Source organism: Phascolarctos cinereus, unplaced genomic scaffold (assembly GCF_003287225.1).
Source record: "Phascolarctos cinereus isolate Bilbo 61053 unplaced genomic scaffold, phaCin_HiC Scaffold_5;HRSCAF=322, whole genome shotgun sequence".
Classification (NCBI taxonomy): Eukaryota; Metazoa; Chordata; class Mammalia; order Diprotodontia; family Phascolarctidae; genus Phascolarctos; species Phascolarctos cinereus.
In genome coordinates, this window is record NW_027555958.1 from 299,245,278 (window position 1) to 299,376,801 (window position 131,524).

Genomic DNA, 131,524 nt, shown 5'->3' on the forward strand with positions numbered 1-131,524 from the left:
GGTACCCTTTAGCAATATGTAGTTTGCCCGCTTATCTCTTTTAATTAGGTCTATTTTTGCTTTTACTTTGTCTGAGATCATGATTGCTACCCCTCCTTTTTTTAACCTCTGTGGAAGCATAATAAAAATGTTATCAGCAGGATTTATTACTCTGAGTGTGTCTCTCTGTTTCAGGTGTTTCTTGTAAATTGCATATTGTTGGATTGTAGTTTTTAATCCACTCTGTTACTTGCTTCTGTTTTACAGGTAAGCTTATCTCATTCACATTTAGTTATGATTATTAACTATATTTCCCTCCATCCTATTTTTTCATGTTTATCTTTTTTTACCCTGTCTCCCTTCAAAAGTCTGTTTTGCTTCTGACCACTACTTCCTTTAATCAACTCTCCCTTCTATCAACCTGTTTCCCTCCTATTTTCCTACTGGCACACACGCGTGCACGCACGCGCACACACACACACACGTATGTATGTATGTATGTATGATTTCTATGCCAACTGAACATGTGTTATTTCCTCTTTGAGCCAATTCTTATTAGAATAGGTTCAAGCTTTGCCTGCTGCTCCCCATCTTCCCCTTTATTGTAAAAGCTCTTCCATTTACACCTCTTTATGGGAGGTAATTTTCCCTTTTTTTCCTCTCCTTCTCCCATTGCATCCCTCTTACCGCTTAATTTTTTCAAAAAAATCACCCCACCATAGTCATCTCACATTCGTGCCCTTCTGTCTACGTATACTCCTTCTAACTGCCCTAATAATGTGAAAGTGTTTAGGGGTTACATGATCATCTTCCCATATAGGAATGTAAACATTTTAACCTTATTGATTCCCTCTCTTTCATGTTTACCTTTTTATGCTTCTCTTGATTCTTGTACTTGGAAAGTCAAATTTTCTATTCAGTTCTGGTCTTTTCATCAGGAATACTTGAAAGTCTTCTATTTCATTCAATGTCTATGTTTGCCCCTGAAGGATTATACCCAATTTTGCAGGATAGGTTATTCTTGGTTGTAATCCTAGCTCCTTTGCCTTCTAGAACACCATATTCCAAGCCCTTCACTCCTTAAATGTGTAAGCTTCTAAATCTTGTATGACCCTGACTGTGGCTCCACAATATTTTAATTGTTTCTTTCTGGCTACTTGAAGTATTTCCTCTTTGACTTACTTGCTCTAGAATTTGTCTACAATATTCCTGGGAGTTTTCACTTTGGGATCTCTTTTAGGAGGTGATCAGTGCATTCTTTCAATTCCCATTTTACCTTCTGGATCTAAGATATTAGGGAAGTTTTCCTTGATAATTTCTTGAAATGTGCTGTCTAGGTTCTTTCTTTAATCATGACTTTCTGTAGTCCAATAATTCTTAAATAATCTCTTCTCAATCTGTTTTCCAGATCAGTTGTTTTTCCAATGAGATATTTCAATTTTCTTCTATTTTTTCATTATTTTGATTTTTATTGCTTCTTGGTGTCTAATGGAATTCATTAACCCCCACTTGCCCAATTCTAATTTTTAGGGAATTATTTTCTTCAGTGAGATTTTATTTTTCCATCTGGCCAATTGTGCTTTTTAAGGAGTTCTCATCAGTGAATTTTTGTACTTCTTTTATTATTTCAGCAAGGCTATTTTTTAAGGTGTTATTATACATATATATATATATATATATTTACATTTTTTAAGGGTTTTTTTTTGTGCCTTTTACCAAGCTGTTGACTTTCTTTCCATAATTTTCTTGTATCATTCTAACCTTTTCCCCCAATTTTTCTTCTACCTCTCTCATTTCATTTTTAAAATCATTTTTGGCTCTTCCAGGAATTATTTTTTGGGGGCCTATGACCGATTCACATTTTTCTTTGAAGCTTTGCATGTAGCTGCCTTGACATCATCTTCTTCTTCTGGGTTTGTGTCTTAAATCTTCCCTATCACCATAGTAACTTGTTATGGTTGGCTTTTTATTGTCTATTTTCCAGCCTATTTCTTGACTTACATCTTTATTTTAAAGTTGGGTCCTGCTCCCTGAGGTGGAGAGGTCATTTCCCCAAGCTTCAGGACTTTCTTGTAGCTGTTCAGAGCTAGCTCTAGGGGGGTCTGTAGATTTTCAGTGCTTCCAAGGTGGTATGATCTAATGAGAGCTGTGATCACTGTTCTCCTGGTCGGTGCCAGTCTTTACCCAGAAAGGGATCTTGTTTCCCTGCAGCCCCCAGTGTTAGCACTCTTCATGGCCCTGGGACTCTGACCAGGTTCCTTGCTCTTCTGCAGTTGCAATTGCTAATGCTCCTGTCTTGGAATCGAGACTAGGGTTCCTTCTTTCCCATGAGCAACCACATGCATTCCTCTCTGCCCTAGAATGACCTGGGCCCTTGCTCCTCTGTGGCCTCCAGTGCTATTGCTCCTTTAGGCCCTGTGACTGTGATCCAGAACTATATATGGGCAATGCAACAGGATTGCAAACCCAGCACCAGCAAAGAGTTCCCTGTAATTGTTTAGATCCCCCCCAAAAACACACACACCCAGTTTGTGGGCTAAGAGCTCCCAAAATGGCTGCTTCAGCCATGCAACTATCCCCATGGCAAGGCCTGTGCTGTGCTCTCAGGGCCCACAACTACCCCGTGAGACAGACCTTTCCTGCCAATTTCCTATGTTGTCTTGGTCTAGAAATTTGTTTCACCTGATCTTTTATTAGTTCTACCACTCATAGATTTAATCCGAGGTGTTATTTTAGAGTTGTTTGGAAAGGAATTTGGGAAAGCTTGGCTGAGTACTTCTCTACCCCACTATCTTGGCTCTGCCTCTCTAGGAGAGGTGATTTTCATCTTAGCAGATGTGAAATGAATCGCAGGGACAAGGGAAGAACAAGGGAGCTGGAAGTTTGCTTGCCATCACATGGAAGGGGAAGGGAAGAATCATTTCATCAGGGTACTTTGAGTATTTTGATGGCTGAGTAGTGATATTAAGTTTCTGCGGGAAGTAACTCCAAACACTAGGAAGATACAGCACAACCATATATCTTTATCCCAAGATTTCAGGCACACTCAGAGCACACACTGAATGTGGAATATTCAGTTCTCAATCTGTTTTCAGGATCATTAGCACTCTGAGGCTCAGGATCTCTGATGAATGTTGGGCAATTTCAGTGCAGGCCCTCTAGTGATTCTGGGTCAGGATCTCTTAATAGTTCTGGGAGCCCAGCTACAGATGAGAATTGTGGTGATGGCATCCTTGGGAGCAGACCTCAATCAAGCCAGCTCAGAGTCTCCTCACAAGACGGAAAGTAACAAGGCACACCTGTACACAGAGCAAGTGTTCAATTCCCAGTCTCCCAAGTCCTGTATTCCTTCCTTTGTGTTTCACAGAATACTTTGCTTTTTAATTCCCTAATATATTCACCATGAAATATTCTGTATTATAACAAGTGTTGGTGTCCCATCTCCCTGTTTGAATGCAAGCTGCTTGAAGGCAAAGACTTTGTCTTGTTGAGGCTCTCGGGAGATCCTTAGTAGAAAATTTACATATTTGATCTGTACCCAATAAAAGTTGAGTTGGGAAAAATTGACCTAGCACATGGAGTTAATGATCCTTGCACAGGTCAGTTAGTTTCTCATGGCCACAGACTGCATCCTAACACATGAAACATGTGCCTTTGGTTATGAAAGGGAACAAGTAAGACATTGTGGATAGCTCTGTACAATGTAAACTCAATACCAGGAAAAAAAAACTCTTATAAGAGAACATTCTACTGAAGTAGATAGATCACTAGACCCATTTTTGTGTATAGCAATTAGGAATTCCCTTCATCCCAACCTTCCTATAACCTTAGAGAATTGTCTGATGCTAAGAGAGACTATGATTACATAGTGTCAGAGGAAGGATTTGTACCCAGGTCTCCCTAACTCCAAGCATTTTATTCTATTCATTATGTCATACTGTCTTTGTAAGAGACTATGAGTGTTAAAGAGAAAGAAACAGAAGTGTGTTCCAATCCAAACTCTAAAGAACAATCCATGTCTTCTGATTCCTGGGCCAAAGTTCTTTCCACTATTCCACATATTCTGACACATATCAATTTTTGTGTGCATGTAAGTGTCAAGCTTGTAGAGAGGAAGAGAAGCACATTAAATAGACACTGCCAGACACACAGAAATTACATTGGTCTCTCCTGAATTCAGGGCTCTTTATCCTTGGTGAGAGGAAAGAAAGATAGCATGACCTACAGGATGAGCACAGGCTTTAAAATCAAGAGTCCTGACTCTACTCCCAGGTAGTGAAGTGACTATAGGCAAGTCACTTTTAAAAAGGTATGGAGTGGAGCACCTGGTTGGCACAGTGGATGTAGTACTAGCCCTAGCTAGAGTCAGGAAGACCTGAGCTCATATCTGGCCTCAAACACTTGACACTTCCTAGCTGTGTGATGCAGGGCAAGTCACTTAATCCTGATTGCCTTGCCAAAAAAAAAATAAAAGTATGGAGCCTGTGAAGTCCTGTATAATATTACTGGCTACAGAGGGACTGCTGACATTCTGGCCACAGCACTTCCTGTGGTGACACCTCACTCCTGGTCATGGCTAGAGCAGATAAGACTGTGACTTGATTAGCTATCATCTACAAAAGGAGGGGCAAGACTGATAACATTTAAGGTCCCATTCCAGCTCCAACCCTATGCAGCAATGAATGCTTGCCCATTGCCAGAAGATTATCATGGCAACCCTTGCTTTCAAGTTCATTGAAAACACCTACAGTTCACTGATTATTTATGATTTTATTTCACATTATGGACAACCTATTCCTGTTCAATAAACATTTATGAAGTGAACAGCACTATGCTTGGCAATGGGCGTACAAAAAAAACTTCTTACAATCTAGTAAGGGAGACACAGTAACGTATGCAAATAATAAAGATAAAAGATAGGACTATGATAATAGATGAAATCTGTCCTTTACAGAGTCAAAGTGCTTTAGGGAAACCAGGGAAAGAAGAGATCCCTTTCATTTGGGAAGGCTTCATGGAGGAGATAGCACTGAGGTGGACCAAAGATGAGGAGGGAGTGTATTCTAGGAATGGTGAAAAAGCTTGTACAAATGCACAGGGGTCAGGAGAGGGTAGAACAAAGATCAAAGTTAACCAGTTAGGAGGGACTGCAGAGTGATGTAAAAAAAAGCTGAAAAGACAGTTTGAAGTCAGATTGTGAAAGGCCTTAAATGCTAAGCTGAGGAGTTTGTGCCTTATCCTATAGGCAACAGTGAACCACTTGAAAGCTTTTGACCAAGGAAATGACATGGTTTGTTTTGCACATTAGGAAGATTATCTTGGAAACTAGGTAAAAGATGAAAAGACTAGATGTAATGAACTTTTCTAAACCTCAAAACAGCATATAAATCCTAGCTACAGAATTATTACAACAGCAGTAAGATGACCAGCCAAGAGGATGTTAGAATAGGTGAATATTATAATATTCTAGATGAAAGGTGATAAAGGCCTGAACTAGGGAGGCGGCAGGGTAGATACAGAGGAGGAAAGTATACAGATTTGTGACGGTAGAATCAACAACCCTTGGATGACAGCACAGATGGATGTGTGTGTGTGTGTTGTGTGTGTGTTGGCAGGCTAGGGGGAAAAGTAAAGGGAAAGAAAGAAGACTCCAAGGTTTTGAACCTGGGTCACTGGGAGGGTAGTGTTTTTTATCCATAAGTAGGAAGGAGAGGCAAGTTATGTTTTGTTTTGGTTTTTGGAGTGATAAGAGAATTAAAATAATTCAATTATTATTATTATTTTTGCTTTTTGGTGAGGCAATTGGGGTTAAGTGACTTGCCCAGGGTCTAGTAAGGGTCAGTGTCTGAGGATGGATTTGAATTCAGATCCTCTCGACACCAAGGCCTGAGCTCTATCCACTGCGCCACCTAGCTGCCCCTCAATTACTTTTTTAAAGACAGGGTTTATTAGTATAACTCTCATTCTACATGAAACCCACACTCCAGCAGAAAATCTTCTCCCTTTTCCCTCCACAAATAAACCACTTTGCCTATTGGTGAAAGAAGAGACAAGTCTGCTGAGGTTACTACTCTGCTGCTTTGAGATGAGCAGTATATTCCAAAGATAGAGTCAACTGTAACGAAGTGTTGAGCAGGTTGCATGCTAGGAATATTGGGATTGTTTTCCAGTTCTTCACAATGTGGCTTTATTATTTGCTTTGACATGCATTCTCAGATCATATATCTATGTGTAAAGTATAAAATCATATTCCAAGGTCAAATAAATAATTCTGGGGTGATTTTATATCTTCTGTTCCTGACTCAGATTAAAGCTTTAGATAAAAACTCCTCTCCCACTTAGATCTCCCCATTAAACCCGACCTGGATTCTTTAAAAATTAAGTCCATCAAGAAATAATCTTGTCCATACACTTTTGGACCTGGTCGATGTGGGAATCTGTTTTGCTTCACCGTCTACATTTGTTATAAGGTTATTTTTTTCCCTGGGGGAGGTGGAAAGAGAAAATAAGTGGTTTTAAATTAAAAAAAGTCTTATGAAAACTGACCTTGGTCACCCTAAAATCAGCACCTGGAAATTTGTTGTTCCAGGAGTCTATTTTCTTCAGGAGGCTATTGTTTTTTGTCTGTTTTCCTTGTAACAGTAAAATGATGCTGATGGTGTTAAGAATTATCCTGCAGCCTTATCTCAAGGAACAAGAACTACAAATCTTGTTTTACTTCCAGTTATAAAATGGTCATGTTGGAGGGTCCTTCAAGATCACTAAGAGAACATCACCCTTTTATTTTGTAGGAGGAAACTGAGGAATAAAAATTAAGAAACCTTGTCTAACTATTGGTTTGACCCAACTAATGAAGATTTAAAATATAGGAACCTGCAAACCTTTGGTAACTGCGTGATGTGATATGGTCCATCTAGGGATTTTAAGATTATTCTCAGTGCCATCTCCTTCCCATTCCCTTCTATTTATAGCTGGCTCACCACTATCTACAAGATACCTTTAACCTACAGTTAGGACCATCTGCTCATTCCCACTGAAAACTTCAAGCACACAACCTTTGCTATTTGTCTTTTTGGGGCTACTACCTGATTTCCTTTGGACCAAACTTTGACGTGCTTGTCCCCTATGGACATGACTTCACAGCGTTTAGAAATTAATGGAATTTTAGGGAGCACATAATCCAGTCCCCTTATTTTACCAATGAGGATCTGAGAGTGAAGGCCTGAAAAAGTAATGCAACTCAGACAAAATGAAGAGAAGATCTACCTCAAACTCAGATTCTCTGGCACTAATTTGGTCCTCTTTCCACTCTTAGCACACTTTCTTCTTATTTAGAAGTTGGAGCTCACTTCTGGGAATGTCGTTTTAAAGTCTGAAGATCCTTTATTTCCAAACCTAATTTTTTTTTTTGCTAGGCAATGGGGTTGACTTGCCCAGGGTCACACAGTTAGTGAATGTTATGTGTCTGAGGGTGAATTTGAACTCAGGTCCTCTTGACTACAAGGTCGGAGCTCTATCCACTGTACCACCTCGCTGTCCCTCCCAAACCTAATCCTATTAGGGCCTTCTATTTAGGTTTCAGGGCATAAAATATCAGAATTTCCTATAATCAAAAGAATTCTGTTGTGATCCTAAAGATCTTGCCTTCCTTTTTCCAAAGAAAGAAGTTGAACTCAAGTTCCTTTCCTGTTTGAACGTTAGAGACTAGGAAAGTTGTGAGGTCCTTTAAGTTCCTTGCTCAGTGAACAGAAAAGAAAATCAAGGCATCAATTTCACATTGACATTTTTATTAACGCCAACAGTTTTTTTTAATTATTATTTTTTTTTAAAACAATAGCACAAAAATGTTTCAGGGAAGCAGTCTGACAGTTAATCTGATGACCTTCTGAAATAGTTAAGCCACACCAAATATGAATTCCTGTTAACAACACAACAACAAAAAAAAAACGGTGGGTGGGGGACAGGAAAGGGAAAAAGGGCAAAAAAAAAAACAAACCCAAATCCCAAAAAAAAACCCAACCCCCCCCAAAAAAAAAACCACAACTCAATTGGATTAGATGGGTGAGGTCTTGTTAGTAGAATACACTGTAGATGGAACAAAGGGTGGCAAGAGATTTATACTCTTACTTTTACCAGTTATCACTAAGGTACAGTTCAGCTCTTGCAAATCAGTTATTATCCACTTCACACATGCACAACAATTAACCAGGACAAGCTAATGCCACTTTGGCCATGAAGAGGTGCAACTGCTGGATCTGTCAGACAAGTAATAGCATGTTCTATAGAACAAATCCCTCCAGAAGGCCCAAATAAAACCCTTCATAGTTTTACTGCTGCATTTGCATGCAATTTAGGACTCTTGGGAAAAAAAAGAAAAAAAAGAGAAGGGGGGAGGGAGAATCACCTTAAAAAGAAAAGGAAATGTGAATCAGTTTCTCTTATTTAATGTGGCTATTAAAGATGTTTCCTTATTATTCCTTTACCTCTGAGAAGGACACCAAGAGGTAGGACCAAGAAGGAGGGAGAATTGGGTGTTTTGTTTTGTTTGTTTTTGCCAAGAGGTCACAAAGAAGGGAAGGAGGCGGAGAGAGACTACTATCCTTGGTTCTGATTGCGTTATGCAGGAAAATAAATCTCCCAGATATTATCCTTCTACCCCCCCCCCAAAAACACACTCGGAATTATGCACAGACTCAGACTATATCATACCAGCTATCTGCCTTTCATATTAACCGTTCCCCAAATGCACACTACCCTTGGCTCATAAGCTGTTTGCAGAGGCGTTAACCCATTCCTGCCGAGACACTTCACAAATTCCTCTTGACCCAGAAGCCTCTCAAATTTCCTTTCGTAGGGTTTTAAAAACAGAACATCTGCCATTAATATCATAGAAGTGTTAAATCCTTTTAACCACTGACAAGGCTTCAGGAAGTTTCACAGTTTCATTATGCTCTATTTTATTACTATCATATTTACATTTTTTTTTTTTGCTGAATTGATTTTTCCTTTTTTTTTTTTTAATAGAATTTAATTCTGGAGTGTGAGCAGGAACCAGTTAACTACATTCATTGTCCAACCCCCATTGGTTTGAGAAAAGACTCCAAATTCTTGGCATATGAATCAGCTGTAGGGTAGCTCCACCTTCTCCTTGCCAAGAGGCAGCAGGACAACAGTGGCTGCATGCTTGGGGGTTCACACTGTGGGTTGAGAGGCCTTTCGCTCCAGGAGGTACTGATGGATACTTTCGGCATCTCGTTTCAGCCAAGCAGCATTCAGCAGGATATTTTCACAGCACTGCTGGATGGTACGCTCTGCTGAGGGAGCTGGGTGGCTCTCGAAGAAAGCCTGTTGCAAAACAACCCAGAATGTGGGTGTTTATGTCATGCTTAATGAGCGTTTGAATTCAGAGGAAGAAAGCAACACTTTAAATAGTATTATGGAGGAAAAAATTAGCTAGCTTGCAAAACTGTCACAAGGCTTACTAATAAAAAATTACTACTAGAATCTTCATCCATTCTTTAGCTACTTCATTCCACACCACAAGGCTAAGAAAACATAAGCAAACTATTCAGAAAATTCAACATCAATTCTTCTCAAATAAAGTTTATGCAAAACAGCAATAAGGAAAAACTAATTCTCTTTTTCTTAAGCTCACTTTCTATATATGATGTCCCATAGGAGTGTTAGTTTGTAAATGACAAGAAACTTTGAATTTTGTCTGCACTTTTCTTTCAAGGAGCCCTAGATACTAATAATTTAGTACTTGTCATTCTGCAGTATTTTTCTTTCTGTACTCTGCAATGTGATTCAGGAGAAACATTATTTTCCACCAAATGCAGCTCTTTGTAAGCAAAACAAGGCAACTACTGAATAGCAAACATAACAATAGGGTAAGATTCTTCAATGAAGAGTATCCTAATGGAGTCAAACTAGGATTCTGAAAAACTAACTTTCTCCTACAGAGGTGAGTTATTTGTTCTTAAGGACCTCCTGTGTGTTAACCCCAGTTACCTGAAACAAACATATCCTTCAGGCAGTTTTCTTACATAGCTATCAGGCCTGAAAATCTTCCAATCCCCAGACTTTAGGACCATAAATTGAGAGCTGGAAGAAAAAGATCACCCAGTCCAATCTTCTCATTTAATAATTGAGGAAATTTGAACCCAGAGGGGTTAAGTGACAGCCAGGAATCCTAATCAGGTCCAGATTTATACTCACGATTAGTAAATTAGGTTAATACTGTCTGACAGACAAGAGAAGGCCCAACCCAAATATATTTGTTTCTAAATACTGAAAATGTTTGTTAATGGATTTAAAATATTTTTCTAGGTATAAACATCCAGTTTGGTACAGTAGAAAATGAAAAAGAGCCTCAAAAATAAGTTAGACACGACACACATGACAACACTGAGGTTGGAGGAGACAGCCCCAAAAGGTCAAATATACTTTGGAAGAGCATAAGGTGTAACTGCTACATGTACATTTGACCAGAAAGCTGTATGGAAATGGAGCTTACACATCACTGATTTCCCACTACTAGCAGCTGTAGGAAACTTCTGTGAACAGTGGGAACAGTAGTTCCTATAATTTTCAAGACTGCATATCAATCAAGATAACCAAAAACATAAAATCTAAGGAAGTGCTATCTTATGAAGAGTAAAATGGAAAAAAATGGGGGGGGGAGAATATATTACATGAAAGCTTGTAATTCCATTCCTTCTATTCAAATTCCATTCAAATGCTAGTTGCCTTAGATTTATACAATGAAAGGAGATACGGATATTAAGGAAAATAGAACACTGAGGTTTCCTCACCTAGCACTTAATTCCTATACCCAAGTTATACACAAATGATACTCTGTGTAGGAGTTCTAGGAGTGGATACTTCTTCAGGTGATCCCAGAAACTAACAATTTTAATGAAGAAAGGTTTCTTTGGACTTACAATGTGAATCAAGACACTTATTTTTGACACTTTGCAGTTACCCAAAAAGACTGAAGCAAAACCCAGATTTTAAAAATGTTCAATGATTAAGTGGCTAAGCAATGAAAGAGACAATGATCAATTTGGGCCTGCAACAAACATGCCAAAATCATCAGGTGCAGAGTCCACACTACAGAGGCAATGTCTTGCTTATCAAACCAGAAGGATGGATGAGAAGATAATCCTTTGGTAAGCATACTATTGTATCTAAATAAGACTTTAGCCATGTTCAATTAAGTCTCCAGAAAAGATGATGTTATCTCTAAATTTTCTTGATAACAGACAATCCAGGTTGGTCACCAAATGTCATGTTTCTTCAGATGAAGAATGACAAATATCTAGATGCCTGAAATAATCTAAGCCTGTTGCTGCCACTGAAATGCCAGGCTTTGCTAAGACAACTTAGCAAGAGCTATTAAAGATACATTTTTCATGTTAAAAAAGTTAAATTTAAAGTAGCATAGTTCTTACCTTAACTTCTCCGGCCATTTTATCAACTGCAAATCCTTCAACTGAAAGCTGAAAAGGGATAAAGAATGCATAATGTTTTAAATTTAACCCACATCAAAAAGAGAGCATTTCACATTTAACAGGCAGAAGATGGAAATAACTTTCTACATGTCTAAAAACAAATTATACTAACTCTCAGTGCCTTAATATGAGGATTGGGTGTTGGAGGGTGTGTGTGACATTTCGCATTAGACAAAAATAAATCACAGTTTTTTAAAAGAATGGTTTCTTTAGGGGCAGCTAGGTGGTGCAGTGGATACAGCTCTGGCCTTGGAGTCAGAAGACCTGAGTTCATTCAAATCTGGCCTCAGACATTTGACCCTTACTACCTGTGTGACCCTGGGCAAGTCAAAGAATGGTCTTTTTTGTGTGTTTAGAATATAAACTCCTAGAGAACATGGATTGAGTTTTGCAGGTCCTATACATTGTGAGGTATCTTAAAAACAAGCACAAATGATCATATGTACCTTTATTAGTCTTGATATTAAGAATCCTCCTTGGTAGCGATTATAAAGTTCTTCCCAGTTGTCTTTTATAAATTTCCAAGCAGCCTTCCTCCCCTGCTTGCTGCCTCCAGCTACCCCACCAATAACAGACACAGTATCTTGTGGACGTACCTCTTCCTGGAAAAAAAAATTAAAAGAAATCAAGGGTTTAGTCTTTCTAAACTCTCTGTAAAGTAATACTTAGATAGAATAAGTGGCTGAACACTAGTCCTCAAAGTTACCATTATTTAAGTAACTGACTATGTGGTATAGTGGAAAGAGAGATGGATTTAATAGTAAGGAAAGACTTAGATTTAAGATCTGCCTGAGATATACGTGACTTTGGGAAAATCACCTAACCCCTCTGGATCTCAGTTTTAACATGTGTAAAAAGGAGGAGATGGGACTTGATGACCTCCAAGTTCTATGAGCTCTAAAATCTAAGATCTGTGATCTAAATGAAGCCACTCAACTTATCTTAAGAAAAATCTGCACAGGGGCAGCTAGCTGGCGCAGTGGATACAGCACCGGCCCTGGAATAGGGAGGACCTCGGTTCAAATCACAGCCTTAGGCATATAACACTAGCTGTGTGGCTCTGGGCGGTCACTTAACTCCAAATGCCTGACCAAATAAATTTAAAAAAAAAAAGAAAAAAATTTGCACAAAGGAAAAGAGAACTCTATTAGACATGAGGATAGGGCATGAGAACAGCACAATAAACTAGATAATTTATCAAAATGCCTAGGGCTCAAAAGGGCAAGGGAAGGGCACAACAAACATCAGGCACAGAGTCCCCCAGAGAATGAAACATTCCTATGTAACCTTCCCTGAGAAGGAAGACTTAAAATAATGAGGCTGATGATCAGAAGGCCAAATTGGAGATACCTGCAACATATCAATAGACAACTAGTTTCAAAAGCAGTTTTCCAGTTAACTTACTGAAAGTGCAAAGGTGAGGACTTTTTGAATTAGTTCAGGTGGCGAAGTGGCCCCCAGGACTCGTTCAATTCTATTCTTTTCTTCTTGCATATCTGCTTCTTTGTGAAGCTACAGGGAGGAAGAGCAGGGTTTTAATTTCCTAGACCATGTTCTAATGCAATATAACTCAAACTTCAGCAATTATTAGCACTATTACAAAATATTTCACTGCCAGAATTTTGACTTATAACACCCCTTTTTGTCTGATCTAAGTAGAAAACCATGTATGCTTGCCCACTAGATGGCACCTATACACTAAATTATAGCACAGCTGGTACCCTCCTTCCCTCTTATTTCCCTATCACCAAGACAATACAGGCCTCATTCTGCCACCAAAGGTAGCAACAGAAGTTATTTATTTAAGCTAGGTACTTGGATAAATATGACTAATATACTTTGGGAACAGAACCAAGTAATTTTCACCATTTATTCTAATTACTACATGCATTATAGCTAATGAATGAATCCTGATCATCTATCTGCAAAGAGAAATAAGAACAAGCAAATTTTTTTTTTTTAGTTTTTAGTCAAAGCTTTTATCTTATTAGTACTCCTTAAAGCAGAGAGAGTTTTGATAGCTGGTATGAAATACAAACACATAGGTGATTTGTGCGGCCGCCACCTATACCAAAATTTCAAGTCGTCAAACTATTTATAAAATACACAAAACCTCTACCTTCTTCACTAGAAAGAACATCTTATCTTCAAAAGTAATTATGATAATGACTTTTCCTAAATTTGGAGCTAAACCTCAGAACCTCAAAGATTTCTAATTTTGAACTGTTCATTAACATTAACTTATTATTCATATTTGTTTTAATTATAATAACAAAATTGACAAAAGTGATACTTTATAACCACACAAGGAACTAGGAAATACAAGTATTACTATCCCCATTTGACAGAAGGAAATGGACTTAGAAAGGTAAGGTGACCTGGCAATGATCCCACAGTGTATCAAACATCAGAGACAAAATTTGAACTGGGGCTTTTTGTCTCCAAGTCCAAGGCTTTCTCCTACATCATGATGATATTGAATAAAATGAAAAAAAAAAAACATTTTAGGTCTTAGGTTCAGTAGAGACAAATTTGTAGCAATAAATTGGCAAGAAGTAAAAAGAATCTTTATTAAATCATTTGTGATATACAGCTAGGTGGCACAGTAGATAGAGCACTGGGCCTGGAATCAGGAAGACCTAAGTTCAAATCTGACCTCAATCATTTACTACCTGTGTGACCATGGGCAAGTCACTTAACCCTGTTTCAAGTTTCCTCATCTGTCAAATGAGCTAGAGAAGGAAATGGCAAACCACTGCAGTATCTCTGCCAAGAAAACCCAAAATAGGGTCACAAAGAGTCAGACATAACTGAAATGACTGAACAACAACAGTACTATTCTCTCATTGCCTTTTCATTGGAAGCTTACTCTTTCTGTAGGTGATATGTCCCTTGCCAATTACTTACAGTTGATTAAGAATAATGTGTAAGCCATTTCAAGGTCATAAAGCAGGAATGTGAACCCATTTCCACGTGTACTCACCTTTAGCATAATGTCTAATGTAGCACTATCACCATGCTTCAAAACAGTCAGATATACCTAAAAGTTAATAATTACAGAGAATTTAGTTAACTATAACTTACACTTTCAGATATTTTCAGACATGGTAAACTGACATGTCAAAAGAATAAAAAGGTTAGGGGCAGCTAGGTGGCGCAATGGATAGAGCTCCAGCCTTGGAGTCAGGAGGACTTGAGTTCAAATCTGGTCTCAGACACATAACTCACAACACTTACTAGCTGTGTGACCCTAGGCAAGTCACTTAACCCTAACTGCCCCCAGAAAAAGTAGAATTTAAATTTAAAAAAAAAAAGGTTTGAGTTGTTGCTACATGCAGTCAGTCAGCCATTTATTAAGCACTTATTAAGTGCCAAGCATGGTACTAAGCTCTGGTGATATAAAAAAAGGAGGCAAAAACAGTCCCTTCTTTCAAGAAGCTCACATTCTACAGGAAGGAACAACCTATATTTCATGCTTGACTCCTCACATCTTCCATATCTAATCTGTTGCTGAAGCCTGTTAATTTTACCTTTATAACATCTCTCAAAAAACCCTTTCTCTACTCTGCACCACCCTGGTAAAGACCCTCATGACCACACACCTAGACTACTGCACTGTCTAGCTGATTGTTTTCCCTGTCCTAAGTCTTTTCCCCATAGTAATCCATCCTCCACTCAGCTGCCACAGTGATCTTCCTTAAGCACAGCAACCAAACATAGCAACCTCCTATTTGATAAACACCAGTGGTTCCTTATCACTTCCAGGATCAAATATAATTCTGTTTGGCATTCAAAGCCCTTCAAAATCAGGCCCCTTCTTACCTTACCAATCTTCTTACGCTTTACTCCCTTCTATGTACTCTGCAATGAATGACACTGTTCCTTACACATGACACTCCAAATTCTGAAATCTGAGCCTTTTCACGTCACCTTCCTCATCTCTGCCTCCTGGTTTCCTTCAAGTATCAACTAAAGGCACACATTCTGTAAGAAGCCTTTCTCAATTCTCCTTAACCTTACTGCTTTCTTTCTGAGATTACCTCCATTTGTACATCTTGTCTATAAGTAGCTATTTGTATGTTGTGTTCCCCATCAGCCTATGAGTTACTTCTTAACAGCAGAGATTGGGTCCCCCCCCTTTCTTTTTAATCCACAATACCTGGCATATAGTAAGCACTTAATAAATGTTTGCTGATTTGATGCGACATAGGTCAACGTTAGTTACTATGAAGGAAAGAAAGAACTTTTAAACCAAATGAAGGACGGTCAGAATTGGACAGAATACTCTGTTAATTAAAACAACATAATACAGAAACATACAGGACTCCTCAGATCAGCAGAAAGAATCTGTTTCCCATCTACATGGTCCTTAAACCGACGACGAGCTTCTTCTAATGTTGGCTTATGTCCTGATTTTCCTAGTTTGCCTAGAACCAAACCTCTCAGGAGTGCATCTAGATGACCTGTGGAGGAATGAGAAAGAATTGTGACTGTAGTTAAACAGGATTCTTTAAAATCTGTAGCTACTTGAACTTCATACAACTATTTCCACATTATCGAAGGATCAGAGAATGGTTTTACTACACAGCAAAAAGCAGTTCTCTGATCCAGGAAATAAGTAAGCCTTTCATTTATCATCATTTAAAAATGGTATAATATGCCTCGTATTGATGGTGACAAGAAAATACCTTTGGAAGATCCCAGATCCAGAAATCCAGTGATTCTGAATCCTTGTAGGTCATCAGCCAAAACCCATTCCTCAACTCTACTTCCCCAATGCCTTATTATTATTTTCCCCTCAATGCATTTCCCCCTACAAAGTCCCAAATACACACTACCCATACCCTTCCACAATGCCCTCTGGAATGCACACTCCATTGGCAACAAAGTTATTTTCATCGTAAAAATTTTCCTTTCTCACTTTTCATCTTCTGGCTCACTTGAGATCCAGCTCCTTCCTCCTGACGACAGAGCCTCCCCAGCCACACTTTCCAGTAATGGCTCACTGGACAAAGTGGGGGAACTGGAATATATACTCTTTACTAACACTTCAGGCTCTTCCCCATCACCGATTGCTGTTCAGTCATTTCAGCCATGTCTGGATCTTCATGAACCCATTTCTTTTCTTCTCTAGCTCACTTTACAGATGAGGAACTGAGGCAAACAGGGTTAAATTACTTGCCCAGGGTCATATAGCTAGTAAGTGTCTGAGGCCAGATTTGAACTAATGAAGATGAGTCTAGTGCTCTATCTACTGGGCCACCTAGCTGCCCCCATCACTATTACTATTTAGTAATGTCTTCTCCTTGAGGTCCATTTACAATCCACATCTACTACCCAATCAAAATCTTAGTAGCTCTGGTCTACGTTTTTCCTTTCAGTACCTGGTTTGCAATCTTTCTATTTTCCTCAACTCTGCCCTCATACGAGGGTACCTGAACATAAATACTGATACTCACTCAAATATTCTAATCTCAGATTCCTTGGCCTTCTCATTTCCCATGACCTACTCTTTCACCCAACCTCAGCCATGAAGATGATCATACTCTTGATCTTGCTATCATTCACAATATAACACCTCCATATGTACACAAATTCTGAAATTCCTGTATTCTGTCACAATCAATTGGCTTTCCATTTCTTCTGCCTTCCAATATCAAACCATACAGGGGACCTCCAATCTCTTGACCTGTTGGTTCTATCCTACTGCACTAGCCACAGTCTCCTCCTTCCCTGATTTTTGACCCCTTGGTGCTGAACTCTACACTATCTTACTGAATACCTTTTCCTCTTATATCAGTGATTTTTTGTTCCTGTCCGATCATTCTCACTATCTGCTACCTTCACTCCTATACACATGCTGCTCAACAATGACGGAGAAAACTACACAACTGCTTTTGACTGGGTCCACTACAATTTTATGCTGCATAACTCAATTGGATCCTCATTGCTTCCAGGCAATCAATCAACTTACTATCCCATTCATACTAGCAGCAGTTCCAAGACTTTTCAATCCTCTTCAAACCTCCCATGGCTCGCCCTGACCCCACCCTCTCAGCTGAGAAACTTGTTTAATATTTTACTGAAAAAACTGAGACCATTCACCAAGAGCTCTCTCTTCTCTCTTCCTCCTCCTCATCTCAAATCACTATGTCTTCTGCCACTATCTCCTCCTTACCCTTTTCATATGAAGAGGTTGCCCTTCTTGCCAAGTTTAATGTCTCTATATGTAAGTTTCATCCCAACTTCTCCAACAGACTGCCTACTCTATCATCCTATTGTCTCACTTATCTATAATCTCTTCATATCTACTGTCTGCTTCCTTATTGCCTAAAAACATGTCTATATCTTCCTCATCATCAAAAACCCTTCACTTACTACTAAAAAATTATTTTTTATAGAGTTAGAAAAAATAGTAACAAGATTCATTTGGAATAACAAAAGGTCCAGAATATCAAGGGAACTAATGAAAAGAAATGCAAGGGAAGGTGGCCTAGCCATTCCAGATCTTAAATTGTATTATAAAGCAGCAATCATCAAAACTGCTTGGTACTGGCTAAGAAATAGAGCGGTGGATCAATGGAATACGTTAAGTATGCAAGATACAGTAGTCTATTATTTGATGGTATGGTATGGTAATGACTATGGTAATCTATTATTTGATAAACCCAAAGACCCCAGCTTCTGGGATAAGAACTCACTCTGACAAAAACTGCTGGGAAAACTGGAAAAGAGTATGGCACAAACTAGGCATAGATCAAAATCTCACACCATATACCAAAATAAGTCAAAATGTGTTCATGATTTACATATAAAGGCTGATACTATTAAAAAAAACTGGGAGAGCAAGGAATAGTTTACCTGTTAGACTTACGGAGAACAGAAGAATTCATGACCAAACGGGAGATAGAGAACATTATGAAATGTAAAATGGATAACTTTGATTACATTAAATTGAAGTTTTTGCACAAAGTCAATGCAACCAAGATTAGAAGGAAGGTAGAAAATTGGGAAAGAATTTTTACCACCAGTCTCTCTGATAAGGGCCTCATTTCTAAAATACTTAGAGAATAAAGCCAAATTTATAAGAATACAAGTCATTTCCCAACTGATAAATGGTCACAGGATATGAACAGGTTGTTCTCAGATGAAGAAATTAAAGCCATCTATAATCACATAAAAAAATGCTCTAAATCACTATTGATTATAGAAATGCAAATCAAAACAACTCTGAGGTACCACATCACACCTATCAGATTGGCCAACATGACAAAACAGGAAAATGATCAATGTTGGAGAAGATGTGGGAAAATTGGAATACTAATGCCATTGTTGGTAGAGTTGTGAAATGATCCAACCATTTTGGACAGCAATTTGGAACTATGCCCAAAGGGCTATAAAATTGTACATACCCTTTGACCCAGCAATAGCATTTCTAATATCCCAGAGAGAACATACAAATGGGAAAAGGATCTACATGTACAAAAATATTTATAACAGCTCTTTCTGTGCTGGCAAAGAACTGGAAATTGAGGGGATGCCCATCAGTTGGGGAATGGCTGAACAAGTCTTTTTCCAGTGACACCGGCCTCTTTGCTGTTCCTCAAAGAAGATACTCTTATTTCTCAGCTAAGCATTTTCACTGGTTGTCCCCTACGCCTGGAATACTGTTCTCCCTCATCTCCATTTTGAATATTCTCAGGCTTCCTCCAAGTTATAGTTAAAATGCCAACCTTCTACAGGAAATCTTTCTCTATCCTTCTTAATCCTAGTACCTTCTCTCTGTTGATTATTTCCTATTTATCCTGTATATAGCTTGTTTGTACATGACTGCATGTTGTCTTCTCTATTAGAATGTGAGCCCTTCAAAGGCAGGAACTATCTTTTGCCTTTGTATCCCTAATGCTTAGGACTATGCCTGGGACATAGAAGGTGCTTAATGACTGAGTGACAGACAGATCCATCAAAGTAAGAAAGTAATTTTACTTTAGATGTTTGCAACTATCAGCAGGGCAATAGGTGCTTTTGCTCTGGATCCATGCTATAAAGAAATCTGCTTTGGTACTAATGAAAAAATAACTAATTGGAAATATCTCAAAAGAGGAAGTATGAAATGATGTGTTTGGTAAGCTAAAAACTATCTAATCTGAAGTAAAATCACAAAGAACATCTATCTGAATTTAATTAGTGCTTCAATTTGATGATGTTTTCATTGTTTAGGTCGTCTCTTATCAAAACCATTAAGGCATACACTAAGTCATTCAGTTATGTCCAAGGCACCTAATAAGAGTCTGTACACCTGGGATCAATATGTTCCATGTGCAACAAATAAAAACCTCCAGATTACTTCACCATATCCAGAGAACTTAAGCAGATATCTGTGGTAAAGAAACATGTGACTTGCTTTTTTCTTCTAAGCACATTGTTGCAAAGGTTCTCACAAAGAAGGGTCCTGACTTAAAATTCTGGCTCTGTAAAGGATGTGCTATGGCACACAAAGTTGTCCAAGTGTGTTCTTGGTTCTCTTATTAGTAACATCAGTTTTCTTACATCCCAAGGATAGGTAAGGAGCTTAAAGTGTTGTATGTGATCATTATGGAAGAAAGGTCATAGACATAATAGATATAGAGCTGGGAAGAACCTCAGAGGTCATCCAGTTTAACTCTCTTCATAAAGATGAGGAAACTGAGACACAGAAAGATTTAAGTGATATACCCACTGTCAAAGAAGTATTAACTAGCAGAGATGGGATTTAAAATGAAGACTTCTCTCTCCAAATCCAAAATTCATTCCATCATATCATTAAATTTCAAGTAATATTACTACTTACAAGAAAGTTAATTTCCTTAGTCATCAGCATATGATAAAAAAAAGTCAATCCAAAACAAACACATTTTCATTTCTACCTCTTAAATTAAAAAGAAATATGATAAAATTCCAGCAATAGTTTATAGCAAGACAGAAAAAAGTTGAAAGGAATCAATCAAGACAATGATCTGCTTATCAGGGCCTGATAGGAAGTGGTGCCAATAAAATAAGCATATATTTCAGATGTGGGTATGGGTCTATGGATCTCTGTCCCTGTCTTCTACACAGTGCATTTAGCAGCTAATTTAGACAATATTCCATGTAACGTCCAAAGAGAAGAATGATAGGAATAGGAACTTTTGACATTAAATACTGATTAATATCATTCAAGGCTTAAAAACTACATTAATGCTGTCACTATATCAACTCACCAATCTTAATTCTGAAATACATAAGTATATGTCCCCTTACCCTCTCCAGGTTTAGGATCCCAGCCCAGCCTCTCCCCTATGGGTGAAAAGACATCTTTCACAAATAGCTGGATTTCCTCATAGAAGTCTGTGTGGGACAAGAGAGTTGAGAGAATCCCCAGGTTACAGCTCAGGTCGCTCCAGACAGTATAATTGGGCTCATTCACAAAAGCCTCCATGACTTTTAGAACATCTACAGTGCTAATGATTCCAGCTCGAGCCTGGGAGAGAAAAAATTGAAATTAACCTAATCTCCAAATAGAATTATAACACACAGATACACAAACAAGTTCAACATTATCTATTCTTACAAAATGTCTATCTCTGGAATTTGAAGTAAATGATACAACATGAGTTCAGAAGAGCACTTGTTAGAATAAAAATCCTACTATAGTAATATAAGACAGTGTTCTAAAAAATAAGCAAAACTATTCTAACTAATCCAGCTGTTTAGGGTGAAAGAAAACTGATCAGTTTCTTGATTCTATTAAGTTTCTGGGGCCTTTACTTTTTAACAGAGGCTCTTTCAAAGGTAGGCCATCCAAACTGTGTCAATTTTACCTTGTCCTTTACAAATTTGAGAATAAAGTTGACTGAAAGGCACTAAAGCACTCAGAACTCTTTCAAACTCTTGTGTGTACCAACAAGTGGAATTAGGAAAAACCCAATTTCTATTCTAACAATCAACTACACAAAGAGCCTATTCTGTTGAAAGGATGAATCTGCCACTGGAATCAGCAGATTTGAGGTTTTAGACTTCAACGCTAACCTATGTTTATACAAAACAGGAATCCAAAACCAGTTACATCAGCAGGAAGCAGTGAAACTTCAAGATCCAAATTAAAGGAAACTTCATGCTCAGTCTTATAATTATTACAGGTATCCAGAATTATCTAGACTGCCAAATGCACCCAGAAATTATCTAACACATGCCTGACTACTAAACTAAATATCTCACAAATTCAAATGTTATTTGGCACAGGACTTGGGGGAAAAAAAGCATTATTAGGAGAAATCACCCTAAGATTCCCACAAGCAAGAGCTATAGCTTCTATTTAGTAAGCAATTCTGAACAGTGTTTTTTAAAATCTCAGTAGGAAAAGCTTTTCATCTATTGAAATAGATTTTCTATTAAAACTAAAAGGATTAATCTGTTAAAACTAAAGGAGAAGAACCTACAAGAAAACAACTAAATACAGTTGCAGAATACTAGCTTACATTGATGACAAAAAATTGTTTCTGAGGGAATTGTGCAAGTTCATTTGCATTACACTAATTAATCGCCACCTGCATGCCATAACCACAAAGTTCTTCCACCTTTAGGAAGAGCCAAGTCCTTTGAACTGTAAGTATATTATTAATCAAATAATCTAATTAGAGCAAAATCCCTCAACCAACAAGGCCTATCATATTATGAAAGGAGGAGGTACTCACCAAAGAAAAAAGATCATTCTGTAACCCAAGTCGGTCCACAGGGGGTAGGGAAAGGTCTCGTATGCCTGGCAATAAACTCTCCAACATAGCAGAACTGTACTGAGTCCGATAAAATCCAACTGTTCCTAGGTTTAACTGGGAAAAAAAAATGAAAACAAAATACCCAACACACACATGCATGCATGCATGCACATGTACACACATACACATGCCAAGCCAACTTTTAGCCCTAGAAATTTCACATTTATATGGAAAGGTAGCATGGCAGAGTGGGTGGGAGCTAGCCCTGGAGTCCAGAAGACCTTGTTTCTAATCCTGCTTCTGACATACTGGCTACTGGACCCTGAACCAGTCATTTAAATTTCTTAAGCCTCATTTTCCTTGCATATAAAACAGAAGAGTCAGACTCAATGACCCCTAAGGTCATTTCCAGTTCTCTATGATCCTATGGATAGAATTCCAAATTTCAATCATTATAAACAGTGTTAAACATCTGAGTTAATTTAACTAAGATTATATGCTGCTGATCTTAAATGCTTTACTGAGGTTATCATCTCCTTAAAATGAAAAGTCACGCTTGCAAAACTGTAACTGCCTCAAATGATTTACTGCACCTGGTGGTAAGGGAATACTTTACTTCCAAAAAGGTTATTGAACATTTAGGAATAATCTCCAGTAACAATTTTCTGCTCTAAGGTCCTCTTTTCCCTTGTATTATGGAGGTTTACTGGGATTAAAAGGGAATTCTCTAAATCAGTAGTTCCTAACTTGAGGTCCACAGATAATTTTCAGAGGTCTGTGAACTTGCATACGGAAAAAATACATCTTTATTTTTAAATATAATTGGTTTTCTTTGTTACCAATATATTTTATTTACATATTTTAAAACATTCTGAGGGAGTCCATAGGTTTCAACAAGGTCAATAACAAAGTCAATGATACAAAAAGGTTAAAAACTCCTACTTCAGATAAAATTTACTAGATAATTCCTAATTTCATTTTTAAGGTTATGAATGATATAGTATTATATCCCTTTGATCGAAATTATTTGGCAAAATCCCAGTGGAGGCCTTCTGAGGTGAACAGATGGATACCTTACAGAATACTAGAGCTTAAAAGCTGTTTGAAACGCTCCTGCTGTCCTTATTAGACAAAGTGGCTCAAGCCGTGCCCTGCCTAAGGTTACATACTAACAAATGGCAAAACTACCTTTAAGACGGGGATGAGATGGTCATGGCTTCCACCAAGACAAAGACTGATAGTTTACTTTGTTATTTGTTTCAATTACAGAATACCCATTGTCCTACCACCACTGCCATATGCTACCACCAGAAGGGAGGAAGGAACAAATGAGAAAGAAGAAAATAGGGATTTCTACTTGGAAATGATAGATTCAAATTCAAAGCTGACATTTTTGAGCTCTAAGGCTGAAGATAGACAAACTACTGCTTTTAACCTCAGAAACTACCTAGTAATTGTTTCAATCTCAATGAGGGCAAATAATCCCTCAATGAGAAGACTAATCCACATGATAACCCAAAAACATGTCCTTCAGGGATATAGATCTCTCATTCTTTCTACGTTATTTTATACAATGCCGATCCTAAATGCAGTGCTTTTATCTTTGTATGAAATTAACTCCAATATTCCACAGAAATAAGGAATCAGAAAAGCAAAATCCTGACGTAAACCCCCAATCTTGATCTTCCTGTCATGCTACCCACTAGAAGACAGAAGCAGTTCATAAATAAAAGTTAACATCCTGGAAACAAAAAAATTATATGCAAAAACAAAATGAGGCATTTTCCCATTCACAGATAAAGATTTGACAGAAACACTTAAGAGCAAAACTCTACAGCCTAAAAAACAACAACAAAAAAACAGTATTCTCTCTTCCCAGGATGGATTTTAGTTAAGCAGTAGTTGCTATGGGGATATACAAAAAGCTGTTCACAGTTCAATTCAAAAGCTATTCTGGATATGCTGATAGGACCACTTGATTTGTCATGCCTAGACTTGTAAAACAATATAGGTTGTATTATCTGAGATCTTTTTTAGAAGAAAATCCTTGGAAAACGAAATCCTGGTCTAAGTCAAACGACTACAAGGCAAAATTAGTTTATAGAACTCAAAAAATAAGAGAAAGAAAGGAAACAGCTCTATCTGGAGCTAGAAAGTAGATGACTATTAAATGGAATAAAAGTGCTACAAATAGAACTAACCTTTACCCACTGGTCTGGTTTAACATTTTTCAAAACCACACTCATCTCTGGTTTCTCCATCAAAATTTTCAGTTTGGCTTCATTAGGTTCGTCACTGGTAGAAATTGTTATAGGAACCATCCACTGGGGACAATCCTCTCCTAAGCAAGACGATGACAAAAAAGATACTTTGAGGAAACAGGAGATCTATTTTCATAACCAAGACCTAATTCTACATATAGGTGAGTAATGGCTCATTTAAAGGAGTGTATCTATTCCTTAGGTTTCCAGATTATCATCAGTGCAAAAGAACAATCCAGTGATAGCCTAATTCCCTGAAAGACTGATTCACCTTGTAAAGCTGGGAAAGAGCTTACTCAATAGTCGTATTCAACAGTTATTTTAACTCAATTTTTCCTCCCCTGTCCCACTAAACTCTCTATAACTATAAAAATGACAAAAGTTCAGGGATTTAAATGTTATCCCTGATGGATGCACTAATTCTCCAAATGAAGGAAAGGATAGACCCAGGTGGACAAAATCACAGAAACTTAGTTGGAAGGGTCCCCCAAACTGATTATGTAATGTTCCCTGATATGGATCAACAGAAAAATTCTGGAACAGATAAAGTAATCAGATCATACATACTTACATATTTAGAAAAGGAAATCAGGAGCAAGGAACAGGTTGGCCCAAGAACAAGCCATGCCAAATTAACTTCATTTCTTTTTTCTTTTTTTTTTAAGGACAATAAAAAAGCAGATCAAAGAAATGAAATAATAGTGAACACAATAAATCTAGATTTCAGAAAGGCATTTGGTAAAATCTTTCATGATATCTTTGTGGACAAAATTAAAGAATATGGGCTGTATAAAAGAAAATTAGGTGGATTTACAGAGCTCACTAAATGACCAAATTCAAAGTATGTTGATGTATACCTGAGAGAAGCTCTTTAGTGGTATGACACTAGGCTCTGGCCTCAGTTCTGTTCTGGTCAACATTTTATCAATGACATGGATAAAGCATAGACTGCATGCTATCAAATTTGTGAACAAAGCCAGGAGGAATAGATAATAGAATGGATGGTAAAATTAAGATAAAAAAAGATCTGGAAAGGCTAGAACAATGGGCCAAAACTAGTAAGATGAAATTTAATAGGACCCAATGCAAAATCCTTCATGTGGGTTAAAAATTTTGCTTGCTTAAGTATCACAGCATGGTGAGATCTGGCATAACTATTCCAAAAGGATTAGGAGTCAACAGTGTAACGTGGCTGTACTAATAGAAGCAGAGCATCCAGAACAAGGTCCTGTTTAAAATAACAGTCACACTCCACTTTGCACTGACCAGACAACAGCCAGGGGAGTACTATGCTCAGTTTTGTATGCAAAATTTAAAGAGGGGTATTGAAAAATGTAATATTATTTTTAAGAGGAAAATCAAGGTGATGATCTAAAAATTATGCTATAGAAGGGAACAGTTGAAGGAAATGGAGATATTTACTTAGTTTAGTGAATAGGAAAATAAGAAATTCCACAACTGTCTACAAATATCTGAAAGTATGTAGGGGGAAAAAAAGAGAAGGTTTAATTTTGTTTGTTTGTTTTTGTAGGCAATGGGGTTAAGTGATTTGCCCAAGGTCACACAGCTAGTGTCAAGTGCCTGAGGCCAAATTTGAACTCAGGTCCTCCTGACTCCAGGGTCAGTGCTCTATCCACTGCACTACCTAGCTGCCTCAGGGGGCTTAATTTTTGCAGCTCCAGAAAATTCTATAAAACAAAACCTGAGTTCAATATGGGATAAAGGTTTCCAAAAATTGAAAAGTCTACCTCATCAGACAGTGAGTTTTCCATTATTGGATGTATGCAAGCAGAAGAAGAATAACTACTTGTTACACAGCATTTCTACATATGGTATAAAGTTGGGCTGGATCACTTCTAAGATATCTCCCACAAGGCATTTGAGAACAAAAATTTGAAATTTTTCTAGCCTGCCATTCGTTTCTATATGGACAGTCAAAATTTCAGAAAGATACAAGGGTGTGCATGCGCACACGTGTAAACATACACACATCACTATTTGCTTTCAATTTTTACTACCAAGAAGGCACACTCACGAAGCAAATCTTTTATTGAGTCGACAAAACAGATCCTGCACTAAGGTACCAGTTAAAAAGACATAGTATATAATATACAGAGTGATTTTAATGAGATTTTTGTTTCTGTAAGCTTAACCACAAACAATTCAATTCATTTTGTAAAAAAGGATTTGGAATTTTTATCTTGAATGTTAATCTCTTTCAGCCAACAAGTCTAAAAATTTAATTCAATCCTATAAAGAACCAGTAAACTTCAAATGAGACACCTATTTGTATATTAAGTTATATGCTTTAAACAAGGTAAGTTACCAGAGGAAATAATTTCTTCTGAGTTATATTTTTAAATCATTTCCTTTGCTTTCTAAAGAGAAATTTAAGTAACAAAACAAAACAAAAAAACCCAAACTATACATATATACATTTATATACACATATGTCTGTATAAGATGGGGAAAAAATGGCATATAGCATGGGAATGAAAATAAACAGCCCATTACATGCATTACATAGAATGTCTCAAGTATGTAAAAACATCTCTCCATAGATGTCTCCATTGTCCTTCAGTCCTTCCAACCTTTGATCCCACAATTCCATGGAAAGGAGGAAAGCCATGAGAACACTCCACGCTATGTCCCACCTTTTTTTTTTTAAATTTCTAAATCCAGAAATTTATTTTAACCCTCTAACTCTACCAGAATCTCAGGGAGGTGAAATCAGCATATACACAAAAATCATTTTCATTCCTTCTTCTAAATAAGTCTTCCCTCACCAAAGACCTATAGCAATAAAGACTGTTATAGTCCACATGGAGTGCAGTCTGTAGTTTTGTCCCAAGTCCCCTTCCACAGCAATAGGTGAATGACAAGTTTCATTCCTCAAACCAAGCTAAATTAAAATGCACACTCATTCATATTTAATCTATTATTATATATTAATTTTGATGTCATTCTTTTAAAAAGGAAATACATTGATGTAAAGAAGTATTTCTTGTTAGCTGACAAACTGCTGGTACCACACACATTAGGCTATACTGATTAGCATCTACTTTTCATCAGCTTACCACTATATGGTCCACTGGCAGAGAATTTCCTTTGGGACAACTTCAGCACTCTGTCATCTTCTACCTAAAATGCAAAACAAAGGCTATAGTAGTATTAACAGATTTTTTTTGCAATATTTCTGTGAAAAAGCACATTGTAATGCTAGCTCAACACACAGCCCTAAAAAGTACAATGTGCACTCAATATTTAATGGCAATGAAAATGCTATGTAAAAACAGAATATCCACAAACACATAAACTATGGTGTGCAAAGTACTTTTGCTAAATGCTGGGCATACAAAAGAAAAAAACGATGCAGTCACATCACAGGACCAGAGAGAAGTCTGATACAAGTACAGGTGTGATCATGCCAGTGGACAGAATCAGACAAAGCACTCTAGGAAAACTGCAGGAGGGAGAAAATGCTTTGTGCTTTGTTCTTGAGAGATCAAGACAGGCTTTATTGAGGTGGCAAATGAACTGACTTTGGAAAGAAAAGGATTCTGAAAAGCAGAGAAGGGGAAGGAATACATTCCAGTTATGGAGAATGGCTTGCACAAACGCAAACAGGCAGGAAATGAACTACTGATTAGATCGTGTAAGCTGAGTAATGAGAAACAGGGCTGGATAGACAGATTAGATCCAGATTTTAGAAGGCCTCAAAGAGTTTGGATTTTATCCTACAGACAAAAGGGAGGCACAAAAGGGAGGCACTAAAGGTTTCTGTGTAGCAGAATGAGCCATTAGGAAGATTATTTTGGCAGCTGCATGAAGGATGGAAAAGAATCAAATCAAGAAGACTAAACAGGGAAGCAGCTAGGCAGCACAGTAGATAGAGCACCGGCCCTGGAGTCAGGAGGACCTGAGTTCAAATCCGACCTCAGAACAAACAATTCACACTTATTAGCAGTGTAATCCTGAGCAAGTTACTTAACTCCAATTGCCCCCCCCCAAAAGAACTAAATGGGGGAGCAGCTAGGTGGTGCAGTGGATACAGCAATGGCCTTTGAGCCATGAGGACCCGAGATCAAATTCAGCCTCAGACTTGACACTTACTAGCTGTGTGACCCTAGGCAAGCCACGTAACCCCAACTGTAACTTCAGCTATAACAAAAAAATAAAATCGACATAGGAAACTGTTATAGTAGTCAAGGCAAGAGTCAAGGATATCTTAAACTAAAATGGGCATTTGAGTAGAGGAGGGGTAAAATTTGCTATAACAGGAGTAGATTTACTGGATATGGGTTAAGGAAATATCAAAGATGACACCAATGTGTCAAGCTAGGGCTATTTGGAGGATGGTGGTACAATTTACCGACACAGAGAAATCAGAAGAGGAGTGTTTTAGAGGAAAGATGAGTTTAATTTTGAATTGAATCTGATGTATAAGACAGACAGCCAGTTGGAAAAGTCTAGACAGTTGAAAATATGTAACTAGAGTTTAGGGGAAAGACACACACACACACACACACACACACACACACATATCATGTCACCTCACCTGCATAGAGCTAATTAAATTGATGGAAACAGATGAAACCACAAAGGGATAAAGCACACACAGAGCAGAATGCCTGTGATAGAGCCTTTAAGGATAAACATATTTAGGAAGCAAGAAAAAGATGAACCAGAGAAGGAGACTGAGAGGTATTAAGTCAGGAAGAAAAACAATAGAGAGAAGTGTCATAGATGCCAAGGAAGGAGAGATTACCAAAGGAAAATGGAAGCTAATGATTTCATGAGACATCAAGAAACAAGTCAAAAGAATGAAAAAATAAAAGAAAACGTGAACTATATCTCATTGGAAAAACAAATGACCCAGGGGCAGCTAGGTGGCGCAATGGATAGAGCACCTGCCCTAGAGTCAGGAGGACTCACCAGAAATAGTACAAAGAGGGAAGAACATATATACACACTCAGCTGGGTATAGAAATCTATATTCCCAAACAGAGAAACAGGAAGGGAAAGCAATAAGAGACGCTGCTGTGCAAGGAATTGGGGAGAAATGATAAAATGTAGGACAGATTAAGGGAGACAATGAAGCAAAACAGAATTTGGGGAGGGAAAGGATAAAAAGAAAGAATAACAAAATGAAGAAAATAGGATGGAGGAACATGCAGTCAGGAATCATAACTGTGAATGTGATGAGCTCACCCACAAACAGAAGTAGATACCAGAATGGATTAGAAACTAACCATTCTGGAGAACAATTTGGGACTATGTCCAAAGGGCTATAAAACTATGCATGCCTTTTGACTCAACAGTACCACCACTAGGTCTGCACCCCAAAGAAATTGTTTTTAAAAAGAAAAAGGCCCTAAACACACAAAAATATTTATAGCTCCTCTTTTTGTGGTGGCAAAGAATTGAAAATTGAGGGAATGCTCATCAATTGGGGAATGGCTGAACAAGCTGTGGCATATGCTTGCGCTCTAAGAAATGACGGCAGTTATGGTTCCTCTTATGGGTTCTAAATTATAGTAGGAATGTACATGTAGAACTTGTATCAGATTTCACGCCGTCTTGGGGAGGGAGGCGGGGAAGGGAGGAGGAGAAAATTTAAAACTCAAAAGCTTTTAGAAGTAAAAACTAAAAATAAATTTAGTAAAGAAAAAAAAAAGAAATGGCAGTGGTTTCAGAAAAAACATGGCAAGACCTATATGAACTGATGCAAAATGAAGTGAGAAGGACCTGAAGATCAGTAACAGCAATGTTGTAATGATGATCAACTATGAAAGATCTGGCTACTCTGATCAATACAATGATCTAAGACAATCCCAAAGGACTCATGATGAAAAAATGCTTTCCAACCTCCAGAGAGAGAACTAATGAACTATGTATGACTGCAAATTGAAATACAATTTTTTTGCTTTATTTTTTTCCAATAGGGATAACACGGAAACATTTTGCATGATTTCATATGTATAACTGATGTAATTCTGCTTGCTTTCTCAGTGGATGGGGGAAGTAGGAGAGAGAGGAAGAGAATGTGAAACTCAGTTTAAGAATGCTAAAAAAATAATAAAATTTTTTAGACAACAAGTTATTGGTAACCTTTGAGAAAGCAGTTTCAATAGAATGTTGGGGACAGAAGGCAGATTGCAAGCTAATAGTTATCATTATTCCTTAAATTTGCAAGTTGTAAGGTCAGGTTCTTGGCAATGCACCAAGCACCCCTAAGAAAAGATGACAGTACTCAAAGTGTCCCCCTAGACTGTGAAAAGACTCTTCAAATATTCAGAAAGGTAACATACATTCAAAGGGCTAGTCAACTATAAAAGAATAACATAGTTTTCTTCTTCATGGAGCAAAGTAGAAGACCAAGAAGTGTATATAGTAGATTAACATTTCAACTCAATGCACCAAAACTCAATTTTAGCATTCTACTATGTGTGAAAGGATGCTTTTCTTTATGTGATCTACTATATAGTAACATAACATATTGGTTAATACAGATGAGAAAAAAAACTCTACAACTGAAAAGCCTAAGGCAGCAACAGCAGAATATTATGAACAGCTCATGAGTTAATAATTTTACTTTGAAAAAGAACTTCAACAGTCTACTTGTAAGAAAAGGAAAACGCTCCAAAATATCTATACGGAAAGTTTTCTTCAATTAAGAATGGGACTGTTCATCTAGAAAAAATAAAGCATGAACAGTTAAGTTGGCTTGGAGTGTTTGCTACAGTTATAACTTTATACATAAAGAAAACCAGGTGTCTGTAGCTCCTGAAAGAATGCAAAAAAGCAGACATGAAATAAATTCAAGAAAAGATTTCTTATTTAAATACATGATCTAGAAGTTGTCATAACAATGCTAAAACAGATTCAGAGGCTAGAAAATACTGAAGAGTTGCAAAGCTAAGGAAAAATATGAATGATGAAGCAGTGGCCTTCTTCATGCTATCAAGAGGAAATTCAGCCAGGCAATATGCTTTCCTTAAGCACCTATTATGTGCTGGGCACTGTAAGCTTTCTATTACAGACAGTTCTTGCATTAGACAGTAATTTCATACTATGCAAATTTGACTTTATGTAAAGAATTTATATAAAGAATTATGAAAGAAATACTCATTCCAAAAACACATGCTGACTTTATTGTACAGTACTACACTCTCTCTCTCTCTCTCTGCTCTTGCTTCTTGGCTCAGTGTTCTGGGGCCTTCCACCCTCCCATCCCTTCCAAGGGAAAGCAGAAGAATGGATGTGAGGAAAGACTGCCACCACAGCTGGTGCTACCGGATGTGGGTTTGGCTTGAGACCTCTAGCTCCAAGAGAAGAGACCTTTGCCCTGTTCCACCACACCACCGGTATATATCTGTCTTCCATCTACTGAACTCAGGTACTGTGTGTCTGTCCCTGGCTTCACATGTTGCCCATCCGCTCCATGTCTGCGTCCGGTCCCCATGTCTGTCTCCGTGTGTTCTTCCTCCTGGCTCTGGGCAGAACTCACATGGCTGGCATTGGCCCTTGTGTGTTCCTCCTGCACTCATTTCCTTGCTCTGGCCTCTACTTGTCCTTCAACCATGTGCTAGCCTCTTTCCTCCACACTGCTCCTTTCCTGCTTTACCCCCTCCCTCTCCCCCACATCTGCAGGCAAATTCACATTATGTAAACATCTCTTTACGTAGAAATCTGCAGAGTCCACTTATGTAAAGCAAGGTCTGTACTTATGACAATGTCGATAACCAGTACTGAATTGGAGTTAAAGGACACATTTCTATCACTGTGATTTAGAGTAAGTCAATTATCTCTCCTCATCTCAAAGGTCACAGGTTTACAACTGGAAGGAGCCTAAGAGATCATCTAGTTCAATTTCATGAAGGAGTTGGACTAGATAACTTGTGAGGTCACCTTCAGCTCTACATATGCGATCCAATGACAATATGATGCACAAACTGACCACAATAAAGCTTACTCAGAATCAGTCAAATGTCCACTGGGTGCAGACATTTGAGGCATAAAGTCAAAATCCTGAATTTGCCACTTGCTGATGACCTTATGCAGGTTATTTTTACCTGTCTTCTGCCTCAGTTTCCTCATATATAAAACAGTGCTTCCACAGTAATATGAGGGGTATGGTAAAAATGTAAACTATAAAGGAAAACATAAATATAAGCTATTACTAGTATTACAGATGGAAGAATCAGACCCACAAACAAGGTGTTCTATACTGATATATCTCTCTCTTTCTAAAAAGTAAAGAATATTAGCAACAGAGGCAGACAGGCTTTGCCTATGCCAGGGGATTGTGGGGCTATAAAATTTTCTAACCTGGGGCTATAGTGTTTTCTTAGCCAATCAATACTTGTGGTTGGGCAAATTCCAAAAACATTTATTCACCATATAAATTAGATGACTCAAGTGAAGTATACTTTAAATTTCCTTCACCTCTGGCCATATAAAATGGTCAAACTTAATTTGAAAAGGAGTTTTGGGGCTCCTGTATGTTCAAACAACAATAAGAAAGCAAGCTATCGATTTTCTCCTCATCTTTCAAGACAAGAACATTAATTTGGCATTCTAAGAAAAAAAAAGAAAACCTCAGGAATATAAATTAGTATTTTCTAATGTAGGAAACAGAACAATGATATTAGGTGAAAATAACAATGGCTTGTGACTCAGGGGATCTCTCACTTTGCCAATAATTAGCTGTAGGCCACTGAGCAAGTCAATATCTTTGGGTCTCAATTTCTTCCTCTCTAAAATGACAGAACTGGACAAGATAATTTCTAAAAGTTCTCTTCCCATTCTAAAATTCAATGACTGTGATGCCACACGTTTATGTTACAAATCCAGGAACTTCCCTATTTCGCTTTTAAAATGTTAAATGTTCTGCCTCACTATTTTTTTAGGTTAAATAAAACTAAGGACTAAAGTTTACTTTACATATAATTTTAAAACAGTAACCTCACATAGCTAACTTGGGTCTCTGGGCTGTAAATGAGGACTAGATAAATGACCTTTAAGGTCTCTTTCCAGCTCTCACCTATGATCCTATGGTTTTTGGTTCACATTTTCAGTCGAACACTTATACTTAAATGTGAATGGAACAACTCTCTTAGATACCATTATTCTTGCCAACATCTTAACAAAATGAAAACTACTCTACTCTTTATGGAGTCCAATACTCTAAAAAATCTGCTATAATAGAACAGTGTAGTGAGGGGGAAAAAACCAGCAAAGTGCATGCTGTTAGTCAATAAAATTAACAGGCATACGATTCCATCAAATCTAATACTTTGTATGCAGCACCAGAATGGTAATATACAAGCCACAGGCTTAGAATTATTTATATAATTATTAGGGTAAAATTTTCAAGGTAAAACTGCTCCAAAATTTTGCACACTTTAGAATTAAACTCACACAATTTTGCCATCTACAAAACTGGAGCAATTATACTCTAATATCCCTTGTAAAACAGATTTAATGTCTCAGTCAACAGATGTATAACACACCGAGTCATATTTGATTAAGGATCTATCTCTGCTCTCCATAAAATAAAATAATGGCAATTACAGCAAAAAAGTTTGAATGCACCAAACAATTTCTTAGGCTCAGACAATTTAAAGTACATTAATAGTTCGCTTTTTAAAAAACTGTAATTTAATTTTTTCAGTTCCAAATTGTCTCCCGCCATCTCTCCTCATTGAGAAAGAAAACAAAACTAATTACAAATATGCTTAGTCAAATAAATTCCCACATTAGCCAAGTCCAAAATAATATGCTTCAATTTGCACTCTGAATTTATCATCTCTCTATCTAGAGGCATGTTTATTATCAGTCCTCTGGAACTGTGTTTTAGCAGACATTAAGGATAGATGTACAATTCTCACAGTTGTATTGGAGGCTGGAGGAGAAGACTTCAGTACCACTGTCTGAATTCAGTGAACTGACTCCAAAATACCACATGACACATTCTAACCATACTGTCACCCAACCAATATCAAATACAAATCTCAGTGAAATACTGATTTGGTAAGTATGAAAATCAAAGAGAAGAATCTAAAAATAAATACAGGTTACTTATCACCTAGAAACCTCAGTTAAGATATCAGTTAAGATATAAGTAGCATATGTAAGAAGTCTGCTAACATTCCAATGGGTTCTCTCTTATGTAGAATAAGATATGATGCTGGATTTTGTCAATTTACCTGTTCTGCTTCCACATAAATGAGTGGAAACCCCATTTGTTTGGTCCATGTACTCATCACAGCTGCAATAGGTTTACCACTGGCATTTTCTAAACTTTCCCAAAGGTCCTCTGCAAAAGAAACACAACCAGTGAAAATTCAAGGTCTCTAGGATTCTTTATGCCAAACAAATCATAAACTAAATTTTTAGGCTACATCACAAAGATTTTAGATATTATTTGGTTCCTCCTAGATTGAATTCTATTATACAAACCAATCATTTGTTTTAAGTTAAGAGGTTAAGCTTTGATTAAAGCGATCAACAGCACTAAGTGAATGACAATTTGTTTGAACAGCCTTGTTTTCATTTTATTATGGGGGCTCAGATAACATTTTCTTGTGCCAATAACTGTAATGGATACTTTATTTCTACTAAAAATTATTTACCTTCACACACTAAAACAAATGGTAAAGAGAGCACTAACTGTTCCATGTTCAAATGGAAAGCTGTTAAAATTCATTAATAACTGGCAATTAGTAAGCTGTACCTGCTTTGACACTCTTGTTCTCAGCCTGATAGTTCATTTATTTACCTAGCTTCATTAATTCAAAGAGATATGTATTAATGTATTAAGCACCTACTATGTCTTGAACATTGTACTAAGCTTGGGAAATACAATAATTAATAGTATACCCCAGTCAAGTACAGGAGATAATAATATGCTCACAAATAATTATAATACAGGATAGAAAGTAAAAGTATACTAATAGGTATCAAGTGCTTAGAGAGTTCAAAAAAAGAATAAATTACCTTAAGAGGAAGGGATAATTATAGAATGCTTCTGGAGGAATTAACATTTAAGTTGGGCCTCCAAAACCAAGTAGGAATTGCAAGGAATTGGGGGGCTGGGGAGGCTAAGAAGCAGGAATGTTTTGTTTTTGTATCCTTAGCACCTAGAGTAGTTCAGGGAACACAGGAGGTACTTAATAAATGCCTGGCTCAAACACCATTGCTAGGGCTATATCCTCAAGACACCAAAAAAAGGGAAAGGGGAACGCAGATGGAAGCACAAAACTCAAAATCCTATGGAAGTGAATGTTGAAAACCAAAAATAAATGAATTCATATAAAAAGGGGGGAGGGGCCTATCTGCACAAAAATATTTACAGCAGCCCTTTTTGTGGTGGCTAAGAATGAGAAATCAAAGGAAAACACATCAATTGGGGAATGGCTAAACAAGCTGTGGTTATATTACAATCATATGATTGTAACAGTATTATTGTACTATAAGAAATGACAAGCAGAATGATTTCAGAAAAACCTGGAAAGATTTACATGAACTGATGCATAGTGAAGTGAACAGAACCAGGAGAACATGAACGTTATATGCAGTAACAGCAATACTGCTTGATGAAGAACTGTGGATGACTTGGCTATTCTCAGCAAAACAATGATCTAAGACAATCCCAAAGAACTTCCAATGAAGCATATTATCCACCTCCAGAGAAAGAACTAATACTGATTAAACAAAGATTGAAGCATGCTATCTTTCACTTTCATTTTTTTTCTTTTATTCAAGTATTCTTGTGCAAAATGACTAACATGGAAATGTTTCACACAACTGCACAAATATAACCTTTATCTGACTGCTTACTGCCGGGGGTTGGGGAGATAGAATTTGGAACTCAAACTTCAAATAAAAATGTAAAAAAGTTGGAAGAAAATAAATAAATGCCTGGCTTAGTGGAAAAAGAATAAAAGGTGTGTTAATTAAAGAGTGAATGGCCTGGTTTGGTTTAACCATAGCACTCAGAGGCAAATAAGGAATGAGCCATAAAGCTGTAAAGACAGAAAATGACAACATGACGAAACAGGAAAATGATCAATGTTGGAGAAGATGTGGGAAAATTGGAACACTAATGCATTGCTGGTGGAGTTGTGAAACGATCCAACCATTTTGGAGAGCAATTTGAACTATGCCTACCCTTTGACCTAGCAACAGCATGTCTAGGGCTATATCCCAAAGAGATCATAAAAATGGGAAAAGGACCCACAAGTACAAAAATATTTATAGCAGCTCTTTTTGTGGTGGCAAAGAATTGGAAATTGAGGGCATGTCCATTAATTGGGGAATGACTGAACAAGCTGTGGTATATGAATACTGGAATACTACTGTACTATAAGAAATGATGAGTAAGCAGACTTCAGAAAAACCTGGAAAGACTTATATGGACTGATGCTGAGTGAAGTGAGCAGAACCAGAAGAATACTGTACACAGCAACAACCACACTGTGCAATGACTAACTTTCTTGACTTAGCTCTTCTCAGCAATGCAAGGATCTAAGACACCTCCAAAAAGTTTCATGCTGGAAAATGTTATCCACATCCAGAGAAAGAACTATGGAATCTGAATGCAGATAGATTTGCTTTTTTTCCCTTCTGTTTTGTTTTGTTCTTTCTTGTGGTTCCTCCTATTGGTTCTAATTCTTCTTTACAACATGACTAATGTGAAAATGTTTAATAGGAATGTATATGTATAGCCTATATCAGATTGTACGCCATCTTGGGGAGGGAGATGGGGAGGGAAGAGGAGAAAACTTAAAACTCAAAAGCTTATGGAAGTGAATGTTGAAAACTAAAAATAAATTAATTAATTTTAAAAAAAAGGAAGATAAGGCCTGATAAAGAAGTTACTGGTGACCTTTAAGAGAGTAGCTTTAGCAGATTTTAAGAGGCTTAGGAATAGAACAAAGAATGAGTGAAAGCTCCTTTCAAGAAGTTCAGCCAGGTCTCCAAAGGCCTCGTGATGGAAAATCTATCCACAAAGAAGAACGAACTATGGAGTTTGAATGCAGATTGAAGCATACTATTTGCTTTTTTTTCCTTCTGTTGTGTTTTGTTTCTCTTTCTGGTGGCTCCTCCTATTGGTTCTAATTCTTACCCACAACATCATTAATATGAAAATATGTTTAATAGGAATGTATATGTATAGCCCATATCAGACTTCATGCTGTCTTGGGGAGGGAGGGGGAGAAAAATTTTAAAACTCAAAGCTTATGGAAGTGATTGTTGATAATTCAAAATAAATTAATTAGAAAAAAAAGTTCAGCCAGGAAGAAAGGCTAGTCTTAAACTAGGAAGGCTAGGGAAATGATGTTATTAGGAGAATTTGGCAAATAAAAGCACAGTTTTTAAAAATTAGCTTTAAGAATAAAATTATTAAATTACCCTGCAATTGACCATTTTGCTAGGCTTATTACATGCCATTGTGATGTGTTAATAATATACTTTAATGAAAACAGGCAAAATATACAATCTGTCAGGTTGTTATACTAGTTATTAACACAGGTATAATCTGCCCAGTTGGTACACAGTCAACTGGTAAACTTTAGCTAGGATAAACAAGGTGTTATTTGTGAGATTTATATATGTCTAGATTACAAGACTGAGAGACCTCCTATCTCAAGAATCAATTTAAAATATTCCATGCTTAAGATTGCAATTGGGGCAGAATCAAAATAGTGAAGTTAGAGCCAGCAATGTTGCCCAGCTCTCCCAACCCATCCCCTTCCACAACAACCTAGAAAGTATACCAAACTGAATTCTCATTGGGAAAGGCAAGAAAAAGTCAGTGTGCATCATTTTTCCAGCCTAGGACAGATTACGAAGATAGACAGAGAGGTCTATGGACAATGACTTGAAAATATCTACCGGTATAGGAAGCTGTGGTGGCTTCCAGACTTCTCTCTCTCTCTTTTTTTTTTATACTCTTTTCTTCTTCTTTTTTTTTTGGGGGGGGGTCTAGGCAATGGGGTTAAGTGACTTGCCCAGAGTCACACAGCTAGTAAGTGTTATGTGTCTGAGGCCGGATTTGAACTGAGGTACTCCTGACTCCAGGGCTGGTGCTCTATCCACTGAGCCACCTAGCTGCCCCACTATCTAGACTTCTCAACCCACAAACACCACAGACAACTCAGAAGTTCAGGAGGAAAAAGACTGTGACTGCAGTGGGAGAGAAGCTCTGTCCCAGCCCCAGTCCCTACACGGCCCCAAGATGGCAGCTGCTTCCAGAGCTTCTGGCCCACAGACTGAAGGGGAATCGAGTGGCCGATCAGAGGGGGATTGCAGGGATCTCTTTGCTGGTGCTGAGGCAGGATTCTCTTGCTTTGCCTGTGCTTGGATCTGGGTCACAGTTCTGGGTGGCAATCCTGGGAGAGGAGGAGAGCTGGCACGGTGGAGCTTGTGCCTGGTGGAGAGAGAATCCTCCTCACAGTTCCAAGGCAGAAAAGAGTGTTTGTGGTCACTCATGAACCAGAGCACAGGCCAGGAAAGGAGTAAACACCTCGCCCTTGATCATACCACCTTGGAAGAACTGAAAATTTACATGTCCCTAGAAGTTATCTCTGAAAACAGCTGCACAAAACCCCCAAAGCCTGGGAAATATGTTCTCCACACTGGAAGCAGACCCCTAACTTAACAAAGAGTTTAAAACTCAAGTAATTGCCTGGGATCATGAGCAAATGAGCAAACTGCAAAAAGTCAGACCAGAGAATCTTTCTTTCGTAACAAAGATCAAAATATAAAACCAGAAGACAACAAAGTCAAAGCTCCTACATCCAAAGCCTCCAAGAAAAATATGAATCAGTCCCAGGCCATGGAAGAGCTCAAAAAGGATTTTGAGAAGTAAGAGAAGTAAAGGAAAAACTGGGAAGAGAAATGAAAATGATGCAAGAAAAATTTTTTTAAGGCAACTGGGATTAAGTGACTTGCCCAAAGTCACACAGCTAGTAAGTGTCAAGTGTTTGGTCTGAGGTCAGATTTGAACTCAGGTCCTCCTGAATCCAGGGCCAGTGCTCTATCCACTGCGCCACCTAGCTGCCCCCTATGATGCAAGAAAATCATGAAAAACTAGTCAACAACTTGCCGAAGGACACCCAAGAAAATACTGAAGAAAATAACACCTTAAAAAATAGCCTAACCCAAACGGCAAAAGAGATCCAAAAAGCCACTGAGAAGAATGCCTTAAAAAGCAGAACTGGCCAAATGGAAAAGGAAGTCCAAAATCTCACTGAAGAAAATACTTCCTTAAAAATTAGAATGGAGGAGGCAGCTAGGTGGCACAGTGGATAGAGCACTGGCCCTGGATTCAGGAGGACCTGAGTTCAAATCTGACCTCAGACCAGACACTTGACACTTACTAGCTGTGTGACCCTGGGCAAGTCACTTAATCCAATTGCCTAAAAATAAAAAAAAAAAATAGAATGGAGCAATTGGAAGCTAGTGGCTTTATGAGAAATCAAGACATTGTAAAACAAAACCAAAATAATGAAAAAGTAGAAGACAATGTGAAATATCTCACTGGAAAAACAACTGACCTGGAAAACAGATCCAGAAGAAAACATTTAAAAACTGTTGGACTATCTGAAAGCCATGATCAAAAAAACAGCCTAGATACCATCTTTAAAGAAATTATCAAGGAAAACTGCCCTGATATTCTAGAACCAGAGGGTAAAATAGAAATGGAAAGAATCCACCAATCACCTCCTGAAAGAGATCCCCAAAGGAAAACTCCCAGGAATACTGTAGCCAAATTCCTGAGTTCCCAGGTGAAAGAGAAAAATTGCAAGCAGCCAGAAAGAAACAATTCAATTATTGTGGAAACACAATCAGGATAACACAGGATTTAGCAGCTTCTACATTAAGAAACCACAGGGCTTGGAATGTGATATTCCAGAGGGCAAATGAAATAGGATTACAGCCAAGAGTCACCTATCCAGCAAAACTAAGTATAATCCTTCAGGGGAAAAAAATGGAAATTCAGTGAAATAGAGGGCTCTCAAACATTCTTGATGAAGAGACCAGAGCTGAACAGAAAATTCAAATTTCAAATATATAAGACTCAAAAGTAGCATGAAGAGGTAAACAGGAAAGAGAAATCATAAGGGACTTATTAAGGTTGAACTGTTTACATTCCTATATGGAAAGATGGTATTTGTAACTCATGAGTCCTTTGTCAGTATTAGGTAGTTAGAGGGGGAAAAAAATTATATGGATAGATTGATAGATAGAGGGCACAGGGTGAATTGAAGATGAATGGGTGATATTTGAAGAATAAAATTAAGAGGTGAGAGAGATTATATTGAGAGAAGGAGAAAAGGAGAGGCGGAATGGGGTAAATTATCTCACATAAAACCAACAAGAAAAGGCTTTTACAGTGGAGTGGAAGTGGGGGAAGATGACAGAGAATGAGTGAATCTTATTCTCATCGGATTTGGCTTAAGGAGGGAATAACATACATACTCAATTGGGTATGGAAAGCTATCTCATTCTACAGGAAGATAGGGCAGAAAGGGATGGGGGGGGAGTGATAGAGGGGAGCGGGTAATCAGAAGCAAACACTTCTGAGGATGGACAGGGTCAAAAGAGAGAACAGAATAAACAGGGGTATGATAAGATAAAGGGAAACATAGTTAGTTTTCCATAGCATGACTATTATGGAAGTGTTTTGCATGACTACCCAAGTATAACCTGTATGGAGTTGCTTGCCTTCTCAAGGAGGGTAGGTGGGGAGGTAAGAAGGGGCAAAATTTGGAACCCAAAGTTTTAAAAAATAAATGTTAAAAAATTGTTTTCATATGCCACTGGGAAATAAGTTATACAGGCAATGGGGTATAGAAATGTATGCTGCACTACAGGAAAACAGAAGAGGAAGTGGATAAGAAAGGGGGGAGGGGGAGACTGAGATAGAAGGGAGGGCAGATTAGGGGAAAGGGTATTCAGAAAGCACTTGGTCTTGGGGCTGGGGGAAGGAAGGGGAGGGGAGAAAATCTGGAACTCAGGATCTTGTGGAAATGAATGCTGAAAACTAAAAATAAATAAATGAATCTTTAACAAGAAAAAAATAAAGTATCTATATAGGTAAAGCCTCAAAGAAAAATGCAGATTGGACACAAGCATAACAAGAATTCCTAGAAGAGCTAAAGAAATTTGTTTTGTTTTCTTTTTAATTAAAAAAAAAGATTTAAAAATCAAACATGAGTGGTAGAGTATAAGTTGGGTAAAAGAAATGAAAGCTATGTAAGAAATTTGTGAAAAGAGTGCGTGCATGGTTTTATAGCTCTTTGGACATGATTCCATATTGTTTTCTAGAGTAGCCGAACCAGTTCACTATTTCACCAGCAATTTATTAGTGTACCTATTTTCCCCTCCCTCATCCCAGAGTTGCTTTAATTTGCCGTTCTCTAATTAATAGAGATTTGCATAGGTTTCCAAAATGGGTGCTGGAACGATCCAGGAGTATGGTAGTATAGGGGAAAAAAACTGTTGAGGATTAAAGAAAGTACATTTCAAGGGGGACGCTAAGTAATTTTTTCTTTTAAAGAGGGTAGTAGGCTAAATAGGTTTCGAAACCTCTGATAGGAGCTTTTTTCCCCCCATACATCTACAGAAAACTTTTTTTCTGAAAACTGCCTGTTTATATCCTTTGACTATTTATCAATTGAGAAATGGCTGAACAAGTTTTATATGATTGTGACAGAGTATTATTATGTTAAAAGAATCTGGAAGGATAGTTTCAGAAAAATATGGTCAGACCTATAAGAACTGATGATGAACAGTAAAGCGAGAAGAATGGGAAGTTCATTGTGCACAGTAACAGCAATGATGATCAAAGGACTCACAATGAAAAAACGCTATTCATTTCAAGAGAGAGAAGAGACGAACTCTAAGTGCAAACTGAAGTATAATTTTCTCTTTCTTTTTCTTGCCTTTTTTTGGAAATATGGCTAATGTGGAAATGGTTTACATAATTTCACATGTATTAATTGATATGATTGCTTGCCTTTTCAATGGGCATGGAAGGGATAGAGTACAGAAGTGAAAATTTTTTAAAAACCCACTAAAAATAAATAATTGAAGTATGTTTTAACATTTTAAAAATATTGATTAACTCCTTAAAAATCAGAATTGGCCAAATGGTAGAAGAGATACAAAAACTCAATGAAGGAAAAAAAACTAGAACTGGCCAAATGGAAGCTAATGACTAAATGAGACACCAAGAAACAATAAAATATAGTCTGGAATAAGACTCTCCAGCTGGGTGCTCCCTAGGTTTCTTCTATACCTCCCCCTTTCCTGCTTTCTTTGGTGTGTTGTTTTCTCCTTTAGATTGTAAGATTCTTGAGGGCATGGATCTTTTATTAACTGTATTCCCAGAGCTTAGCACAGTGCCTGGCACATTAGCAGGTGCTTAATAAATGTTTATTGATTGGATTGGATGCAGGTTAGTCACCTTGGTCACCAAAGCCTTTTCTGTCTACCCTTTGACAATGTAAGCCCAACTCCACCCCCTTAATCTCAACTGCTTGTGAAGATTTATCCACATTTCAATTTCTCTCCCTCCCTTCCCCCACCCCACCAAATCCATCCCAGACTTTATACTGACTTTAACATACGAAAAATTAAAAAGTATATTAGGAAAAATACACCAAAAGCAAAGTAGATCCAGGGAGAATGGAACACTAATTTCAACACAAAGGCTATTATGGTAATCTTTCAACTAAACTATGCCCAGGTTACACTGGAATTTTGACATTCTAAGTGGTCTATCTGCATCTGACTTCCACAGCCTTTCCTATTTTTAAAAACATTTTTGTATACTAAAGAACCCAAAGCTCCATGTCTTCCTTTTTTGTATTCAAGCAATACCTATCAACTCTTATTTATGCACTCAGTAAATAACTGTGAACATTAGAAACTCAAAAGGCAACTGTGTGCATTACAGATCAGAATATACTGAAATTACCTTATTTTAGATCCATAATCCCACATGACCATTTTTACAAATTGATACTTCCAGATGGTCAATTATCTAACAATTCAATAGCCTAGGGTGTTCGCTTCAGGTAAATATAGCACTTTCAAATAATTAAAATAGCACCACATGCTGCTGAGTGAGTAGAACAGTAGATGACAATAACTTCTGACCCACTTGAGACTCACTTCTTGGCAAAAGGAATTCACTTACCTACTGTACATTAATCTAAATGGAAAACTGGGCATGTGAGAAAACAGTGAAACTGTTTTGAGTCAATGTATCACATCAAATATAAAATGTATATAATATGAATATAAAATGTAATCTTTTCTTTTCTTTTCATTACCCCTGAAATATTAAACATTACCTGTGGCTGCATTCTTCTGCTGGAACTTGGTTAAGTATATATTCATTCCTTTCTTAAAGTCCTAAAAATACACAATTTTAAAAAAGATAAGTTTGTCACAATGTCAGATTTGTGCCCATTTCCACATCAATATTCTCACTTATCAGAATGAGACAAGTATTTCACTACTGCTTTTTATCTCAATTTATTTCTACATTTTGGTACTTGAAAGTAGTTATAGTTATTTTCAAAGTTAGAATTGTACATTTTAAAAACAATGGGTCTTCCTTCCTTATAAATCATTTTGCCTACTACCTGAGAACACATACACTCTACACATTTCTCTACCACAACTATGTGTAATAATTAAAAACAAAATCCTTCCCAGAAGAAAATAAAGGTAAAAATCATCAGTAAACATTAAGAAAATATAAAAGAAAGCAATAGGAAATTCAGAAAAGGACACAGACAAGCAGGGCTGTGTTTGGATTGTTAAATTTAACACTTAAATTTTTTTTTGAGCTACTCTTAAGAGACTAAAGGTTTTTTTATACCCCTCTTTGTTCTGTTCTTCTTTGAATATGGAAATGATCCTTTGTCAAGTTCACACATTTAAATGACAATTTTAAAAGATCCTTTCCATTTCCATTTAACATAAATAATCTACCTACATGATCAACTATCTAAGCATGACAATCAAGATAAACAAAACCTAAGGACAAACTAAAACCTCTTAACATTTCTATAAATAAGAATTGTTTGGCTATTAGAAATTTAATCCAAATAGAGAATTCACTTGTAAGACTAACATATCAACACATTTCTTCATAAACACAAAGTAATACCTCACTATAAACTTTTACCATAAATGTTCTTGTAGAAGACTGTTTTGTGTGTGTTTTTTTTTTACCTTATCCCCAATGTAATCATGTAACATTCTGATGACAGACGCCCCTTTGCTATAGGATATAGCATCAAATATTTCATCAACTTCGGAAGGATGGCCCACACTGACCTGGCAGATAAGGTGTGATTCAAGGTCAGTAAAGCAGAAAGACTAAAAAATTAAATTACTTTCCTAAAAACCTTTATATCCCACAAGCGATTTCTATCCACTCATTTTATGTCACTGACCTACCACAAATTTAAGTAGCATACTAATAAAGTAGAATGTTTAACCTTATCTCCTTTTGTTCATTATTCTCACAAAATAAAATCAACCTAACAAAACCGTGTGGAACGAAAGAAGGAAAAAAAAAGCTGAGGGTGGATGGGAATATAATGCAGGAACCCTAAACCAACAGATGTTTCGTTTACTTTCTCCTACTAAGAATAATGCTCTATAGCTATGGAAAACCATGATCAATGATGTCAATGCCTCTCATTCTTAGAAATCGATTTTTTTTCCCAGATAAGTTAACTGGGATAAAGAAAGGTTAAATGAAAATCAAGAGTCATATGAATGGCAATGGAAATAGCTAGACTGAGTTAATCTTTTCATGTAAGTTTTTTTAAAATTCAATTTATTCTATCTCTTCCTCTCCCCTCTCCCCTGCCCCACCCACTGAGAAGGTGAGATAAACAAAAATTCTTACAGACAACTATAGTCACAAAAAACAAATTCTCATGTTAGCCATGTTCAAAAAAAAAGGAAAAGATGCTTCAACCTGGACTTATGCTAAGCTTATCAGTTTTCTATCTAAAAACAGACAGTATGTGTGAAAGGAGTTCTTTGGAGTTGTAGTAAGTATTGATCAGTTACTAAATCATTCAAAGTTCATCATCTTTACAATACTATTGTTACTTTATAAATTGTTGTCCTAGTTCTACTCACTTCACCTTCAATCAGTTCCTATAAGTCTTCCCAGGTTTTTCAGAAACCATCCCCTTCATCATTTATTCTAGCATATTATTCCACCACATTCACATATTATAACTTGTTCTTCCATTCCTTCAGTTTCCAATTCTTTGCCAACAAAAAAGGACAGATTTAAATATATTTGTACATATGGGCCCTGTCTCCCCCCCCCTTTTTTTTAAATCTCTTTGGAGTATAGATTTAAGAGTATAGACAGGTTAAAAGGGATATAGAGTTTAATAGCTTTTTGGATATAGTCCCAAATTGCTTTGTAGAATGGTAAAACTAGCTTATAGTTCCACCAACAGTGCATTAATGTACATCAATTTTTCCCCCAGGTCTCCTTCCAGCATTTATTTACCTTTTTTGTCATCTTAGATAATGTGATGAGTGAAAGGTAGTACCTCAGAGTTGTTTTTGTTTGCATACCTCTATTTGTGATTTAAAGCATTTTTTCATATGGCTGTTGATAGCTTGGATTTCTTTCTCTGAAAACTGCCAATTTATATCCCTTGATCATTTATCATTTGGGGAATGGACATTATTTGTGAAAATGTGACTTAATTCACAATATATCCTAGAAAAGAAAACTTTCAGAAAAACCTGCTACAAAGATTCCTCCTCCCTCCCCAATTTCTTGCTTTTCTTCTAATTTCAGCTGCAGATTTTGTTTGGTCAAAAACTTTTAAATTTTATCAAAACTATCCATTCTACCTCCTGCAAACATCTATCTCTTGCTTTGTCATGAACTCTTATCCAGAGATCTAATAAGTCATTTTTCCACATTCCATCAATTTTGCTTTTCATGTAAGTTCTTAAAAATATAATATAAGGGCAACAAATCTCCCCCAAAAAAGCTTACAGTTAATAACTATGTACAGGGAAGGCCAGTCTTAAATGTGCAGTTTATAACTATGCTTCAGTCAGCAAGTATTTACTGAGTGCCCCACAGGATATAATATTTGAGTACAAATTTATATATACCAAAATCAAACAAATTCCCATCCTACTTTAGAAGTTAGCCTTACTAGATTTTTAAAGACTGAAAACACCAGATATAGCAGATAAAAGTAAAGTTAACCATACAATCCTTTCCTCTTTTTGGATTCTTTGAGAAAATTTACAAGTTACTTATTTCATTGAAAAGAGATAGCTTTATTTTTAAGGCTAACAGTGGGAAAGAATAGCTTACTTTACTTACTTCAATAGGATGACTATTATCTAAAGCATCAAGCTCTTGGGCTCGGGTATAATCAGCAGAAACAAACTGAGTCCAGATATCATATTCTGGGAAGCAATGGTCTACACACAGATATTCAATCCAAGAGGCAAAGCCTTCATTTAGCCAAAGATGAGTCCACCATTCCTTAAAAAATAAAAAATAAATTTGAGGAGTATTTTAAGAAAATATCTATTCAACTAATTTGTAAAACGTTTCACTTAGCCTGTGCCCCAATACTAGCAATTTAATGAATTATAAAAGCAACTCAAAACATCTAGTAAGCAGTCCACTTCTTTGGAGAAAGCTAAGTTTCATAAAAAAGCAAGCCAAGCAGAAACATGGAATAGACTTTAGAAGTTTAGTGAAGGTGTCTCTCAAATGACACTAGCCACTTCTAGCTAGCTTTCGCTATCCAACAATGTGTAGGAAAAAGAAACATGAAAAAGAAGGGGGAGTAATGGGTAAAATGTCAAAGAAAGAAAAAATGAGAACATGTCTACATAGAGATCATACTAGAAGTTCTCTTCAGAGAGAACAGAGGGATACTGAGAGAAAACAAGGCAATGTAAAATAAAAGAACCTTCTCGTGTTTGCAGAAAAGAGCTATTGTCAATCACAATGTAGGTACCTAGGAAAAGTTATATGAAGGACATGAGCAATCAGTGGGATGGTAATAATAGTTTGAAAGCTCTTTGGAATTCTACATGAAACTGTATTCTGAATAAAATCAACTTCCAATTGTTTTTTAGAGAAAAGATCTTGATGCAATTTTTGTTACGTTTGGTAAGACAAATGCAGAATGAATTCCAAGAGATTAATGTGAGTATGAAAAGCCTTCCAACTTTACTTTCAAATCCCACATAAGATTTTTTTAAATATCCATTTTATAAGCTAGAAGTGGTCACTGGTCATAAATACCTCATGCTATTTAGTCCAACTAAGATTATAAGCTAGTACAAAATTTTTCTTCAATTGTTATGTTCATTTTAGTAAATCTAACTTCACAGTATCAAAGAATTAGCATTTCATGATTGGGAGAAGTGAAATTATCTTAAAATGTGAGACACACTCTCTCAGTAGAGGAAAATCACTCCTAGAGGCCTCTCCAAGAAGCCGTACAACTCAAGCCTGTGCAAAAACATTCTTTGTTTGGAAAGAAACAGCTAACCCAATTTTACTAAGAGAGATACTTCTACATACCTCTCAACTTTAAGCATGAGGATATCAATTTTATATTAAATTATATTTCAAAGAGAACTTTTTCCCTTCAAAATAAAATTTTAGGAATGCAGTGATTATCAAAGGGATTTATTTTGATTAAATAAAAAGGTACGCTTTCTTTAGAAACCTCAAATATACCATGTTGGTTTGATAAATCCCTCATTCTTTTCCTTGTTGTGACATATGGACCCAAGCTCCATCCAAGTCACGTTCTGCTCTTTGGCAGTCTGAATACCACAGTTAGGGAATTTGGCTGGCTCCAGAACCTCCAAATCCTTTCACTGCAGTGTTACTTCTAGTTCGTTTATTAAATACTGTGCTTTTGGCACAGCAATCTACTTCCCAACCTCTAACACAGTTGGCTTCCATAAATAGTATTTGTTTAGGGGGTGAGAGAAGAGTGGCAGACTAAGTCTGAAGGACAGGGACTATTCACTGCAGAAATCTAGTAAACAAGGTTTTCAGTACTACAGTGTGGGAATTTATAAACACCTTTCAGCTACACCACTTTCTCTTTGCTTTGATTCCCACTTAAAAGAAGGGGGGAGGGGAAGAGAGAGAGACTAGAGACAGAAATTATATCCAGAAGTGACTATAATGTAAAAACAAAAAGGACTCATAAAAATTATTTCAAATTTTTTAAGAAGTGACCCCCAGAAACTCTACCCAGCATCAAAATAGCTGTTTAGCTTGGTACTTGATCAGAACCCTGTCTTATTATAGTAACTTAATACTTATGTATAGCTGAAGGATATTTAGTCAATGAAACACTTATAAACAAATGTGAAAACAAGTTTAACACCTTTTCTGCTGAACAAATAATATTCAAAACACCCAACCAATAGAAGGATTCTGAAACTCACTTTTCAAGGTAGACCTTTTAAAATAATTCCTCTCCATCACCCAATTATTTCCTTGTGCACAATACTCCAGCCAACCCCAGAAATGCTGTGTAGTCAAGAGGATGTGCAGCAGTAGCAGGATGAAGGTAAATATATTGAAAACACTTAAAAATATTAGATACCATAGTAACAAGATTTCCAAACCATTGATGGGCGAGTTCATGTCCCACAACCAGAGCAACCCACTGGCGGGATGAAGAACAGGAGTTTTTTGGATCAATAAGCAATGCAGTCTCCCTATGTTTAAAAACAAAACAAACAAACAAAAACCAAGCTGATTAATACAGCAAGAAAACACAAAGTAACGACAGGAAAATACACTGAAAAAAAGTTTCCTATAAAATAGTGCATAAAAATATCAAATTCAATTCCAGAGACCTATAAGGAAAACATTATTCCATTGTATGCAATGTTAGGGCAGGAAAAAAAATAAAATTAGATTAAATCTTAATAGAACCTGAGTACTTATATAAAGGATTAAAGACTTAACCAGAAATTCTTCTCACTTTGAAGGTAAAATATGAAGCTGCCTAAAATCATGGAATTTCATCTAGAAGATTAGGAAGAAACTTGTGTTCCTCTAAAAATGGAGAAGAGAAAAAAATGCATTCCACATAAACAAAAACCAAAACACTGAGTTGACTGTTTGAAATGTAATTCACCTGAGCAGACAACTGAAAATGGAAACTGGGAACTTGTTTACAGACAGTGCCTTAAAAACCAAATGTTTGTGGTAACAGAGATGTGATAACTTAAGTTAGAAAATACACAACTGAGGCCAGTTTTCAAAGCTGGAGAAATTACTACAGAACTATTATGGGGAGACTATACATCAATTAAAATGAAAGGTATGACAAGAATCATCTGAAAAATTCTACTAGTGCTCATGCTGAAATCTTCCAACTTTGCATAGCAGGCTTAAAATGTTCATATGATTTTCCAAAACGTACTCCAGGGGCACTTTTTTTAAAAAAGGGAAAAAATTTTCTTAAGCCTGTTATACTATTTTGTAATTGCTTAATATTTCACATAGGATGAAGTCCAATGTCAGCAGTCCTTATATATAAAAAGTAGGAAAGCAAAAGTAAGGCAGGACAATGTACTGTTAACATACCTATAAGTAACAAGGCCCCAGTTCTCCATGGCACCTTTATAAAATAAACACAAAAAAATTACAGATATTTATAATACATTCTACTTTCTTATAACAATTCAAAGATCAATACAATTTAGCAATAAAATGAAATTTACTTTACCAGCTGCAAAGTCTGCAATAGCAATGAGATCAATTTTGGGTAGAGGATAAGGAACACTGAAGTAGTCCTTATAAAAAGGTAGAGTTTTAGCAGCAACCTACAAAAAAATGAACAAGGACAGGCCTGATAAAGCTTTTGACTGTAACCGGCAAATAAATCACAAGGGAAATCTGAAACTACTCTAGAAATATCAAGTTTTGAAATACAGAAAACATCATCTACAAAAGAATATCCAAATCTCATAATTTACAAAAAGTCTGTAGTCATCCAAATTCTAGTCAAAATTCTAGTCAATAAATGACAGTATTAAAGTTATAACTACACTATTATCATCCTGTCCCTGGATACAAGTCAGTATCGCTTTTTATCATAACTTGGATTGTTTTAATTTACATGTTGTAAAACAATAATTCAAAACCAAGTTCAGATTTCCTGTTATCCCAACAGCAACAAACCAAAAAGACAAAACAAATTATAAAACAATCTATTAGGAATACAAACTCTCCAACATGGATCCCCACCAAATACATTTACCTCCAATGCAAATTTTCCTTGTTCTGCTTTGCCAACAGGCGTATAAACACGAACACACACACCGTCTTTTGACCTCGTCTCAACAAAGTCATATTCTCCTACAACAAATGCCACCAAGTATGTTGACATGACAGGTGTGCGGGCAAACTTCACTTCAACCAAATTTTCATCATCAGGGTATGGTTTTCGGTCAATTACATTCTTTCAAATAGCAGAAAAAGAAATATACATTAGTCAATGACAAGCACAACCAGTCTACAAAAGTAAAACTACAAAATTCACAAAACTTTTCTGCAGGCTCTTCTTTCCCATTTGGCTTCCTTATCAATTCCCATCCACAACAGGCTTAGTTCTATACACAGTCTTGACTTCCCCAATCCAGTACTGAAAGCTCTCTAACTCATTCATACTAGGATGCCAGGGATCAAAATATAACTTCTCTGAGGAAGATCTATATTGAATATAAAGAAATGATTTGTTAATGGGAGAATGTTATACTATGTCTGAATTACAAATACTTTGAGAAAGACAGAAGCCTGTCTTAACCTAGCATCCAACATCAGACAGCTTGGAAAACTGACCAAAGTTTGTCTATGAAGGCCCCAAACAATTTTATGCTGCACAGGTTCCATTACCTCCCTCAACTAGGGTACTTGTCTTCCTGCTTATGTCAACTAAATCAGGTCTTAGGAAAGAACAGGAAAAACTAGTGACCTAAAGGTACAAATGACTCTTTTGGCTTTAAGTATTACACCTTTCCTAGGGATATTTGCTTTTTAATTAGGTGACAATGAACAAAATTGTGGAATTTCAGATTAGTCACTCAGGGTAGAAGAGTCTATTTGGAGGCTTCTGAGCAGTAATGTCTTTCCGGCATTACCGGAATCATTATCAGAACTGCCTCCAGCTCTGCCTATTTGTAATGTCACTGGTCATGGTAGTCCTTGAAATATCATCATATACGTAGACTGCTACTTAGAGTAAGATTAGCCCTGGTTATACAGAAATATGATTCTAAAATAAAATTAACTACCAATACAACTTCCCTCTATAACACAAAATAAAAATTTTGAAGCTTACTGATAAAAAGGCAAAACATTTTCTCCCATTTAATAAAAAATTTTAAGTTGTTTTAACTTGATTCTTGCTTAGCTACTCGCATTTAATTGTAATCTAAGAGTACATTTCCTTCAAAAGAGTATAGACAGAAGATTCAAATAAAAGTATTTAAGAAAAAGTTAAATCAGTAAACCAAACTTCTAACAGCTTGTTACAAGTTCCAACCTACTTATTTACACATACACACCATGTTTGATAAAGCCACTCTGTCCTTAGGGACAACCAATGAGATATCAAATGTTGCTTTGATAGCAGGTTCATCCCAGCAAGGAAAAGCCCTACGGGCATCAGTAGCCTTAAGGGGAAAAAAAAATTTCTAAATTAGTAAAATAGGAAACTTCATGAAGAAATCACAAACATTCCATTTTCCATTGGCTATAATCTACTAAAGGCCTTGATAATAAACAGCATAGTAATAGTTTAAATTATAATTTTGATTTCATCACAAAATATTACAGCATTCATTTTAAGCTTTATTTCACCTCGACAGGAGAAAGCATGTAATAATCAATATATAACTAAGTACATAAAGCTAGGATAAGAAGAAAAGTCAACTCCCTTATTAAAAAATAATTATGTAAAACAGTTATGGAGCGAAGAAACAGAAAGACTTTTTTGAAATGCAGGGTGGTTATTGGTTTTAAGCTTCCATTGGACTAGTTTTCCTCAACTTATCAGGCTCTTAGAATTCAATTCAAGACATCCTGATGTGCTTCATTCCTTAACAGAAAAAGCAGAAATCACAATGCTACAGGATACATATCTCCTGACGAATAAAAAGAAATGTACTTTTCTACTGGTTCACACAAATTCTATCCCCTTTTGACAAAAAAAAAATTAAGGAAAAAAGCTAAAATAGTACCCCCAAAACCCAACAACTGAATCTTCCCACCCCCCAATGGAGCACTGTAATTTGTATATATGTTTTACACCCTTAGAAAAATAATCCCAGGATTTTTCCTCCTGTGTGCTTTTGTCTTGCTTCCTCATGGTCCATGATGCCAGCTGAGGTTGTAAGCACAATGAACCCAAAACTGACAGGATGGTAACAGATTATTCTGCCACTTTTCCAGATCTTTCAACTGAACATCAAATCCAGGGCTGATTACACCACACTTGTTTAATCTGCCCTGAGGTTCACAACAATTTTTCCTATTCTGTGATCATCAATGATCTCAAATTTGCCAACGTAACCACACTTCATCATCACAGTGAAGAACCAGACAATTACTTCAGAGCATGGCCTAATGAGAACCTGGTGTTTTCCTCACTTTTCTGCACTGTTGATACTTTTGAGAGCATCTGCCAGGACGTTCATGCGCACCATGGTGGCAGTGCTGCAAGATGGCGCAAAGAGTTTGAATCGTTCTTAAAAGAAAACAAAGCAGATCTATTTCAGATAAAGCCAAAATCTAAAAGCTTTAAGGAGCACTTCCCATTACACAGGAAATAATCTTTCTTTAGATCTTTCTTTAATAATATTTTTAGACCATTGGTTAGATGGACCAGTTTACGTAGGAAATTGTCACTTTTCAAACACTAAAAGAATGTTTCTGATTACGAAGAGTGTCGTTTCTATAATCAATCCAAATACTAGATACCCAGTTCAGTATCTATCTGCCTGGTTTCATTTCTTGTAAATGAAGCTGTACAGGATGTCCCAAAAGTCTCAGCCCAGTTTTAAACATTTAAAACTGGGCTGAGACTTTTGGGACATGAAGTATAAATTCAATCACTATTATAGTTATTTTACTGAAGATCAGACAAAGATTTTTGAAATGACAAATACAGTTTAGGCTAATATCACCTGGCTTCAACTAGTTATTCAATATAATGGAATAAACTTTACTTCAAATACTAATATTTAAAAAACTAAAGTAGTAGGGAAAACAGTACATACCTCAAACTGTGTGACAGCAGCATAACGCACCTCTCCAGAAGGAGTGGTGTATTTACTTCTATAGAAACCTTTCATTTTATCATTTAGCTCTCCAACAAAATCTATCTTTAAGGTTCCTGTACCTGTGATAGAGGACAAATGAAAATCACTACCATGAAGTTAAATATAAAACTGCTAACTTTCAAAGCAGTTTTATTCAGTTGGCACATCCTAAAATTGTTTTCCTTTTTTCAAATGTTTGCCTTAGAAACAAAAAGATAACTAAAATTAAGATGCCAGGAATAATTCTAAAGCAAATCTTAATAGCTTTCACTTGTTCAAAAATCCAATTCACCTTTTTGGGGAGGGGGGGATAACATATTTTCAAGTGACTAAACTCACAGTTAGTATCAGATCTTATTTAACAAACATGAATAAGCTCACATAACCATATCACTTCATTAACTTTCAGTCTAAAATTACTAAAACAGGAATAGCTGGGCAAAATATGATATATAAAGGAATATTATTGTACCTTTGGAAATGAGTATCAAGAACTGAGAGATTCTTGTTAAGATTTGCACATGAACTGATGCCAAGTCAAATAAGCAGAACCAGGATAACAAATTCTATCTACAATAATGTAAAGGAAAATAACTGGACTTGTAATTTCACTGATACTGGAAACTCTCTGTACCAGTGCCAGTTGGCACCTTCGTTACAACTGACAGTCTTTGAGAATCACTAAAGCACTGTGAGGATAGTTAACTTGCCCAGGGCCACAGAGCCAGTATATATGTCAGGACCTGAATATACTCTGCCATACACCTATCTTTCAATTGCTCTTTTTTTGTATTCTTTGCATATTGGAATATTTGTGTCTGTTAATGAATAATAAGATATAATAATAACATTTAAGAAACCGCCAAAATATATACAATAAATATATAATATATAATAAATCCCTAAGAAAAACCTCCATAAATAGTCTTTGTTATCTAGGTTCACTCAAAATAGGACAACGGTTCTTTATCCTTACACCACTGTAATCCTTTATGAAAAATAAAAGATTGGTCTGAAAGATGTCAATAAAATTAACTCTGAAGCTTATCTAACTTTTCAAATAACAAATAATTATATACACTTAACCTATAAAAAATATAATGCTGACAAAAATGTAGGATAAACTAGACCATTTCATTCTGTCCCAGCTCAGCATAACCATTTCATCTGACTTGTAGAGTGAACAGATTATAAGTGCTTCTAGGGTTCAAGACATAAAATTTAAATTGCTAGAAATCAGCAATTAAAAAATTGTCACCTACATTTCACAAAGCAGGTTATACAAAAGAAAAATGGTAACTATATTACTAATTACTAACAATCTAAGCATAGTGTTTGGAAGATACATAAATTTAATTAGGCGCACATCTATAAAGAAACACATTAAAACTTATATATCCAGAAAAGTACCATCACTGTTCAAGCAGTCACTTTGGAAGCCACACACTTAATTATGTTATTATATTATTTATAATTAACTTTATAATTAATAATAAATCATAAGTATACCTTATATATTACATATATTAATGTATCATATATTACATATGAATATATTAAATATATTAAGATATATTACATATATCTTAATATAATAATTTAAAATCTTTATAATTAAATTTATAATTAAATATTATTTACAATATTATATTATTTATGATTATATTAATTGTGTTGCCATCATTCAGATTGTTTTGGAAAGCCCTTTCAGAAATTTAGAATTTAAAGTTTGAGTATCATCAGTCAATCATGACTGAACAAATGAATGAAGGTGCATGTATTTTTATTAAGTGCTTACTAGGTACACAGTTCTAGGAATACAAATTAAAAAAAAAAAGACAGTCCTTGCTTTCAAGGCTCACATTGTAACAGGGAGAGACAACACAAAAGGTTTCAACTGAAAGTCAGTGGGCCTTGCTTAGGGTGAGTGACAAACCAGATGGGTATGCAACTTCTTTAATTCAACAGTACCAAGGACTCTGGAGAAAAATAAGGTAGCTGATCAAAATAGGCAAAATACTTTGGACAAAAACAAGGTGATTATAAAACAATAATTAGTTTTTTGAGTGGGGATTCTAAGTGGGTTCAGAGAGCAGTTTTAAAATAAGAGTTCTAAAAATAAATATTAATAGCATCACTGGAATGTATATAACTTCCCAAGGGCACTGACTAATTTACAGGGAAGGTCACCTACTTGGACATAAGTGTTCTTGCATGTATTTATCATACTGCCTTATAAACATACCTCACATGCCACTTTGTTAACAGAAAATGAGAAGAAACCCAAAAATAAAAAATGTTCTGTATCTCTACGTTCCTTCTCATGTGTCTTGAAGAAATGCTAGAGACTTATGACGATAAATGTCAATCTAGTTTATGAATTTAAAAGAAAATCGAAACAAAAGGGCACTAGTTCTTTAAACTATCCTGCCTCTTAAGGAATTAAAAAAAGTGTTGTTGTTTTTTTTCTTTTTAAAGAGAGAGGGCTTTAAATGATTCTAAATCTGAACAGCTGCTAGGACTTCACGAAAAGTGCTATTCCACAGGACACTAACCACCAGTGCTGAGGTTGTTAAGTATTTACAATGGCTACAGGTAACCACAGGGCGTTCCTGATGGTGCCAGTTTCAAAAATTATTTTTGCTCAACTGCAAATTAACTAGCTTGCACAATGATCAGTGGTTTAAATAAGGCAAAGTAGAAAGATTACTGATGCCCACCTATGATCCGTTGAAAATTTCATGCTGTTATTAGGGAATCACCTGTGAGAACCGCTGAAATTCAAAATAAGAAGAACCTCTCCCCTTCAGCATAAAGTGACATATGCAATCCACAGGAGAGAATTTGAAAATAAAGATTATACCAAGTAGCTTTAAATCAATTAAAAGCAGATATTCTGTTTCTCTTACAATGAATTAGGCACTCTTTAAAGAAGTAGGACAATGGTCCTGGAAACCATCCACAGTACAGTTTAAAGGATCTACCCATCAACACATTGTCCCCAAGTATTTTGCTTTGGATTCTTAAATTCCTTGGACCTTAGCACAAGGCTAGAAAGCTAATGAGGGATGAAGAAACACTGTCTTTTAATGAATAAAACACAAACCACTATGTCATTTTGTAGTAATTCACCTTACAGTTCCTGATGGCTAATTTACAAGTAACTGAGATCAGATTTAAACCAACAGCACAGAAACGCCAAATGTGTTCTAGTACCATTCTCCCCTGATTGTGAGAATCAACTCCTATCCCTTCTTTTTTTGAAGATAAAATAAAGAACCATGGTGACACAATGCTAGAATTCCTGCAACAGATAATAAAAATTATGATAGGAAATAAGAACTGCAATATTGCCCTTACAGTCTCTATGTTTCTAGTCTTAACACTTTACTCATCCCACCACATTCTCTTCAATCTATTGGATATTCCACTTCCTGACTTTGGGCATTTTCTCCAGCTGTCCCCACTATCTGGAACTCTACCACTCATCATCTCTGTCTCCTGGCTTCTTTTTCAAGTACCAACTAAAATCCCACCTTCTCCAAGCTTTTCCCATTCCCCTTAATGCTTGTACCTTCCCTCTGTTGATCATCTCCAATTTACCCTATCTATAGTACAGAGCTTTTTTGTGTTGTCTCTCCCATTATACTATGAGCTCCTTGAAAAGAACTATTTTTTACACCTTTGTTTCTCTAGCACTGAGCAAAAAACAGGCACTTAAATTATTACTGACTGACTGTAAAATGGATGAACTAGATCACTGAATATCTAAGTTCCTTTTCAAGTGTGGAACTATAATAATACAAGTTATAATTCTAATAAGGTAAATAATACATATCTTAATAATCAGGCAAAATTAGATAGAATAAGGCTAGTACAATGGTCTGTTTAAAAATCTATTTCACCTTTTTGGGGAGTGGCTATATTTTCATTTAACCAAAATCATAGTTACCAGAGCTTATTGAACAAAAATTAATGAAACCATGTATGGTATCAGCTTTAGCTTTTATTATTACTACAGATAGGAAGCAAACTACCCCATAACATGTTACTAAAAACTTTGTAGAATAGACATAAAAAGATAAAATAATTTTAGCTATATGGTTGAGCTAAAGCTCAACTTAATAGAAAAAAATTAATTTTTCATTAGGATTAGAAATTTATTTAAGAATGCATGAATACCAGGTATATAAATAGAATCATACTAGCACAGGACAAGTGGCACTTGAGAGGCACATAATCCATTAGTATATTCCCTGCAGCCCATTCCAACTGCCGGTGAGAAAAGAAAAGACACATCACCACCAATCATCCACATAGTACAGATTCTATCCTTGACCTCCAAGACAGTTCCTCCCACACTTGTATTCCTAGTTCAATGACTCTGAGGTACCACATTACACCTATCAGATTGGCTAACATGACAAAACAGAAAAATGATAAAGGTTGGAGAAGATGTGGAAAAGTTGGAATATTAGTGCATTGCTGGTGGAGTTGTGAAATAATACAACCATTTTGGAGAGCAATTTGGAACTATGCCCAAAGGGCTATAAAAATGTGCATACCCTTTGACCCAGCAATAGCACTTCTAGGGCTGTATCCCAAAGAGATTATAAAAATGGGAAAAGGACCCACATGTACAAAAATATTTATAGCAGCTCTTTTAGTGGTGGCAAAGAATTGGAAATTGAGGGGCTGCCCATCAACTGGGGAATGGCTGAACAAGTTGTGCTCTATGAATGTAATGGAATACTACTGTGCTATGAGAAATGATGAGCAGGCAGACTTCAGAAAAACCTGGAAAGACTTGTATGGACTGATACTGAGTGAAGTGAGCAGAACCAGGAGAACACTGTACACAGTAACAGCCAAGGTATGTGATGACTAACTTTGATGGACTTAGCAATACAAGGATCTAAGACATCTCCAGAGACCTCATGATGGAAAATGCTGTCCACATCCAAAGAATGGGATCTGAATGCAGATCGAAGCATACTATTTGCTATTTTTGTTCTTCTGTTTTGTTTTGTTTCCTCTCTCTGGAGGTTCCTCCTATTGGTTCTAATTCTTCCTTACAATATCACTAATGTGAAAATATGTTTAATAGGAATGTATATGTATAGCCTATATGAGGTTGCGTGCTATCTTGGGGAGGGAGGAGAAAAATTTTAAACTCAAAAGCTTATGGAAGTGATTGCTGATAAATCAAAATAAATTAATAAAAAAACACTGTTTTTTAAAAAGATTATTATTTTTTAAAGGAAATTGGGGTTAAGTGACTTGCCCAGGGTCACACAGCTAGTAAGTGTCAAGTGTTTGGTCTGAGGCTGGATTTGAATTCAGGCCTTCCTGACTCCAGGCCAGTGTTCTATCCACTGCGCCATCTAGCTGCCCTTAAAAAAAATACTCTGAATAAAAAATAAGCTGTTATGTATATCTCAGAATTTTTGTAAATATTATTACATTGCTTACCTGTTTGAAGTGTGCTAGGAAAAGACAATGTAACTTTCTCATCTTCATTCTGATAATTAAATCCTGTGGCATGTATTTCTGAAACAAAAAGAGTACCAATTTAAACTCATGAACTTAGTTCAGACAACAGCCTTTATCAAATAAAAATTTCCATTAAAATTAAATGCCATACCATCTTAATTTAGCAAATAAGATTTTTTAGCTATTAAAAGCATTATTGTATTAGCTTTAAATGCCAAAATATGGAACATCTTGGATTCTGACTCAGTATGAAAATGATTACAAGTTCTAAGCTAATTCATAAATTTGAGAGTAGTGGAAAGAGCATAGTTGATAAAGAATTCCTCCAGTTTCTTTGACATATTTGAGAAATATGTCCATCCTGTGATAACCCTTTCTGTGCTGCAATTTCTCTCACATACACATTAAGCAAATTACCATAATTTCAGTGGACCAAAGAAGCAACAAAGTTATGCTCCCCTGCTATAGAGGTCAATCCTATCCAAGATCTAAAAATACAATACTCATGGGATAAAATTCAGTTTTTTCTATACTTTACAGAGAGCTCTCTTTGTGGAGAGCCAAAAAACTAAGTTCCACAGTTTTTCAAAACAGTAATTTTTCACTAGGTTTCTTGAAGTATAATGGGCCATGCTGAGATGCACCTTCTACGAAACCTACGAAATTGGTCAGGTCAGCGCAGTCAAAAATTGAGGTTGTATTTCAAGATGAATCGGAGAATTACAGTAAAAAAATATTTATTACATAGTGCATACTATGTGGCACGCAGTGTGTGAAACTCTGGGGATACAAAGAAAGGCAAAAGACAGTATCTGCTCTCAAGGAGCTCACAGTCTAATGGGGGAGAAATACAAACAACTATTTATACAAACAAGCTATATACAGGACAAAGAAATAATTAACAGAAGGGAAGGCACTAAAAGCAATGCCTTCATTTTGCAAATGAGGAAACAGATCCAGGGAATAAAAGTGACTTGCCCAAGCTCACACAGGTAGTAAGAACTGGTAATGCCAGAATCTGAATCCAGATCATAAGATCATAAATTTAGACCTCTGAAATACTTTGAGAGGTCATTGCATACAACCCCCTCTGACTTTACAGATTCTGAGACTGTAAATTCATCACTCTAGACAATCCTAGATAGTAATTATGATTTCTTTTTAATAAAACTAACACAGTTCATTGTTTATCTTACAGAAATCATACCAAGGCAGGAATCTTAAAGAAATGTTTTTAATGTAACTTTCCTTTCAGCCTTAAGCCAGCCAAAATCTCCTCTTATTCTAATTTCTCAAAAAGCAGATTACTGATTTAACAGAAATCCAACATTTGTACACTCATTATTTACCAAGCTTCTAGATTTAAATGACAATGAATCTTGACCAATAAAAAGCTAGAGATTAGCTCCAAGCTAGTCCCATTTCCAAGGTAGGCACTGTGCTCAGCACTTACAGAGAAAAAAGAAAACACCCATGCATTGTGGACAAATGTTCCTTTCTGTCCGAAGCATGATATAGCACCGGTTAGCTCCTGGCGGAACTATACACAGCATCAAAGATACACACCTAGTGAAGGACACTAATGTTCACTCAAAATTTAAGAAACAAGCTTCAAAATTTCAATAAATGGAAAAGACAGATCCAACAGAATAGGAATTTTTATAAAGTATCCTCTATACATTTACATCCTAACAAAATGTAGCATATGGATATTAACTATGAAACATTTAATACACATGTTCTAATGGTTACTTTCTAAAGGTTCATAAAATAATCATAACTTTGCTTTAAAAGCTGGAAACAGATACAAAACCAAAAAAGAAGTCAAAAAATACTTATTACAGGGACTCTTGCAAAACCATTACCTAAAGTGCTCTGTAACTGCTATATTTTAATTGTACAGTGTCAGAAAATAGGAGAAATTGAAGCTGAAGTACTGGAAAAGTTGGTTTAAAAGATTATACAAAGGGGCAGGTAGATGGTACAGTGGATAGAGGACTGGCCCTGGAATCAGGAGGACCCGAGTTCAAATCCTGCCTCAGACACATAACATCACTATAGCTGTGTGACTTTGGGCAAGTCACTTAATCCCAACTGCCTCAAAAAACAAATTACAAAAAAAAAAATTATAAGATATACATGAGATTAGCTATATATGTCATTTGTACAAGGTTTATTAAACACCACAAATTTGTTTCATCACAAATGAAAAGGTGTCAGATGAACTCCCTTTTCAGGTATATAGAAAAACTAGATTATCAAACCTTCCAAACTACATCTTCATGTTGCAGATAACTTCTTCCTTTATGTTACTGTTTATTCCACACATATTCTAGTATAATCTTGTATAAAATCTCCTACAAGTGCTTAACATGCCATTAGCACTTTTACATTATATTATTTTAGCTACACAAAAACCATACGGACACAAAGCATGGCAAAGCAAGGATAAATTTTTTTTTTAAATTTTGCCTTATTTGTTACTATAATTTGAACATACTCTAGACTTACTAGTAATGATGACTAAAACCAAAGGAGACATCACTACAGAGTTTTCTAAATTTAAAAAATTAGCAGTGAAAGCATTGCTAAGACTTAAAGTAAAATCGCAATTAACCAGAAGACAGAAAGTTCTGTTTAACTTCATGACAACTAGAAAAATCTCTCCTTCCCTTTAATCTCTTAAGTACCGTCCTAAAAATATCATTTTGCCCCCTTTCCTGCTCCATGCTGAACCTAATTTTAATCATACTTTTATGACTAGGAATCCATCCACAAGATTATTTTTTTGTTCAACAACTGAAGAACAGGAATAAATGCAGCTTTCCTTAAAATGGCTAAGTAGTATCTATCTAAAACCATCAGCAAGCATTACCTGTAATGAGGATAAGCTAGAAGCCTTTCCTAAGAGATCAGTGCTGTCAAGCAAGAATGCCCATTATCATCACTATCATTCAATATTGTTCTAGAAATGCTAGCTACAGCAATAAGAGACGAAAAAGAAATTAAGGGGGCAGCTAGGTGGCACAGTAGACAGAGCACCGGCCCTGGATTCAAACACGACCTCAGACACATAACACTTACTAGCTGTGTGACCCTGGCCAAGTCACTTACCCCCACTGCCTAACCCCCCCCAAAAAAGAAAAGAAATTAAAAGGGGCACCGGGTGGAATCCGAATGCAGATCAAAGCATACTATTTTCTCTTTTTTACCTTTCTCGTGGTTTTTTTCCCTTTTCTTCTGATTCTTCCTTCACAACATGATTAATGTGGAAATATGTCTAATAGGATTGCACATGTATAGCTTATATCAGATTGCATGCTGCTTGGGGAAGGGGAGGGAGAAAAAAACTGGAACTCCAAATCTTATAAAAGTAAATGCTGAAAACTATGTTTACATGTAATTGGAAAAAATAAAATACTATTAAATTAAAAAAATTGATGAGCAGGTGGATTTCAGAAAAACCTGGAAAGACTCACATGAACTGATGCTGAGTAAAGTAAATAGAACCACAAGAACACTGTATACAATCATACAGTAACAGCAACACTATGCGATGATCAACTTCAATAGACTTAGCTCTTCTCAGCAATATAATGATCTTAGACAATTCCAAAAGATTCATGATGGAAAATGCTATCCACATCCAGAAAAAGAAGTATGGAGTCTGAATGCAGATAGAAGCATACTATTTTTGATGGGGTGCTTGGCGCTTGTACTTGGACCCCAATTTCTCCCTAGTCTCAGACAATCACTCCCCAGCCTACGGACACTAAGCCCAGCAGTTACTCATGCATGGGCCCCAGCAAGACCCTTCTCTCTCTCGCTGGTGCAGCTACACAAAGCTGGGTAAGAGAGTGCTGGGCCGCTCAGGCCCCAGCCCTAAGATCATGTCTCTGGAAGCCTTACAATTCCTTAGTAAGTTCCTGTCTTGTGAGAAAGCTTTCCCTTATTGCAGAGCATTCTCTCAAGACAGAGAGAGAGGGTGCCTTGCCCAGCCCAAGGAGTTCTGTCCTTGGTTGGCCCAAGGACTCTTCCTCCTGCCAGACTCCCAAGATCCATACCTCTGTCATCTTCCTCCCTGTCTGGTATACTCCCTGGACTTTCCCATCCATAGCTCCCAATGACACCTGGACCTTTGGATTACCTAATCAGTATCCCTATCATTCCTGTCTCATGCCCTTTTCCATATAAACCCTAGTTCCATCCTCAGTCTCTCGCAGGTTCCTTAAGAATCCTTACCCGCCAAAAAGCATAACAATAAATCTTTGCCACCTTGACTTAAAGAATGCTTGAGTCTGTGAATTCATTCCGGATGACCCAGTCCTGTACTTCAGTCTTTAAGGGGTCTCAACCTCTCAGACCACAACATTTTCACTTTTTTGTTTGTTTGCTTTTTCTGTCTTGTGGTGTGCAATTGTAATGGAATACTATTGTGCTAAAAGAAATGATGAGCAGGATGATTTCAGGAAAAACCTGGAAGGACTTACATGAACTAATACAAAGTGAAGCAGGCAGATCCAGGAGAATATTGTATATAATAACAGCAATACTGTATGATGATCAACCATGAATGATTTAGCTATTCTCAGCAATACAATAATCCAAGACAATTCCAAAGGATTCATGATGAAAAATGCTATTTGCTTCCAGAGAAAGAACTGATGGAGTTTGAATGTAGATCAAAACATACTGTTTTTTTTACTTTCTTTCTGGTTTTTTTTTTTGGTTCTAGCTTTCTTCCACAAAATGACTAATATGGAAATGTTTTATGCTGTATGTTTTATATGTTGAATGTCTTACACACAGCCTATATCAGATTGCTTACCATCTCAGGGAGGGAGGAAAAGAATTTGGAACTCTAAATTTTTAAAAAAGAATGTTAAGAATTGCTTTAACATGTAACTGGGAAAAAATAAAATATTAAAAAAGAATGACTGAAGAGAGCAATGTAAAGTATAGAAAAGCCAGCTGTACTATTTACTAACTTTTTTCTTTTAAACTAAATCTGACTAAAGCTCTCATTTTCTTCTTTTAAATTTTCTCATTTTCTACAAATTGAATAAAAGAAAACTCAAATTAATTAAGGTTTTACTATAGTTAAACTTGAGAAATAATTTAAGTTTCATCTCAGAGCTCTTGGTTCTTCCTCAATCCATTTGCCATTTTTGCTCTTCCCAAAAGATCATATCACAAATGTGCACACATTTTACTTATAAGCATAATAACCAATGCAAATAGCATCAAAATGCCTTTTCAGTTAAAATATGACACAATTTCTCCAGAAAATGGAAGCTACTAGAAAGAGAGTAGAGAGATGAGCATTCAGGACTATGCTGGAAGGAAAATTATAATATCAATATTTGAGAAAAGCAAGGTTATGTCAAACTTTTCATTCCTCAATTAGGAATATTAATCCTCAGAACCTGAAAACAAGTTATGTTCATATTAAGTTAGATGTCTGGAATTTAGATGATATTTTGCCCAGAAGCAATGTTATAAATTAGGGCCTTCCTTAAGCCTAGAACACAAAAACCTACTTAAACCCGTAGTCTAGTGTTAATACAGGTATGATACTATTTGATAGCGTTGTGTGTGAACAAAGTTCTGTGTTGTTATATCTTTCAATGAATCTTGTCTGAATCTAGCTATCTATGCAGAAGATATCCTGAAGTAGACCACACAATCCAATAGCAGGAATACTGGGCTTGGAATCAAAAGACTGGGATCTTTTGCCAGTTCTGCTACCATCTACATGAAGAGACAGGCCTCTTCATCTCTCTGGGCATTGAGGTCCTCGTCTATAAAAGTAGAGTGTTGTAGCAGATGGCTTCTAAAGGCCCCTTTTTCAACTCTATATCTGTAAATCTGATATCCTTAACAAAGCATTTTGTTCTACTTAAAATGTTGTTGGGGGGCTGAAGGAGAGGCAGGGAGTGTGTGTGTGTGTGTGTGTGTGTGTGTGTGTGTGTGTGTGTGTGTGTGTGTGTGTATAGTTAAACTATTATCAAGAGGAAATGTATCAATAAAATATCTTGTTTAAACAACAGTGGTATATATGGAATACTATCATGCTGCAAGAAATGATAAGATGGTATCAGAAAAACATGGCAAGAGTTATATGAAATGATACAGAGAGAAGAAGGCAGAACCAGGAGAAAACTTTACATGGTAACAGCAGTATTATAAAAACAATTTTTGTCTTAAGACAATTTTTTCTTTTTAAAAAAATTAATATTTTATTTTCCCTCAGTTACATGTAAAGACAATTTCCAACATCTGTTTTTTTCTAATTTTGAGTTCCAAATTTTCTCTCTTCTTCACCTCCCCCCGAGACAGTAAGCAATTTGATACAGATTATACATGTTTAATCATACAAAACATATTACCATATTAGTCATGTTATGAAAGAAGACATAGACCCAAAAGAAAAAACAAAACAAAATACAGAAAGTGAAAAATAGTAGGCTCTGATCTGCATTCAAACTTCATCAGCTCTTTCTCTGGAGGCAAACAGCATTTTTCATCATGAGTCCTTTGGAAATGTCTTGGATCACTGTATTGCAGAGAATAGCTAAATCATTCACAGTTGATCACCATATAGTATTGCTGTTACTGTGTACAATGTTCTCCTGGTTCTGCCCATTTCACTTCCCACCAGTTCTTTCCAGTTTTTTCTGAAATCATTCCACTCATTTCTTATAGTATAGTAATACTGCATTAAAATCATATACCACAACTTGTTTAGCCATTCCCCAATTGTTAAGGAAGGGCATCCCTCAATTTCTAATTCTTTGCCACCACAAAAAAGAGCTGTTATAAATATTTTTGTACAAATAGGTCCTTTTTCCGTTTTGTTTTGATCTCTTTGGGATATAAACCTAGTAGTGGTATTGCTGGATCAAAAGGGTATGCACAGTTTTATAGCCTTTTGGGCATAATTCCAAATTGCTCTCCAGAACTGGATCAGTTCACAACTCCATGAACAACTCTATCAGTGTCCCAATTTTCTTACACCCACTCCAACATTTATTATTTTTCTTTTCTGTCATATTAGCCAATCTGATAGGTGTAAGGTGGTTCCTCAGAGTTGTTTTAATCTGCATTTCTCTAATCAATAATGATTTAGAGCATTTTTTAACGAGTATATATAATTTTGATTTCTTCATCTGAAAACTGCATGTTCATATCCTTTGACCATTGGAAAATAACTTCTAAGAAAAAATTCTTTGGAACTCTGATCAAAACAACTACCAACCACAATTCCAGATGAAACTCAGCTTGTGGGAAAGAAGTGATGGAACACAGATTCAGACTTTTTTTTCCTACATGGTCAGTGTGGGAATTTATTTTGCTTTCTATACATTTGTAACAAGGGTTTTAGTTTTCTTGCTTTCTCAATGAAGGTAGGAGAAAAGAGAAGACAGAAGAAAATGAGGAACTGAAAATAAAATTTTAAATAACAGTGAGATCTAGTATTTACTGTACCTTTCTGTCACTTCTCTGACTATAAAGTCGAAGGCTACTGTAGAGTAGCATCTTAACAGCAATATTCTCCTTTGATGCTATGGTATGCTCATTTGTATTTTTGCAGAAGTTTCCAAAGGATTAAAGTTGTAGATCATTCAAAGGGCAATGGAGAGGTGCAAAGAGGGCATGAACACAGACTGAAACATATTACAAACAAAGAACTGTACGAGAGTAGTATAATGGATATCATCAGAGGATATAACTAAAAAAGGAGGTGTATCTGCTTGGCAAGGATAATCAACAGAGACACAGCGTGTTCTCCACAGAAAGTCATGAGATTCAGAGGAAAGCTCCTAAAACATTGGGTGGGTCCCCTGAGGAAGATGTTATAGAAGTACACAGGGAAGGAGAGGCATAGAGGGTCATGGAGTGGCATTGCATTCTATACTAACATATTACTACATCAAAAAGGTATACAGATCCAAAGTATCTCTGAAATCTCCAAAGGTTTTTGCAGGACAGTGTGGAAAATTATCTACCTTATAACTATAATATTGCTTTCATAAGAAAATTAATTCTCTAGTATTCCATTTCCTTAAAGTATCACTATTTCTAGAAGATCCCCAGCCATGATGCTCATTTCATTCCCAGCTCACTTCTGTCTCCAAACTGCTTCAATTTCCTACCAGGTGCCTTGGGATATCTCCACCCTGACGCTTACTACCTGACTGGTGAGATTTTACCCAAAATTCCCATTTCATGAGGAACCCCAACTACACTGTTCACTTCACTTCTGGCTTAACTCCTTCTCTAGACTGCTTCTAATGGATTATCATGGTTATTCTCACCCCTTCCCCCTTTATCCTTCCCCTCTTCCTCATCTCACTACTAGAATGTAAGTTCCTTCACAACAAATAAATAAATAACGAATGTAAGCTCCTGGACAGCAGGGACCATCTTGTTTGTTTTGCTATAAAGATGCTGATTTTATTAGATCAGTTAGTCAACAGACATTTATTAGACACCTACTATGTGCCAGGTATTTGTTTTCTTGTGCTTGTATTTCAGCACTTAGCACAGTGCTTGAAACATAGTAAAACAATAAATGTTTTACTTACTTACAGTACACAGGAAAAGAGAATATAACAAACACCTGAAAGAATTGCTGAATAGGATGCCAGCTGCCTAGCATGACACCCAGAGAGAAAACAATGTTGTGATCTCTGGAATTTCTTTGCCTGACCAAAATGGCAGAAAGGAGAGCAAATGAAATTTTGCAAAATACTTTTCTCCTAACCACAGTTCTGAGCATCTCCAGCTACCGGATGAGAGATAATAAACTAATCCGGACTCCATTCAACCTCACCTCTGGTTTACATAAGCCTTTTCTTCCTTTAAGACCTACCTGAAGCACTGCAGAAAAGGCATGTAGCCTTTTCTGAAATCCTTAACTACTAGTTCTTTCCCATACAAATGATCTAGTGCTTATTTATCTTTATATTTATTCCATACATACTTATACAAGTCTTTGCCTTCTCCTCCATTTGATGTAAACTTTTGAGTAGGGATTATTTCATTTATTGTATTTGTAACCCTAGAGTGTCATACAGTGCCTGGTACATAGCAGGCCTTTAATAAATACTTGTTGAGTGACTGATTAGGGCATTAAAGGGATGAAAAGAACAAGATCCCAGAATAGTGGAGTCAGCTGATCTAAATGTCTGTAATTCTGAAATTGAAATGAACAGGGTGAACATCTACTTCAGGTAATAACATCACTATTAAATTGCTTAGGAAAATAAATCTCTAAATTTAAGCAAAAAGCTGCTTAATATACCAAGAGGCCTGAACAAGGCACCAACAGGACTGAAGGAATCTCTCATGATTCATAATTATTTTTAAGAAATTATTTTTTGGACAACATGATGATCATGACTGGTATTTGTGTGAAAAAAAAAGTATGTGTGTATATATCTGAAAGATATCATAGATGTGAAAATTTTAAAGATATAATACATATACTTTCAAAGCATATAGGCAGCATATAGTACTTTTAAAGTTTGCAAAGCACCTTACATCTCTCATATGATCCCCACAACAATACTGTGAGAAAGGTGCTATTGCTATTGCCATTTTGGAGATGAAGAAACTGAAGCTAAGAAACATGAAGTCGGGGGCAGCTAGGTGGTGCAGCGGATAGAGCACCAGCCTTGAAGTCAGGAGAACCTAAGTTCAAATCTGGCCTCAGACCAAACACTAGACACTTACTAGCTATGTGACCCTGGGCAAGTCACTTAACCCCAATTGCCTAAAAATAAAAAAAAAAGAAAAAAGAAAAAAAGAAACATGAAGTGACTTGCCCAGGATCACACAGTCAGTCAGTATATGAAGCAGGATTTATACAAGTTAACACAGATTAGAAAATGGTGATGGGGGTAGCTAGGTGATGCAGTGATCAGTGGAGTCAGCAGGACCTGAGTTCAAATCTGGCCTCAGACACATAACACTCACTAACTGTGTGACTCTGGGCAAGTCACTTAACCCCAATTGCCTCACCAAAAGGATGGGGCCTGGAAAGGGAAAAGGCTTTTCTCCACTGTGCTTGCTTAATAAGCTTATTACATATTAACTGACACATCCCAAGGGCAGAGATAGCCACTATTTTTTAACATGGGACCCATGATACGGATGGAGTTAACATGATAAGAAGGAACATAGGATGGGTGGTTCAGGAACAGTGTAACTCAAATGAGCTGATCTTACTAACCATTTAAAAGTTGATTCTACCACTGTACCATCACGTGTCTGCTACTAGAGTGCAGTGTGTCTGCTTCTCACTGAGAAGCGTAATAAAGGCTTTCCTTCACTAAAAAAAAGAAAGTGAAATACATAGAAGAGATTGTAGAGAATTGCCTAAGAGATTCAAGGAGAGAAGGATCACTTCTATCTGGGGAAAAAGCTAGAAGATCATGGCATGAAGAAAAGATGTGACTCATAAATTGGGCCTTGAGTAAGAAAGATACCAAAATCATTTGGGGGACATTCTATGGAACAGAATAGAGAAAGTAAAGAGAATAACAAGATGACCTTTGATATAGTAATTATCCATGCAACCTTATAGGGTTATAGTAAGTAAAATACTCTACAAACCTTGAGTGAGAAATAAAAATTTATTATTATTAAGCAGGTGAGACAGTGTGTGTAAATGTATACAGCCAGGGAAGGACAGTGTAAGTTGAGGGAAGTATTCCAGTTTGGCTGAAGCACAAAGTAGGCCAAGGGAAATGGATAAATCATTTAACCTGAAGTCTCAGTATTCTTATCCTATTAAGATTTTAGAAAAAATAGGAGGCAGCTAGGTGGCACAGTGGATAGAGCACTGGCCCTGAAGTCAGGAAGACCTGAGTTCAAATCTGGCCTCCGACCAAACACTTGACACTTACTACCTGTGTGACCCTGGGCAAATCATTTAACCCCAACTGCCTAAGCAAAAAAAAAAAAAGTATTTCAGGGTACTACTGAAAAAATAAGTTTCCTTACATACATCAATGGAACCTATTTTTCTCTTCCAAAATTAATGTAATCTGATTCAAATTATGAATATTTTATATTTTCTTAGCACTTAAAACACTTTGCTAAAGCCTTTACAATGGGTAGTAATCCTTACCAGATTCCAAAAGTGATGTAAAATATCAGGTGTAGTGGGACTGTTATCGTACATTAAAACCACATGGTAATTGGATTATCGTGTCCATTTATCCATGTCTAAGGGTCACTAGAATAGATTCATGGGGAGACCAAAACTTAACTGAATTTCACATACCATTTTATTTCTAAAACTCTTCCTGAAGGAATTAAGAAACATCTTTTTTGACCAAATTCAAAGCAAACACTAGTAAAAGAAATGTAAATTAATAGAGATTTTACCTCAAATCCAGCAAATTTGCAGAAATAATTTTTAAAAGTAAAAAAAACCTCTAGGCAGGTTGTGAGGACAGATAGACTAATATACTACTGGTAGAACTATAAAATGATCTACCTCTTCTGGAAACTGGGCATATTCCTCAACAAAATCAAAGAGAGAGGTGAAGGACACAAATAGGAGGAAGGAAGAAATGACCTTTCAAATCAATGGATGGGGAAGTGTTCATGCTCAAACATGGGATAGAATGGATCACAGATAAAAATAGTTAATTTTGATTCCATAAAATTAAGTTTTTGCAAATAAAAAACTAATTCAGCTAAAGATAGAAAGGAAATCATTAAGGGGGGGAAGAGGGGGGAGATGCCTTTGCAGCAAACTTCTCTGATAAAGGTCTTAATTCACGATAATTGATTCACACTTGTAAGAAATTATATTCCCCATAAACTGTCAAAAGATATAAAACCCGAGGAAAATGATAAATGTTGGAGAAGATGTGGGAAAATTGGAACACTAATGCATTGCTGGTGGAGTTGTGAAATAATACAACCATTTTGGAGAGCAATTTGGAACTATGCCCAAAAGGCTATAAAAATGTGCATACCATTTGACCCAGCAATAGCACTTCTAGGGCTGTATCCCAAAGAGATCATAAAAAGGGGAAAAGGACCGACATGTACCAAAATATTCATAGCAGCTCTTTTTGTGGTGGCAAAGAATTGGAAATTGAGGGCATGTCCATTAATTGGGAAATGACTCAACAAGTTGTGGTATATGAATACTGGAATACTACTGTACTATAAGAAATGATGAGTAAGCAGACTTCAGAAAAACCTGGAAAGACTTGTATGGTCTAATGCTGAGTGAAGTGAGCAGAACCAGGAGAACACTGTACACAGTAACAGCCACATTGTGCAATTACTAATACTGACAGACTTAACCCTTCTCAACAATACAAGGATCTAAGATCTCCAAAGGCCTCATGATGGAAAATGCTATCCACATCCAAAGAAAGAACTATGGAGTCTGAATGCAGATCAAAGCATATTATTTGCTATTTTTCCTTCTGTTGTGTTTTGTTTCCTCTTTCTGATGGTTCCTCCTATTGGTTCTAATTCCTACTTACAACATCACTAATGTGAAAATGTTTAAAAGGAATGTAAAAAAAAAAGATATAAAACCAGGCAATTTTCAAACAAAAAAAATCCAAATTTAAAAAATGATCCAAACCACTAGTAATTAAAGAAATACAAATTAAAGCAACTCTGAGGTTCTATCTCATACCCATTAGATTGGCCAAGATGATAAAAAAGAAAAATTAACAAACGTTGAACAGGCTGAGGGAAACAGACACATTAATGCACTACTGATGTAGTTGTGATTTGCTACAACCATTCTGGAAAGCAATTTGGATCTATTCACTTAAAAGTCACTAAATTATGCATACCCTTTGCCCCGATGACACCACTACTAGGCCTATTCTCCAAATACATAAATCAAAGAAGAAAAAGATTTATACGAACAAAAATACTTACAGCAGCTCTTTTTGGAGTGACAAAGAACTGGAAAATAAGGCGATACTTCTCAACTGGGGAATGACTGAACAAATTATGTTATAAGTTATAGAAAACTACTGTGCTGTTAAGATATAATTAAGGGAAAGGTTTCAGAGAAACCTGGGAAGACTTGTACAAACTGAACAGAAAAACCTAGAAGACAATTTATTCAATAACAATTACATTACAAAGGCAATCAACTTTGAAAGTCTGATCAATGCAATGATCAAGCACAATTCCAGAAGACCAATGATAAACAATGTTGACCATACATCATGAAAGAGAGGTGATGGATGCAAGATGCAAAATGAGACATATATTTTTGGACATAGTCAATGTACGAATTTGTTTTGCTTCACCATACATATTACATATTTGTTTCAAGAGGATCTCTTTCTTCTCCAGGAGGAGAGAAAGAAGTTGGAAGAAAAAATATTTTTTCTTCATTGAAAACATTAATTTAATTTTTTAAAGTCCCGTATATGAAAATATTTTGGCAGCAAAAACTAGAAACAAATGGGTGGACATAATATTATATATGACACACAGACACAACATAGAATATTATTGCACTATAGGAAAAGAATATAAGGAATTCAGAGAAACTTGGGAAGAATTGCATAAACTGTTACAGAACAAAGCCTAAACAGAGAAAAAAATATACACGGTGACCACAATAATTCAATATATCTGAATTCAGAACAATGTATTGACCAATTTTTACTCCACAGGACTCATGATGAAGTGGTGGACTACAGTTAGTTTGTTCAGATGTTAGACATGACCAGTGGGGGTAAGAGTATTTCAGGAAAAAGGAGAAAATACCTAACACTTCCCACGATCAAAAATCAATGAAAGCAAACTACTATTTTCCAAACAGTAGTAGAGTATTCAGTTAATTTTTCAAAAATCCAATTTCTATGTGAAGCAAGCAACTCAGAATGTCTTCAATTTCTCTATTTCATCCAAGTTATGTTCATTTGCTTGCCCACTAGAAAACTATACATTCCAGGCCAGAAACTCATTTAGAGCCATTTAAACCTGGTGCTGATACTTGCTCTAAAACAAAGAAAAAAAGGTCCACTAGGAGCTACCTGTGATCAGATAGTCAGGTTCTAAAAACTTTACTTTGATGGTTTTAAAAGGTAGAGAAAGGCATTAAAAGCTTAAAATTACTTGCCATTTATTTAGGTTCTAGTTATCTTAGGTCATAGCTAACGGTATTAAATGGTGTATTTATTTGCAAATTAATATACTTTTACATAGGAGCAATGGCGTATTTTATTTTGTTTTTTGGGGGGGGGGGTTTTCTGCGTGACGCAATTGGGGTTAAGTGATACATTGCCCAGAGACACATAGCTAGTAAGTGTTATGTGTCTGAGGCCACATCTGAACTCAGGTCCTCCTGACTCCAGGGCCAGTGCTCTATCCACTGTGCAACCCAGCTTTTTATGTAAAAGGAACCTAGAAGTCTAAACAAAACCAGGAATTACAAACTTAAATTATTTTCTCAAATAATACTGAATAAATCAACTCAGCTTTCTCATCAACAAAAAACCCACTATGAACCTGACCTCCAGAATTGCCATTAATATTTAGCATTATATTATATTAGGGCAGCTCAATGGCACGGTGGGTGGAGCGCCAGGCCCGGAGTCAGGAAAATTCATCTTCCTGAGCTCAAATCTAGCCTCAGACATTTCCTAGCTGTATGACTCTGGGCAAGTCATTTAACCAACTGTTTGCCAAAGCTCCCCATCTGCAAAACGAGCTGGAAAAGGAAATGGCAAACCATTCCAGCATTTGTGCCAAGAAAACCCCAAATGGAGCCATGGAGAGTCGGATACAACCGAAACAACTGAACAACAACTACAGGTTTACAAAGCACTTTACATATATCAACTTATTTAAAACTCACCACCATATAATTAAATCAGCAGAACCAGGACAAGAATTTAGATTTTGACTACAAACACAGTGTACTTTGCACAATTTCGTAACTCACAAATTTTGCATGAGTTGAAATACAGGTAATTTCTTCATCTTCAAGAATCAACAGCACAATTAAAGAGCCATTTTTTTAAATAAACATAAACATATTATTTGATTTGGCCAAAAGGCCTTCCTATCTTTACACTAGACTTTAGGCTCCTTACAGGTGGCAATTTATAAGTGTTAACTTTTATATAAAAAGCATTTACCATATAGCATCATACATATAAAGTATATTTCATGAATGTTTTCTGACTCTACAAATTATCTCCTAGCTAAGAACATGGTAAAGCCCACACACCACTCACAATGCCAAGACCACACTGGAACAGTTTCTAAATAATGAATGGCTAATAGTCACCAAATTATGTATGTGTGTTTGTTTTTTAAAAATCACTTTAGCTGCTTTTTAAAGTGTTCTCAGAGTTAAACTTTAACCCTCAGATTACCACAACATTGACTGGATCATTTATTATTAATATCTGTTCAAGGGCAGTCATTTCTTTTAACAACTAGAGTTAAATGAAATGTGCCAACCACCATCCTTCTTTCTCCTATTCATGTGTTTGTTCTGACCCACCGTCAACAGAACAATATACTGAATCAAGTAACTTGTTTATTTGGTTTCACATCATACCTCAATCAACAAGTTTCGATTGAGGGCCTAGGTGCCAGGCACTGCTCTCTAAGGAGTTACATTCTATTGAAGGAAACAATATGTACACATAAAAGTAAATACAAATTCCCTACAATGCAAATCTAAAATTATCTGGATGCAAAGGAAGGACACCCTAGCTGGGATATCAGCGTCATGGAGGAGATGGCACTTGGTCTGAGCTTTGTAGGAAGCCCTCAGAGGCATATGGGATGACGTAGCATGTGCATTCCAGCTGCGGAGAACGGTTCATGCAAAGACATGGAGGCGGGTGATAGAATATTATTTAAGAAACAAGCAGGCCACTCTGGCTGGAGAGGACAACAAACAAAGGAGCATAATGTATAATAAATAACCTTGGCCCAGTTAGGCTAGAGGCAGATTGTAAAAGGTTTTAAATGCCAAAGAGTATTTTTGTATTTTATCCCAGAGGCTTAAATTTAAATATTTAGTACAGTGCTTTAGTAAACAATCATTCAGAAAGCAAATAAGTGTAAGGAAAAAGAGGCAAATACACACACACACACACACACACACACACACACACACATACACACCACACGTACCTTGCCCTCTCAGAGCTTACAGTCTAACAGGAAAGGAAAGATATGTACAAAAAAACATGATAGAAGGTAGTGAGAAGAGAGCTACGATAACGTTACCAATTTTATATTTGACCTGGGAGCCAGACAGTCCTTTATGCAGACCTGAGACAGGCTTCAAAGAAGGATGAGGGTATACATTCTAAGTCAAGGTGAAAAGCACAAAGGCACAAAGACAACAAAGGGGAGGATGACAACAGCGAAATGAAAGAGGTCTAATCTGATTGAACAAACTTTATGAAGCAATACAAGATCAGACTCAAAAGGCAACTGACTATAGATCCCTGAATACCAGGATAAGGCATTTTTACTAGAAACCAAAATTTTTAAGATTATTTGTATCTTGAATAAATGCCATGACTAGGTTATCTCACCCTACTTCAAATATAATTAAATCACAAAACACTTGAGATTTTTAAAAAAGAAAAGGATTTCTTGGTATCACTATCATATTCATCTTCAAAACAAAGAAAACAGGATATAATCAAATATAAAACTCTGGATACAATCATATTTACATTTCTGACTTTTTTAAAGTGTCTAATCACTTTTGAGGGCAAAGATTCATGCGCTGACTTAAAAAAAGGAAAATTTTTTTTGGTATCCTGAGCATCTAACACTGGTTTGCCAGAGTTATATACTTAATAAGCTGCATCAGATAAGGGTGGAACTCAGATCTTCTTGACTTTATGCTACCTCTCATATGCAGTAAAGCACAGTAGAACAAGAGAAACAGAATACATGTTTAGAATGACCAGAGAAGAGGAAAGGTCAATGAGTGAATGGACAAATCTAGTATATTTATGAGATTTGAGGGAACTGAAAAATAACAATATTCTGTACTTTGAAATTAATTTAAATATAAATTCCCTAGTTTCTTTTAAAGTTCAACTCAAAACTGCCACCCTCCAACACGAGACCTCTTCTGATTCCCCTAGCTTCTAGTGCCATCTGCCCCTCCCCAAAATTTACTTTATATTTATTTTGCATGTTTTTCAACAAACTTTTGTGCATACTTTTACATTTACCTATAAACTGTAAGCTTCCTAAGGGCAAAGACTTAGTCAAATGTTTTCTGAATGAATCGTCCACTAAACTGGGACTAAGTATTTAAATTCAAACCTCTAGGATAAAATGCAAAAATATTCTTTGGCATTTAAAGCTTTTTACATAGCATCTCTGTATCCCTAAATCCTATCCCAGTGTCTGACACAGTGGGCACTTAAATGAATGTTTGCTCACTGGTGTAAACAGTTACTAAGAAAGTTAAGTTGACTACACTGATGTTCAATGTTAAATAAAACATTTAATTTAAAATGTGACCTGATTTTTAAAAATGACTGGGGATGTTGAACTTATAAAACTGGATCCTCTAAAAATTATTTGAAAATTAGAAAAATATTTGGTTCTTCAATTGAGCCAAGCACATTCAGTGGTTTTTGCGCAACTAACCCTCCTATTCAGAATAATGCAAAATAAAATGGACTTTATGCTACATGTGTCATTTCCTGCAACTGAACACACTTAGGAATGAATCCTGAGTAAAACACAAACTGAGTTTTCTGTTATAGTATCAATGAGCAAAAGTTATCAAATACTCGTTTACGCTAGACTTTTGGAGCACTATACCATAGTTACAGTGTTCCTGAGTCATGCCACTGACACGGATCTTTATTTTGATATCCTTTACACTATTCATGTAGTTTTTTACTACAAGGCCCTCAATTCAGTTTTCTATTATATCATACAGCTACATAAATGGCTTAGTTTAATTCTGTACTAATGGATATTCACAGAATAAGCCATAAGCTTTGCCCGTCACTGAAATTCTTTGGCAGAACTAGGGTCAGAAGTGGAACTATCCTTGGGTTCTGTCCAATTTTTAGGTAGTTTTCCAAAGTGCCTTACAAAATTCCCATCCTCTTCAGGCTATTTTTTGCCAGTATCTTGTTTTTAAATGATATATTAAAGCTAAAAACTAATTTTGTTCACATTTATAAATCCTATACTACTATGCTATTCTAGCCACATGTGAACAAGCCATCACTCATCTCCATAATGCCATCAGTAAAGCCAACCAACTGAGAGTTTGTCTAATTTGCAACTCAAAAAGTCTGATCAACTGAAGATGGGTCAAGCAGTCTCTGGGGCAAATTTAAGTTTCATTTTGAAATCCCTGCCTATTTGGCAGTATTCCAAACTTTCACATTTTCTCTCTCTCTGTCCCTCCCTTCTCTCTCTCATGCACACACTTTCAAAAATAAATCTGTTAAAACCCATTTCCCATGTGACCTCACTGAATATGAAATCTACGTATTGGAACTCTGTATGAAAATGTTCTTACACAAATCATTTTACAAACAAAATTCTCATAACGTAAACAGAAGAAAAAATAGTACAGACTGAAGCTATTATTTTCTAGGTTATGTCCAAGCCATCTATTAAGGATAAATTAAAAGGCTCTTTACCTGTCAGGACCTGAGTTCAGGCACTCAAGAGTTTCGTATTTCTCTTGCAGGAGCTGAAGACAATACTAATCCCTGCACTGTGTAGGGAGGTGCATTCCTTGCACTGGTTTAAGTGCTAGTGATTTCACCAACCCTTGAAGTGCAGAACAGTAAAAAAACAGTTTTCAGCCGTTTTTCTTACTGATTTGTTATTTTTAAATATTACAAAGTAAGAACTCAAATATGTTTTTAAAATAAACTATTTCTATTTAAGGACAAGTGTCTTAAGTTGAAGAGACACAGGCCAAGAGGCCTTCCTGGATTACTACAGCATTTGTTGCACAAGAGTCCTTTTTCCATTAAAGAAACTCATAAGGAAGGTTAAATAGATGGTAATGGTTTCACAGCTTCAAATCATCATCATTTTTGTCTTAATGTACCAAAAGTTAGGCCTTCCTACAGCAAAAGAAATTAAAATTTGTTGTGAGAAGCTATTTTAGATGGTACAAGACTGGTGTTTCTCCCATTTCCCACAAAACTTTCATATTTCGTTAATATCTAGTACTTGGGATCTAGTATTAGGTTCTTGGGAGTCAAATTTAGCAAGTTCCACTACCAGTTATGCAGAAATATCAAATGATCATGACTACCACTATACAAGGACTGGTATACTGAGGTACCTGGAAACAGGTGAATCTAACCTTATTACTAAGAAAATAGCAAGGTACACACTTTGTGTGTAGTTACAAAATAATGTTAATAATACTGTAAATAAAGTAAAAAATCACTTTGAATTGTTCAAATTTCTCTACACATAACCTCCAAATAAGAAGCTAATGTAACCTGCTAGCACCCAATATTTCAAAGCTTGAGTTGAGTGAAGTCTTGCAAGCCCTCAAATCTACTTTGGGGGTCCCCTTCCCCCTTAAAGCATTGATTATTAGTAGTTACAGGGGATTGGGGCCAGGAAATAAACCTTTGCCTAGTTTGAAGGGAAAAGGAAACTCGAAATTTTCTAAGAACATTAATGCCTTGATTGTATTTTTTCCACAGCCTTCTTTACTTCCTTACAAGTTTTCATTTCTTTCCACCCCCTTAACACACCCACCACTACTTCCTTGGACTAGAGATCATTATCAAGTTGGGCACCAACTTTGAATGTATGCACATTCAAAACCTGGAGGTCCTCTGATTTCTTTCCAGACATTTTCAGAATAATTTTCAAAAAACAAGCAGACTAGATAAAAATCAAACACAAGCTAAACACCATGCCAGCTAGAGGAGTTATTCACTGGTACTGTTTCACTTTTCCTCCACATCTACGTAAGATCAGGAACCACTTAAAATTTCTTTGGCATCCCTCCAATTAATTCAAGTGTGCTTTCCGTCCATAGCAAAGAAGAAAGCTTGACTTGGTATGGCCGGCTAAGATGTTTCCATTTTTCTTCACAGTCAGAAAAATTAAATATTCACTCTTTGATACAACAAACCATTCCAAACAAAGCTGGAAGTTATTCAAATCCATTTAAATGATCTGCTTCCTCTAAACCTAAAACCACAGTAGTTTGATCCCATTTGTAATCAAATTTAACACAACTGCTTCGTGGTGTTAATATGAACATCTGCCATTTACATTTTGCTTCTTCTCTACGGGCCAAAGAATTTTTAAAATAATCATCAAATAGATCCTCTTGAGTCTTAAACTGTATTTAAACACTTCCTTGAGCAGGCTGAGATGGAAGAAAGCAAAAAATATTACTCCAAATACTCAGTGAAAAAATCAAATCTCTAATTCTTATGTTATATCCAATTTTAACAGTCTCTAATCAGGAGGTAGCAAAGACATCAATAACTGTAAGATGGAATGCCATGGGAGGCAGTATGTTACAGCTTTTGCTTTAGAATCACAGTATCTGGGTGAGGATACTTGCTTTTCTACTTACTACCTAGGGGACCTTAACCTGTCTGGTCTGTCTCATTTGTAAAACCTCCCAGGGTTTCTTCCAGCTCTAAATATATAATACTAAACCAAAAGTTAAAAGTAATTTTGCTGGAATTGTCAATGTAATTCTGTAAGTTTATACCAATCACGATTTTTAACCTGGCAGTCTGTATAGGATTAAGATTTCAGCCCTCAACTAATCTGTTAATACAATCCATTTCCTAACTATGGGATTTAATATGACATCTTCCAATCATTTAAAAGATGCCAATATATAGGTTTCATACCCAATGGATTACATATCCTTTAAATAGACCCCTATATTTAAAGTACCTTTCCACCATTTCCATATTACCATGCAAACTTCCTTTATTCAGCAAGATTCAAATTAATTTAAAGCTACAGTTCAAGAGTAAAACTAAGAAAACTACATATGAACTAGAGCCAAGTAACTCTAATAAATTCTTATGCTGTATATTTTATGTTCAAAGCCCTTCAGGACTTTTAAGCTGAACAGGCCTGGTATTGCAGCACTTTTCATTTTGCATTTGTGAAAAATGAAATCCAAGTTCAACAATTTACCCAGGGCCACAAAAGAATTCAATGTAAGAAGGAGGTTTAGAACTGCTTCATTTCCATCATCCTATATTGTATTTATTATTCTCATGGCATTAAAATGTCTAACATTCCACATCTAATGAATTCTACATTTACTTTTTAAAACAACAAATAGCATTACCTTTGTGTAACAAGCCAAAGCAGAAAATGGTTCTTACCTTCATCGCCTTCCGGTGCATAGGAAGCTGTAATAATGTCAATGTCAGCGCAATTCATCACAATTTGATTGGTGGCCTGCCTTACCTAGGAAACAAGAATCAACAACGTCATGAATCCTCTTGATTTTTCATAAGATGTTTACTCATTCATTTTAACTGTACATCATCATTAATACTTGTTTACGCCAAAACTTCATTTAAAAGTGGGCTCTGGTATTAAAAGATCAGAGATGGAAACAGAATATCTCAGTAAATTAGCATAAATCATTAAAATATGTCAAAACTACTAAAGGCTACAGTAACACCGACATTTAAGAATGTTCTACAATTTGTATATCTTCTAAATGAGCCAAGCACTCCTCCCCCAAATTTTGATTACATACAAATTTATTTTGAAGTACTAAATTTCTTTTTGTTTTTTTTTTGTTGTTGGCAATTGGGGTTAAGTGACTTGCCCAGGGTCACACAGGTGGTTAAGTGTGAAGTGTTCAGTCTGAGGTCGCATTTGAACTCAGGTCCTCCTGACTTCAGGGCTGGTGCTCTATGCAGTGCGCCACCTAGCTGCCCCCTGAAGTACTAAATGAATACAATATTCATTTTAATGAGATGGATCAAATACTTGAATGGCACAGAACAGGAATGCAAATGTCCTAAATGAAATTGTAACATATCACAACATCAAGTAACGATTTCTAAATAATCAAAATTGGTCACTTAGATCACTAATTATATAGATGTAAGAAATTTACATATAATAGCCCAACTAAAACTTATATAATGCTTTAAGGTTTGCAAAGCATTTTATGTACCTCCTCATGTCATCTGAACCTCACAACAACCCTGTGATACAGGTGCTATTATAAGTCCCTCACCCTTGTTTAATAGATTAGAAAACTGAGCCTTAAGAGATTTTAAATTGCTTGCTAGTATTACACAGCTAATGAATATCTAAGTAGAATTTGAATCCAATTCTTCCTCATTCCAAGTCCAGAACTCTAACTACTACACCATGTCTTTGGTAGGGAAACAATTATATTACTTAAAACCAGAAGACAAAATTGTTACATTTTAATTAAGTGATTAATTTTTAGTCAATAATGACCTTAATCAAATTATTAAAAGTATGATGTTAAACCTTAACAAATTTTTAAAATTTCCCCCAAATTTTCTTGTTTCAATACCAATGCATTATTAAAAAACAGCTTGTTTTTTCCCATAATTTTTTTTGTTTGTTTCCATAATTTATTTCAGAAAAATATCCTCCTCAAATAGCATTAAGTCAATTACATCACAAATAGCTATTTAATCGACAGTATTTGAACTAAGAAGTCTTGCTATTCATAATTATCAGTTATTGTAATGGACTGTTACTCTGGAGTAAAGAGTCACACATAAATGAAGTGGTAACTACCAAGGTGAGGCCTCGAGGCTACAGGTTCCCCACCCCCTGGAGACCACTCCCTGGACAGGCTGGGCATATAGTGATCTTTTGCTGAGTTTGAAGTTTATGTAATAGAACAATTACAGTAGCTTAGTTACATGTTTTTCTCCTTATCTAGGCAACCACATTTTCATTCTGTCAACATCAAATGTAGACTTAATGGTAGCCAAGCAGTTAATCTACCAGATTCAAAATAGTACTTACTCTCCTGTTTTAAAATGACTATGCCAAATTACATTCAGCATCTTAAACCACTGTTACAATTATGGAGTAAAGCACATGCATATCTTAGAAGTGGATAATCAATCTACAACTTCTAGTTGGACATAAATTTCTAATATATTTAGGGAAAACCACCTGGTCACACTAACAAATTAAACTGTTTGCTGAGCAGTTATTTATTCAAGAGCATTTGTCAGCTCTAGAAAGAGTAGAAAGGAAGTAACAAAATGTTTTAAAAATACAACTTCACAGGAGCAGCTAGGTGGCCCAGCAGATAGAGCTCCGGCCTTGGAGTCAGGAGGACCTGGGTTCAAATGTGACCTCAGACACTTGACACTAGCTGTGTGACCCTGGGCAAGTCACTTACTCTGACTGCCTCACCAAAAAGCAAAAAACAAACAAAACCCTTCACCCAGAGTTCAAAATTTTTTATCGCTGTGAAGTCCAATATTAGAAACTCATTAATCTTTAAGAGTTCAGGAGACTTTATAGCAAACACTAATGGATTCCAACCATAATGACACTGTTTTGAATATCACTCCACATTTTATAATTAAATACTACTTATACAAGATCAAAAATCAACATACCATATTGGAGTACTTCTAATCTCTTAGTAGATACTACTCATGGAAGCTATTAAATAAAAAAGCTAACAGGTACGTAATAGTATAGAAGCTATTGAATAAAAAAGCTAACAAGGTAACCTTGGTTAGGAATACCTGGATGTTCTTAAAACATTAAATAAGTACATTAGGAAAAATTATTTCAAAAGAAAAATATTCATAGAACCCATGAAATGGATAATATAAAATGGTGTATATATATGTGGTTGTAAGAAGCACCAAGGATTATAAAGCTACATAAAACCAACCTACTCCAAGCTGGTACTTTCCAAACACCAGGACTAATTTGATAATACAACTGAGATCATCAATGACTTCTCTCAGCAGCAAACAGCATTAGCTGTACTGTTTTGCCATCAATTGAACAGATAAATGGTTCAAAAGAATTTTAGTATTACTGCCTTAAGGTATCTTCTTGCTCTAAGGTCCCTAACTTCAATTTCTGGATTTAAATCAAATATCAAATGTTTAAATTAGAGGCAAAATGTTTTCATAACTAACTCATTTTCAACTTTTTCATTTTATTCTTCTAAATAATGGAATATTCACGTATCCCTTGTTTCCTGCCCATAGTTTTAGCCTACCAGGTTGTCAGATACAGACTGCACTTCAACTGAACTGAATACTCAGTAATGACTATGCTAAGGAGACAGCTTGACCCTCGGTAACAACTTTACAATGGAGGTTTTCCTGTGCCTGAGAAGACGGCAATCTGTAGCAGCTCATGTTCTTCTGAGTAAGTTTTTACCAGAATCATGCAAAACTATACAAGGTATTTGTTATAGTGTGAACCAAGAATCTTTACTAAAGCCCAGAACTGTCAATAAAAGAAATTCCAATTGTGACAATTTCTAAATGCTAGTCATTTTAAAGTCTAACTCAGATTAACAAGATACTTGAGTTTCATCATGTGCATATAAAATTTATAATAATCTGGGTCTGTGAAGCAGCAGTGAAATTTCTCAAGGCAACCATGAAAAGATGATTTGTGAACACAAATATGGGCCAAGTTTTCTAACACCAAAATGTAACAAATAACAAAGAACAGATTATACAAATAAGTAACTGTTCAAGCTTGAAGCTTAAACCTCAAAAACGGATTTCAGTGTCAATAATAATTCAGAAATACTACTATCCCACTCAGCCTTACCTTGGTGGCCAAAACAGATTAATATTATGACCACACAACTTGCTCTACAATAAGTATAAACTGACTAATAAAATTCAGATATACAGAAAAACTTGAGTGTTAAGTATAATAACAGACAATAACTTACTACAATAATATCTCATTTGTCCAGCAATGTGGACCATGCAGACCACCACTGAAAATCAGGAAGCAAGCAAAAAAGTTTCTAATCATCTAAAATGCATGGCACAAAGTACATGCATTAATAACCCAAGCACCTCACCCAGAGGAGATGCCTCAATTTCTCCTTCAGACTACTGTATATCTGATTTTTCCAGCCCACTGGTGGTTAGAAATTACAAATTGGAAGATGCCTCTTCCTTGGGCAGAAGGCACATAGAAGAATATTAACAAGTCAGGATGAAGGAGGACAATGGGAAAAAAAACATTTAAAAAGACACGAGGCTATGAAAAACTTATCAGGCAGAGGCCATTTACTCTAGGGGCAAATAGCTTTACATACACCTCAATACTCTGAGCCAATGTCATAAACTACTGGTATAGTGGAAAAAGCACAGGATTTCTAATCAAAGGACTTGGGTTTCAGGACTAGCTCTGCCACTTATTTGCTGTGTGACTTTGTGAAAGTTCCCTTGATGAGCATCAGTTTACTCATCTATAAAATAATCAAGCTGGATTAAATAATCCCTAAGGTCCTTTTCAATTTTAAATCTATGATACAATGATGGCATCTGAGGTAATACCATGTGAGGGAATCATATTCCTTAACTAATTAAAGGTTGTTTCAAAAACTTTAAGATGACATAAGTATCTAATACAATTCAGAAATATCTCCATTCAAAATAGTTTACATTTTTTAAAGTTCTGACATCTAAGGGAGAAGTAAGCTTCAGTTATTCAGAAAACTTGACTTCCTTCCTTAACAATGCAAGCCAAAGGAGTGTATTACGGCCTAACAGTTTATTGTACTATGGGCCTCCAAACAACTTAATCAGAGGAAAAAATAGTGAAAAGTAGTGAAGTCAGTATGTCAGAACAAAGTCCAGTTAACATCTTCAGAGCATTTATCGATCTGAAAAATGTCAGTTCAATTACAGCTATTTCCCACCCCAACCCCCCAAAAATGGGGATACAAATATCAAAATGATTGCTCATGGAATATAAAAATGCTTTGAAGAGGAACCACCATACCACATGGAGCTGATAATATCCATTCAGGTGCCAAGGGTTCTTCCTTTCAGTCAAAATAACTATTAGAGTTGTAACTACCTTCTCTGTAATTATACACATATATAGCGCTAGCATATCCTGATCCCAGGTCTTGAAAATTTAGGCTAATTCTCTGCCTTATCACAGGAGAAAGCCCAACTATTATACCAGTCACCATTACAGGCTTATAACCAGGACATGGAGCCACATTCACTAATTCGTTAACGACTTTCAGTTTACTACTTCAGACATCTACCAAATGCATTTGCCTCAAAAAAAATAGTAAGAAAGAAAAAATATGACCTGTTTTCCTAGTTATAAGGAAGTAAGTTTTCAAAATCTAAGTCTCACACACTAATTTTACTCAAAGGCAACAGGCCAGCACATGGACTAATTTCTTCACCTCCCCCACAGGTCCACACCCAAAACAAAGTTAAAAATCCACTAAGTTTCTAATATGTAACCTGTACAAATACTCTAGGCTTATCATAAGATTTTGCAACTAAGGCACCTGAACAGTTTGCATATTTTTTTATGATTGTATGCCAGTGTAGTTAATTCAATCCATATGCTTTACAATCTGTTTTTAAAGGTACTAATTTTGTTAATACTCAAACGTCAATAAGAGGAAACTTCTTGTTTTAGTTCACATGATCATTAACAAACCTTGCCTACATACTTTTACGTTACATACTATGTCCACCTTTTAACAGCTATATATCATTTTTATTATATACATTCCAATTTTTATATGTACATAAAATATGTATTTTATTATACAGTCCAATATTTTAATATATAGACCCTCAAGTCCAAAAATAAACTTTCATGTGATGTTCATCTGTCTTGAAGAGCAAGAGCATTTTAAAAAAAAAGAAACCTGCATTTGTTCCAGGTATACCAACACAAAGAAAACTTCCAGCCCTACACCTTTCTCTTTCATTCCTTGAATAAACCATGATGAAATAAACTTGAAATTGTCTTTGCCTGTATATATTTTCTAATTCTCTATTTAATTCTCATAAATCTGCTCTTTGATTCTGAAAAAGTGGCAATTTTGTCACTTACAGAAAGGGTGACAAAATGAGATTTTTAAGCATTACTCTTTTCCCACGATACAAGTTCATTAATCACTAGGTCAATCTTCCAGCGGGTTTGGCTATGTCACAAGACAGAACAATGTTTACAAACCCTCCCACCTAACCCCCAGCTAATCTATATCAAACAGCAGAAAAAATCACTCCTCTCTCAAACCACAACTAGACGCAGACGCCCAAATCCTAATTTTAGAGCAAGATCTTCTCATTCTGCATGCATTTATATAAATGGAAAATTTTAAAGTCACCTTATTTTCACAATGCTAAATTCTGCCTTTTGACGCAGTAGCACATCAAAAATATTCCGTCTGCTTAACAACCATTTTGGAAGAATTTTCACCCTGTTTATCTTGCCCTTTTAGCTGTCATAGAAGTCTGCCAACTTCACTGAATGAGCTTCTAACAAACATTCCAAGACTAGTTTACATCTCTTTAATTTCACTGATAAATCCTGCCCTCTAGAACGGAGGCCTACTGGGTTTTTCTATCCCTGGTGGTAGTAAAGAAAAAGGAGGTGGGGGAAGAAGCCCTAAAAGCGTTTTAAGTGCATTAAATGCATTATTGTTAATTTTTCTTCTAAAATGGCACGTGTTTTAAAGCAGAATATGACTGACCCAAGCCAGACTGAACATTTCATATTTCAAAATTCCATTTCACTCTTCTAAAATCAAACCGCTCTAAATGCTACTTGTGTAGGCTTGAAATTTACCCAATATTTGAAATAATGCAACCACTGAATAAAAATATATCTTACTTTATATCTACAATTATAAGAAACAGATAATTTTCACCAATGGTATGCTAAAACTAACTGTTCTTCTCAGGGGAAGGCACCGGCTTGAAAACTATCGTTGTAGCAATAAATCCACCTGCTTCACAGGTCCCTAAGTAGGGGCGGTGGGGCTCTGAGAAATTAAAAGGAGGGAAGGGGGCTGTGCCCCAGCTTCGAATGGGGATGGGGGGAGAGAGGGGAACAAAGTCACTGCTGCACTGTCACTAGGGGGAGGATCATCTTCCTGGCCTTAGAACAAGGGCGGGGAGAATGTGCCAACAAACTGGACTGAGATTAACCTTCTCCCGCCTCCCCCGCCTCTAATCTCCCCCGGCCCAGCCCCAGCCCGCAGGAGGCCAGAGAAGTGACAGGCTGGAAGGTGGAGGAAGGAGAGACACCCCTCCAATGACCCCTCTTCCACCCTGAATCACCCTCTCAAGAATAATGCAGCAAAGCCCGGAAGGGGCGGAGTGGGGAGACCCACACAGGTGTGCTCCGACGCTCTCTTTTAGGGAGGGAGGAGGGAGGGGGGACGCAGGAAGGTGTCTGGGGCCCCCTGCCCTTAGTCTTTTACCACTGCTCCTTTTCCAAAGGGCCTCCCCCCTCCCCCCAGAGCAGGTCGAAAGGAGAGGGGGAGGGTAGGCCTGGCCTCCTCCTTCTCTCCCCCACCCCGGGCCTCCCAGCGGGGCGGGGCGCGGCCCCCTGCCCTCCTCGCCGCCGCTCCCCCATCCCCGCCAGCGACGCGGCCTAACTGCCCGTGATCCCCTCACACGCCCACGCACGCCCCCCCCCCGGCCCGCGCGCGGTCCCCGGGACCGATCCCGGGACTCGGGGCTACCTGGGCGGCGGCCTCCAGCTTGCCCTCGAAGGTGAAGTCCAGTAGGTCAGGCTTGAGACAGAGACTGTAGTTGATCGGGGAGACGTCGGCCGGCAGCCGCTCGAAGGGCCTCTTCTCCGGCATCGCGGCGGCGGGGCCCAGGCTGTGGAGGCGGCGGCCGAGGCAGAGGCTGAGACGGCGGAGGAGGAGGACGAGGGGGGAGGAGGAGGAGGAGGAGGAGGGCCGAGGAAGCGCAGGCGGCGGCTACAGGGCAGGCGGCGAGCTAGGGAGAGGGGGGCGGCGACGGCGGCGGCCAGCCACATCCACAGAGCGCGGGCTACCGCCTGAGGAGACCGAGAGGGAGCCGGGGGGAGGGGGAAGACCCAGCCCGAGCGAGTGCGAGGGGCCGAGGGAGGGAGCGAGCGAGCGAGCGATCGGGCGGCACACAAGGGGGAGGGGGAGGGGGAGGGGAGAGGAGGGGGTGGAGGGATGGGTGGAGGGAGGGAAAGGGAGGTGGAGGCGGCGGGAGGCATGCGTGCGCGATCCCACCGCCGGGCGCGCCCCCGCCGCGGCGTGCACGCCCAGGGCTGTGACGCGACGTGGGGGGCACGGGCGCGGGCCGGAGCGGAGGGGAGCCGAGGGGCAGGCGGTGCACCTGTCGGGTAGGGGGCGCAGAGTCCGTGAACTGCGCGTGCCGGAACGGCCGGGAAGTAGTCAGTTCGGTTAAGAAAAAAGAGCCAAGTTTCGGAGATTTTTTTTGCCTCTAAGCCAAAGCCGGGCCAAGGATCTGAGGCCGTGCCTCGTAAAAATTCGGCCAGGAAAATCCCCTCTTGGCTTCATCAACCTCTTGGAATCTTGAGGTGATGAAAAACTGGGAGGAAAATTCTGTCGTGGCTCCGGCTCGTGACGCCCCAGCCTAGGGCAAACCCGAGCAAGCGACGTGCAACCGGGGAGGGGGCTCCATTCTCAACTCGATTTTCCCACTTCTGACAGCCGTCCTTTGTTTATTAATTTAAAAGGCACCTATTAGGAGCCTGCCTTTGTGCCACGCTGCTAGGGCCTATGGATACAAAGCCAAACCAAGCAGGCCCCTCAAAGAGCTTGCATTCTACTGGAAGTAGGCATGGGGTTTTAGATTTAGAGCTGGAACGCTTTAACGTCTGTCTAGTCCCATTCCATCCTTTTATGGGTTAGTTGAGCTAACAGGTTCAGAAAGTTTGTTAAGGGACTTGACTGTCACACAGCTAGTGTCAGCATAAGGCTCAAATCCATTATTGTAACCACTACAGTTAGACTGTATAAGAAAATGGAGGGAGATTAGCAAGTGTTGGGTGGGCAGGTGGGAATCTGGATAGGCTTTCTAGAGACGATCGCACTTCCGCTGAGCTTTGAGAGAAAGGATAGATTCTTAACAGTCAGGTGGAGGAGGCAGAGCCTTCTGGGCATGTGCAAAAGCACAGAAATGGTGGGGAGGTCAGGGAAGAGGGTAACAGGTAGACCAGTTTGGCTGGAAAATAGAATGCAGTTAAAGGTATTAAGTAAGGAAAGGTAGGTTTTGAAGAGCAAGGTCTTTAACAGCCAAACATGAGTTTGTTTTATCTGAGAGGCAAAAGAGAGTCCCCTGGAGCTTCTTGGGCAGGGGAGTGACGTGGTCAGTGTGCTTGAGGACTATTAATTTAGCAGCTATGTAGAAGATAGATTGGGAAAAGGGCAACTGTTATTTCCTCCGAGTCTTCCCTAAGCAATTTACAAGCTATAAATTAATCTATAAATGAAAGTTATTCTTCTCTTAAACCACCTGCTAGCTAGAAATTCTCTTCTGCATGCTTATGCAACCTGTTAATACCCTTTGTTATTGCACTTGTTCTATTTTGTTTTGTGTGCAGATTTTATTACCCCCACAAGACTATAAGCTTCTTGGGCAGGAACTTCTGCTCTCCTTTCCAGAAAAAATTGAGCTGTATGTTTTGAGCTTTATCTGCTCTATAACCATTACCTCCTTCCTTACTAGAATCAAAAAATGGTTGCCTTCCTCCTTGCCAAAGCTAACCCCTCGATTTAAACCTATCCTGTCCCAGAGACCCTGTTCTAGTTATTCGTCCCTTCTCTTTCTCATAATTGCTATATCTGTGTCTATTTGCTTCTACCCTTCTCCCTACAAACATTTGGATTTCCCATTCTTTAAAAAAATAAAAAACCTTCCCTCCATTCAACTAGCACCTGAAGTTATCATCCCATATTTTTTTTCCCACTGTTAAATTTCTGGAAAGAATAGTCTACACCAATGTTCACCTTGTCACTAGTCACTGTTTTCTTAAGATTCCTGACCTCTATTGACTTCATTCCTATCACTTCATTCCTATCACCAATGACCCCTAAAAATACAAAACTAAAGAACTTTTCTAAGTCCTCATTTTCCATCACTTTTCTTCGACTTTTATTGGCCAGTCCTTTTTCCTCGATACTTTCCTTCCCTGGTGTTCTATGAAATTCCCTTCTCCTACCTGTGTGACCACTCCTTGATTTCCTTCTATGAGTCATCTTCCTGCTCTCTCCTCCTAACTGCAAGTGTTCCCTGTAAGTGAATGAAAGAAAAAAGAATGCATTAAGTGCTTACTATGTGCCAAGCACTATGTTAAGGCCTAGGAATGCAAATACAAAAGTAAAGATTGTTCCATCCTTCAAGGAGCTTACATTCTAAATAGAGGGAAACAACACATATAGAGGAGTGGTGGCCAGGAAGGGATATTTGGGTTTGGAAAGATAGAAGATAATGCATGGAACCAAAATGGGATAGATTAACAAATCCTTTCCTGTTTCCAGTAGCAATGGCAGTATTGATATTTATTTGAATATATTTCCAAAAGTGGAAGAGGAAGGTGGTGGTACAGTTGACAGGATGGTAGGGAAGTAAAACAAAGCATGGCTGGAGCAGACAAGTCAGGAGAGGGACTCACCAATCAGGATATTGGGGTCTCAGAGTAATAGCCAAAAACAGTTAAGTTTTCTTAAGGCGTGGTCTTTGGTTTTGCTGGCAGTACTACTGATGAAAAGGTAACTGGGGAAAATAGTGAAGCTTTTACACACTTCAGCCTCTTGCCTCTCACTATAATCTCTTCCTTAGTGATCTTAACTATTACCTAGGCTTGTTATCAACATCTCTATACAGCTGATTATAACATCTGCACATCCAGCCCCAGACTCTCCCCTGGACCCACAGTACCACATTCCTAAGTGCCTGCCTCTCCTTTTCTTCCTACATTCCTTCCACATTTCTGCCTGTTGAAATCTTTATCTCTTCACTGTTCAGCTCGGATGAAAAGTCTCTGCTGATTACTCCTCACTCCAAGATCAAAGTGCTATTTCTTTCCTAAAATTTCTTATACCACTTTGACCAGAACTGTTTCTTATCATTCTTGTTTGTGTACATGTTATCATTGCATTAGTAAACTGCTTGAGAAGAGGGATTATATCATTTTTAATTCCTATCACTGTTTCATTCAATAGTCACCAATTACAAGACAGTTACCAAGTCCTGTCAGTTTTGCCTCTATATGACTTACATTCCATACTGCCTACACTCTAGTTTTCAAGCCCTGATAGCCTTTTATTTAGACTACTTAATAACTTTTTAATTGCTTTATATCCAACTTCTTTCTTTTCCAATCCATCCTTGAAATAACTGCCAAAATAAACTCAAAAACTTTCAATGGCTCCCTACTTCCTATCAGATTAAATATGAGTGGCCTTCTAACTCTCATCTACTTTTCCATCTTTATTTCTTTTTACCTGCCCTCATACACTGTTCCAAACAAAATGAACAACCTAAGATATCTCCTAATCTCACCTTGCTCTTTTCGTCTATACCGAGAACATACTCCCTTCCACATTTCTGTCTGTTGAAATCTTTATATTTCTTCAGAGCCCACCTTAGATATCTCCTGATTACCCAACTCCCAAGATGAAAGTGCTATTTCTGTACTAAAATTTCTATAGCACTTTGACTCTCCTCTGCCCTTAGAGTACACTTTTTATCATTCTTATTTGTACATATATTATCTCCCTATTAGTAAGCCCCTTGAGAACAAGGGCTATATCTCTTTTTTTTAATCCCTAGCATAATACCTTGCTTAATTCAATAAACAAAATGAATTATTTATCTTTGCTTTGCACATAGTAAAAATGTAATAAACTTGTTGAATGAAGGACATTCTACCAATTTTGGTCTCAAGAAGCAACACAAGGGAACAAAGAAAGAAATGTCTCATTTTTGAGAGAAAAGGCTGATTTTAGCTGTATACATCACACTAAATCTTTAAATACATACATATATTCTCTTTTTGTCAGCTTTTGGTGATGTGCATATGTTAGAGATGACTTAGTTCAGAAAAATGTTTAGCCATCTAATTAAGACAGCCTCCACAATACATTTCCATTACAGTTGTCTTAAAATGCATGTATGAAGTGCAAAATTTGTTTCTAAGCTAGGTATCAGTTTAGAGACATATTATAAATATACACACACATCACATATTTTGTAGATAGGGATAAAAAAAAATGTTGCAAGTGGTAAATTGAGGACTAAGAAGGCCCTGGAAGAGATCAGGCCACAGATTTCAATCTTCTCTAAAGAAATTTCAAAACGTACAATTCACTCCCTAACTTCCAAAAGCTTCCCACAAATGTGTGCTTTCATTGGCCTGAATACTTTACTTTCATCCTGAGTGGATCCTGTACACCTTTTTGAGGGATAGACTTAAACATTCTGTTATCTTGTTTTTATTTTATTAGGAAGAAGGGATGCAACTCCTTGTGCAGGAGTCTTTTCCAGGTCTTCCCAATTGTCAGTACCTGCCCTCAAAGGTTACCTTGTATCTACTCTGAATTTATCTTATACATACCTATGTACTTTGTCACCCTCCCTGGAATTAGAATGTCAGCTCTTTGGTAACCATGGCTGTTTTCCACTTTCTTTGCATCCCCCCAGCCCTTGGCACAGTACCTGAAATATAGTAAGTCCTCAAGAAATATATTTGACTGATTGGCAGCTAGGTGATGAAGTGGATCTGGAATGAGGAACACCTTACTTCAAATCTGGCCTCAGACACTAGCTGTGTGACTCTGGGCAAGTCATTTAACCCTTTTTATATCCATTTCCTTATCTGTTAAATGAGCTGGAGAAAGAAATGGCAAATCACTCCAGTACCTTTGCCAAGAAAACCCCAAACGAGGTCACAAAGAGTAGGACACAAGTGAACAACAAATTGACTCATTTGTCTCACAGATTCTCTGTTACTACAGCCATCATTCTCTTATGTCTTGGTTATTATAGCTTTTATTTGCTCTCCCTGCCTCAAATCTCTTCCTGAACCAATTCATCCTTTATATATTCAAAAATGTTCTTCGTCAACTATAACTCTACAACCCAGCATCACTGCTGGCTGCAGAAGTCGAGCACATGGCTGCAGCACTGCTTACAGAGATCCATCCTCCAATAGCCACAGTCATAGCAGACAACCTCAGCTTCATCATTTGTAAGATGAGAGGTTTCAATTACATGATTTCTAAGGTCCTTTCCAGATCTAGAGCTATGATCCTATGATAATACATTATCCAATTATTTACATTGACTATCTGCTGATTATTACAATAGATACAAATTCATAAGCCTAACTACTAACATACAGGCCTCTCCACTGTCCTTCATTATTTTGCCGATTTTATGTCCTCTTACTCTACACCCCCTTTAAACCTACCAAACCAAATCTGTTATCCCCCAATACAGTTCTGCTCATTCCTTTTTCTGTGCCTTTGTACGTGCCAGTCTTTCTTGTTGGACTGATTTCCTCTCCTTTCTGTCAGCCAATCCCATGTCCTTTCTCTTCTGCAAAACTAACCTGCTCTAAGAAGCTATCTCTGATTAATTCCACCAGATTCTGTTTACTCTGTTACTCAGCGTTCCTTCAACACTTTACTCAGTTTTGGGTATGTGATTTTCTATTTATATTACTCCTTAAATGCATTTTTCATTTGTTTCATGTGTTCCTAACTACAAATATTACATCTTCCATCATTTTATACCCATTCCATCTCCCACCCACACACACAAGTCTTCCTATAGGATTTTTCAGCCCAATTATTGTGATGTACTGAAAAGGAACAATTTCCTACATATTTTATTCATTTTCCCCTCACCTTTCTATTCCTCACACACTGAGATCAAGATCTCAGAATGGACTTTCTTTTATAAAGACTCAAAGATGATGGGGTAGCTATGGACTTCCTGATAGCGAAAAGTGAAAGCACTAACAGATAAAAGGTTGAACCTTGCTTGACCCCAGTCCTCACAGCTGGGCAGCTGCAATGCAGGAAGTCAAGGATAAACTCAGGATTCAGTATATGTTCTGCTTATAATATTGGGTGGGACGAGGGATGGGCACAAGGTGTAACACCTATAAAAAGAGGGCTGTTAATGACAACCTAACATATATACCCTAGGCATACATGAGGTTCCTGGGGGGAAAAAATCACACCTCCCCCGACATTGCTTCAAAGAGTCTAGAAGTGCAAGTACTGCTTCAAGGCTAATAACTTTCCTGGACTTTCTTAGTTATTTGGAAGCACTTAAGATTTTTCAGATGAAAAAAATTAGGACAAAATCAGTTTTACCTCTATCTTAATTACCAACCTTGGCAGTTTGGAGATGTGTCTACTTGTGTGAGGTTCACCAATGACTGGCTGTCACCTAGGGATACCCTTCCAGAGGTACCTGTATAGAACAGGTGCTCAATAAATGTTTATTGAATGGCTTTGTACCTTAGGCCTTCTACCTGCAAAACAGAGATGAGAAACAATGCCTGCATAAATCATGTTCTTACCAAAAGGTCCTTCTTTAAGTGTGATTTGGGATTGCCTAAGGAATTTTTCTAATTCAGTACATTTAAGTACTAGAGATGGGAGATGAAAGATTGGAGTAAAAGACTTTTGCAAGGCACTGGAAGGGATATTTTTGAAGTAAAGCCTAAAGAAAATTTAGATAAATAAATAAATTGGATAATGGGGGAAAGTGAGGGAGGAAAGAGAATAAAAATAAAGGATCACTGGTTGTTTAATCTTAAAATGGAAAAGGCTTAAAAGAATGCTGAGAACCCATTTAGATACATCAATGGATCTGTGATCTCATCAGCAATGCTACTCTCTCCACATCTTCTCATCTCATCATTCTTGTCCATATTTTTATGTCAGTCTTCCACAAGGGACATAGCTACTGCACTAGAAGCTTTCCTTTGGTTATTTTAATATTTTGGAGATACTAATAGTGCATCTGGTGTCTCAGATTCTCAACTACATGATTAGTTTACTTCCGGTCATCATATACATTTCTGATAGTGTCTTTCCCATCACTTTGTGGAAGTAATAAGTGATCACTGATAACATTTTGTTGCCTACATATCTGTGTGTGTGTGTGTGTGTGTGTGTATGTATATGTATTACCAGCTGTCTTTTCATTGTCTTTTGATTTGTAATTTTTGTTCTTCCAAGATAATTTTGCACCATGATTTGTAACCATATGTAATATAAGTATTTAAAAGATGGGCTTTCTCTAAATCATTATTGATTAGAGAAATGCAAATCAAAACAACTCTGAGGTACCACATGGCACCTATCAGATTGGCCAACATGACAAAACAGGAAAATGATCAATGTTGGAGAAAATGTGGGAAAATTGGAACACTAATGCATTGTTGGTGGAGTTGTGAAATGATCCCAACCATTTTGGAGAACAATTTGGAACTATGCCCAAAGGGCTATAAAAATGTGCGTACCCTTTGATCCAGCAATAGCACCTCTAAGGCTATATCCCAAAGAGATCATAAAAATGGGAAAAGGAGCCACATGTACAAAAATATTCATAGCAGCTCTTTTAGTGGTGGCAAAGAATTGGAAATTGAGACGACGCCCATCAATTGGGGAATGGCTGAGCAAGTTGTGGTATATGAATGTAATGGAATATTATTGTGCTATAAGAAATGATGAGCAGGCCGACTTCAGAAAAACCTGGAAAGACTTGTATGGACTGATGCTGAGTGAAGTGAGCAGAACCAAGAGAACTTTGTACACAATAACAGCCACATTGTGCGATGACTAATATTTATAAACTTATTCCTTCTCAGCATTACAAGGATCTAAGACATCTCCAGAGGTCTCATGATGGAAAATGCTATCCACATCCAAAGAAAGAACTATGGAAGTGGAATCACTATCATTTTTTTTCTCTTCTGTTGAGTTTTGGTTCCTCTTTCTAATGGTTCCTCCTATTGGTTTCAATTTTTACTTACAACTTCACTAATGTGAAAATATGTTTAATAGGAATATAAATGTATAGCCTACATGAGGTTGTGCGCCGTCTTGGGGAGGGGGGTGGGGAGGAAGGGGGGAGAAAAATTTTAAACTCAAAAACATATGGAAGTGATTGTTGATAAATCAAAATAAATTAATAAAAAAATTTTAAAAATCAAAAATAAAAGATGGGCTTTTAGAATTGGAAATTGAGAGGATGCCCATCAATTGGGGAATGGCTGAAAAAATTGTGGTATATGAATGTAATGGAATACTATTGTGCTATAAGAAATGAGGAGCAGGGAGACTTCAGAAAAACCTGGAAAGACTTGTAGGGACTGATGCTGAGTGAAGTGAACAGAACCAAGAGAACGTTGTACAAAGTAACAATCACACTGTGCAATGACTAACGCTGGTAGACTTAACCCTTCTCAGCAATGCAAGGATCTAAGATATCTCCAAAGGCCTCATGATGGAAAATGCTATCCACATCTAAAGAAAGAACTATAGAGTTTGAATGCAGATCGATACATACTGTTTGCTATTTTTTTTCTTCTCTTGTGTTTTATTTCCTCTTTCTGGTGGTTCCTCCTATTGGTTCTAATTCTTACTTACAATATCACTAATGTGAAAATATGTTTAATAGGAATGTATATGTATAGCCTATATCAGACTGCGTGCCATCTTGGGGAGGGAGGTGGGAAGACAGGAGAAAAATTTAAAACTCAAAAGCTTATGGAAGTGATTGCTGATAAATCAAAATAAATTAATAAAGTTAAATTTTTTTTTAAAAAAAGGAAAAAAAAGATAGGCTTTTACAACAGCAAGTAGTTTGGAATCATTGAAAAGAAGGCAATTTTTAAAATGCACTAGCCATATCTCCTACTAGTACTACAAAATTCTAAGTCCAGCTCACTGCAGTGCCTTGTCTAAGATGCGCCTATTGATAGATTAATTCAATAGGCTACCCAATCCAAGTCTATATGCCAAAACATGAGTGTTTTTCATTCATTTTGTTTTTATCTAGTGTGGATAGTTAGCTTTTTTGCATTGCTTCAAATTTCACTGAAGAGGCTGTAGCATTCCAAGTTGTAATGCAATTAATATATTGTCATCTGCAAATAACATTTGGAGAATCTAGGCATTAATAGGGAATCCTTTTGTATAGACTCTGCAGGATATCCTCTATGGCGTTAGCAAATAAATACCTTAGGTGATCATATGTCTCCTTGTTTTATGCCTATACTGATGTTGCTGAACAAAGTTATTATTTTCATAATTATATCTCTTGCATAAATCTGTATAATTTTCCCTATTAATGATAGACATCTTATTGGATGAGAACTTTCAAGGCTATAATTTTCTTCTAAGTTGGAAGTTTTTGGGTTTTTTAAATCAATAAACATTAAACATAGTATCTTTTTATCTTCTACACCTTAATCAATTGTAGGACCATAAAAAGATTGTCTGCTGTAGAAAATGGTAAAATCAACGTATACATCCCCCTCCCTTCGATTTCCACCTTTTATTCAAGGATTGGTAATCAAATGAACATCACCATTACCACTGTAAAGGACATGACAATCTTCTTTCTCCCCCATGGCTAAACTCAGAATCCCTATGATTCTAAGGTTTCTAAAGTCATAGGCTACGTAGGCCAAATGCTCCTTTCATGGGTCATCACTCCCTCTACCTCATAACCTCTATGTTAGCCCTATCCCTCCAATGTCCCATCCTATTCTATCCTACCCTTCCATTGTGTCCCCTGTAATCTCTATTTACATTTCACAAACTGTTCTTCATACTAGAATGAATACTCTCCCCAAAAATTGCTTTGTATATATTTTATATTTAGTTTTCTATATTCATGTTGTTCTTCCCCATCCTCCACCCCCCCAAAAAAAAATAGAATTTAAGTTCACTGAGGGAAAGATGTTTTTCTGTCAACATAGTACATGGCACATAGTGAGCAATTAATAAATGTTTGTTAAATTCTCACATTTTCATTGATACCATCTAAGCATACAACTCATTATGTAGATTTCTTGAAAAAACAATTGCTGTAAATATCATGGCCTAACTGTCCCTGTAAATTTTAACACTCCTGTGCCATCTTCAGGTGTGGAAACTGTAAACATCATCTTATTAACATGTTTCTTACCTGCAGAATGTGTTGAACATGTGGAGTTCCAACATGGAGGGGGGGGGAGTCCACAAAAAAAGTTTGATAGTAAACTATTAGACATTGATGCCATGAAGACCTAACCTTGACTCCTTTCTGGAATTCAAAATGGCTGTTGGGATGACCGTTGAAAATGGAAAGTACGAATGGAATGTTGCCTGTCCACCCTGTAGGTTAGGCTAGCCCTATAAGCCAGCCTAGCTTTAATACATATGCTACACATATATAAACATTTAAATAGTATTAAAATACAAATATATATAGATATGTTGATATGTATTACATATAAATATGTGTATATATGTATGTATAAGTGTAGTCTGCTGCTTTAATTATTGGCATTTTTTGATGTTGACCAAGTGACTTCATCAATAAGAAGAACTCTAGGGTGTGGGAAACTCCTTCCCCCAATGTTGATCAGTAACTCTTCTATCTTAGAGAGTTGTCCAAGGCACTAAGAAGTTAAATAGCCTGTGTGTGATTCAGTCAGTCTATGCCAGAGGCAGAGTCTGAATTCCCCACTTCTATCCACTATGGTGACAGCAGCCTCCCCTTAACCCCTGAATGTAAACACACAAAGGCCCATATAAACCTGGTGATATACTTTATTTCTACTTTTTGAGGAGTAATCTAGAAATTTTGATCACAATTTTTTTGACCCCAGCAATTTTCCAAGACTATCTAAGTCACAAAAAGTATACTTTAATGGAAGGACCACTACCAGAACTGATGAATGACTACATAGAACAGGCCTGCACAACCTTCAGATGTTTTCCTCTACATTTTTCACGGGCTACCACAGATCCTTTGGTGGGCCAAAGGTTGTACAAGCTTGACATAGAGTATGAAGATGCTTTCTTTTTGTTTGAGATTGATAGCATGAATACTTCATACATGTGAATATGGTTGAAGAAAGGCTTTTTATGTAGCTCAAATTCTTTTAATTCTCTTGGTATCTTTCCATCAGGAAGTTGAAATTGAGTCATAATCTAGTGCTCTTACTTCCTAACTTCTTTTTCTTAACTCACCTCTTCCTTCTTCACCATGCTTGACCCTAAGCCTAGCAAGTAGCTGTTTGCCAGTCCCTGATGACTGAAGCAACATTACTAAACCCAGCCCCTTGCCACTAATCCTCAAATCAAGATGAGCCAGTCTGGCTGAAACCTTTCCCGGAGGGTTTGCCACAAAGGCTTTGCAAAGTGTACATCTACAACTGAAGTACAGCCCACACCCTCTACTGCTGACAAAAATGCATCTGTGTGTGTATGAGGCGTGGGTCTCTGGAATGCTATTCCAACATTTCTCGAGGAATCCCAAATCTGTAAAGGTTACAGTTCTGTATCTGGCATGCTAGTATTAAGGGTAATTAGTTACTTGGGATGTTTGTTTTTTTAGGAGTAAACAAAAAAAAAATGGGTCAGATTTCAACCACTGCAGTGGAGTTAAGTAAAAGAAAGGAGATTTAGAAATCACAAAACCCTGACAATCTTGTCATCCAACTAGCCTAAATTTCTCCTCCCTTTAATTGTATCCCTAATTTGCCATTTTAATGGACTAGAAATGAATTTAGTTGACCCTTTGGCTTGGCAGAAAACATTCCTTTTTGTTTTTTGCTAGGCAAGGGGGTTAAGTGACTTGGCCGGGGTCACACAGCTAGTAAGTGTCAAGTGTCTGAGGCTGGATTTGAACTCAGGTCTTCCTGACTCCACAGCCGGTGCTCTATCCACTGTGCCACCTAGCTGCCCCCAGCAGAAAACATTCCCAACCTTTGTCTAACTTTAGGTTTGAGATGAGTGGATTTTTAAAGCAAGAGTCTTAGACCTAAAGATGCTAAGATCTCCTGGGGTTTGTTTTTATGAGGGCAGGTGTTTGCCCTGGGGGCTTTTGTCTCATGCCATAAGCAATTCAGCATTTGGGATAGTATGCTATCTGTTAATGTGACACTGAACAATCTGCATTGCGCATGGGTGCAATAAATCTTTCAAGGGCCTAAAAAAGCTAGAACTTGATTCAAGTAGACTGATAATTTTTTCTGGCAGAGGTATTATTTATAATATTACACTAAAATGTTTCTGTGCCGGCCTCCTTACTGTTCTTCACACGCCTCTGATTTTTTTTGCTGGCTGTCCCTATGCCTGGAACACTCTCCCTTTTCTCCATTTCCAAGTTTCCCCGGCTTCCTTCAAGTCTCAGCTAAGTTCCCTACTTCTGCAAGAAGACTTTCTGAGCCCTCCTTTATCTACCCCCAATTTATCATTGCACAAAACTGTTTTCATGTTGTCTCTACCATTAGAATGTAAGCTTCTTGACATCAGGAAGTTTGTTTTTTGTTTTTCTTTGTATCTCCAGAGCTTAATATAGTGCCTAGCACATAATAACACTAGCTAAGTAATTTCCACAAATAGTAATAAAATTATTGCTAAAAAAAATAAAGAAAACCAGTAATAGAGAACTTACTTTTCCTGCTCCTTTTCCAAACTTCCCTATTTCTGCTGAAGGCATCGCCATTCTTCCAGTCTCCATGTGTGTAAGCCTCACTTATCCTCAATTCCTCATTCCTCATTCTCTACATATCTAATCAATTGCTACATCTTGCCATTTCTACCTCCGACTAGATTATAATGGTCTTCTAATTAGTCTCATTGCCTCAGATCTCTCCCCACTCCAATCTATCTCTATGCAGCTATCAGAGAGATTTTCCCAAAGAACAAATCTGACTCTCTCATTCCCCTGCTCCAACATCAGTGGCTCACTATTGCTTCTAGGATAAAATATAAACTCCTCTTAGCTTTTAAAGCCCTTCACAATATGGTCCTAACCTATCTTTGTTGCCTCACTAGTTATTACTCCCCTTGCTACAGTCTGCAATCTAGCCAAAATGGACTTCTCTTTGTTTCTGGCACAAAATCTCCATCTCTTATCTCCTTGCCTTTGCAATGGCCATCTTCACAAGTCTAGAATGCACAATCTCTTTACCTCCACCTCACAAAAGCCTTTACTTCATCATGTTGTGAAAAACTAAATATATTTCCCTTCATCCTATCCTACCCCCCATTTATTCTATTCTCTCTTTTGACCCTGTCCCTCCTCAGAAGTGTTTGCTTCAGGGGCAGGCAACTAGGTGGAGAAATGGATAGAGCACCGGCACTGAAGTCATGAGGACCTGAGTTCAAGTCCGGCCTCAGACCAAACATTTAACACTACTAGCTGTGTGACCCTGGGCAAGTCACTTAACCCCAACTGCCTTAAAAAAAAAGTGTTTGCTTCTGATTATCCCCTCCCTGAATCTTCCACACCCTCTATCAACCTTCTGCTCTCTTGTCCCCTTCCCCCCTTATTTTCCTGTAGGGTAAGATAGATTTCCATACTCATTGTGTATGTTATTCCCTCCTTAAGCCAAATCCTATGAGAATAAGATTCACTCATTCCCTCTCACCTTCCCCCATTTCCCCTCTACTGTAAAACCCTTTTCTTGTCTGTTTCATGTGAAATAATTTACCCTATTCTACTTCCTTTCTTCTTCTCCCAGTATAATCCTCTCTTACGCCTTAATTTTATTTTCCAGATATCACCCCTTCATCTTCAACTCACCCTGTGCCCTCTATCTGTCTATCTACCTATCTGTCTACACATACATATAATTTTTTTCCCTCCCACTACCCTAATACTGACAAAGGACTCATGAGTTACAAATATCATCTTTCCATGCAGGAATATAAACAGTTCAACCTTAATAAGTCTCTTATGATTTCTCCTTCCTGTTTACCTCCTCCATGTTTCACTTGAGTCTTGTATAAAGTCTCTGGTCTTTTCCTCAGGAATGCTTGAAAGTCCCCTATTTAATTGAATGACCATTTTTCATTCAGAAGGATTATACTCAGTTTTGCTGGATAGGTGATGGCTAAGGTAGATTGAACTACCTTGCATTTATTCATCTGTCTACCCTATAGATAAGAAGCATTTTTAAGAGTAGGCATTATTTCCTGCTTTGTGATTGTGTCCCTAGTGCCTAGCACAGTACCTGCCTGGTACATAGTACATAATTAATAAATGCATATTGACTGACTGAATAATACCTACTCTGGGATCCTCAAGTTTTCACACATGCAGAGTTTTTTTTTAGTGTCCCATCTGCAGACATTATGGCTGTATTAGTTTGGGAGAGCTCAAGGAAAAGTTCTGATAGCTACTTACTTCCTTTGGCCCTGGGAAACCACAGCATGTTTCTAGATATAGTCTATTTTAGTTTAAAGTGTGATCACACTCTGTGTGTGTGTGTGTGTGTGTGTGTGTGTGTGTGTACACGTATGTATGTATTTATTTATTAGCACAGAATAAGCCAGAGCACAGGTACCCTGGGTATCTCACAATAGAAATCAGGACAAATGATCCAACCATTTTGGAGAACAATTTGGAACTATGCCCAAAGGGCTACAAAAATGTGCATACCCTTTGACCCAGCAATAGCACTTCTAGGGCTATATCCCAAAGAGATCAAACAAATGGGAAAAGGAGCCACATGTACAAAAATATTCATAGCAGCTCTTTTTGTGGTGGCAAAGAATTGGAAATTGAGAAGATGCCCATCAATTGGGGAATAGCTGAGCAAGTTGTGGTATATGAATGTAATGGAATACTATTGTGCTATAAGAAATGATGAACAGGCTGACTTCAGAAAAACCTGGAAAGACCTATATGGTCTGATGCTGAGTGAAGTGAGCAGAACCAAGAGGATTTGTACACAATAACAGCCACGTTATGCGATGACTAATATTGTTAAACTGAACCCTTCTCAGCCTTACAAGGATCTAAGACATCTCCAGAGGCCTCGGGATGGAAAATGCTGTCCACATCCAAAGAAAGAACTGTGGAAGTCAATTCGCTATCACTTATTTTTACCTTCTGTTGAGTTTTGTTTCATCTTTCTGATGGTTCCTCCTGTTGGTTTTAATTTTAGTTACAACTTCACTAATGTGAAAATATGTTTAATAGGAATGTAAATGTAAAGCCTATATCACTGTCTTGGGGAGGGTGGTGGGGAGGAAGGGGGAGAAAAATTTTCAACTCAAAAGCATATGGAAGTGATTGTTGATAAATCAATAAATTAATAAATTTGGGGGGGAAAAATAGAAATCAAGGCAGTACACTAAAGGAAGATAACACTTTTTTAGTCAAAGGGGCACAATTCAAACCATTCAAGGAAGGTTTACTAATTGTACACTAATTGTACAATTGTACAGTAAGCTTTAAGGGACAGAATAGATTGATCATCTTCAGTGGACTATATACATCTCAAAGGATTCAGGGGTGCTCATCTTACCATCTTATGCTGAACAGGGAAGTCTGTCTCATATGGGAGTAAAGGATTAGAAAGTCTGAGGGACAGCAGAGAACAAAGGAAAACTTACAAGGAAGCAAAGAAAAGATGGAGAACTTTCAACACAAAGCATAGTATTTACTATATATAGGCTTTCCTGAAATGGAAATTTATTGCTATATATTTTGAATCCTCTCTTACATTCTGCTGTGCACATGATATGCTTTTTTCATTTCTTATTTTGTATTTAAGTTTGTAGTATGTTTCTTTTTCCTTTCTTATTGTGTATTTAAGTTTTAGTAATTTAAAAAAAGGGAAAAAAAAGGTCTCAGAGACTTGGAGGAAGAGGAGGGATTCATTAGTCTATAGTACCTGCCATCCTTATTCTCAGGTAAGCTTTTTGTTTTGTTTTTCAGAAGATTAGGATTACACTAGTTCTACCTAAGGGGCTAGGTGGTACAATGGATAGAGTGCTGGGCTTGAGTCAGGAAGACCTGAGTTCAAATTCAAGCCTCAGATACTTACTCACTGTGTAATCCTGGGCAAGTCAGTTAACCCTGTTTGCCTCAGTTTCCTCATCTGTAAAATGAGCTGGAGAGGGAAATGGCAAACTACTCCAGTATCTTTGCCAAGAAAACCCCAAATGGGGTCATGAAGAATTGGACATGATTGAAAAGCAACTGAACAAACAGTTCTACCTAAGTTGTGATGAAACTTAATTCCACAAATTGCTATCCTGGAAGTGAAGGCTTGCATCATCCAAAATAAATTGGTCGGCACCTTTTTTTTTCCATGATAATACCTTTGGGCCTTTTCTTTTTCTCCTAGAAGAAAGAGGCACAAAAAAGGCCTGTCATGTTATGAAACATTAAGGCTCAGGACTTAAACTGAGCTAGAACTTACAGAAGCTGAAATCTGTTTAGTTTTTTGTGCTGTTGTTTTGTTTTTTTAAATAGTAAACATAGCAAAAAAAAAAGTTTTGGGAAATGAATGGAACCCTAGCCATCATAAAGTGGAGGAGCATCTAAGAATTTACCTAAGGTCACAGAGTCAAGTGGCAGCAAAGCCAAGACCAAAAGAAGTTCACTGAACTAATACAGCCATAATGCCTGCAGTTAGATGGCTCAGTGCATAGCAAGCTGGTCCTGGAGTCAGGAAGACATACATTCAAATCTGGCCTCAGGCACAAACTAGCTGTGTGACCTTGTGCAAGTCACTTAACCTCTGTTTGCCCAGGAGGCAGCTAGGTGACATAGTGAATAGAGTGCTGAGCCTGGAGTCAGGAAGACCTGAGTTTAAATTTGACCTCAGAAACTTACTAGCCATTGTGACCACGGGCAAGCCATTTAACCTCCTTTTGCCTTAATCCCCTAGAGAAGGAAATGGCAAACCATTCCAGTTATCTGCCAAGAAAATCCCATGGACAGGATGGTCTGTGGAGTCATGAGGAGTGGGATGTGACTGAAGAACTGAACAATAACATGTGCCAGGCACTATGCTAAGTGCTAGGATACAAATACAAAAAGAAGACAGGTCCTGCCCTCCAAGAGGTTACAATCTAATGGGAAGCCAAAACACAAAAAGAAGCTGAAAAGGACAGAGGATAAGAGGCCTGGGAAGGCACCCCAACTAGGGAGTTCATGGCCCTACCCGCTAATCAGAGAGGCAGAATGTCTGATGAGGTAGAGTACCAAGGCTGATGAGAAGTCAGTCAGTCAGCGCCCAAGTCATACAGCCAGGTAAGAAATGAAATGTCTGAGCTGGGAGACTGGCTCTTTAGATGGAGCTTTGGAGTTCTAACACTGAAGTTTTCTACCCCAATTTCTGGAATGAGTACCAAAGAATGGACTCCAACAGGAGAAAAAGGCTTCTAAGATGGCTTAATGATCTGACATAGCTGGGACCCAGTCCACAAATGCAAATTACATGACATTTCTCCTTCAATTTTTCCACACAAGTATAGGAAATTAACAAATTTCATAGTCACAATTAAGAAATTGTTTGAAAATGCCCAAACCCACATCAAAGGTACACGTCTCACCCATCATTCTGAAACATCTTGAATTGGATGTCCCATCAGTATTTCAAACTAACATATCTAAAAGAGACTCATTATCTTCCCTCAAAATCCTTTCTTGTTCCTAATTTTCCTGTTACTGTCAAGGGTACTATCATCCTCCAAGTCACCCAGGCCTGAAACCTCGATGTCATCCTTGAAATCCTTGCTACATGCAGAAAAGGCATCTTTAAGGTCATCTGTCAGTTTATTTGGTTTCTTTTATATATTCACTGATGCCTAGAGTTTGAAGACCAAGGTCTGCCACTTACTAGTGACCTTGACCAAGTCACTTAATTTCTGAGCTTTGGTTTCCTCATCTGTAATATGGAGATAATACTTGACCTTTCTATATCATAGAGATATCATGAGATCACATGAGATGAGTTACATGTAATGCTTTGTAAACTACAAAGTGCTATGAGTATCTGCTGTTACAATTATTGTTGCTTGTTTTTTCACCCCAAATTGGGAGATGACATATTTAGAAGAAGGTGGTAATAATTCAGGGAGGAAAAATTGGTTTTATTATTAAAATATATTTTGTTCACTCCTGTAAGTGTTTTTTAAGCATTTCACTTTTCAGTGTTTAAGTTTTCTCCTCTGTAAAATGAAAAGGACAAACTAGATTATTCTAAGGTCTCTTCTAGCTTTCAACTTCTGTTATCCTCTAACTTTTACGGGGAAATGTTTTATATCATATACTGTTTGGCCCAGTCAGCTAGCGGTGATGGGATTCTGAGCTGTGGGTTCTAGTTGCTTACTGTCTTTCTGTCCTCTTTTGACACACTATTCCTGTTTCCTAAAGACTCTTCACCAACAGTATCCAAGCCTTTCACAACCTCACCCCAACCTATCTGTTCAGCTTCATAATATATTCCTACCCTCCCATACTTTATGGTCCAGCCAGACTGGCCTCTGGTAACATTTCTATCTTTAATCTCTGTGAATTTGCATTGGCAGTCCCCCCAGGCCTGACGTGCCATCCCTCCTCCCCTCACCTTACACAAAAAACCTTTACTTCCTTCAGGATAAAGCTCACGTACCATCTTCAATCCAAAGTCTTTCCTAATGCCCTGTGAGCAGCCTCTTCTTCATAATTACTTTGTGTTTATTTTGCATGATTCTCTATAGATTTATTCTGCTATACTTATATATGTACATGTCTCCTGAGAGCAGGAATTGTTTTTTTTCTTTGAATTCCTTTACCTAGCACAGTACCTGGCATACAGCGGGACCTTATTAATGTTTGTTGAATGATCCTGGGTATCAAACTGGAAGACATCTTAAGAGTCATCTAGTCCAACCTCATCCCATTTTACAAATGAGGAAACTCAAGGCCCAGAGAGGTCACACAATGACTGGAAGAATTGAGATTCCAGTCCAGTTCTCTGACACCAAATTCAGCATTCTTTCCATTACACCTCTCATGTTTCCCTAGTTCTCTTTTTCCACTCCTATAAGTTGGTTTCTTTACTCCTGTGATTCTTGCCTTATATCCTTTTCATTTGTTTCCTTCTCATTCTTTTCAGTCATCTTTCTCTTTTTCTCTGTCTCTGTCTATTTCTTACTGTTTCTTTCTCAATTTCTTTTGCCATCCTTCTGCCCCACCCCTTTCCCTCTCTTTCCCCCTCTCTCTCCCCTTTCCCGTTGGAATCCAGTTCAACCCCACCCTTGGCATTTTTTTCTTTCCCTTTGTGTATATACTTCAGGGACAAAGTGTTTCATTGGGAGTGCTGGCCTAGACTTTAATGACTTACCTGGTAAGGTAGGTAGAGGGCCAGAAAACTGTAAAGAGCAACTGGCTTAATTAAGACTTGGCCTTTCTATCCTTCTGTCAGCAGCCAAAGTTTCTTGTCCAGTTAATACGGTAATGTTTTTCAGGCTGAGGCCCTTAGCTTTATCCAGGTCAGGGGGTGTGTTTTCTGGCTAACGCTTCCTTATTATTTTTTTTTGAGGCTGTCTGAGAAATGATCTGAATGACCTCATTTATCTTTCTGGTATTTTTCTTCTAAGAGTTCTAAATATTTATTTGAGATAGAGGCAATTAAAAAGTCAGAAGGCCTCTGATACTCACCAGCTGTGAGACACTGGACAAGTTGCTTCCACTCTTAGACCCTCAGTTTCCTCATCTGTAAAAAGAGGGATGATAATGTCTGCAGTACCTGCTTCACTGGGCTACTGTATGCATCAAATGAGATAATGTATATAAAGTCCCATATAAACCTTAAAGCAGTATATCAGTGTCACCTTTTATTTGCCTCTTTATTCATTCCCATGAGAACACTGGAAGGGAGGGATGCTATCCTCTTGGTTCAGATAAGAAAATGACGTATGAAGAGTGACCTTCCAAAGGTCATGCAGTGAACTGGAAGCAGATATAAGTGTAGAATGTGGGTCTTCTGACTCCCAGCCTGGGGCTCTTTCTGCCAGACTACTTTGCCCTATAAATGCATAAGATGTTGAAAGATTTGCTTATTTATTTCACTCAAATTATGCTTAGAAAATGAACTCAAACTTTTCTTGATAGAACTCTGCAGTTCTGGATAAATCCCAGTGGTATCCCCCTCCCCATACTCCTTTATCACTTGTCATTTTGGTTCACACAGTACAGAGATATTCACAGGATCACAGGGTCATCAGCAAAGCATAGACTTAAAGATCATTCTGTAGATGAGGAAACTGAAACCAAGAGAAGATAAATGATGGCCTTAGGTCACATAGGGAATAAGTGCTGAGATGTAAACCCAAATCATAGGCATCCAGCCCCAAGACTTGTTCTACTGCTCTTCTCCACATGCTGCTCCCCTCTGAATAAACGATGTGGCATATTTTATGAAGAGTAAAGCCTGCAAGGGAGCAGCTAGGTGGAGCAGTGGATAGAGCTCCTGCATTAGAGTCAGGAGAACCTGAGTTCAAATCCAGCCTCAGACATGGCACATGCTAGTTGTGTGACCCTGGGCAAGTCACTTAACTCACCAACTGCCTCACCAAAAAGCAAAAAAAAAGAGTAAAGCCTACTGCCACCTAGATGTGGAGTAGTGAGAAGAGACTGAGATTTGGAATCAGATGACCAGGGTTTAAATCCCAATCCCCTGGGGACGTCAAGCAAGCTGCTTCATATCTCTAAACTTTGGTTTTCTTCCTTGTAAAATAAGGAGGATGGGCCAGATGACCTCTAAGGTTCTTCCCTTTTTTTTTTTAAGCAATTGGTGTTAAGTGACTTGCCCAGGGTCACACAACTAGTGTCAAGTGTTTGGTCTGAGGCCAGATTTGAACTCAGGTCCTCCTGACTTCAGGGCTGGTGCTCTATCCACTGCACCACCTAGCTGCCCCTAAATCAAGGAGCCTTAAGCCCTAAACAGTTGGGACATATCACTCAGAGAAGTGGTATCTCCCCTGGGGATTTGTAAACTAGACTACTATCTGGAAAGGCTTAGGTACACTCTTACTGAAGGTAGGAGGATGGGTGAGATGACCTCTGGAGATCCCTGGGCTTCTTTTCTTCTACCACCAAATACCATGTAAGTTTTCAAGCTCTGACTGAGTAGTATGAGATCACATTACCTAAAACACTGACAAAATGATGTGCAAAAGACTCCTCTTTAGGATCCTGGAGTCATTTTCTCCTGCCCTTCATTCTTGCTCCCCCAATTCTTCTTCACCCCTCCTCCCAAAATGGTACAAGGTATCTGAGCCTGTTACAGAGCTCACTTCTTCTGATTCTGTATACACATCTGCAAGAAAACTTTCCAAGGATCAATTACAATATTTCTCCCTGGTATATTTTCTTTGAAATTAAAACTCAAAGCAAAAGCACCTTCCCCAACTCTCACTACTTGCCTGTTTCCTTTTGCTATTCCTCACCCCAAATGGATCATTGCGGTACCTAGTTGCCCAAATCTCCCCCAGACACCTCATAAATTTTGGCTGAACTGAATTTCAGGGAAGAGTAATTGAACCTGTTGCTACTTTTCAGTCTAGGAGGTTCTACCTAGGTTTCCAGGATGTGAAAGCCAAACTTTCACTGAAGAAGCAGTAGATTTGATCGATTATTTCTTACATTCTAGTTCCTACCCACCACTCTATTGCTTTCATTCTCCCCATCTACTTTCCCTCCCCACCCCCACATACACACAGCAATGCCACCATCTCAGTTTGGGCCTGGAACTTGTGTTTCTTAGGCCTCAGGCAAGAACAAATCCCATTTTCCACAGGGGTAAGACTAGAGGAGTAGGCAGGGGCCACAGCAAAAAAAAACAGAAATTGCAGTAGAATTTAAATATCAGAAATAGAAATATGGTTGGGGGAAATGGAAGCCTGGCCAAACTCTGACCTGCCATGTTAATTAAATCTGCATATGATACAAGCTTTAAAGGATAACTAATAGTATGGAAGGCAGAATCAAAATTCCAAATTATATGCCCAATTCAGAAGGATTAATTTTAACAGGGATAAACATAAGACCCTGCATTTAGGCTGAAAAACTCAGTTGAGGATGAGCAGGACAGTGAAACTAACAGTTCATGGCCACAAGCTCATGAGCCAACAGTATAGCATGACTGCTTTTATAAACAGCTAATGCAATCATAGCAGTGTTAAAAGAAAACAAATTTCTCATAACAATAATCCCATTTTATTTATTTTTATTTTTTTATTTTTTTGCTAGGCAATGAGGTTAAGTGACTTGCCCAGAGTCACACAGCTAGTAAGTGTTATGTGTCTGAGGCCAGGATTTGAACTCAGGTCCTCCTGAATCCAGGGCCAGTGCCCTATCCACTGCACCACCTAGCTGCCCCAATAATCCCATTTTAAAAGGTATATTGACCAACTAGATAGAGTGTGCTCAAAAGAAATAGACCAAAACAGCGAGGGGTCTAGAAACCACATTATATGAGGAAAATAGAATTTTTAGCTTGGAGAAGAGAGTACTAAAGAGCAATAGAATAGCTACGTTATAATATATAAGGATCATCATGTAGAAGGGTTAGGTTTATTCTATGTGCCCAACAGGGCACAGTGAAGATCAATAAGTGAAAGTTACAAGGAGATAAATTTCATCTCACTACAAAGAAATAACTTGACAACAGTAAGGATTACTCAACAATACAACAAGCTGACTCACAAAAATGGAAGCAATATGGTAAAGGAAAGAGCACTGGATTTAGGATACAGTCCAGCAATTCGGTAAAGCAACTTGGAACTATGCCCCTAAAGTCATTAAACTGTGCATACCCTTTGACCCGGAATACATTACCACTACTAAGCTTAAGGCCCATAAGGTTAAAGCCAAAGAAAAAAGGAAAATGAAATGTCTACAAAAACATTTATACTAGTTTTTTTTTTAAATTATAGTAAGAGAACTGGAAAGTAAGAGGGTGCCTGTTAATTGGGAAATGGCTGAACAAATTATGGTATGTTGATGTAATGAGTATTACTTTGTAGTAAGAAATGATGAAAGGGATAGTTTCAGGTAAACCTGAGAAGATTTATCTGAACTGAGGAAAAGCCAGAAGAATAATTTATACAATAACAACCACATTATAAAGATAACTTTGGAAGTCATAACTACTGTGAACAATGCAATAACCAACCACCATTCCAGAGGACTGATGATGAATCATGCTACCCATATCCGGACAAAAATGTAATGGATCCAGTGTGCTAAGTGAGACATTTTTAATCACAAAGGAATTTGTTTTGTTTGACTATGCAAATTTGTTAGGAGGGTTTTCTTTTTCTTTCTTTCCATCTTTTCAAAAGGGGAGCTGGTGTTAAAGATAAGGGTTTCCACAAAGGCATTTTTTTAGATGCACAGAAGAGGACAGAAGGAAGGCCAGAAGGAAACAGACAAGCAGGGCAGCTTTGAAAGTTACATGTTGAATTTATTATACACTTAAAAGGAAAAGTAAATTATACATAACTGAGATTTCTCATTTCATGTACAATCTTCATTTTCTGTTCTACTCTGAATATGAAAATGCTGATTTTATATAGTTTTAAGAAAATTAAATTTTAAAAGGACCAAAGACACTAAGAAAAACTAGTAATATCAAGATTGAATAATAAGATGATATTTACATAGCGCTTTAAAATGCATGAAGCTTTTTTTTTTAAATCAGACCTATGATTTCATTGTAGTGACCTCCCAGTGTTGAGATTTAGAGGTTATGGGGTGCTGGGACCCCAAAATCATAACATGTGGGTTCTGCCCAAAAGAATTCGACCCAAGCCTTCTTTCAGCCAAAGACAAGGTGTATTAGAACATCAGTCTTGCTGGGCAGACTCTTAAGGAATCTAAGCATTTGTATTGCTAATGCAAGAGGGCCAGGTCTAAAGAATCTGAGCATCTTAATAGAGACAAGATGGACCTTATATACAGAAAGACTGTGGGAGGGATCCAGGAGTGGCCAAGTAGTTTGGAGTGACTGGAGGGGGGGCCTAAGGAGGATCTGGATGGGAATGGCCAGTAAGCTGGGGTGAACCAAGGTCCAGAGAGGACAAGGCCAAGGAAGAATAGAGTCTAGGGTGGGAAGTGGCCAAGGGAAATTGGGAGGTAACAGAATTGGGAGATTGGGCGTAGCCCCAATGAAAGGCCACTTGATAGCCTTAGGTGAAAGCCAAAGATTTGGCCAGGTGGGAAAGTCCAAGGTTTTTCTTTTTTGGGGTCCAGATCCCAAAGACATGGTCTTTCCCTTTTAGGGATTCAGATCCCATCCCCATCACCAGTGAGGAGCTTCCTCTGTCAGTGTATCTGGGTACCTGCTCTGCCACTCATCCTCTTAGACATACACATATATGCTCAAGGAACTGAGAGGTGAATTGTCCAGTGAATCGTCCAGAGATACTCAGCCAATACGTATCAGAGGCAGGTCTTACATGCAGGTTTTTCTGACTCCAAGTCTAGTTCTCTCTCAACTATACTGCTAATATGGTCTTTTTTTATATACAAAGCTCTTCATATATTATTTCTGTAGCCTCTGTGTATACATTGTCCTCTTATCTATTTGAATTAGAGTTATTTTCCCTATGGGGCTGGGGATGGTGATGAAGATTCTATCTGTGTTGACCATGACTGGAAAAGGATATGATGAAGCCTTCTCTACAGAAGCAACCTATATCCTGGAGCAGAGACACGGACTGGAGTGTGAACAATGCTCAGTGCACAAGACCATAGGTGGTCATGAATCATATTAGACTGGTGAGCCAAGGATAGGGAAACCAATCTTCCTGCCAATGCTCCCCTGCCTTCCCTTATTTATGCTCCCTGGCCTGGAGCTAGGGTGTGGATGGGCACACACCCTTCCTTTATTCACGCTATCTGCAGATGAGTATAGTTCAGAAATTTCCTGCTTATATCAAAGGAATGGAAAAGATAAGTAGGGGGAGAGTTTGGAGATAAGGTAAAGTAGGAGACTCCATGGTGAAGTACTTACTATTTTTCCTTTCATTTCTGGTATGTTCAATAAACTATGAGGCCATTATAAAAACAAAAATAATTACATGAGAGGACTGGACTGTGGCTGTTTCAGGGCTAAAACTCGAGGTGTCATAATCCTTGTCTTTGGAAGTTTTCAAACAGAAAATAATATGGCTTTCTGCCAGGTATAGCATAGGAAAGGTTTTTATATTATGTGGCAAGTTGGGTAAAACTCCAAGAGTGATTTTTTTTATTTTTTTGCTATGAGATGACTAAAATGGAAGGAAGGTAAACTAGGCACGGAGAACAGAAGAAATACTCTGTGTGAGAAAGAGGTAGGGTACGTACCTATCAGGAAGACGGGAAGGGCGGCTTCACATGGAGGTAAAGAAACTCTACATTAGAGAAGAAGAGAGGAAAACAAGGATGGAACACTGCTTGGCAAAGTTTCTAGTCCACAGCTCCTAATACTGCTTCCAGCCCCACAGGCTTGGGGTTCCAGCTTTGCTGCTTCCCCTTTCCCTCCCTTTTAGGCAGCTCTCATGGAAATTTTGAAATTCTTTCCTTCCTTCCAGATGGGGAGCTCTGGCAGAGGGAATGTTTTGGCCAGGATAAAATGACTCTTTCCTCTCAGTCATGGGACAGAGGTTTGCTTTCTTGGAAACCAGCTTTTGTTATTAGGAGGCATGATAATGGTTAGGGAAAGACAAAACTTTTTGGTAATAAGAAAGTAAGAGTAGATATTTCCAGGATTCATTTAATTAGTGAGTCCCTGGAAAGAGATTCAAAGTTTCGAGTCCAACATTTGAACTGGAAGTAAAATACTCATCTCAGATATCCTGCTCTTCAAATTACTTATTCCATATGGTATCTCCAGAATGCTACCTGACATAAATATATTTTCCAACAGCCAATCTTGGAAGCTCCACCAAACACCTCTCTTTAACTGGCTGAGGAACAAAATTAAAGCTAAATTAAAAAAAAATGTGCAAGTGCTTTTTATATGCAAGGTGACATGCTAGGTGCTAGGATTGAAGAAACAGAGGTGACACAGTCATTGCTCTCAAGAAGCTTACATTCTATTCAGAGGGGAGAGAGGGAAAGAAGAAGACTTATGAAAACAACTCTGATACAAGGAAGACTGCTAAATGCAAGGCAAAAGTCCAGGCAATGTACTAACAGAAATCTTAAATTCCCTTGCAACTGGGGGGGTGGACAAAAAAAGGATGTTGGGAAGTTTCTGAGAAGGAAGGGTATTGTAAGTTGGGACTTGAAGGAAAGGAAAGATCTGAAGGACTTTGAAAGATTTATACTGTCTTGGGGGTAGAGGAACAGAGTAGGGAAAAGAAAGGAAAAAGGGGAATAAGGAAAAGACAGGATGAAAATGAGGGGGTGGAGAATAATGCAATTTGGCTGGAATGAAATAATAATAGCTAGTATTTATTTCGTGCTTTAAGATTTTCAAAATGCTTTGCATAATGTTAACTCATTTGATCCTTACAACAACTCTGTGAAAAAGGTGCTAAGACCCCAAAATCACAACATGTGGGTCCTGCCTGAAAGAATTTGACCCAAGCCTTCTTTCAGCCAAAGCCAAGGTTTATTAGAACATCCATCACATTGGGCAGACTCTTAAGAAGTCTGAACATTAATAAGCTATTGGCTAGATTATAAGAATCTGAGCAGTGGCTAGATTCTAAGAACCTAAGCACCTTAATGGAGACAAGATGAACCCTATATACAGAATGCCAAAGATCTGGAGAAGAAGCCTAGCTAGATTTAAGCCTGGGAAGTGGCCTGGGGCCATAGGGAGGTAAACCCATGGAGGGCCAGGCTAGGTTAAGGGTAACAGAGATTGGGCATAGCCACAGTGAAAGGCCAGTTGATAGAATTATAGCCTCCGGAGACTGCCAGAGATTTTGCCTGTGGGAAAGTCCAGGGTTTTTCCTTTTTGGGATCTAGAGCCCATCCTCATCACTAAAAGGCACCCACCTGAAGTAGTGTTCAAACTCAGGTCTTCATGACTCCAAGTCCTACATTCTATCTATTCAACCACTTAGCTGCCACAATCTGACATGGGCATGCCTTCCTTAAAGCAATAGTCTCCAAACTTGTTTGATACACATCCCTATCAGTAAAAAATTGTTGAGTCCACATCCTTAATATCTGTATACATATATATCCTTAATGTCTGTATATGTATATATAAATCAAATATGCATATGTATTATGGAATCATGAATTTTTAAAAGTACCTGTTATGTTCCAGGAACTGAGCTGGCCCCTGGGGAAAGATACAAAGACAAAAGTACAACACTCCTTGCCCTGAAGGAGTTTACATTATACAGCCATAGATATATATAAAATACATACAAAGCAAACATAAGGTAACCTTGGAGGAAAAGGCACTAGCAGTTGAGAGGATAGGGAAAGACCTTACTCAGGCAGCGCTTGAACTGAAACTTGAAGGAACCTAGGAATTCCAAGAGGTAGCAGTTGGGTGGGGTGAGGTGGGGAGAGGGAAGCATTCCAGGTATGGTGTACACAACCAGTAACAAGGCATCAAGATGGAGCACTTTGTGTGAGAACAGTAGGTAGTACTGGGTCAAGGATGACACTGTTTAAAAAAAAATGATAATAGTGTACTCTGCATTTTAGGCCCAAGTCTGCTAGAAACCCTTTTATTAATTTAACGTTATTCTAACTCTAAGCATTTCTAGCTTAAATAAATATCCAAACTGGCAAAGTTTTCTCATCACCTCAGACATCTCTCTAAAAAGGTTTGAAATAACTTTACTGGAATCTTAAACAAGGAAAATATCATAACATATTACAAATACGGTTCAACAATTCTAGGACAAGGGTAAGCAACAAAATTCCATTGCTGCCTGTTTCTGTATGGGAGACCTGTGCCTAACAGTACAAAATTAAGATTTTTGTTTTCTTTTAACAGTGTTATCTCTGGGATTTTCTTGTCTTCTTTTTTTAAACTTACATTTTTATCCCCACCTCAAGCACAGTGTGGATCATCATAGGCACTAAATAAATATTGATTGACTTACTACTGCCTAAATGATTTTTACATGTTTAAATAAAGTTTACTGTATTTTAAAATATAAAAATCATTCCTCACAATCTCTGGAAAAACAACACACAGGCCACAGGACTGTTTGAGGACTCCTGCTCTAGAACAAGTCTCATTTAATGGTCAACTAAAACTACTAGATTCCTTCCTAAAATGGCTTTTCCCAAGGACTGAAAGGGTTTATATTCTCTGAGATCAATACCCTAATCCTTTCTGAATAGAAAAGGGCTCACTGACTTTAGTTAAATCATAGGGCCACTCATTCTAGAGATAGAGAGATAAAGATCTTAACAAAACTTTTTGTTCTAAGTTTGCCTACCTCCCTTAATCCATTTTGCCTTTAATTTTGCCTTAGTTTTTTGTTCTTGACCTTCTACACATTTTCCTAAAAGGAAAAGCATAGATAGAATTAATCACTACTAGAAAAATGTATTATTGTTCAGTCCAACTCTTCCTGATCCAATTTGGGGTTTTCTGGGGAAAAATACTAGAGTGGTTTTCCATTTCTTTCTCCAGCTCATTTTATAGATAAGAAACTGAGGCAAATAGGATTAAGTGACTTACCCAGGGTTACACAGCTACTAAGTGTTTAAGGCCAGATTTGAATTCAGAAAGATAAGCCTTCCTGACTCCAAGCCCTGCACTCTATCCACTGTGCCGCCTAGATAAATATTTGTTTCTTAATATTTTCATTTGCACTAAAAGGGAATTTTTTAAAAATTTGCTTCCACATCACTGAGGTTGCAAACCAGGGTGACTAGAAAGACAGTGGTGCTCTCAAATAGTAAAAGGGAAATTTAGAAAAGGGATGAGTCTTTTAGACAATGATAATGAGTTCTATTTTAGACTTCCTTTGAAATGCCTATAAAACATCTAACTGAAAATATCCAATTAGCAATTGGTAATATGGGACTGGTGCTCAGGAGAGAGATTAGGGCTGGCTATATAGATCTGAGCAGTCATCTACATAAAGATAATAATTGAACCAGTGGAAGCTGATGATATTACCTAATGATTAAAGTAAAGAAATGAGTGCCCAGGACAGAGCCTTGGAGTATGCTCACAGTTAGCAGTCAGGAAAGGAAACTAAGATGAATGATCAGAAGGCTGGTAGGAGGAACCCATAATGGCCATGTGATGATGACCTGGTGAGTTTTTACAAGCATTTGACACTGTTGACCACTTCTTGCTAGATATTCTCCTCCCTCAATTTTTGTGGCACTGCTTTGTCTCAGTTTTCCTCCTACCTCTGTGATCATGGCTAACAATGTCAATGGGAACTTTCTGATAGATCCAGAGTACACTCTCACTTCATCTTCTACTACCCAGCATCCCTAGCTTTCTTCATACCACAACTCAAGTGCTGTCTCCCTAATAAGGCCTCGCCTAAGGGCCCTTCCCTGCTAGTGACCTTTTCCCCAAAAATTATTTTGTATTTATTTATATTTGTACATACTGCTTCCCCAGAAAGAATGTAAATTTCTTGAAGGCAGGAGCCATTTTGTCTTTATCATGTTCCTGCTGTTTAGAGCAATGCCCCGCATGGAGGAGGCAGCAAACAAATGCTGTTTGATTATTTGCCCCAACTTTTAAAATAAAGAGTATAATTCTTACTCTTTACTAAGAATGTGGTCAGGGTAAATCTTAACTATTTCTGTACAGGAATCTCAAGAACAGTGCATTTCTTATCATCTCTGTGCTAATAATTCTCAGATCTACTTACCTTGCCCTCTCTGCTCCCCTCCAGTCTTGCATCGCCAACAGCCTATTAGATATTTCAAATTGGATGTCCTACAGACATCTTAAACTCAAAATGCCCAAAGCTGAACTCATTATCTTTTTTTGTAAATAACATTTTTTCCAATTACATGTAAAGATAGTTTTCAACATTCATTTTTTATAAGATTTTGAGTTCCAAATTTTTCTCCCTCCTTCCCCTCTGCCTTCCCCAAGAAAGCAAGCAGTCTGATACAGATTATATGTATGCAATCATGTTATTAAATGTATTTCTCCACTATGAAGTCATTATCTTTTCCCCCAAGTTCTCCCCACTTTCACAATTTCTACTACTGTTGTCAAGGACACCACCATTCTCCCAGGCCCCCAGGTCACAACCTAGATGTCTCCTTAACTCCTCACCCTCTCTCACCCCCCATTATCCAATCTGTTGACAAAGCCTGACCATTTCTCCTTAGTGACATCTCTAGATTTCACCTCCTTCTTTCCTCTCACACAGCTTCCTTCCTGGTGTAGGGCCTCATCACCTCATGCCTGGACTATTACAACAGCCTGCTAGTTGGTCTGCCTGCTACCAGTTTCTTCCTATTCCAGTCCATCCTCTATTCAGCTGTCAAAGTGATTTTCCTAAAGCAACAGTCCAATCATGTCATTGCTCTACTCAATCAACTCCAATGGCTTGCTATTACCTCCAGCAACAAATATAAAATGCTCTGTTTGGTGTTCAAAGCTCTTATTAACCTACTCCCTACCACCATCCCTTCTACCTTTCTTATCTTCTTACATCTTACACCCCTCCATGTATTCTATGATGCTGTGACACTAGCCTCTGTCTCTTCTTCCTCAAACAAGATATTTCATATTCCACCTCCAGGCATTTTCAGTGGTTGCTCCCAACCCTGGAACTCTTTCTTTCCTAATCTCTGCCTCTTGGCTTCCCTGGCTTCTTTCAAATGCCAGCTAAAGGAACCCTTTCCCAATGTCTCTCAATTCTAGTGCCTTCCCTCTATTGATTATTTCCTACTTATCCTGTATATAGCTTGTTTGTACATAGTTGTACATGTACAATATTGTCTCTCCCATTAAGCTGAGTGCTTTAGCACTGTTCCTGCCTCAGAGCAGACACAGTAAATACTTACTGACTTGTCTGACTTAATAGAGCAAATGTAAGCTTGATTTCAGTCTACTAACATTGTAGTCTCCAGGACTGGTATTTGTAAAATCAAGTGGCTGGACTGGTAAGCTTCACATACTTATTTAAATGTTTGAGACTCTTAGAAACAGATTAAAGAAATAGGTAGTCTGATTTTCCTTTTGGTTCTGATCCAGGGATGCTGCTGCTACTGACATGGAGATACAAAATCTGGAAAGATTTGGGTGGTACTTGAGTAATCCCTGACAAGTCAAGAACAGGTGAGTCAATGTGGACCTCTGTCACCCTGCTAGGAAACCTCTCTAGTAAGAGAGAGTAAGACAGGGCGGGCCTTTCTTTACTAGCACTTTCCCCACTAAGGCCTCTTCCCAGTGCTTTCACCCTAGTTTTCCTAGCAGCAGTAACATATTCAGTGCCACACCCACCCTAACTATAGGGTCCAGTCTTCCCTCTCCCAACCCCATACCTTTACCCAATGTCAAGAAGGAAAGAGCTGGCACATTCCAAGAAATGGGTGTACATCAGGGAGACGTGATGAGTGGAAAAGGAAAGTCCACAGCTGGGCAGAGAGGAAGCACTTCAGAAGAGGAGGTAAAATGCAAGAGGAGGATTTCAACCCCAGGAATGAATAAAATGAGAACTGTACTAACCTACAAGGGAACTAGGCAGAAGGAAGGGATACAGAGTTAGAGCTGGAGTTGGGGAAACTGAAGGAGGGAGGAAGGCAGGAGAAGAACCTTCAGAGGCCACCTTGTTCAACCCCTTCATTTAGAGATGAGGACCCAAAAAGGCTAAGTGATTTACCCAAAATCACACTGGGACAATGGCAGAGGCAGGTTCTTAACCTAGTAAGTAGTATTAGGTATTATGACTAGGAATTTTCCAACCTAGAAGCAGACCTTTCAAACAATAAACCAACAATAATATGGTGCTGGCAACTGTGTTGATTTACGGGTATATGGGCACCACTTCTAGATACCTCCTCTCTTCCTTATCTTCCTCCAACTCTGAACTTCAAATTTAAAAAAAAGCATGATAGAGAATCTCCTAAATTCAGCAAGAAGCCTGTAGTAATAGGCGAAGGAAGTCCTGCTCAAGAATGGGCATCATATGATTTCAAAGTAATCACAGCTGACTTGAGTTCCCCAAAGTTTCAATTCTAATGCAGCTTTAGCGCCCTCTAGTGGGAATTTTTTCCATACTCATAAGACTGCTCAGGCTTAACTCCAGAAAGATGATAGGCCTAAGTGGTAGAGCTCTCTGTTGCCTTCAATCAGGCCAAAGGAGCCACTAAGTTGACCCTGGAGTCACATGAATGACTGGATTATAAGGGCAAAGCCAAGAATGTACCTTACACAGAGAAGTAAACTTACCTTCAAGGTTTATAAAGTGCTTTATATACATTATGTACTATGATCTTTACAATAATCCTGTGAGGCAGGCACTACAAGTTCTATCCTTATTTTATAGATGAGGAAATAGGTCCTAGAAAAGACTCTCCTGACACCAAGTTCAACTGTCTTTCCATTACACCATGTTAGGTAAGTATTTCATAAAACCACAGAATGTCAGAGACAAAAAGAGCCTTAGAGATAATCTAGTGTCAATCCAGAGGAGGAAAGCAAGGACCACACAGGTGAAAAGACTTGAAGACAGGGAGTTTGTGGCAGATCTCCAACTAGAACCCAAGTCTTTTAATTCTTAGTATAGTCTGCTTTGCACTGCTCTACACCATTTGTTAATAAGTGAGCGGATGGAAAGATTGAAGTGTTCCAGCAAGTACCCATATAATTAGCAATTCTTAGGGGGAGAAGAGAAAGTGATAACATCTAAAAATTGCATCCCTCTTCCCTGCCCCATGCTTAACTGTTCAACAAACATTTAGCAAAGAGTTTCTGTGTATAAAGTCCTATGCTGTGTATAAAAAAACAAAAATGAAAGAAAAACGTGGTCCTTGATCTCAAGGAATTCACACTGTACTAGGGCATACATGTAAACAGGTCCATATTTACAAGATAATTCATAGAGGTAGAGAAAGCACCCATCAGCTGTTCTCTCCTATGTGCTCAGCAAAGGTTTGCCCCTACACTTGAATGAAGCTAAGAATTCTAAAAGGTGGAGGAGAATGGAGAAGGCTTCTTTGGCTTGACCAATAAAAGGGCTGATTTCTCCATCTTCTGGCTCTAGCTGATAACTTTCTTGAACTCCTTTTAGGGGAAGAAGTCACAGAAGGGGTTGTGAGAGAGTGAGTAGAATAGGAAACACCCACATGAAGTTCTGTCTGTCTCTAGATCAGGACAAAGTTAGTAAGGTTAGTAAGGTAAAGTAGCTGCAACAGCAGAAGCAGGTTTGGAGTTGAGAGAAGTCTATCTGCTCCATTCCATGATGCACCATAGACTGCTGCTCTATTTACCATCCTAGTTAAATTCTTAGTGTGAGGGAAGCTAAGGTGGCACAGTAGATAGAGCACCAGCCCTGGAGTCAGGAGGACCTAAGTTTGAATCCAGTCTCAAACACTTATTAGCTGTGTGACCCTGGACAAATCACTTAACCCTATTGCCTCACAAAAAGAGAGAGAGAGAGAGAGAGAGAGAGAGAGAGAGAGAGAGAGAGAGAGAGAGAGAGAGAGAGAGAGAGAGAGAGAAGCTAAGGCATGCCTTTGATGGAGCACCAGCCCTAGAGTCAGGAGGACCTGAGTTCAAATCTGGCCTCAGATACTTAACACTTACTAGCTGCGTGACTTGTGGCAAGTCACTTAACCACAATTGTCTGACCCCCCAAAAACCCCAAAATTCTTAGTGTATATGGTGGGAGTGGGATAGCAAACCATCCATATTCTGAGAACTAGAAAGTTCTGAGACTAAGGGCAAAATTTATTTAGAAATGAAGCTGCTCAAAATAAGTAGTTTAAACATCCCTACTTCATGGGGTGGGTACATAAGGACCTGGGAGAGGGGGAGGGGAATAAATGCTAGGAGTGGAAAGACTTGATTAAGGTAAGATTAAGAGGGATGAGGTGGTGATGGTAAAGTTGGGAAACTCAGAAATTCAGTTCTTTCTCAGAATAAAGAAAATATTTTTAGACTATTTTCTTTATCCATACCTGTTATAAATTCATTTCATCCATATAGGGAAGTTCCCAGTGAGAAAATTCCCTCTACTAATTCAGGTAGATAACTAACTGTTCAGCAATTTATATTCCTAGGGAGTTGCATGGGACACCAAAAGGTTAAGGCACTTGACCAGAGTCATATATTCTACTGTGTATCTATCAGAGGTGTGACTTGAAGCCAGTTCTTTTTGATGAGGCTAGCTCTCTATCCACTAAGTCGGGGCTGCCTCTCTTAGCTGCATTAATTTAGTAAGAAATGCAAATACTGTACTTGATCTTTTCTATTTCTTTTGTACATAACTTGCCAAGATCACCAAATGCTATATAAAAGCTTGCCTTCCCAAAATCAACATTCTTCTAGTGATGGTAGCATGCTGAGAGTCATAGACCACTGCAATCTTTGAGGAATCAAAATTGTGGGTAACCCAAAGGGCAATAAGAAGATGCCAGGTGGGTTGTAAGGAGGCTGAAGTATATTGTCAGAGATGACTTGGATGCATAATGTGCTGGAAAAGGCATTATTAGGGGCATTAAAAACAGAAAAAGGAGATATATCAGTTACAGAGTGAGATGGAGTGATAACTGATGAAAAGCCTGAAAATTAACAGTGGAACCCATGAAATATTAAGACCTAGAGAAAGCCTTTAGAGTGTGTGACATATCCTTCATAAACAGACAATTTATAAAAGGTCATGAATAAGAATCACATAAGAAAAGACAGGAATAAATTGTAATCTATAAAAAAAAAGTTTTCATGTACACCAGATATTTATATCCAAAGAACTGGAAACAAAATTAATATCCCTTAACTGGGAAAAGGCCAAACTGTGGTGCATGAATGTAATGGAAAATTACCATGCTGTAAGGAACAACAAATATGAAAAATGACAAAGCATGAGAAGATTTAAATGAACTGATGCAAAGTGAAGTAAGCTGAACCATAAATATAATGTACACAATGACCACAATGTAATTGTAAATTCAACAACAAAAAATGAAATGAAACTAACACTGAATACTGTGTAATTATACTATATAATTGTAATAAGCACGGTTAGCCCAGAAGAAAAGATGAGGAAATGTACGTATACTTTCAGACTTGGTTGGTTAATCTTGCTGAAATATTTTTTCCTCTCTTTTTTTATTCTTTATTATTAGGGATAGCTCTCTGGATAGGGAAGAGACAGTGGTATATTTGGAAATGAAAGTGACATAAACACAAAATACATCAATAAATAGTTTATATTCCTTTAAAAGTCACAATCTGTGCCAATAATGGAAGAACCTACACAAGGAAGATCATGGATGTATCAAAGTATCTCTCTCTCTATGCTATATACAAAGGATACATATATGCTACTTTTAGCCTATGATATATAGGCTATAATGCAACATTTCATCTACTGCCTCCGTGCATTTTTTTTTATCAATTGTTAGGTACACCTGGACTGAACTCCTTCCTTACCTCTACCTCTTACAATCTTCAGCTTCTTTGAAACTCAACTTATGAGCCACCTGCTATAGGAAACCTTTCCTGACTTCCCTGTCCTTCAATCAATAAAAAAAAGCATTTTTAAGCGCCTACTATATGCCAGGCTTGTGCTAGACTTACATTCTACAAGAAACTTACATTCTGCTAGTTATTAGTATTCTCTCCTTCTCAATTAGGCATCTTTACCCTCTTCCAGAATAATACATGCTTCTTGAAGGCAAGGGCTGTTTTATTTTTGTCTTTGTATTTCCAGTGCTTGTCATCTTGCCTTGTCCATAACAGACACTTAACAAATGATTACTGAATTAAGTTGAATATATTGTTCTAGAGGAGAGGTGGATGCTAACTTAGGCATTTGGGAACCCCAAAGTTTGAAAAGTTGTGCCCTTTACTATTCACCACAGGCTCTGAACCTTTGCTGTAACACGTGACTTGACTTATGATAGTATATGCCTGGGAGAACAGAATTTGGAGACAGTAAAAGTAAATAAGTTTAGAAGGACATTTTGAAAATATTCCCTATTGTGTCCTAGGTGGCTTCCTACCTTGCCTACTCCTGCTGGAACTTATATATACTCAAATTCAACTACATCCATGTGTCTTGACTTGCATATCATATGCATACGTGAGATATATTGGCTTGTCTAGGGCACTACTATCTTCCCAGTCTCCCAGGTTCACAACCTAGGTGTCATCTACTCTTCACTATCTCTCACCCCCCACATCCAATCTGTTGACAAGGTTGGTCTATTTCACCTTTGCAATATCACTCCACTACATCCCTTTCTCTTCTCTCATACTGCCACAATTCTGACACTGGCCCTCATTACCTCATGTCTGAACTATTACACTAGCCTACTGGTTGGTTTGCCTACCATGAATCATTCTCCACCCTAGTCCATTCAGCTGACAAAGTGATCTTCCTAAAGCACTGGTCCACCATCTCCCTATTCATTCAATTCTAGTAACTTCCTAACACCTCCAGGATCAAGCACAAAATCCTCTGTTTGGCACTCAAAGCTCTTCCTAACCTACTTCCCCTTGGGGGAGGGGGGGCTTCCCCTTCCCCACCTTTCCATTCTTCTTGCATCTTACAGACCCCATACACTCTTCAATCCAGTGGCCTCCTTGTTCCATGAACAAGATATTCTATTCCTTGGCTTCTGACATTTTCTTTGGCTGTTGCCTATCTGGAACTCTCTCCCTCCTCATCTCTGCCTCCTGTTTTCCCTAGCTTCCTTCAAGTCTCAGCTAAAAACCCACTTTCTACATAAAGCCTTTCCCAATCCCTCTAAATTCTAGGGCCTCTCCTCTGTTGATTATTTCCTACTCATCTTCTATATAGCTTGTTTGTAAATAGTTGTTTGCTTGTCTTCCCCTTGAGGGCAGGGAGTTTCTTTTGCTTTTCTCTGTATCCCTAGTGCTTAACACAGTACCTGCCACATAGGGGTATATGGGGTGTTCAGGGAGGACCAGCACCTCTTGTTGAGGACTTGCTGAGCCCTTTTCAGGATTTCTCATTTACCTTTGGTATACACCTTTCACCCAACTTTCACCTGTGGATCCAAGAAGTTGTTGTATGTACGATGGCAACATGCCCACAAAACCTTTCCAGCAGATAGGCTAAATCAGGTTGAGTGTAACCAACAGGCCTCAAACACATCAGTGAATTAGGGAGGTGTCTATTCCAAGCATGTGAAGACTGGCAGAATGAGCACACGAGAAGAAGTTGTTCCAACGGCCATGAAGGCAGCTGAAGCAGGTGCTGCGGAGCACTTAGAGTTTGGTCAGACATCAAAGATGTCAAGGTCATTCACTTTATCCCAGTCCATCACCAGTCGTCTTAACTTTTGTCTTGCCACTGGACTTCAATGACTCTGGAAGACAGAGAGTGAGGCTGATGACTGTGCTACTCTGCTTCACTTAAATCTGACTCACTAGAAAGTCAAGATGTCACCCTGTGATGTCACTGGTTCTTTTCAAAACAAAGGACAAACAACAACCTGGCACATAGTAGGCTCTTAATAAATTCTTATTGACTGACTGAGAGAAAGAGCTAACTGAAATGGGGTAAAGTACTTAGTACCAAGGGAAACTTATAAGGCCCTGGAAAGGTACTGTCCAAAAGAGTATAAAACAGCCTTAATAGTAACTCATTTTGTGTGGTGGCAAAGAACTGGAAATTGAAAGGCTGACCATCAAATGGGGAATGGCTAAACAAGTTGTGGCATATGATTATGATGGAATACTACTATGCTATAAGGAATGATGAGCTGGTTGATTTTAGAAAAATGTAAAAAGACTTGCATGAAATAATGAAGAGTGAAATGAGCTGAAGCAAGAGAACACTGTATATAGTAACAGTAATACTGTTTGAAGAGTAACTGGACAACTAAGCTATTCTGAGTATTATAAATATTCAAATCAACTACAAAGGACCTATGAGCTGATAAACAGAAGTATGCATAGTATGCTTTTTTATATTTGTGTATGAAATGTCAACGTTCCCTAGTGTGGGGTGGGGAGAGGTAGGGAGATAGTTTGGGACTTAAAATGTAAGGAAGGAAAGAAGAAAGGGAGAGAGGGAAAAAAGGAGGGAAGGATGGGGAGAAGAGAAGGGGAGTTGCAGGGGGAGGTAGGGAGGGAGAGAGGGAGGAAGAACAACAACAACTCATTATGGGATAAAGGCCTTGAAGTTGCCTTTAGGCCACTCTCCATGCTCTAGCCCAAAGGGGTGAAACAGAAACCTACTGACCTAGTGCTATCTAACCAGTTTAAATGTAATTGGAAAATGTTTAACAAAATAAATAAAAATACAATACAGCACAGATAATGTGTATTTGTGATTTTCTAAATCAAGATGCAGCCCACAAGATGTTTCTATTTGAGTTTGACACCACTGTGTCTAGCTAACCAAGGGTCACAGCCATATCGTAGTCAAGCTTAGTCTTTCGTATTTAGTGAATTGAGAATTCTGGCATGAGAAAATACAGTCCCTAGGGTCTGTGAGAACTCCATATTCCAGAGTCCAAAAACTCTTGGCTGTCCTTTCTCTCTTAACCCGAAGGTGTCAGAGTTATTCCAGTCCTCCCTCCCCTTGCGGTGGTAATCCCCAAGAATGAAAGTGGATTGCAAGCAGATTACTCTGATCTGTAAGCTTCCCCACCCCCCCTTATCATGGGGGGAGAGTCACAAATAGCCTGAAATTCCCTTTTAGGATTACTGTTAGATTTACTAGTTGGGGTGAAAGTGGAGAGAGAGAGGAGGGACGGATGGCTGGAGGCAAGGAAACGATTATCCCTGGACACCTGGGGCCCATCTGGTGAGAAAGGGATGGAAGATATCTCCTCTCGTACATTCATTCCACAAACATAAAGGCAGCATCTTTGTCCCTGTGTTTTTATGTCCCCGGCTATTAAGAGTGCCAGACACATAACTAAATAGCTTGTTGATTGACTGTTGTGTTACAGCACACTAATCACTACAGAAGCTACAAAGTTTATGTGAAACATTGTCCCAGCCCTTATAGAGCTTAGCCTAGTTCTAAACATGCTAATGGAAAATCTCAACCATCCTTGAAAAGGAGAGAATAAAGTCTGCTCCAAAGGCTTTAGGAGCAGTGACTGAGGGTAGAGGTTAGTGGCAGGAAAGCAGATCCTAGAAGAGATTTGACTTTCAGACTCAAAGGAGCTTAGATAAATGATACTAGGGGTAGTATCAGAGTCCCACCCTTGAGGCCGCAGGAGAAAGGGAACAACAAGACTTCAGAATGATTTCCAGATCTCTGTCAGGATAACAGCTACCACACTGAGAAAGACTTTAAATTGGTTAAGAGGTAGGTAACCACCTATGTCTAGCCCAAAGGACAAAAGCACATTCTCTGATTATGTTGGATATAACACACTCCTTTCAGGACTTCCAGATGGCTAGCAAGCAACTGCTTGGTGGTAGCAAATCACCTGACAGAGGCACCAAGTCTTTGAGGGTAGGGAAAGTAACCAACAGTTTGAGAACTGGTAGGTGAAGCTATGCCAGTGAACGGGATGATGACGCTAACAAGGTTTACTGTAGTAGAACAGCTAAATATCAGTAGAGGATATTGCCTAGAAAATAAATTCCTGAAGTCCTCTGAATAACCTTTGGAAAAGTCACCTATCCCTCCATTTTCCTCTATTTCCTTGAGATCACATCAGCCTTAAAGTGCCCAAGAAAGGAGATATAGCACAAACACAAGGCAAGCCTATTATTTTCAAACAAGATGTCATTCAATATCAAAGCCTCTTGACTTTTATGGAAGGATTCCCTCCTCAAATTCAACTGCGCACACATCTTCGTGATGCAAGGCCAGTAAGTAAATTACCCAGTGGTTCAAGTCACTGTTAAAAGGTACTTCCCCACTAAAAAGGGACAAAGATACAGATATCCTCTGCTGCTCCTTATAGACAGAATCATCTAGTTTGGGACTCAGTGATAGCCTCAACAAAGGTTGACATATTTCTACATATTTCTTCTACCTGTATCTGGGAACAGACAACTCCCATAAGCTTTTGAGTTTTAAATTTTTCTTCCCCTCCCTCCCTACCTCTCTTCCCAAGATGGCATGCAATCTGATATATGCTATACATATACATTCCTATTAAACATATTTTCACATTAGTGATATTGTAAGGAAGAATTAGAACCAATAGGAGGAACCTCAACAAAGAGAAAACAAAACAAAACGGAAGAAAAAAATAGCAAATAGTATGCGTCGATCTGCAGTCAAACTCCATAGTTCTTTCTTTGGATGTGAATAGTATTTTCCATCATGAAACCTTTGGAGATGTCTTACATCCTTGCATTGCTGGGAAAGTTAGTCACAGCACAACGTGGCTGTTACTGTGTACAACATTATTCTGGTTCTACTCACTTCACTCAGCATCAGTCCATACAAGTCTTTCCAGGTTTTTCTGAAGTCCACCTACTCATCATTTCTTATAGCACAATAATATTCCATTACATTCATATACCCCAACTTGTTCAGCCATTCCCCAATTGATGGGCATCCCCTCAATTTCCAATTCTTTGACACCTCAAAAAGAGCTGCTATAAATATTTTTTTACATGTGAGTCCTTTTCCCATTTTTATGATCTCTTTGGGATATTGCCCTAGAAGTGCTATTGCTGGGTCAAAGGGTATGCATACTTTTATAGCCGTTTGGGCATGGTTCCAAATTGCTCTCCAAAATGGTTGGATCATTTCACAACTCCACCAACAATGCATTAGTGTTCTAATTTTCCCACATCTTCTCCAACATTGATCATTTTCCTGTTTTGTCATGTCAGCCAATCTGATAGGTGTGATGTGGTACCTCAGAGTTCTTTTAATTTGCATTTCTCTAATCAATAGTGATTTAGAGCATTTTTTCATATGACTATAGATGGCTTTAGTTTCTTCATCTGAGAACTGCCTGTTCATATGCTTTGACCATTTATCAATTGAGGAATGGCTTGTATTCTTTTTTTAAATATATTTTTTATTTCATCAAATATTTAGTATTCAATTTTAAAAAAAAATTTCAGCTCCAAATTCTCTCCTTCCCATCCCTCTTTCACTCTCTTGAGAAGGGAAGCAATATTATATTGATTATACATCTGAAGTTATGCAAAACATTTCCATATTAGTCATGGTGCAAAAGAAAATATACATACACAAAAGAAAAATAAAGTAAAAAAAATATGCTTTACTCTACACTCAGAGTTAATCAGTTCTTTTTCTGGAGGTGAATAATGTTTTGCATTATGGGTCCTTTGTAATTCCTTTGGATCATTGCCTTGATCAGAGTAGTTAAGTCTTTCACAATTGATCATCCTTATAATGCTGCAGTTTCTATGTTTAATGTTCTCCTGGTTCTGCTCATTTCACTTTGCATCAGTTCATGTAAGTCTTGCCAGGTTTTTCTGAAACTCTCCTCCTTGTGATTTCTTATAGCACAATAGTATTCTATCACAATCATATATCATTACTTGTTTAGCTATTCCCCAATTGATGGACATGACTTATATTCTTACAAATTTGACTTAATTCTCTATATATTTTAAAAATAAGGCCCTTATCAGAGACACTGGTTATAAAAATTCTTTCCCAGTTTTCTACTTTCCTTCAGATCTTGGTTGTATTAGCTTTGTTTGTGCAAAAACCAGGAATAGACAACTCATCCCTGACACTCTGCTTCAGTCTTTCCAGTTCATTGAAGAAATATTTATTGGTGTCTAATATGTGCTAAGCCTCATATTTCAAAGCTATTCCTGCTGTATCTTTCTTTCTTCACCTAGTTACACAACTAGTCTTCTTTCCTTCCTCCCTGAGGGCAGAGGGCACCTTTTCTTCTTATTCACACTACCAAGAATCCTCTTGCCTAAAAACTTCCCTGAAATGTGAACAACTGAAACTTATATTTTAGGAAACATCCTCAAAAGTGATGGTTTCTCAATAGAATCACTCTGTCATATCTACCAACCCTTTGTTTTCCACATGGATAACCAAGTAGGGTTGTACCATAAGGATGATTCAAGATATACTTCTAACGGGTTTTAGAAGATATTGTTGTTCAGTCCTGTCTGACTCTTCATGACACCACTTGGAGTTTTCTCGGCAAAGACACTGGAGTGGTTTGCCATTTCCTTCTCCAGCTCATTTTACAGATGAAAAACTAAAGAAAACTTGCTCAGGATCACGCAGCTAGTGTCCGAGTTCTGGCTCAAGGGCTATTACTCTGTCCACTGCACCACCTAGGTGCATTTTAGAAGGTACAAAAAAAAAATTCCTCAAGGGCAGGCATTGCCTCTGTTTTTAATCTCTGTATCCCTAGAGTCTAGTAAAGTCCTTTATATATAGCAGGTTTTTAAATAAATATTTGGATTTTTTGAGTAGATTTTCCTAATTCTGTTTTGTTTAGGTTTATGCTTAAAATGAGTTTTCATTCACCAAAGATATCAAAAGATGGTAGGAGAGGCAGCTTAGGAGTAGGCAGCATAAAGGAAGGAGAGTCAATCATGCAGGCCTCAACATCTACAGATGTGGGAATGAAGGAATGGCTCCAAGTAAGCTGTTTCAGGGTCGAAGAATGGGCAGAACTGGGCAAATAAGGCTGGGGAGCTTGATGTTTTGGCTATACAGGAGGGGCATAGATTCTGACAGTTTGGAAGCTCACTCATTGCTACCCATCTCACTGACTACCCCCAAGATAAAGCGCAGGGCTCAGTAAATGATCCTTGAACAAATGTACAAAATAGTGATCCTTTCCCTATCTTTATCTTCTTTCTTTTAAAGGACCTCAAAGCACTTACCTGTAAGAAACATTACCTCACTCATTCCCAACATTTGATAGTAGAGGAGAAGGCATTTTCTTCCCCTTGATTGGTTACAGGTGAGGAACCTGAAACCCAGGGAAGAGAAGTGACCAGGGTGGAGGTCACCCTACGTGTTAGGCCTCAGAACCCAAGAAATCTGGCCCCCAGCCACCAATGAAGGTTTCTCCTTCTGCCCCCCACCCCCAACCCGATCTCT

At 37.6% G+C, this 131,524-nt stretch overlaps 1 protein-coding gene across 1 annotated transcript; it reads right to left on the bottom strand.

The window, feature by feature from the left end:
• Positions 1 to 7,745: 7,745 nt before the first annotated feature.
• Positions 7,746 to 88,544, bottom strand: NPEPPS (aminopeptidase puromycin sensitive). Its single transcript, XM_020997378.2, is given in 24 exon segments — positions 7,746 to 9,324; positions 11,433 to 11,480; positions 11,939 to 12,094; positions 12,897 to 13,004; positions 14,476 to 14,532; positions 15,813 to 15,955; positions 20,772 to 20,991; positions 22,205 to 22,339; positions 24,427 to 24,566; positions 27,564 to 27,627; positions 34,698 to 34,807; positions 43,860 to 43,920; positions 44,749 to 44,853; positions 46,898 to 47,062; positions 49,164 to 49,278; positions 50,156 to 50,189; positions 50,298 to 50,394; positions 50,832 to 51,032; positions 52,138 to 52,245; positions 53,851 to 53,972; positions 59,365 to 59,442; positions 80,748 to 80,832; positions 88,103 to 88,300; positions 88,303 to 88,544. Coding segments are annotated over 24 exon segments (2,805 nt in total). The 5' UTR covers positions 88,405 to 88,544; the 3' UTR covers positions 7,746 to 9,171.
• Between the last annotated feature and the right edge of the window lie 42,980 nt (positions 88,545 to 131,524).